Source organism: Carassius gibelio, chromosome B13 (genome assembly GCF_023724105.1).
Source record: "Carassius gibelio isolate Cgi1373 ecotype wild population from Czech Republic chromosome B13, carGib1.2-hapl.c, whole genome shotgun sequence".
NCBI lineage: Eukaryota > Metazoa > Chordata > Actinopteri > Cypriniformes > Cyprinidae > Carassius > Carassius gibelio.
In genome coordinates, this window is record NC_068408.1 from 7,073,763 (window position 1) to 7,217,941 (window position 144,179).

At 35.4% G+C, this 144,179-nt stretch overlaps 3 protein-coding genes across 3 annotated transcripts; 1 reads left to right on the top strand and 2 right to left on the bottom strand.

The window, feature by feature from the left end:
• Positions 1-15,297: 15,297 nt before the first annotated feature.
• zgc:171482 (zinc finger protein) lies at positions 15,298-74,241 on the top strand. Its single transcript, XM_052571904.1, has 6 exons — positions 15,298-15,402; positions 21,875-21,967; positions 34,465-34,624; positions 41,911-42,135; positions 51,683-51,779; positions 71,776-74,241. The coding sequence occupies exons 1-6, from the start codon at positions 15,298-15,300 to the stop codon at positions 71,795-71,797; spliced, it is 702 nt and encodes a 233-aa protein (XP_052427864.1). The 3' UTR covers positions 71,798-74,241.
• Positions 74,242-84,520: 10,279 nt separating this feature from the next.
• Positions 84,521-87,553, bottom strand: LOC127970716 (uncharacterized). Its single transcript, XM_052573405.1, has 3 exons — positions 87,422-87,553; positions 87,204-87,326; positions 84,521-86,772 (listed from the first exon to the last, which is right to left on the bottom strand). Exons 2-3 carry the CDS (start codon positions 87,291-87,293, stop codon positions 84,565-84,567), a joined length of 2,298 nt encoding a protein of 765 aa, XP_052429365.1. The 5' UTR covers positions 87,294-87,326; positions 87,422-87,553; the 3' UTR covers positions 84,521-84,564.
• A 54,847-nt stretch (positions 87,554-142,400) lies between these two features.
• marveld1 (MARVEL domain containing 1) lies at positions 142,401-144,157 on the bottom strand. The gene has a single exon (XM_052573528.1). The coding sequence runs from the start codon at positions 143,777-143,779 to the stop codon at positions 143,291-143,293; it is 489 nt and encodes a 162-aa protein (XP_052429488.1). The 5' UTR covers positions 143,780-144,157; the 3' UTR covers positions 142,401-143,290.
• Positions 144,158-144,179: the final 22 nt, after the last annotated feature.

Below are 144,179 nucleotides of genomic sequence, written 5' to 3' on the forward strand. Positions count from 1 at the left end.
ATGTACATGATCATATATAATTCATAATAACTTAATGAATGCAAATCAAAGAGGAAGATTATTCATATCCGATGAATGATAAGCCAGTAAAATTAACATTTTGACTGGAAGAGACACGTTTGAAGCTACTGTAAAATAGCCAAATGTATGCAAAGACATAGCAGATTATATGATGGTCTAACCTTCTCTCCTAATGAAAGAGTCTATCTACACTGAAAGACCTGTGTTTTGCATGCAATATAAATTAAATTGCACTGTGGTATAAATGATGTAGAAGAATTTATCTTCAACAGACCACACATTTTGTTATAATTCATTTCCATTATACAAACATTTCAGGTTGAGTTACACAGTGTTAGGCATTTAACCCTTAATAAATTGCAAGAACCACTAGAAATCGCTTCACTGAATTTAATTTTGCTTTAAACACATCTTAGTGTATTTGAGTTTGAGTATACAGATACTTGTGCAGCAGTATAATCTAGTGCTACTGGGTTGATGGCTCTGTCTGCTATCTGTCTTCTGTCACTTGTGTTTCAAATGTCCAATAAGATTTGGAGCTCATAGGGCTGTGAGTCATAGACTGCATGCTCTGGTGTGAACGAACCAACAGGATGAAAGGAATGCGAGTCTTCCTTTGTTACAGGATTTTGTTTGTTCTCTCTCCATCTCGCTCTCTCTCTCTCTAATGTTTTGTTTACGCTTTTAATGATATCACCTCAAGGTAAGCCACACCACAGCTGCTGGTGGAAAAGGACATGACTTTGTTCTTGTAGAAATTTGAGCAGCGAAAGCTAAAAAGCAAATTAAAAAACCCAGATTTATCTCTTTTGAAATGGCCAGGTGCTTAAAGGAATGTTGTTTCAAACTTTTATGATGTTTCTTTTTTTTTCTGTAAAACAAAGGGAGAAATGTAACAGAATGCATTGGCTATCACTAGCAAATTTTCTCATAAAGGTGACAACAAAAGTGCCATAAAAGTATAATAATATTGGACCACACACACACACACACAAAGGTTTCTTATTGGCATTGATGGTTCCATGAAGAACGTTTAACATCCATGGAACATTTTCATTTTACCTAATATACTTTATAGTGTGAAAAGGTATTTCAGATTATTGAAATATTCTTCACTCAAAAAAAGTGCTTTTAACAGAAAGATTCTTGGGGGATCCAAAATGGTTCTGCTAAAACCCTCTTCTGAAACCTATTTATGAAAAGAATCGTTCACCCAAAAAAAGATACATTTACTCATCCTTAATGCATCCAAAAATATGAGTTTATTAATTCATCCGAACAGATTTGGAGAAATTTAGCATATGGGTGCTATCACAATGAGAGTTCAAACAGCTGATAAAAACATCACAATTATCCACGAGTAATCCACCCTACTCTAGTCCTTGAATTAAGATCTTTGGAAGAAACAAGTCAATCATTGAGAGGTTTTTCATTTCATTGTTTCCAGCTAAATACTAGTCCTCTATACATAATATTGCTTTCTCCAGTGAAAAAAGTCATCTTGTCTGAATCAGGGAAGAAATAGCACAGATCAACCACCCTTTAGATGCAAAACAGTTCAAAACAAATATGATTGTAAATTCTGAAATGTCAGGACAACAAGCTGAAGTAATTTTTACCTGGAGGAAGCTTGATGACGAGCTTAGTGTTTTGGCAAGAAACAACGTTTTAAAGTTAAAATATCTTGATGGATTTGTTTTTTACAAACACACAGCTTTTCACTTCACAAGACATTAAATGATGGACTGAAGTCACGTAGATTGTAATTATCATGATGTTTTCGTCAGCTGTTTGGACTCTCATTCTGATGGCACCCATTCACTGCAGAGGACCCATTGGTGAAAAAGTGATGTCATGCTAAATTTCTCCAAATCAGTTACCATGAAGAAACAAACTCATCTATATCTTGGATGGCTTGAGGGTAAATCACCTTTCAACAAATTTTCATTTTTGGGTGAACTGTTCCTTTAAGAGTTTATAACATGTATTCCAAGAAAGAAAGTGATTTCTACTGGTCTGGAAGGACATGAGAGTGAGTAAAGGATAACAGAATTGTCATTTGTAGGTGAATTATCTCTTTAACCCAGGTACAAGTAAGGGTAAGCATGGAGGTGCCAAAGCCAATGACGTAGAGCTTCAGGGCCGCTCCATGCTTCCTGGCACACGAGGAGCCCAATGCGCCAGCGCCCCAGCAGTCTTTCTGCTCTTGCTACATCATGGAATCTGTCCTCATATGCTGGTATCCTGTAGGCATAACTGGTTCCCCCACATGCCTTTCCAAGAATTACATAGAAGGAAAATGCAAATGTACAAAATGCCCTGCAGGAAGTGACACACATGACTTTGGTTTTTCTTTACAGGCATCTGGCAGTCATATACTGTATTTGGCTTTATGGCATAAAATGAGGAGGGGAAAATAAAACACTGTGACTGAAAGGTTTGCAAACAAGGACATGGCACGGTGCTTCAGTGAAGAACAGAAAATGACATTTTTACTGAAATGCATCTCTTTTTTACATTATTGCTTCTCGGCATTATTGCTGACTGAGGCCATATTCTCATGACAATTAGTATTATAGCACGTTCAATTAAAATGTGTGTAAGGTCATTCTAAAATACCAGCCTGGTGTGAAGGACAAAGTAGAGTATGTGTGAAAACGAGTTGCCGTAATTGTTCTTTAATGATGGCTGTATGAATAAAGCATGCTCGTGCTTTAATCCTAATTAAGATAAATCCCTAACAATAAGTGACCGTTGTTATTATTTGTCATCTCTCAAAGCCTGTACCAGGCAGATAATACAAAAAGTGAACAGTTTGCATTTCCAGAATGAAAAACTAGTTTTTGCAAGGCAGCAAAAGTAAAGTGTTAAAGGTTTTAGGCTTTGATTCTGTGTAGAAAAAATGCCACATCAGAGCTGCTTTGCCGCCGTTATGACATTCAGCGCACATCTTGTTTTCTATCAGCTATGCCTGAAAATCAATGCAGGAAGCAGTGGTTAAGATGGCTAAAGATCTGTTAAAAATAGCTTTCCAAAGACCAAATCTTGCATAAAAGTGTGGTACAGGTTAATAACGATAATAAAGGTAAAAGGCCCTTCTATACTGCATGTACCATAGACAATCTTAATATTTTTGTAAATAAAAATATAATAATATATTTGTGTGTGATAATAAATATCATTACAGACTTGGGAGGCATTCAAAAAAAATGAAAAAGCACAAACTTGTTTGGAAGGACATCTCTGATTAAATACCTGTTAAAGCATGATGTGACCCAGTGATTTTGAATAAACCATTCAGCTGTCATTGTGCATAAACTAAACTGAGCTAAAGCACAGGAGACATCACAGAATATGAACTGTATTACAGCAGAGATGGGTGTAAAGACTTTTCTTCTGGGCAATCACACACCAAAATTAGTGTCCTGAGATATCACACCTGTCAAAAAATGAGACTGCTGCTTTTTAGCCCATCAGTCTCTGCATGCCAGTCATTTTCAGCATTTAGTTTTGCCGACCAGTTCAGAGGACGCATTTGTAAGGGAATATGGTCTAATTCAGTGGCCAAGTCAGTGGAAGTTAGCGAAACAGCTGAGATCGACTTGCGCGTAGGATTGAAGGTTGCGTCTCAAGAGACGTGTGGTAGAGAAAGAGCGTGGCATTTTAGAGCGTCCAACTCTCAGTGAACAGAAGTCAGTGTTGAATATGAAAATCAATATTTGTATAATCTAGAGGTCCGAGGTTTCACGACCTTCTCAGTAGCGCCTGCCTCAGCTTGTTTCTCAGTCATTATTATGACATTATTATATCAGAATCTAATGAACAAACCCTTAGGCTAAAGTGGAAGTAAACGGCTTCCTTTTAGGAAATTCATGAATAAACAGGATTTCAGCGTTATCGTTTGAGAGCATGTATCTAATATACAGTGCATGTGTGTCCCATCATTCCTAGAGAGGGTTTAGGAAGCAGGGCTAATCCTCTGTCATCTTGAAAGTGGGGTAAATAGGCATTTATTCAAAGGCGTATCTTGGAAGCTCCGATATCAGCTACAGCCCACATTTAGCCCCAGACCGTATCCAGGGCATTGTGAAATGAACTAAAAAACCCTGAAGAGCGGAAGTGTTTGTGCAATAGCTTGCACAGAAACTGAATAATGGAGGAGATTGTGGAAAATATATCTGCGCTACACACTAACAGCCTGCACAAAACATTAAGCCGCAAGTTTAACAAAGCGGCATTAGCTCTTTGGTGTCTCTCGCTGTTTGAAAGAGTGTTTCTCATGGCTCTGATTTCTATTTGGACTGACATGCTGTAGCTCTGCGGTTGGGGGTTGTTCATCCAGCTTGGAGGCTTTTGTTGCCGTGCCATCTTCATCTCTCATCTGTGCTAGAAATGGCCAATCTCACCGAGCGCTTCCAGTGATAGGCGGGATGAATTTGGCAGGTGTAAGGACAGTGGGATGCTCCCAAAGGTCAAAGACTTTGGACAGCAGTGATGTGTGGGAGACTTCTGAAATGAAGAGGCAGAGTCCCTCCGTGGGTTTGGGCTTTATTTCAGTCCCATTTAAATTCCTGTTCCAGCTCCAATTGATGTTTGCGCAGTTTTAACATAATTTATCTTACACTATAAAAAAGTAATTAATACTATAATATTTATCCCTCATTATAATTTACATGCACACTATATTTGTACATGCACTTAAAATAGTTAAAGGGGTCATCGGATGGTACATGCACTTTTACAAGTTGTCTGAACTGAAATGTGTGTTGGCAGTGTTTGTACACAACCACATTATAATGATAAAAATCCACCCAATGTTTTTTTTTTTTCTTATCTCGCTAAATAATTTCCCCTTTCTCAAATTGAGCTGATCTCAGATGCTGTTTGACATCATTAATTAGTAAGTTTCCTGATGAATGCAGCTAAAGTAAACAGTGCCTCAGGCCTTGTCCACAATAATACGTTTTAGTTCGAAAACACATCTTTTTCTCTCTGTTTTGGCCTTCCATCTAGACTGAGGCTTTTGAAAATGATGATGCAAGTTCAGTCATGTGACGCATATTATAGCAATAGATATTCGTGTTTATACTGGTATTGTGCACGTTACGTGCTATGCACTTTCACACTATTGCTATAGATGTTAGTTAGTACACTCTTCATATTACAGTCCTGCAAAGATGAAAGCGAATTTACTTGTGATGGCTATTTGCAGCAAAACATGATGGCAGTTGCATTTTAGATCATACCTACAATCATGTGTGTGTGACCTGGACGCGTCAGTGAATGGTGAGTTATTTTCACAAATGAAATCATCGTCAGAAAAACGTCATGAAAACGTCTCATGTCTGTTCCGTGTTTATCCTCTGCAGTGAGCTTTTCTGATGATTTACGCATGCACATGTGCAGAAAGCGAATTTAAAGTTTTCTGATGTTTGCAAAATGCTTGAAAATACTAGTGTGGACAGAGAGCGTTTTAAAGCAAAAACGCCATTTTCAAATGTATGTGGATTAATGTATACATAGCCTCAGAGAGCGGCTTGGAAGAGAGGGGTGTTGTTTTACATATTGAAAAGTTTTAACCAAACCAGACTTTTCATTAAGACGTAAAGAATCATATCAGCAAGTGGAAAGTGGGCATCTGATGACCCCTTTAAATACTATAATAATAATGAAATAGTCATTTGTTACATTATAGCGCTTTTCTGGGTACTCAAAGTGCTTGACATGGAAGGAGGAATCCATATTACGCCAGAACGCCCACCACACATCTCTAACTAACACTAGTGACTAGTTTGAAGTACAAGTTAAAATACATTTTAAAGTTAAGTTTAATTTGCTAACATTAGTAAACTACTAAAAAGGAGTGAAAAAGTTTTTCTCAACATTGACATTTTAAGATCAAATTTTTTATTTTTTAACTATGGAATATTATTTCTGCTGTGGGATATATAAAGGTAACTGAGTTCTATTGTAAAATTCTGACTTATCTTTCCAACTATTGCAAAAAGTCAGAATTGCAAGATAGAAACTGACCAAGTTTTCATATCACAAGTTTGAATTTTTTCCTCTCGATTCTAAGTTCTTACAATCTGTTTTTATGGAAAAAGGTAGTTGCAGTTCTGAGGAAAAAAATTAAAGAAAAGCTGGAACTGTGAGATATGATCGCAATTGAAAAAAAAAATATATATATATCACATTTATCACAAACAGCCACATCACATTTCTTCATTTTAATAGGGTTTCGTAATATATATTTATTTTCAATATTGTTATTTAATATATAGCCAGTTATTTTTTAATTTGTAATGTATTGGATTTAATTTATGTAGGACCAAAAATAATAATTCCTTAAAAGTCTGTGTAAACACATTTTTTGCAAGAGTTGTTGTATGTTTATTATTGAGATAAATGCATTGCATTATTGGCAATGGAATTGCATTTATTTTGTCCAAATTTTTCTTTTACCTCAAAAGAATAATGTATTGTTCCACAATCATTAAATTCCATACAATTGTATTTTTTTTTTAAAAACTAAATGTACTGTATATTCGGGCCAGGGGGCATTCTGTGTCAGTTCACTGCATCTTTAGCCCATATATGATTATTAATGAACACAAGACGGCACATTTTCCATGCATGTGTATTTTTTAGGGGACTTATTGATGTTTTTGTCCATCTGAGGCATTCTTCTGGGGCCGTCTGTAGTTTGTAAATGAGCTTGTGATGCTAATGTTCTGGTCCATTACCCTCTGCAATGGAAGAATACAGTAGCTCACTCCTCGCTGGAGTCCTCAGTTAATACAGCGCTGTATCTGACTATGCAAATAGTGAGAGGGAATAATCTATATTAGCTCACTGGCTAGGTGGCATTTTCTCTTAATGAGCAGGTGAGTCACTGCATCGTATTTGCGGCTCTGAATTTAAATGTCACTGATTTTTGATAGCGTTAGCTGATTTCAGGGGGAAAAAATGTTTCATGAACATAGTGTGTGTCTCCTTGATAAGTTTTACTAAAATTAAAGCATGCACACATCTCTGTAAAACCATGCATAAGCCAATAACATATGATGAAGACCACACTGTAGCACATATGGCTCTACATTTATGGATCTATGATGATGCCTCATTTCACATTCTAAAATTAAAATCGAAAAACTTAAACATGAAAAAGAAGAATTAGATAGTAACTTACAAGCATTTTAAAACATAATATAATCTAGTTACAAGTAATTCATTTTTGGAATTAAGGTTAAATGAAAAGTGACAATTTTATGAAATTGAAAAAACTATTTAAACATATTTTTCTATAATTTATTTGCCCTCAGCCAATGAAATGACTGTAGGGATTGCACTGTATATAAACCACTGTTACTTGTGTTTCTGTCTCTCCTTATTGATTCTGATGCGAGGGTGTGTGGCAGATAAATACCTCACATACTTGACATGGCACATTAGTGGAGCTGCTTTCATTCATGATTGTTAATTTACCACACAAGAGTGATGGAAACAGGCCGACAATGTTTGCAGCAATACAGCACATGGTTTAAAATCACTGTAAAAGGGAGAACCCCTCTTGCTGATGTTTTAATCAGCAGCCAGTCAACCTGTGGGACGGAATCAGACAGGAAATGTTCCTAATTGCGACAAGAAAGCGAAGCAGATGAAGAGATTTCTGGTGCTCTTCTCTGTGGGGTTGGTGGGGAAAGAGATTGCGAAGGGAGGACCGAGGCCCAGATCTCTTTCGTCTTTTAGCTGATGTATTTTTAATGCTTCTCTCGTGCTGGTGGATAGGCGAAAAAAAAGTTCTCATCAACTTTTTAGGGTCGCTTTGAAGAGAAGTGGCTGTGGGATTTGGTGCAGGTCATGGGAGCCTGAGGCTTTCAAGCCTGCCAAAATTAATTTCATTTACATACACGTTTCTCTACCTTCATATCAGAGTCTCTGCAGAGACTGATGTTCTGCAGGGTGAATATGGAATGCTGTGAAAAAAAAAAAAAAAACTATGATCTTTGATACTGTAACCCCAGTCCGTACAGTTGAAGCACTGAAGCATGTAATAGTGCTGATTATCAGATTACATGGAAAGCATCCAGAATGACTGTCAATGTGTATCTCTTCAGCTGACAATCAAATAATCCTCTCTATATTAGGCACAAAACAGCACTTCATGATGCTCTGCATCATTTGATACATATGGCAGCACATGGTGCATTACATTCTGTTTCGCGGTGGTATTTGTAATTGCAATTCTAGACCGTATAAGCACATTTATTTAAAGAGGCCTAATGATATCATGTAGTGGAAAACTTCAGCTCATTTACTGTGCCAGCAGATGTCTGTGCCATTCTCTCGTTGAGCCCTGAAGGTCATTCATGAGGGCTAAGTAGATACAATCATATATCGTGACACTTTTTCGATACTTCAGGTCCTTGTATTGGCATTTGTGATGAGTGGGTCGGAGCCGAGAGCCGTGGGAACGGAGCGAGTAATTGATAATGAGGGACACCTGCCCCACTCACTGGTCTCGAAGCTCCGGAAGGATAAAAGGAGGAATAATGTCACTACGAATTTTACAGTGTTACATCGGTGCCGAAACCCGGGAGGAAGGAGGGACATGCTGTCAGAGAGCCCTCGCTGCTAAGGGGGATCGCGGCGCTGAGGAGATCAGCACCGCCATGGTGGGACGGAGAGCTCGCTGCCATGCTTCTAGGTTGAGTAGGGTTTGCCAGAGACTGCTGCCCTCCGCCATGATTGGGGAGAAGCAGGGAACAGGGGACTCGCTACCTGCTGCCCTCAACATGAGGAGCCATAGCCATCTGCCAGGAGGTAAAGGGTTAGGGGCATCCACCAAAGATGCTCAATACTATCGCATGGCACCGCATTGACAGCCTATCAGCTAGTTGAGGAACAAATGGCAGTGTGTCCGGGAACCAGACCGAGAATATAAATATGTATTTTTCTCTCTCCCCTCTCTTATATCTATATCTCTTCAACCTTCTGACTCATCACTCGCCTGGTCTGTCCTTACCCCAAGGTACCCCACAGTCGCCACGACCGGCTCCCCCGGTGGGGGGAGGGAGAGAAGAGCGCAGTCTCGTGAGTACCCCCCGGCCTGCGAGGGGCGATGGGGGTTTGTGACGAGTGGGGCGGTGCCAAAGGCCGTGGGAATGGAGTGAGGCAAGTGAAGTAACTGATAATGAGCGACACCTGAACGACTCACCGGTCTCGAGTCCCACAGAGAAGCTCTGGAGGGATAAAAGGAGGAGTAATGACAGTGAAAGACGAGAGAGGACCAGGTCTGCCTGAAACAGAGTGTAATGCACCATGTGCTGCCATATGTATCAAATGATGCAGAGCATCATGAAGTGCTGTTTTGTGCCTAATATAGAGAGGATTATTTGATTGTCAGCTGAAGAGATACACATTGACAGTCATTCTGGACGCTTTCCAGGACCAGGCCTGCCTTTTATTTTGTGTTTTGGTTATGTTTGTGCTCTTTTGTATTTATTTTATTATTAACGTTTTTTGTTTAAATGTTTGCCGGTTCCCACCTCCTTCTTCCCATAACTACGAATGGTACAGCATTTTTGTGTTCATTCGTATAGTTCAATTAATGAAGAAGTCAAAGCTGCCTGATAAGCAGTACTGGACATAAGCAAACGTTGGAAGATAAACTTAAACCACAGATTGACTGTCTTTGCAGTTCCCTTTCAGTTGGTCTCTCTCGACGTCACGTCATTGATAACCGACAAATTGGGATCCCAATTCGTCGGTCATCACAGACATGATGTCTCCATTCCCTCTTTCAGGGAATGAGGGTTACCTCTAAGGCTCCCTTTAAATCGGTCTCTTTCGGCATCACGTCCATGAAGACCAATGATTTGTGATTCCAATTTGTCGGTCATCATCAACGCAACGCAACGTCTCTGTTCCTTCCTTCCTTTTATAAACTTAATTATAAAACTGAACAATTAGGAATCCGAACCAAAGTTATTTAAACCTGACTGACCCAAACGTGACCAGGTGGTTAAAAAGCTGCTGAAACCCATCTGCATTGAAGATAAATGAAACTCTTTTCTTACTTTGTTGGACCTATATGTTCTTTTGAAGAGCGAATGCTTTTTGAATGCCTTAGTTGTGATTAAAGCAATGCATGAACTTTTGCATCCAGAAAGGAAGGGCGGCCCATTTCTCCTCTGTGTCTTTGTCCTATCATCCATCACTGCCTTTTCCCCTTGTAGAACACCACGCTTTATCAAGAAAACAAGTGTGTTAGTCCTCTGTCTGACAGTTGCATGAGGCGAGAGGAAAGGAGTGAGAGAGAGAGAGCTGTGGTTGAGGAATATGAAGCTGCTGCTGGTGGCTCACCACATGGGCTGTGAAATAAACAGGACAACATCAGCATGTCTGTCATGATAGAATGACCTCCACAAAGTTACATCCAGCTGTCAGAAGAGCAGAAAGCAGATGTGAGGAGGAGGGATGATGAAGAGGACTTTCGTGAGCGAAGTGCTTTAGAGAAGTGTGCCACATCCCACAGACAAGAATCAGCACGAATCCAAATCATGTATCCTTGATGTGTGGTACGTTTACACTTACGCAAGCAAATGTGGACACAGTCTGGAAAGAAACATCTTGTGGGCTGTTTTGTGCCTGTGTGATCATGAGATTTCGAGATGATTTACTAACTAGATGAGAAATAGGAGTGCTTGCAGGGAAACAAAAGAAATGTTTTCTACTGGCTGTGTGAGGATCAACATATTTACTTAAAGGAATAGTTCACCCAAAAATGAAAAATTGCTGAAAAAATACTGATGCTCAGGTCATCCAAGAAATAAATGTTTGACTCTTGTTTTTTCATCTGAACAGATTTGGAGAAATTTAGCATTACTTCACTTCCTCTGCAGTGAATGGGTGCCATCAGAATGAGATTCTAAACAGCTAATAAAAACATCACAATAATCAACAAGTAATCCATGAATGTATTCAGTCAAATAATGTCTTGTGAAGGAATCTGTGCATATTTCTGTTCTGATTCGAGATTGATGAGAGGTTGTTCTTTTTTTATGCTAAAGAAAGCAAACACACAGCTTTTTGCTTCACACTGCAGATGAAACATTTTTAAGTAAGTGAGATTTTATGCTAAATTTCACCAAATCTGTTCCACTGACAAAACAAACTCATCGTAGAGGGCCTGTATCTTTCTGTCTATCTATCTATCTACAGTGTCTTGCTCTTTATAAATACGTGTCTCAGTCAGATCCTTAGTTCACAATCTTGTTGCAGGAAATTGAGTCATCAGTGTCTCACTGTTTTGTAGATGAAAGAACTTTCTAGTGCTGAGTCTGTGTTCGTGTTATAGGCTATTGATTCACTGCACATGAGACCAAGGAGTGGAACACAGCAGTGCTGTAGATTCTTCGACTCTCACATTTTGAAAAAACTGGTTCACCTCAATGGTAGTAGTATTAAGTAAAGGGACATTGCACTTCTGAAAGAAGTATACCGTACAGTATACCATACACACAGTTTCAATGGAGGGACTGAGAGCTCTCAGACTAAATCTAAAATATCTTAAACAGTGTTCCAAAGATAAACGGAGGTCTCACGGGCTTGGAATGACATGAGGGTGAGTTATTAATAACAAAATTTTGTTTTTTCGATGAACTAACCCTTTAATGAGCAGTGCATGGGACAAAGCAAAATCACACTCATTCTCTTACACAAAAAAAAAAAAAAAAAAAAAAAACATTCAATAAAATGTATCTAAAGAGCCAAGTAATAATTTTGCTATGAATATAAAAACTTAGCCTAATATAACACACTCTTTTTAGTCATTTTTTATTTTAATTTATCATGGCAAATTAGTTATTTATGTACAGCACACCAAAAGGCACCCTACAGTGATACTGACCCTATTAAAATACGACCTTACAGTCATATCCCACAATTTAAGAAATCTCAATCTCAAAGATGTGTAGAGTTTATTCATTTTGTGGTCATGTCCTTGATCGAAAGGCAAAATAAGTGTATTTTGAATACTTTTCATAAGAAAAAGCATCTGCCTGAACACTTTAAAGTGTTCTGTGTCATATTCAATTAAACTATCATCGAGGTGCTGTGAGAGATCACTGATGTGTCACAATACAATTATAATCACAGAAAATTAAATCGTATGAAACAGGTTTTGTGTCTGAATGCACACGGAGGGCTTGTTTTCATTGCTCAGATAGAATGAAGTCTTTAATGAGACTGCAGAGTGAATCAGAAATGAACTTTATTATGCCACAGGATAATTTTCCTTCCAGAATATTTTCATCAATATTCTAACAACTGGCATCTTTGTTGAGGAATGCATCCTTGAAGCGAAAGCAAATGTTCAGTCATTAATCTCCCATTGACAAACAGTTCACTACTGGACAAATCTAATTCATTTTGCGGCTTGAACCAGTAACATAGAAAGAGACTGACATTTAGGGACAGGTACATCTGAAATCAGAGACTACAAGTGAAATATATGAGTGCTCAAATTTATCTCATTCAGTTACTAAGTGGCTCAAACAACACTCTTGAGGGGGGAATTCAATAAGAATGAATTGAGCTTGCTGATAATGTTGTTTATTTGCACACACTGTCAGCATTGTTTTAGCACCAGATAAAATAAAGGAATTATGCAAATCAGGTAATAGTGCCTACAAAATTGGTGCTGTTTGTAAGGGATTTTACCTAGCTTACGGGCTGCTGCTGTAGATTGTGGAGGATGCTACAGACACCTGAGTCACCTCATAATGCACTGTTAAAAGTGTGCTTGACTAAACTGTGTCTGGATCATTTTAGTTGTTTTATTTTATTATTTTGTTATGTGCTTTTGTCATTTCTATTATTTTCTGTTCTTTATAAATATTAATATTTGTGTTTTTTATATTTCCATTTTCCATTTCCAGTTTTTATTTGTTTCCAGTAGTAGCTTTAGTGCTTCTACTTAAAGATATTTCAGCCTAATGTTTCAGCTAAGTTTGCATTTAATATTTAGATTTTATTTCAGCTTTATTTCAATTAACAAAAAAGTTTTGAATAGTTTTAGTTAACACAAATAACTGTATCCTGGAGTCTGCATATACTGTATGTCAGATTATTATGCTCTTCTCCATAATTTGATGAAATACTACTGCCATTTTTTAAATTACGAAAAAAAAAAAAAACTCTAGGGATGCACAAACTATTGATACCATATCAATTAATAACTGAAAAAATCTAGGAAATTAACATGCTCACAATTAAATCATATAAAATATTGACAAATGTTACTTATTTAAGTTGTTGTGATCTTTTCTCTATTTTTCTCTATAGATTTTATTTACGGTACTTTCTTCACTGTTAACCTTTTAAAACACTGCAATAGGTACGTGAGCTAAAATTCATGTCAATTTTTCATACTGTACATTATAATGCTGTTATAAAATTGCTTTGGTAACATCAGTATGATAAAAATATTTAGCACTTAACAGTATGAGGCAGAATTTTGATATCGGTGCATCCTTAAAAATGTGCCACATTTTACATAATAATTCTTACATACATTCGGTATGTATACTAGAGCCAATAATACCATTTATTTTTTTGACACAAAAAAGCATTAACAAGTATGATTTGCATTGACAGAAAATAAATTAATAAGTTAATTTAATGTACTTCATTGTAGCATAGTGAAATGCATATATTATATTGGGTTTTTACGTTGAAACACTGTGTTATAACTATTTAGTGCACCTGCATATCTTCAAAGATTTGCACAGGTAAGACATTATTGATCAGCTTGATACAAGCAATCAAACAATGACAGTATCCTGAAGAGGAGGTCCAGGATGTTTTCCGCTGTCATGATAAGGACAATCTGATATCCGATTGTGTACTCCGTGTTCCTTCAGTAACTCATATTTTGGTCTTTATCAGAGATTCTTGGGCGCTCGGAGTCATTGGAGTGACACATGCTGTCAGGTTGATGTGTACCCATCAGTCCTTGCACACTAACTTCACCTGAACTCCTCAGCACTGTATTCAGTCTCTTCGGGAATCAATAGTAAACCACAGTTGAATTTCACAAGTGCAACACTCTAAATTATTGAATTTGCACATCGGAATCACCCTAACTCACAAATTGCAAAAGAGCGATGTTGAAGTCTTACAACACTTTCTTTTCAATTATACATCGAGGATTTGGTTTGATGGGTGGTTTCTTCGAATATCTTATTCATTCTTGAGGAAGCCTGCGCCTTGTTTTCTTCTGTGATAAATGCTAAATGCCAATTCTTCCTCTGACTCATGGGCTTTGTAAGAAAACATCAATGTACTCGAACAATGAGATGTGAAATATCTTTTCAAACATCAATCAAAATCTGTTGTTCTCTTTAATAAAAGAGTGGGAGTAAACCAATCCCGTGTTGCCATAATGTTGGTCACATTCTCAATGTATGTGTGACCTTGAGAAAAGCAGGTTCAGTTTCCACATTGCATAGCTCTTTGCAAACAGTAGCCCGTGCCAAGGACTGACAAACATTCACACCTTTTCTATGCGCACAGTAAAAAATTGCTTTCTACCTCAGTGGAAGGAATACGAAACTGCAAACTTCAGCTTTGTTCCCAAACATAGTGAGCTGCATAGACAACATTTTATGTGTTCTCACTGCAATGGTTTTCCTAACAGTTATGCAGCGTTTATTAGAAACAACCTAAGCTAGATTCCAATACAGCATCATATGTATCATTCATGGATAAAGCAATCCCATACATATTATATAATGGTGTTAAAATGATGTTTAATGATTTTAAATATTGAGTTTTTTTCAAAAACTATTCCCATATCGGATTCAGAATGAAAACCCTGATGGGGGAGAGACAAAAATTTAAAGACTCAACCAATTTTAGCTTGTAGTCCAACTGCTCTTATAGACTGACCAACCAGTTACCAAAACCTCTCAAAACAACCAGAACAGCAGCGAGAGCTCTAATGTCTTTGTTTCTATCTGTATACACATTATTTATTGCCATATTTATGTAATTTGTCACATGCTGTTGGAATGCAAGGTCTTATGTTACATCTTTCAGAAAATGAATGTGTCCTTGTACTTCCTAACAGAAGAAAAACGACAATAAACCAACATTGACTTGACCTGAAAATAAGTCAAATCAGTCTTAACTCAAATAAATGCGATACAAAGGAACTTTGTGAGTCTCACCTTTCTTTATGTGTGTGTGTTTGTTTGTGTGTTTGATCAGATGAAGTCTGCCGGAGCTGGTGATGAAGGACTCTTCACGGAGAGCTACTGTAACATCTGCAACGCTCAGCTGATCTCTGAGTCCCAGCGCGTTGCACACTATGAGGTGAGCACACACACAGAGAGAGAGAGCAGTGACACACATTACGTTAAAAGCAGGCCTCATCAATTGATCATCAGGAATGTAATAATCATTTGTAACCTAAATGCTTCTCTCATGTATCTTTCAGTCGCTGCTTTTAAAGTCGTAATGCAGTGCACCTTTCCTCAGACCCACAACCCCTTTATAAGTAATCCAATGATTGACCATTAAATAATCATCGTCCTGCATTATTTACATCACTAACGCATGGTTCCTGAGACCACAGAGTACGCAATCACTAGATTAATGAGCGCGCTAATGAGTACAAACTCCAAAATCAGTGTAGCTGTGGGAACATGTCTGTTCAACAGGATCATTTGGCCAGATTGGTTTACGAAGAGAAGCCAGTGAGCTAAATTCAGTGTTATGGTAACACTTTAGCTTCTCTGTCATTGATCCCTACGATCCCTCGGCTTGAATAAACACTCTCAGATGTCACGGCGTGAGGCTGAAGTCCTGAATTATGCGTGAATGAAGGCTGGATTTACTTGTATTCCTTTAAATACAATGTTACATTTTCCCTCAAATGGTTCAAAATGGCAGAAGAACATTTGTCATTTCAACCAGCTGAAAATGACTAATCCAAGTATAATAACATTATTTATTTCACAATAACCATGACGTATTTCACGCAATGCTTTTCACAAAAAAAAAAAAAAAAAAGATATTTAAATATGTAATATGCCCAAATATAACAAAATATAAAGTGTACTATTCATATAAGGCATTATATAAAAATATATACAGAAGAAATTTTGATATTCATAACTTATTATTATTATTATAAAAATAGTAATACATTTTAAATAAGTTTTAAATAAGTCACCAAAAATGTATTTCTATTTATTTTGTATATTAAATATTTTTTTTTACTACAGATTTTTTTAACATTTATCAAATAAGAAGTTTATTTCCTTATGCTTTGTAAAAAAGATTATTCTTATATTATTCATATTATTAACATACTGATAAAAAAATTATATAATGAATGCACTATAAGTAGCTTTGGATAAAAACATCTGCTACATGCATAAAAGTAAATGTAAATATTTATATTAACACATTTTCTAATTCATATATTCTATAATAATATTTTTTACCATATACGAGAAAGGACACATGGGGAAATGTTTTGAAGGTACTTTTTCATTAAATTTAATTATTCATTGAAATAGACAACTCGAAAATCTGTAATGATGATTAGCAGACATAGTAATAAATAATACATTTAATAATACATTTATGAATTCAAAAATTGTACATTTAAATAAAATGTATACATTTAAAAATCATAATACATGTTCCTATTAACTAAGAATATCCAATTAATGAGAATTAATTTAGGAATCAATTCAGCAGTGTGAAACTGGCCTATTGTCAGCTTATTGGCTAATCACAATGTTCACATTGTCGAATCATTTAAAAAAAAAAAAAATGATAATGTTAATAATTAAAATAAAAACTGATATATCATCCCTATACACCATACACTTCAGATGACAAATAATGCAACAATTTCATCCCAAGTATCCCGAAAACTGTGTGTCCTCAAGGCAACTCCAAGTCGATGAACTCGCCACTGTGACCAGTTCATTTCAGGCCCGAACCAACCAGCCATTTCCCTGGAGAGGTGAAGAGAAGGAAAGGGAGAGAATGAGAGAAAAACAGAGTGACAGATAGAGATGTTCTGTGTGATAACATGAGTCTGCCACAGCACAGCACGCATTAGAGTCCTTCCCCTGGGACTGAACCACACAAACTCTGTCCACCTATCAGAGCAAGTTTAATGGACTTTCGGATATCTCGGGGCCTTTTCCTCTTTCAATTTCTCATGCTGCATGTGAGCCTGTGTGCGCAGTGCTGATAATCTGATGGATAGCTAACGGACATATACTAAAAGCTTGGGTTTAATGTCTCATCTCAGTCCTGAGAGAAACCTTGTTACCTGTCGGTTGCCCTTCACTGTCCTGCTTGGACACTTCTGTCTTCTTTATATCACTCTGTATTGTTTGTCCTGTCCATTTCTCCATTCTGCTTTCACTTGTTTATTTCAGCATTGGTTTCCTGGTTTCCCTGTAAATATATAATTAAAATGTAAAAATGACACTTTAAAATAAAGTGCAACTAAATTGGACATTTACACATCTATATAGTGGCTAGAAAGAATATATGATGTGAATTTGAACACAAGGTAAATATTAATCAGGTAATATTTTAATAATTTGCATTGGCATCGGTAAATGACAGGATAAAAGCCAATTAGATGTAAGATGGGGGTTAATTATTTTCTTACACAGTACTAATTTTTATGTGAAATTGTATAGCTGACATTATATTGCAAGGGGATCATCATTTTAGCTCTTTGGCATCAAAAAGTTTGCCATTATGAACGGTACAGCACAATCTCAACCACATTCAGACACATTTCTATCTCCAAATGTACATACTGTACTGAACTGTCATACTGCTCTGCACTACTAGCTCTGCAAGATTTCAAATCATTCAAATACCACGCAACTCAACATTTTTAATAGCTGTATTATTTGCTCAGCCTCCTCGTAAACCATCAAATCTTTCCCAGACCAAATGTTGCCTCTTTCTCTTCCTCTGTCTGGTCTTTAGCTCATTCTGAGTGTATCAATGGCCTCTTTCATCCGCTCTCAGCACTGAGCTCTTCACTAGACCAGCGTAATCCAGTCTGACTGCTTCAGAGACAACAGAGACTCTCCTCTCTCTCTCTCAATCTCACTCAACTCACCCTGAGCCCAGCTGTGCCTTCACTCTCCTCCAAGTCTATCAGAGTCCTTAACTCACTCATGCTGTGGGACGGTAAAAATGTGTCCACAAGTGAAAATCTTGCAACAGCAGGCAGTTTATACAGTGGCAGATATATTTGGGATATCTGTGGAAAGGGCTTCTTTTATATGAGAGTGATATAAAATATTTCAGCCGTGGTGCTTTGAAGGGGATACATTCAGAGGCTAAATTTTGGAGAGGGATTTAGCGTTCTGACTGACTGTCAGCACACTAAAACCTACTTGGGAATTTCATCTTTAAATGGATTCCCTTAACTGTTAAATATCATTACTTTGGACATAAATTCAACGACAAATCATAGATGGGGATGCTTTGGCTTTCATGGGGATTTATTGCTTTTTAAATGACATTAGAAATCTATCGTGTGTCATCCCAAGCCTAATAACATTCTGCAGATGCCAGTGCTTTTAATAACCACTGGTTCGTTGCAGTTTATTTAATTACGTTTACTTTCCATATTATTAAATCATGTTTTAGATTAAATTAAACTAGTACGCATTCCTTAACGACTGAAGGACAGTTTTTACATTTCTTATAAGTGTAATAATAAATCAAATGTAAAATATCAAACGGAGCAACAGAGAATAATTTTAAAACAACTTCTTGGTTGGTTTAAAGCAATGAAGCATGGTTTTTTTAAGGTTGATATGTGACCAGTCATTCATTGACTACTCAATTTTGTTACCTAGTTTTTAACATCCCTTGTAGAAAAAACAAAACAATATACATAGGTTTTTTTCTTAAGAGTAAAGATGGTAACCTCTCATGTCGTATCTTAATGAACTCTTCAGTTCTCGTGAGGGGTCTGGCTCTACATCAGCATTTTTTTGTACAAGCCTTTTTCTGAACAAGCAGAACTTTCCCGCAATCTGACTAAACTTATATTAGTCATTTCTTTAATACCCACAGATGCTCACTTTCCAGTTTTTAATATCAAACATATTGCATATTACATTACAAATGCAAGCTATTCATCTTAAACCCACAGTGATATCAGAGCATTAAAAATCTGTTCAGGTTTGATTTCTAATCTATGCAAATGTGGCTGGGCTCCAAAACCTAGTAAACTGACTTGCTGACTTGCTGAAGTAAACTGAAACAGAACCTTGTGGGTGACTTTACGGACATTCTATATACACAGTATAAATAGATCTTCTCACTGAAAACAAATGAGAGATTTGCCTCACAACTGAGTCCCACAGAATTTGCCTTCAGCGTGTGTTACTAAAAATGTGCAAAACTCAAATGAGCTCAAAACAAACATAGGCCATAAATACAGGTTAAAATGGTTAGTTTTAATTAGAGAGGGTTGTGGTGACAGACCAAACCTCTAACAACCAATTAGCAAGGTTGAATAGTCCACTTTTTTGGAAATAGATTTGCTATGAAATTCTTCCAATTTAAAGCACTGCCACACACATTTAGCTCATTTTTGAGTGTCCTGACTGTAGTGTTTTTAAGATGCTGTGATGAGTTAAAAATAATTCAACTTTTAAAAATCAACCTACTCTATAACATGGAACAAAAGCATGCTTTACGTGTTCTACTAATACAAACACTTCTGCTTGCAGAAGCACATCTCTGTAATTGACTGTGTAAATATGTTCTTTGATTTTATAGAGACAGAACTGAAATGTCATACTGCAAGCCTTTCATTTTTCTATTACATTTTAAAAGCAGTGTTTTGAAATATATCCTCCCTCAGTGAGCTCAAGAAACAGCTCTGCATAAACGCTGTGTGAAGTGGAGCGTTTTGTCACAGCCCAACTTCAAAATGAAGAGCAGCCTTAAGTTCTGTATTAAAACGAGAATATGGAAAAAAGTCTGTCTGGCAACATGGTGCACTTTACATCTCATATTGTTTCATATATGGCCTTATCTAATAAATATAATATAGGGTCAGATAAGGACGGTTAGCCGGCAGTACAAGTGGGGGGAAAAAAAATGAAAAAAGTCACAATAGACTGAACCCTGAAGTCTCGAAGCAGGTCACTGGGGCTTTGCTCTTCTGGCCCACCTTGATTATTTGATATGTGTGTGGCTTTAAATGTTAAGAAAGCTAAGTAGTCACATGCATTTTTTAAAGTTCAACCGACTGCCAAACTATCATCAGATTCCTATGAAATAATCAAAGTGTTTGGGTGGAGTAACAGAAGACAGCAGTTAATATAAAATGTAGATGACATAAACACACACACACACACATACGTTTGTTTTTGTGAAAAGTGGGGATATCCCATAGGCGTAATGGTAATTAATATTGTAGAAACTGTATATTCTATGGCCCTTTACCAACCCTGCACCTAACCCAACCCTCACAGGAAACTTTGTGCATTTTTACTTTCTCAAAAAAAAAAAAACCTCATTCTGTATGATTTATAAACATTTTGAAAAATGGGGACATGGGTTATGTCCTCATAAGTCACCCTCTCCTTGTAATACCTGTGTCATACCCATGTCATTATACAAAGTTGTGTCTTGATATGTCACAAAAACAAGAGCACACACACACACACACACACACAGATGCACGCATGCACACACACACACACACACACACGTGCACACACACACACACACACACACACACACACACACACATACACACACGTTTATACTGTAGTGTATGCTATCTGTCTGTCTGTCTGTGTTTGTCTGTGCGTCTCCTTCATACAGTATATGAAGTAAATATTAGAGCTTGTATAGTAGCAAAAGAACAGTATAAGCTGGTGTGTTGGTTCAGAGTAAATATAATCCTGCATTCTGTTGTCATGACACTCAGCAGACGTCTTATTTTCAGTCGGCTGCACACAAGAATCAGCACGAGAAAATGGGGTTAAATGCAGCATTTTTTTACTTAAATTGTCCTTTAGACAAGGCAAAATTAAAAAAAAAATATTTCAGGATGAAAATAGAAATAAATAAATAAAAATAAACTATATAAAATAATTAGTGAAAATACTAAATAATAAAATGTATCACTTTTCTCATGTTTATCTCTGAATCACAGGCAGGTGTGATATAAGATTGGCTATTTGTGCACTTTTGTCAAAGAATCGTTCAAACTTTTGATCTACTGTATCAACCCAAAATCTGATAACAGCTATGGCTGAAGTCTACAAAGTTTGAAAGGAGGTTTTTTTTTTTTTTACCAGAATATCAATACAATCCAGCTTTGCAAGCACTGCAAAGTTTGACAGAGAAAGAAAAAACTCAAGGCACATGATGTATGTAATATGTAAGATGATAGTCAGAACTGCACAGACACTACAAATCAATAACAGCTAGAGGGAACAAGCAACTTCAAACGCTCTGCACAAAAAAGTCTCATACAAACACAAACTTTCTTTTGAGAACTTTCAGTCATTTTAGTAGGAACCAAAACTATGCATGTTTTTATTTCATAACTGATTGATTGTCCAGTATAATCCTCTGCATTGCAGATTGGATGTTTGATAATTTGCATTATTTTAAGTATTACAGAACTGGATATTTACTGGGTGTCTGTCTTTTTCCTGCGTAAAGAATTATTTTATTTATGCCAAATCAAGTGAGAACACTTTGGATTATTATGTGTTAATACCACTCTACCTTTCTGTCTCTATTTCACACACAACAGAGCAAGAAACATGCCAACAAAGTGCGTCTGTTCTACATGCTCCACCCAGAAGATGGAGGTCCACCATCCAAAAGACTGAGACCAGACAATCCGGTATTTTCATAATTTCATTACAATACCAAGCCAAGTGGCATCTGCAAATTATCTTTAATGTAAATGTAAAGCCTAAAATACATGTATTTTTGTGCAATTTTTTTTACAAGTGATAAGTTAAAAATGTATAATATTTTTTTTCGTTTTTTTTTTTCAACTGCTTACACCCAAAATCTTTTCTTTTCACATAATTTCTGAAACCTGACACCCAAACACCAGAACCACACACCAAATCTGCAAAACTAAACACTAATTCACAAAACACAACACACAATTCTCTACACAAAAATCTATCTGGAATTAATATTATGGCATTTTTATGTTATGGCATAATATTAAGGTGTTTGCAAATGTTTGCTTTTGAGATATTTGTGTGATATTTTGAATGCAGTGCTTCATTTTTGAAAGAGATGTGAGGCGTTTAGCATTTTGTGTGTGCAATTCTTGGATTTGTGTTTAAAGTTAAAAAAAAAGGCAAAGTTTTGACTATTTCTGTAAGCACTTAGCAGTCAAAAAAAAAACAAAACAAAAAAAAACTGTTAACTAAATGCCATGTGCTTTGATATTACATTAAGTCCCAAACAGCTATACTTAAATGATAAGTGATATTCCTTAAGGTAGAAGATCACTAATAAAGTCTCCTCTCAATCATTTCTCCTAGATAACAATGAGATTATATGGAAAGCAAATTGAGACTTCAATTATTTCTTTGAAAAAAATATTTACCCTCATCTGGAAAGTTTCTAAATTTGTGCTTAGATTTGCCAAGATACTAAAGTCAAAGATCTAAAAATGAACTCAGATATATCTAATGAAAATATCTGAATTATGCTGTCAACATTAATTTTACACTCTTACTATATCCAATTATGTCATATTTGAGAACAACTGATCTATTAAAAAAAAAACACTGAGCATTTTTTTTCTTTCGGATAATATACTGAAGTTGATTAACCTCAAGAGAGACATTTTTGTCTTCAGTGAAATGCTTAATGAGGACAGTGGAGATTACAGGCCCTGGGCTTTGATTTTTCTGTTGTTTTCACTCCTCAGAGACAGAATGTTAATGTTCCATTCCCCCAAAAGGCAAATGACCGGCACAGCAGTCATCTAATGTCTTCATGGACTCTGAATTAAGCCATGATTAACACAAGCTGTTTAGAAAGCAGATAGACGACTTGGAGAGTCTATAAACCAGGAGATGTAGAATTCCAGGCCTCTTTAGTCTTTTCTGGCAGTGCTGAATATACCATAAAACATCTTAATGATCCCAGGGGGAATTGATTATTTGACACACAGACGCATACAGGTTGTTTTGACTGGTTATGAAGTGCCTGAGCTCTTGTAATTGCTTTCTGAAGGGTCTCTGAGGGGTGGAGATGTTGATCACTCGCATTCAGTCAAACCTCCCGGCTACCATTCTGTTTCAATCGTAGTCTGTGCTCTTCTACAGAGCTCATTAGTGGGACTGTTTATGAATAATTCTTTTTGGTACCAGGCAGTCCTTGGCCACGACTGCGTCTTCACTTTCAAACCCCTCCATCTGAGTGAAGCAAAGCCGACGGGCCACAAATCAAAACCAAATACAAAATGAAGAAAGAACAAGCCTCTAGCCTAAAGAAACCAGCGCTGGTCAACATTTCACCGACTGAAACTTTGAGTCCTGTCACTTCACAACTTTTTTGTCCACTTCACACAAGTCAATTCAGACTCCTCTGTCAAGAATAGATGGATTGAAGCAGATCTTTCTCACATTTGCTCGGCTATCAGTCTGGGATCAGTCAGAGACACCGTGTGCCCTGTCAATGGCGTCTCCCACAGGACAGAAAATCACAAGATCTCCTTTCACATCGCTTTTATTCTCTAAGACATGTACCGTCATAGACTCAATTGTTCCGTCAAGAGAGAAATGATTAAATGGAGATAAAAATTGAAACCCATGCTTTTTCCTGATAAAAAAGACTAGTTATCTCATATGCGTCTCCTTTAAAGTTTCAAAATAGATTTCAGTGTCTCAAACGGTGCCCAGATTTGCCAAATTACCCAAGTCTACAATCAAAAGTCAGGCAATTCAATTTGAAACCAAACATGTTTCTGATTTTGTTTAGGGATTTTAAGAGAACACATCAGAAAGAAAGTCAATAGTTACATGAAAAAATTTTCTCTGGCTTCAATTTCTCATTATGTTCATACTGCACCCAATCCCCAAATACAAACTTTTGGACTGTCTGTCATTTTGTAAATGTGTAGACAGTTTCTTCTTGGTTAACTAAACTTCTTGGAAACTATGTTTTTCATTATTGTGATTTAAAATATCACAAACTGTGACTTCGTATCTTCCAACTTCCTATCTCTAAAAGTGGCTTTATCTTACAGCGTGCCATTATTTCAGCCTTTAAACTTTACCTCATAATTACATTTTTCCATTTTTTTTTCACTGATGTGAAATCAGGCTTCCATAACATTCCATTCCAGCGTGTAAAAGCAGAGCCACCCCTGAGAATAACACTCAGTCTCGTTCTCAGTTAAACTCGCCTTGTTTTCGCGACTCCTTGACTTCTTCAGAGAGGAAGTGAGTTACACTGAGGCTGTGGAAAGCATGTTTGAGTTTCCTTTTCAAAGATGTCAAGCAGAAGTACACAGACTCGCAGGAGAAGAACAAAAGAGGAAAGTAGGTCAGAAAGGTGCTCGGAGATATATATATATATAAAAAATAAAAATCTTTCTTTGCTTTAGTGGCTCTCCATTAAGTGGAATGACGAAGGATGTTAAATCATTTTTTTTTCTCCTCTATTCTCCTCCGTTTTTCTAAATCTAGATTCTGTATGCCGTTTTTAACCGGCACAATTAATGTGCCTCTGTGACTTTCCTCCTTCTGTCTCTTATTTTTAGCTTGTTTTCACACCCTTCCCAACATTACAACAGAGGAATGAGAGAGTGGAGGAGAGAGATAAACAGACTCCTAATTAAATGCTCTGTTAACAACAGAACAGGACCAGACACTGCGAGAGCATCACACACACACGATTAAACATATTCATAACTTCACACAGAAAGCACCTTCACTCACACATGCTCACACACTCACTCTGCTTTCATTATCAAACCTAAAATAGGTCATATGTAAATGTAATGTGTAGGTGACAATTCACTGGTGAGGAAGAAAATGACAAGTTTGAATGAAAAACCGAGAGGAAATATAAAATCGACTTGCATTCATCTTTTTCAATGAATGTTGTAAAAAAAAAAAAAACAAACTTTTCACATTTAATCAAGCAGGAGTTCAGTTATGTTCAGTGTCTGTTGGTCTTTCTCACCTGTGTTTGGTGGTTTATTTTAGATGTTGCTGTATGCGTCGATTTCCACAGGGTTATTTATTGGATTAACACTCGCCTTGTCCTCTCTAGAGGAGCAAAGAAAATGTTTGCCCTTGTTCTGGGATCATAATCATCATAGTAATCCATATGCACAGGCCCTGCGGACCTGAAAACTATTGAGATTTCAACACACATGCCTGAAAAGCAAAGAATCACCAAAAGCAGGCTTTTAGCAACTAAAATATCAAATTCAAACAGTTTCAGTCCCTGTTGGGGACCACTGCAGCCCTGATGGGCTCTTAAAAGAGTTTAATCTTATTTTTATTCTGATTATGGTTTTCAAGGGCATACACAGTTAGAGCCGGGTGATATAACTAAAACCATTATCATGATGATTGTCAGCATTTTTTCTGAAAAGGATGGTTTTGTTTCACTCAGAGGAAACATCATTTCAACCAAACAGCTTAAATGCAAAATTAACATTTTATTTATTTATTTATTTATTTACATTTTTCTCAGTGTCCTAACAGTGTCCTGAAGAACCAACAAATGATAATATCATTTTCATGTTATGGCCAACAACTGATACATGGCAAATATTAACATTCTGTTGTAATTTGTCTACATAACCTTACATAACATTTATGATGTACAGTATGGAAAACAGATCATTTTAAGATTGGCTAAAAGATTGTTATTAAATTATGTATTTTATTTTATTTTTAGATGACAGCAAAAATAATCTAAATGTAAAAATAACGAAAATGTGAGTGCACAACTAAATATCCAATATACACTACCATTCAAAAGAATGTCAAAAAAATGATTTTAACAGAAGTTTATTATGCTCACCAGGGCTGCATTTATTTAATCAAAAATAGGTGGCCTTAACTAGTACTTACATTTAAACGAATATTTTTTACAATACACTTATTGTGTACATACATGTTTTACATTGCACTTATATATTTTTTAAATACCTACATGTAGTTACATTTATAATTACACTGTTAACCCGTCCCTTACACCTTAACCTTACCCATATCCCACCTCAGTAGCAGCAAAAGTGAATTGCAATAAAATGTGAACACAATAAGTACATTGTACTTATTTACTGATGTAAGTAAATAGTAGTTAAGGCCACCTAATATAAAGTGTGACCGTAACTTTTTGATTTGTAAAATATTAAGTCTTTTTTGTTGCATGCTCCTTCAAAAAATTATTCTAATATGCTGATTTGATGCTCAAGACACATTTTTATTTTATCAATGTATATGGAAATCTCAATAAAAATATGTTTTTGTAGATTTTTTTTTCAGGATCCTTTGATGAATATAAAGTAGAAAGGAACAGTTAGTTTTTTTCTTTACTGTCAGCTATGATAAATTTAATGCATCCTTGCTGAATTGAAGTATTAAAGTTCTAAATGAAAACAAAACAAAAAAACCTTACTAATGCCCAAAAAGCAATAAGATGCTAAAATATTGTGCAAATTGATCAGAAATATATATTTTATATGTCACACAGCCTTTATACAATGTATAGTAAGTGCCTTGGCTTCCAAAACAAACTGAACTGAGCTGCATGCATTGCACAGAGATCACATGAAGCACTAAAACACACATCATAATGAATGCAAACACACATATACAGTAATGGGCACAGCTTGAGCTGTGACAGTGAGCTGCAATCGGCCTGTTTTACATGAGCATAGCAGCGGTGGGATGGGAAAACATGTCTGTGAGCTCAGAGCACCACACACTCACCTCTCCTGCACACAGCAGTCACATTGAAACACACATTCACTGGCCGGCTCACTGGAATCAGGTCACACGCACAGAGAAACAGAACTAGGCCATGAAGTTTGAACTTATTTGTCTGTTTCTTTTCAGCAGGGAGGTGACAGCGAACACTCTGGTCCTCTAACACGCACACAAACACAGCCATAGCTCTGAGAAAATCACTCTGGCCCAGACGTGTAAAAGAGAGTCTGCTCCTGTGTGACAAAGAGTGCAGTGAGAACAGGTTCACATTTCACTCAAATGTGCCAGCATGTGCCACTTCTGGCATAACAAAACAGGGCATTCAGCAATTCATGTATATACAATGCACACAGTACACTGCCATTCAAAAGTTTGGGATCAGTATGATTTTTAATGGTTTAAATATAAAGAAATCTCTAATGTTCATCAAGGCTGCATTTATTTGATCAAAAATACAGAAAAATAATAACATTGTGGAAGATTATTATAATTTAAAGTAACTGTTTTTTATTTTAATATTCTTTGGATTTTCATCAGCCATTACTTCAGCTTAATGTGATCCTTCAGAAATCATTCTAACATGCTGATTTATTATCAATGTTGGAAACTTGTGTTGTACTGCTTAATATTTTTTGAAAACTGTGATACTTTTTTTTCAGAATTCTTTCAGGAATAAAAAATGAAAGCATTTATTTAAATTAAAGCATTTATTCAAATTAATGCAAGAGCACAAACGGAAGTTATCAGTCTGAATGTTCTGCTGAATCAGTCAACGATGAAAATCAATAGTAGATTTCATTGAAACTCCAACAGTTGAACACTAATATTGGACATAAATTAACACGTTAAATATAAAGTATTCAAAACAGGTTAGTTCATATATTTGGAGTAAAGTTGAATTGAACTGATGCATCAGTCATACAGCGCTCCGGACTGTGCGCCCCATGACGAGCCCGACGCACCACCACAAATACAAGAATGAGATGCATTCTAACATAACTGTGGCATTCAACACAGTTAGTGAGGGCTCATTTAAAATATTTCACATATATAAGGTGTTCAAATGACTTGTTAAAGTCCAATGAAATAACTTATATGTGCATACGATGTACGTCTGTTTGTGGATGGAGAATCCTTCACTGGCTACAGGAACTAATCCTCATTTGCATGCGCGCACGCGTATGTGTGTGTAAAATGTAGTGCTGAAGTGGAATAGTTGGGCAGTTTGATAGACGAATTACTATAGGCCACCCAATAATAATAATTATAAAAAAATATATTATTATTATTATTAGAGTTTAATACATTAATAGGAGAATGAGCCTAATATCGCCTTGGCCATCGACAGAGATATCTGCTATCGTCGATATCTCTGACTATCGTCGATACATGATACTAAGGACAAAATATTAAGTGTTGCAAGAGGATTTGATAGACCTGGTATTGAGTGACTTCTAGTTGAGGGTTCCAAGTCGTCTTTTAGTTCCTCAAGCAAATAAAAAATACCATGGCTTGGAAAATCATATGTTCGGATTATGTATTCTTTCCAAATAAATTAACACATGCAAAAAATATATATATATTCTCTCCCTTCAAACATATGTTCTCTCTTCTCTGATATCTGCGGTGCCTCCTTCTAACAACAATAATTTCAGCCATTTCAAGCGTAAAATAGTTTAAGACATGCTTTTCTTGGGCATTAAATGATGGCGTAAATACCAGTAATTTGACGAGCGCAAATATTAGTTAAATGCTTTGCATGGTTCATTTGAATAAACTCCTCCCATACATTTTTATATTATATTTTAATAAATGATAGATAGATTTTAAGTATGGTAAAATAGTAGTAGTAGTAAAATGTTATTTTAAATGGCAAAAATATTTCACATTTAATGATTGAACGATATTGTTTCTATATCTTTATCGTCATCTTTAAAGTTATTGTCCTTGGCATGAACAGGCCTTAAGTGTATATTTTTGCTGAGATATATAATATTTTTGAATTCAGGTGCAAGCAGCACAAACTAAAAGAGAAGGCGTTCACTCATATATGGCTGGACTCACCTTGAAATGCTGATTTTACTGTAATGAATGTGAAAGCAAAGCACAGCTGAGCATCTGTTTGTCATTGCAAGGTCAGATACATCAACTTTAACCACACTAAAACAAAATGTATTGTTTTATGGAGCCAAGGGGTTTGGGTTTATCTAATGATATTGTAGGACAGGACCCAGAGGAGCACTGTATTGCTCAATGATTGTTCTTTCAGAGCTCAGAGGACCAGCTCTCAGTTGTTTCTTTTTAGTGTGTACAGTCTCAGATGTTTCTCCTAAAATCCCTTTGAGAAATAAAAAATGGAAACTAATGAGACACGTGTTGTCATTTAGTCAGTATAGAGCTATACAATTAATATCGATAGCAATGTGCAGAAGATTTAATCTTGGATAAAATTTGATAAGAAGTGTTCCTTTAAAATACTATAAATAATGAAACAAACATATTCATTAAATATTAAGAATGTTTTTACTGTCTAAACCTTTTTATATATATAAACATTTCCCTGAGAAACCAACTTGTGTAGGATAATTCTTACATGCTGCAAATATGGTAAAGCATGCTGACAACACTTGCTGTAGCTAATTTGCTAAAACATGCTATTAATACAATGAAACAGGAAGTTTCTATAACTCAGGTATGCATTGTCCAATCAATGCTGTCATGGGTGCTGTCCAGGTTTTCAAACTCACTGAACAAGCTGAGGTAGAACAGAGCTGTCAATACTAATAACGATTTTTTTCACGGGCACCGAAAGTCATCGAGACGGCTGCCCCGAGGGAGCGTCAAATAGAGAGCTGTCTGGATATTCATTTGACAGAAAGCGACAAAGCCGAGATGCTGTGAAAGAGAGGGGGAAACAGAAAGAGAAACAGACCATACCTTCCAGTGGAAGTGCATCTCAGATTTTCCATGATTCCTATTTTACAGACATTTTGCTGATGAAGCGTCTCTCCTGAGTGGTGCTTTGCACTTTTTTTAAGTGCAGACATCTCAGCAGTGATGGTTGAGCAGAATGCATAGATACAAACCTGGCCTAAGACTGGGGAAGTCTGACACAACATGTCTGAGCCAAACTTTTTCTCTACGCTGGAGTGAAAATATGGCTGATTTATTTTTAAATGTCTGATTCATATCGAGCAGATGCTATTTGAGTAATGAACAACAATAGTTCACCCAAAAATGAAAAATCTCTCATAATTTTACTAACCCTTATGTTGTTCCAAACTGGATGATGTGTTTTTTTTTTTTTTTTTCGTGTTCTTTCATGGAAAGTTTAGCACAGTGCTAAATGTAAATTCAGTTATTTTCTTCATTCTTCATTTTTTTTACACACATAAATGCATTGTAGCTGAATTGAGGTTAATTAGGACTAGTGCTGGACAATGAGTCAATCGTTAATTCGTTATATGGTTCGGCTCGGTGTTCATCTTCAGTTCTCTCTTAACAGCAGTTCAGTCAGTGTACTGTTTGAGTAAATGAATTACCCCGGGATATTGGTTTATTTTAACTCAGAGGGAGTGTCAGCCACATTAATAAAGTTAACAGCTTAAGTCATTTGTGGATTAATGCGTATGCGAACCGTTTAAAAAGATTCAGTTCGATTTGGTGAACTGGTTCAAGAAGATCCGGTTACATCGAGTGATTCGTTTGCGAACCGGATATCACTACACTGCAGCGAACGTGCTCACAACAGACACGGAAGAGAAGACAATTCTGAATAAAGTCGTAGTTTTTGCTATTTTTGGACCAAAATGTATTTTTGATGCTTCAAAAAATTCTAACTGACCCTCTGATGTCACATGGACTACTTTGAAGATGTTTTTATAACCTTTCTAACCATGGACAGTATACCGTACACACAGCTTCAATGGAGGGACAGAAAGCTCTCAGACTAAATCTAAAATATCTTAAACTGTGTTCCGAAGATAAATGCAGGTCTTATGGGTTTGGAACGATATGAGGGTGAGTCATTAATGACATAATTTTCATTTTTGGGTGAACTATCACTTTAATTAAAAAATGTTGAAAATGTGAAGAATTTTTGGTATACTGAAGTATTAACATTGAAGCATTAAAGTAACCTGACACAATCCAGTATCTTTTTTCGAAACAGTCTTAATCATCGTAAACATCACAGATTGTCTGTTTTAAACTCACCCTCCATGCAGCTTCCTTCATGCTCTCAGGGTTTCCACTCCTCATTTCCTCTGATATCAATCTGGAAAGATCTCACACATACACACACTACATCACAACAGGAATCAGTCAGTCATTTCTTCAAGGTTCAAGGTTTTTCTGCTCTCTTCACTGAGATTCTGATTCTAATTGCACTCAGCAGCTATTGATTTTTTTTCTTGCTGGAACTGAGGCTCTAGAGACTTATTCAGATATATAAATAGAAACATCAATAAAATATCCTACAATTATGCATTACATACAGATACTGCAATAACAAAACCATGTATTATTACTATTCTTAGTATTCATTTATATACAATATTTATTTGGAGCATTAAACAGATAATTACATTTGAAAGATTTTGCTGTTACTTTATGTAGGTCTAACAGTCCAAAATCTTTCCAAGTTTACCATGAAACCTGCTCAAACATCCCTTGGGATCCACTGATCTAAGGCTGCTCGAAAGGAGATTTTTTTTGTGTTCATTCCAGTAACTAATTTTGATGTGTTTATAAGAGATGATAAGCTCTATTGTTGCTTTGAAAGGCAGGTTGGTGAACTGGGACAGTTCTTGGCTTCTCTTTTCACCTGATTTACTTAAAGCTGACCTCTTTCCTTCTGCACTGGATCAGGACCTGACTGAGAGCGGGGGGTTGGGAGAATGCCAAGGGCCTTGTCTGTGCTAGAATTGATAGTGGCCCCGTAATCCACAGTCCATTCTCCAGAGACGAGAAGGACAGTTCAAGCCACTGGCAGCAGCTCCCAGCACACACAATGTGGCCGTAATCATACGCTTGTCTGTGTGTGTTTTTACTGACATATGAATATTCAAAATATCTTCTGGCTGTTAGATTCTGGAATCTGAAGCACATCTAATCAGTTTTCGATGGCCAGAAAACACTGGCTGAATGTTTTATTTGTTTGTTTTCCTGCCAGCCATCTGAAATAAATGCGATGACAACCACGATCTTGGAACAAGTTTGAAACATTGTATTTAAGCCCATTACTGACTCCTTTGAATGAATAGCAGTCATTGCATTATATATATATATATATATATATATATATATATATATATATATATATATATATATATATATATATATATATATATACTGTATGTTTTATACTGTTATACATTTATACTGTAAGTTGTAAGGGAAACAGGTCGATTTAGCTCAAAGGGAATTATTTTGATTTTATTGGCAATTTGGACAGAATGACTGTTTTACGGCTGATCATTAAGTCAGCCAGCGATTCATTGAACGAACCGTATAACATCAACTCTGCTTGGATATTAAAATCCAAAATATAGTGAAAACACTAATTAGCACATTAACAAGGTTAGCAGATTAAGACATTAACTGGTAAGCACCAAAGACAAGTTACTTCTCTTTTCAATAGATGTAAGGTTTTATTCACACAAGTTGCAGAAAGAGAGAATGTGAAGAAAGTATGAGTTTGAGTTTGAAAATGTGAAATCCCAAGTTCATAGAAATATGTGCAATTGCTTAGACCTAAACAACCATCAATCATTTAATGAACCCCTGCATTGATTTCCTCAATGAGGATATAATTTATATTAGATGCACCAGTTCAGCTAGAATCTGGAGGTATTTGAGTTGCTTGTTAAGAGGGTTCCCTTGTTGTCCTCATTGCAGAAAGGGGTTTCCCAAGTTTGTTGATTGGCTGGAAGTCCAGTTGTAGTTCGAAGTGACTTGGAAAGCCAGTGACTGGGCATTGGATGAAGATGCAGAGTTGTGGTCTGGTTGAAGTTTTAAGGTGGTCACAGACTCGAGGTGAACTCAGAGACACAACAGACAAGAAAGGAAACTAAAGTAAAAGAAAGAAAAGAGTAAAGTTTGACGTGACTAGATGGTGTTTCTCCTCATGGTTTTGGGGAAAGCTGCTGGCATGCAAGCCTGCAGAGCACTCTGAAATGCCACTCGAAGAATTCACTGGCAAAATGCAGTGAAAAAAAGCATAAAGCTAAAAAGCATAATTTGATGGTGTCCTGAGTTTATAAACTGGGATTTGGACACATCCCAAATAGTGTCTTTACCAGTTAGACATTGCTATGTTTCTTTTCCGAATACATAAATCAAAATGTTATCTTATCAGTCACATGCTCCGAATTTTCCCGCTCTTGCAGTGTATAATTTGGATATGATTTATATAACAAAAATATAACACATATTATAAATCTAGAAACATTTACAGCATAAATTTTTAAACTCATACATACAGTACCCAACATAAATATAATCCTATAAACTAATCAATAGTTATTCAAAATAAAGACACAATGAGTGATTAGAACATGATAGTCAAATGTGTGGGTCACATACATGATATGGAGTTAATCAGTGGACTGATTTTCATTTATAAGTCCTTTTGAGAAGATTTTGGTGCATCTATATCTGTATAGATAGTTTCTCTCCCGTTCTTTGAATGTGACGATGTGCTTTGTGGGGAACAAAAGGTCTAGAAGGAGCCTGGTCTTTGTCCTGGGTGGGGGAAACCAATCCGAGGAAGTCTTTAGCTCGTTATTTCTCTCACTGATTTACATTTGATGCTCATGCTGTGTTACCTCTTTGACCTTTAATCTTGGTTGCTTACCCCAAAATGTACAATGTCCTTCCTGAGTTGGGATTATCAATAAGTGTTCTGTTGTGTTAATGCTGCAAGCAGTTCGAACTGTGGAGTTGGTTGGTTAGGCTAACTTCAGGTTGACTGGCGCTAGATTTATGACCTAGTCTTGTTATCCTGGGCATCTCTGTGAAATTTAGCTCTTTGGGTTATTCCAACACCAATCTGATCAAATCTTAAATTGTCTGATTCACTCTGATACCCTACAAAATGTATATAATAATTATTTCATATACACACATTTAATAAAAAAACATTTGTTCAATACACACACAAAGACTGTACCTATTAAATGGAGTTAACCACATTTTTTTTTTTTATCATTTATGCAAGAGACTAGATAAGATTTAACTTTTTGAAATTAAACTCATTATTCATTACCCTATAAACCATCAGTTACCAAAACCTTTCAATGTTACATACATGTGTAATTTTGTATGTTTCATAAATTTATCAAAAAGGTCAATGTATTTTACACCTCGGAGGAAAACTATACATGTACTATATGTCCTGTTTTTCTATCTTTTTTAGGACAGTGCAGAGAATGAGGTGGACAGAAATAAATGCTGTACGCTCTGCAACATGTTCTTCACATCTGCCATTGTGGCTCAGTCACACTACCAGGGCAAAACACACGCTAAGAGAGTTCGCTTGGTACTGGGGGAGACGCCAAGTCTGCCTACACCCACAGGTAAGAAACAATTAAATGCATTCTTGTTTTGTTGATTGATTGTTTCTTTTTTTCTTTTCTTTTTTGGACTGAGAGTAGATAAACAGTAGTAGTGGATTAGTCTCAGAAGTGTGTTCAGTAGGGCTGGGACAAACGATTATTTTTTAAACGATTAATCTAGCGATTATTTTTTCGATGTATCGATTAATCTAACGATTAATTTTTCCAGACCGATTCGATTTCGATTATCTCCCCATTAATTGACTTCTAACAATTTATACATGTTGATTTACATATCTGAAATAAAAAAACATAAATTCCTTAACATTGCAATATATGTTTATTGCTCTTGAAATTACAATATAAAAGACTGACTAAGAATGCATTACTTTGCACTTGTATAGAGATAGCATTCAATAAAACTTTGAAGCCTTGAAAACACATAGCTTACTGAAACAAGCTTACTGAACACATAGGGTCTAGCTTACTAAAAAAAAATTCTTTTTTTTGGTGAAAATAACAACAACTTGAAGTCTAGCACTCAATAAAAAGGTCACCCAAAATACTTGTTTAGAGCAATTGAAAGAATACAGTAACCAATGTAAACTTGAGGGCTTTAAGCTAATACAGAGAGTGCTTTTCCAAAAAAATAAATAAATAAAAATTAACAGTGGGAGCCAGCAGCCTGTCATGGAGAAAAAAAAAAATCTCTGAATGCTCCACGTGAAACTTTGACGTTCTGCCCTTTTCCTATCGTGTCTAATGATTTTGGTTAATATGCACGAGGGAGAGAGAGGGAGAGCAAGACAGCGATGGTGTAATTTGAAGACTGTGAGTGCGCGAGCGCGCGTGAAACTTTGGTGTTTCGCCCTTTTTATATCGTGTTTAATGATTTTGATTGATATGCACAAGGGAGAGAGAGAGCAAGAAACGCTCGTGTTGTTTGAAGACTGTGTGAGTATGCGCGCGCAGCTGGGGCTCTCCCTCGTACACGCGCAGAATGTTGATCCGGCCATCGCGTATATTCAGCGCACATAAGGTAAACGTTTGGCAAAGTTTTTTAGAGAAATAAAAACAGGTCTACGAATCGATGCGCATATTTTGCGTCGACGTATTTTTTGCGTCGACGTCATCGATGACCTCGACGCCTTGTCCCCGCCCTAGTGTTCAGACAGTTATGAATCACAGCTGTAAGAATAAAGAGACTGATTCATGCTTGAAACCCAGAGTGCTAAAGTTCAGCTCTGTCATGCAGGCTTTGTTTATGCACTGTGTGTGCAGCGGTAATGAAGCTACACAAGCTGCATTGAGTGTAGTACAACACTACAGGTATACACAGTCATAAGACATCTAGAAACATACAGTAAGACTGCACTTTAGAATATTGAGTAGCTGTCTGTTGAATGTGCAAATATGTGATAAGAAAGCCTTTCTTAAGCATTAAGCAGACAGTCACAGGATGTTCAGAATATGAGATCAGAATGATCTAGAATCTCATGTGTCACTGCTGAATCTTATTCTGATGCCTTGTTTGAACTAAAAAGTATAACAAAATAAAAAAAGAATTAAATATATATATATATATATATATATATATATATATATATATATATATATATATATATATATATATATATATATATATATATATAATTTACTCATGTCATGTGATGCAAAGCTGACATTTTCAGTGTCACATGACCCTTCAGAAATCATCCTAATATGCTGATTTTCTGCTGAAGATACATGCCTTTTAATCATCAATGACTACATTTACAAGCTGTTAAAATTCGGGTTATGGTCGGGTTAAGGTCACTATTTGGGTTTCTGAAACATTCGGGATAACCCGTTTACATCCGTGAGCAGAGAGAGTTACTCCTGCATGGAATCTGTAATCGCAAGGAATCTTGGCCTTTTGAGTCTTTGGATACAGGAAGAAGAATCAGAAATGACGAATCATTCGCCAATATCCCGATTTAAACAGCGACGCACGGTTAGCATCTGGACGTAAGACGCAATATGCGTCATTTCTGATTCTTCTTCCTGTATCCAAAGACTCAAAAGGCCAAGATTCCTTGCGATTACAGATTCCATGCAGGAGTAACTCTCTCTGCTCATGCATGTAAACGGGTTATCCCGAATTGGCGTAATCATTCGCCAATATCCCGATTTAAACAGCGACGCACGGTTAGCATCTGGACGTAAGACGCAATATGCGTCATTTCTGATTCTTCTTCCTGTATCCAAAGACTCAAAAGGCCAAGATTCCTTGCGAATAGAACATTCGCAGAACACACATTTTGATGGGGATATGCCGAAACGCGTTTACAAGACCAAATATTCGGGTTAGAAAAGGGGTACCCCAGGTATAATATCCCGGTTTTTAAAAACCGGGATATGAGCATATCCGGGTTTTTGCCGGTGTTTACATGGCCGTGCGCGACCGGGTTATTGCTAATATCCCGGTTTTGAACGGGTTATTGGCTGCATGTAAACGTAGTCACTGTTGAAAACAGTTGTACTGCTTAATATTTATAAATATTTTGCTGACCCCAAACTTTTGAAAAGTAGTGTATATATTTCAGTTTTATTATTTTTTCTTCTTTATAATATTGTATTTGGCTCGTTTGTAAAAAAAAATGTATTGCACAAGTAGTATATAAATTTTGTCCATCTAGAACTTTGTCAATTTAAAAACTTAATGGACAACTACAAAAAATGCAATAAACATTACCACGTTACCATTACCACATTGCAATCACGTAATCACATAAGCATGCAAAAGGCTGACATAGTAAAGAAAACAACATTTAAATGGATACCATCTGAATTAAGTAGCATAAATTTAACACTTTGGGTTTGGTGTTAAGAACAGAGCATTAAGCAGAATGCCTAAGGAATACTAATAAAGTGCAGCCTGGAAAACACAGTTATAAACTCCTGGCATCAAAACTTTATGTTTATGTCTCTGATGATATTCATAATCCTAACAAATAGTTTTATCTTTGCTCATTGTCAATGAATAATTCAGAACCGTGGTTGTTTACAGATGACTGAACATAATGTGATTTATAGCAGTTAAAAGTCTGAGAAACAACATCATCATATAATTAGATTTCCAATAACAACAAAGTTTTGAGTGTAGAGAAAAAAAACCTGTGTTTGACGTGATAAAGAGGACAAGCTCATGCACAGGAGGTATGAGAGATGAAGCGTGAACAATGATAAACAGCATGCATGTATGCTGCAGAAACAGTCAGTCAGATCAGACTGCAGAATGGTCTAGTATCTCTTTTCTTGTTTAAAGCACAAAACTGCCTGAGAATGAGGTTGTGCAAGAACTGCCTGAAGCAGCGTGAATTTGTGTGACTCAGGGTCAATGTCAATGTACAAAACTTACTGGAAAATTATATTGAGCTTATAAATGAATAATGGTTAATAAAAGATAGAGCAAGTAATTCCACCTATCTGTCCATATCAAACCATTCATCTATGAACCTACCTAACTAACCATCCACCCACCTAGTGCAAAAAAGGCGTAAGTGTATGTTGCTTATTGTTTGCAAGCAATGCCACAACTGATGATATTCAGCATTTTTCTTTATAACAGTAGCATGCATGTATGTATATGTATGTATATGTATGTGTGTGTATATATATATATATATATATATATATATATATATATATATATATATATATATATATATATATATATATATATATATATATATATATATATGTTTGGACACACTTTCTCATTCAAAGAGTTTTCTTTATTTTCATAACTATGAAAATTGTAGATTCACACTGAAGGCATCAAAACTATGAATTAACACATGTGGAATTATATATGGAATTATATACATAACAAAAAAGTGTGAAACAACTGAAAATATGTCATATTCTAGGTTCTTCAAAGTAGCCACCTTTTGCTTTGATTACTGCTTTGCACACTCTTGGCATTCTCTTGATGAGCTTCAAGAGGTAGTCACCTGAAATGGTCTTCCAACAGTCTTGAAGGAGTTCCCCGAGAGATGCTTAGCACTTGTTGGCCCTTTTGCCTTCTGTCTGCGGTCCAGCTCACCCCTAAACCATCTGGATTGGGTTCAGGTCCGGTGACTGTGGAGGACAGTCAAAATAGCCCTTGATGCCTTCAGTGTGACTCTACAATTTTCATAGTCATGAAAATAAGAATAATGAGAAGGTGTGTCCAAACTTTTGGTCTGTACTGTATATATCAACTTCTATTATACTTTCCATCAGCATCAACAAACATCAAATTACCTCTTAATTGGATTTTACACTTTTTTTAAGGTAACTGATTTATAATGGACACTTTCAATCATCTGAGGTCTGGTCGGTGGATATTTGCCAGTGTGGAAAGTCATCAATGTGGGTGGTAATAAATACTAAACCTGGACTCAAACTGCTGCTGTATTTAGTGTCAGACAAATTTGTCTTAACACGTTTTCAATCTCTCTGTCCATATTTGATTACGCTTCACTTTAAAATGATCTTAACCAGATTACAGATGTCTACTGCAGGCATCAGGAAAAATAGGAGGCATATGTTTCTATCTTTAGCCTGTCGATGACTATTGAATTTCATTTCCTGTCATATGGGAAATGATTTCAATCAAGAAGGGTAGTGTTTGTTACAGCCCTCCAAACTAATTCCACTAATGTTCCTGGTGCTCATGTACAGTATATTATATGTAGTGCTCAATGGTGAGTGTGAGAATGCAATCATTGTGGTTCACTCTCAGCTTTATGTCAAATTTTTGTCTTAAATGAATCTCAGATGGAGATCATATAGTAGATGGCTTTAGCAGAGCAATTTGAAATGACTTTTCCACAGATTTAAAGAGAAAGTGGTGAAATGGGGGTTTCAGCGGAGATTAGAGTCAAAAGTAACCTTCGTGAAAACCCAGAGTGCTGTTCGCTGAGGAAAAAACTCATAAGACGAGGATCGGTGTTGACAGTCAAAGCGGATGTCATGGAGTTGCCCTTGAGAGAGTTTTTTACCTGCCCATCCCATTTCTGCTCATCTTGTCACTCCATCTTTGCTTTAGGGTTTATCTATAACATCTGTCTCTGCACATCATGCGGTGCTCAGGAATACATACATAGATATGTGTGTTTGTGATGTGCAAAATGGATTTATATTCAGCTCAGTTTCAAAACATCCAACAGACCCTGATCAGAGGCTAAAAGGATGTTCACACAACATGCATTCTTGCTTTTAAAAGTAACTCAATAGAATGAAAAAAAAAAACGCAAGGGTCTCAAGATGTTTTTAAAAGTTTAACTATTTTTCACATGACACATCTTCCTAAAAAGACTCATAATTGCCTAGAAATGTATTGTTGAATTATGTGAATCTGTTACAAAAGCGGTGCTTTGATGGGTGCAGCGGAAGTGCTTTAGAGAGGATTGAATTTAGAGACGCAACTTCAGTGGCACTTCAGCACACTGTCAGCAAGCTAAAAATCCTGTTTGAGAAGCCCTCTGTATCTTCATTCTTTTTTTTTTTTCAATATTACAGATAAAAAAGACAACAACAGAAAAAACTTCTGACCTATTTCTAATGCGTGTATGCTGGTTTTTTCAGAGCCTTGAAAGCTGATTTTAAGTGATCCATGCACAGTGATGTGAATCATCTTTGCTCATGTGAGTGAGACGTGGGTGGTGAGAACAGAGAGGTGTAGTTACTGGTTGCTAAAGTATGACCAATCAACTAAATCAAATGATCAACTTCTTGGCAACCATCATACAATGTAAATTTCCATGCAACCATAAAAGATCTGTATATATTCTAAAAGAATAAGGATATTGCCAAATTTTGATCAAACAGATGGCAGCGGTGTCTTGTTGAGTGACTTTGGCATGCTGGGTAGATTCAGAGTATTTTTTTTATTTTTTTTTTGCCAAACTTGTTGCTATGATACATTTCAGAATTGAAACTGCTGTTATATGTACTTATAACCCCTAGCTATTAAAAATGTGTTACTCTACTGATTTAAGCAGAGTATTAGTTTTACTACACTGGGTCTCTGAGAGTTAAAGGGATAGTTTACCCAAAAATGAAAATTCTGTAATTTACTCACCCTCATGTCATTCCAAACTTGTATGGCTTTCTTCTGTGGAACACAGAAGGTATTTTGAGAAATGTCACAGTGTTCATACGATGGAAGTCAATGGTCAGCAAAACTGTTTGGTTACCAACATTCTTAAAAATATCTTATAGTGTTCCACAGAAGAAGGGAAGTCATAAAGATTTGGAAAAACATGGGGGAAGGTGATAGAATGTAATTTTTTGGGGTGAACTATCCCTTTAAGAGAAAGCAAGCTCTCTGTAAATGCTTAAGTTTGGGAGAAAGACTAAGGCTGATGATACACATGGCAATCTTGTGAGCAATTTTGCTGGGCAACTTTTGTGATCAATGTTGCTTGGGAACTTCGCCATTGAGAATGGGTAACAAATTTCTATCTGTGTCTCACTTTGTTGCCCGTTGACAGCAACGTTGCCCAAAGTTGCCCTGCAACATTGCTTAAAAATTTTGCCCATATATCATCAGCCTAATATAGCATTTTCTCTTCTAATATCTGAAAAAGAGGTACAAAATCTGTCACTGGAGTGATACCTTTTCAAAATGTAGGACAATTTGGGTGATAATATGTATACTTTATAATGAAGCAAATATGTACCTTTAAATTGCACCTTTTACGGGTAAATACGGTACAAAAATGTAGCAAAATGTTCACACTTCTCTTGTCCATTCAGTGAACTCAATTAAGCATATTCAATTCCATTCCATAAATGACAAAAAAGAAAAGAAAAAAAGTACAAACAAAACGAAATATTTCGATGTACTTTCCAGCTTTCTTCGGTATCTATTGAATTTAAAAGTCCTGTAAACAATCACAGTGTGTTTAGCTCATTCTAACCTGCGGCAGTGTTGTGGCCTGTGGCTATTTGGGGTTGGTAACCATGGTAACAAGTCCCAGGGTGTCTTCGAGAGTGTCACCTGGAAGATCAATCCATTTGCTTGCTTTTTCCTCATAAGATGGAGGAGGGTAACCTAACTCAGGGGAAAATTTTCATCTCCACATGTGCAGACCTTCTCTTGACCTGCATAACTCTTCAGTAGATTTGGCTTGGAGCCATCAGAGTGTTTGCCAGCAGGACAGTTTCAGCTGCACTCAACTGAATCCCTCTGTTTGTTTTGATATTGAATAGGCTCATGAGGTTATCTATATTGATGGATATTTATAGATGGTGAATGTATATTCTGTTGTGTGCAGAGTCAGCCCCGCCCACCCCTCAGAACACAGACCCGCCCCCTCCTTCGTGGCAGCCGCTAGCCAATCACGGCGAGGCTGGCAAGTACTGCTGCTTGTGTGGCGCTTGGTTTAACAACCCACTGATGGCACAGCAACATTACGAAGGCAAGAAACACAAGAGAAATGCAGCACGGGCGCGACTTCTGGAGCAGCTGGCTGGCAGTCTGGATGCCAATGAAAGCACAGGTCAGTCTACACCAAATAAAGCTAAAATAAGGATACACGTTTTTTTTATTTTTGGCTTTAACATTTATACATATATTTATATATACATTTAGCTTTAACAGCCTGTTGTTGCCCTGAAACAGGCAAAAGAGCTACAAGGAATTCATTGTCAATGCATTTTTGTAGCTCTCATGTTACCTGCATACAGCCACAATTTTTAGTGAAATAGCCCCCCTACTTCTGCTCCCCACTGTTGAATCCTGTCAGTGACTTTGTGCTCTTCAAATTCATACTTCACATTGCCGTAATCACTAGACATGTTAGTCATACAGTGTGTGATCCAGGTATCCTGACAGATCCCATAAGCCAGTACAAATAAACCATTAGTCACATGGCAATGCTTGCTCAAGGGTTTGAACAAGGTCGAGTTGAGTATTGCCTTCGGATACATCTCAAAAACTAGATACGTAAGCCGTGAGACTTACTCTCCCCACGGCAAATTAGCAAAAGCCTTGTCACTTGTCTTTAGGAACTAAGACTCAAAATGCTTTGATTTTGATTCACCTGCTACTGAAATGAACAAGTCAGTCCGATTCAGGCTTCTTTTGTTCAGTAGATGTTTAAGATGGATTCAATGGCAATACTTAACAAAACTGCATAACCATTCCAATTAGTTGTAGAAATCAGAAAGTTTTTTAAACACTTTGACAAAAATAATATGTCTATAACTTTTAGAGCTCTAAACCTAACAGAAGATAGAGTATCCTATTTAAATTCAATCAAAAACACAATAAGGGATTGTAAAGGGAATGTTCAATCAAAAAAAAATAATTTACTCATCCTCATATTGTTCCAAACCTGTATTACTTTCTTTTTTTCTGTGGAATATAAAATAAAAATGTTTTCTTCCATAAAATGTTGATTGGCTGATCAAGATGATTGGCATCTCAACTGAACGTATATACTGTAGACACAATGCTGTTTGGACCCCACTAACTTTTAAAATCTTCTTTTGTGTTATATGTTTGGAACAAACATGAGTAAATATTGAGAGAATTTACATTTTCGGCTGAACTGTTACTTTAAATACTTCTGTTTCCCATAAAGTAAGAAATGTGGATGGTGATTTGTTTTGCATACATCCATAAAAGCATCATAAAAGTCTCATAAAAATAGTCCACACAATTTGTGCACTATATTCCAAGTCTCCCAAAAAAAAAAATCATATGATAACTTTCTATTAAACAGTTTTTCAGTGCTTCCATATCACAATCATGTGACATCAAGTCTAAATAAGACCTAAGAGCTTCAGCTATTGTACAGCAACAGAAGACGTTGAATATAGTGCGGAAGGCACATTGACTACTTATATGAGTCTATTATGGGAAAAATTTTAGACATTATGTGCGCAAAAACTATGCCAAAGGTATAAAGAAGGAGACAGAGATAACTGATGTGTGAGGGTTGAAAGACTGGCCGATGTTCTCTTAAATACCTGCAAACTGATCAGTCCAAGGGTAATCTGAGCTTCGGTCTCAAGGGAAATCAGTCATAGTGAACAGTATTGTCTGAAAACAGCATGTGAAAATGTGCCAAGGCTCAGCAGGTAACTGAGATTCTGCATTACCAGAGATAGAAACACACAAATCACAATGCAGAGGATGAGCAAGCCAAGAAGGCATGCTTTATTTTTAACCGCTGTTCACAATCCTGTGAGTCTATCATAATGTCATGCATTTAAAAGGTCTTTGGGGACAAACCGGTTGCGCTTTACATATCTTGTGTGGAGAAGCACAGTGTTTTCCTTTCAAGTAAAATCCTGTAGAATCTGCAGTTGTTTTGGTCTTTGTCAAGACTAGAGACAACAAAAATGAATGCATTCTGTATAAGAAATAATCATTTTCCCCAGCCGTGACACAGCAGGGTGCCCTTGTCAGGAGCTTTTCTCTGTAAATGTCACTTCTATTGAAATATCAACAGAAATGATTACAAAAGCCTTTCATCAAGGTGTTCCAAACATCACATCTATGGAAAGGTGCTGTTAGTTCAGCTTATTATGCGGTCCTGCCAAATCCCCACAAAACCTTATCCCCCTTGGACCCCAAACGATAGCTGTTTGTAATGCTGGATGATGTGAGTTGAATCATTTTTTATTGTAGCTTATGTAAATGCAGTCATAATTTCTGACTGTTTTCTGCTTTGGGCAAAATCTGATGATTTTTATCAAGGTACGTGTTTTCTGTTCATCATATAAAGCAATTGTCTCTCTTCACTAGGCATACATTAAACCACTCTATTCATGTGGATTCATTGTATGGTGCATTTAGAAACATTCTGGATCTTTTAGGTTTTGGTTACATGGACTTTCAATCGAGATACAGAAACCTCCCAGGTTTCATTAAAAATATGAGTTTGGAAACCTAATTTCATATAGTGCATATACAGTAATCCAATAATTATTTTAAATAAATAGGGGAATAAATAAACACAACTGAGATCACAAAAATGTGTATGATAGAGTAGCAGGATTTCTTCTTATTAGAGTTCTATATTAAATTCTATAATTTCCTGTCAAAATATGTCATTTCAAACCTTAAAATAAATAATAATTTCACATTTAAGAATGAATAAAATAATTTTTAGTAAATCTTGGCCATGTTGTACAAATTTGTTCCCTTGTTTTATTTATTTTAAAATGAGGCAACGAATAAGAACAATGTGGCAATGATTTACTAAAATGAGTGAATGAATTAAGTTGTGGGAACAAATTCTTAATTTGTGGCCATGAATTAACCAAAATGATGGAATGAATAGTTAATAGTAGGCAACAATTTAATACAACTAAGGAATGAATTCTTAATTTGTGATCATGATTTATATACTTTGGCCCACATGTTAAACGCAGGGCTTATTTTGGTTCTTTTATGGTGTTTTCTGGTCCATTTTGGAACTTGATACAACAACAACAACAACAACCTTTATTTATAAAGCACATTTAACACAATAAAAATTGATCCAAAGTGCTGTACATAGTGCGTAGCAGGACTACACTATAAAAAACAACAATTACAAATTTCCAAAAGCTAAAGCATAAAAATGTGTTTTCAGAGTAGATTTAAAAATGTCCAATGAAGGAGCAGACCTCACATGATAAGGAAGAGCATTGGGCCCAGCCAAAGCTTGGGCCCAGCCACAGAAAAGGCCCGATCACCCTTTAATTTGTAACGACTTCGTGACACATTTAAAAGCAAGTGATTTGAAGATCTAAGTGACCTAGCAGGACAGTATGGCACAATAAGATCACAAATATACCTTGGTGCACAGCCTGACAATGCCTTGTAAACAAACAAAAGGATCTTAAAATCAACTCTAAACTTAATGGGAAGCCAGTGAAGGGATGCCAAAACAGGAGAAATATGATCCCTCTTTCTAGACCCAGTCAAAAGTCTTGCAGCAGCATTTTGAACAATTTGCAATCGAGATAGTGAAGATTCAGGAAGACCACAATAAAGAGAGTTGCAATAGTCTAATCGTGATGTTACAAAAGCATGAATTGCAACTTCTAGGTCTTTGTTTGATAGAATATTCTTCAACTTTGCAATAGATCTTAAATGGAAAAAGCTTCCTCTAATAACCGCACTAATCTGTTTATCAAAGAGTAGTGAAGAGTCAAAGATCACTCCAAGGTTTTTGATTTGTTTGCATACATTCGTTGAGAGAGGACCTAACTGTGCTTTCAGAGCAGGAGAGGAATCTGCCGGACAACCGAGAATTAAAACCTCTGTTTTATCCTCATTTAACTGCAAAAAATTATTTTTCATCCACCTCTTGATATCATCTACACATTCCAATAACACATCAAATGAAGCAGTGTTGTCAAGCCTTACTGGAAGGTAAAGCTGAGAATCATCTGCATAACAGTGATATGAAATGTTGTACTTCTGAAAAATGTGGGCCAAGGGCAGCATATAAAGGGAAAACAATAAAGGTCCCAAAATAGATCCCTGAGGCACACCAAACAAAACTGGTGCAGATGACGAGGAACAATTTCCTAAATTTACAGAAAAAGTCCTCTTTTCTAGGTAGGAAGCAAACCACTTTAGTACAGTGCCCTTGACACCAACCATATATTCTAGTCTTTCCAGAAGAATGTTGTGGTCAATGGTATCAAACGCAGCGCTCAGGTCTAACAAAACCAGCTAACACAAGAGCCTGAATCTAGAGCAAGCAAAATATCATTTGTAACCCTCAACAGAGCTGACTCAGTGCTATGTAATGATCTAAAGCCAGATTGGAACATGTCCAAAATGTTGAAAGAATTCAAATAAAATTGGAGCTGTGAAAAAACTACTTTCTCTAAAAGCTTAGAGATGAAAGGCAGTTTTGAGATCGGTCGATAGTTACTGCACATTTCTGGATCAAATTGAGGTTTTTTCAACATAGGTTGTACAATTGCATGCTTAAAACTAGCTGGAATGACACCTTTGGCTAAAGAACTGTTTATGATAGCAGTTACCATATGACTAATTGTAGAAAAAACATTCTTAAAAAGACGAGCTGGGATAATATCTAGCTTAGAACCAGAACACTTCATAGTGGAGATTATATCAGCTAGTTGAGTAGGACAAACAGGTTTAAAGTTAGACAGACAACTCATAGGACAAGGCAATTGCAAGTGACATGGCACGGATGGAACAATAGAGCTTCTAATATCATAAATTTTTTGAGTGAAATGTTTTAAAAAATCTTCTCAAAGCTCAATTGATAGGTCACAGTGAATTGACAGACTCACTTTGGGGTCCAACTGAGGATAGGTTTTTATCAAGATGACATTATTTAAAACACTGCCCAGCTTTGTATCAGAGTCTAGAGTGCTGAGCTCTGCCTGTCAAGACTTCTTTTGGCCTGTCCTCTCTCATTCATCATCCTCATTAGCAGTCTTCACATGAACAAAGGGTACATGCAACATACAGACAAACACACATGTCCTTTTTTAAAAGGAAAAGACTGAAAAAATTGGAGAAAAGCAAAAGGAATACAGTAGCTCTTCAGAGGGATGCAGCTATTCATTACCAGTCGAGCTTCTCATCAGGTTCAGGAAGCCATTGGTAGAGCTCATCTGAGAGGTGACTGCTAGCGGATCCCGGCCCAGACTCTTAGCTATTTTCATGGAGAACACTTCAGTGTAATTGCCTTCCAACTGAGGCTATATTTTGTTGCTGAGAAAATTGGAGCGCAGCACAGACCTCTCCTGCTGCAAACAGGTTTTCATTTCCCCCTAAACAAAAAAAGCAGGGAGAGTGACAAGCTTTAGGATGTAAATACCAGCTCGGCGCTGAACAGCCTCCTGCCATTTCGTGAAGGGGGATATTGAAAGTGCAGCTATTTGCACTGTTTAAAATTGCAAGAGTAGTTTATGTGCTTCACAGAATCTGTAAAAAGTGAAGAACAAGCATTCGTCTCCTTCCTGCTCAATTCATATCCACCTTGACAGGCAGGATTAAAATTGACATTCATACTAGATTATTATTGGCGTGACTGTAAGAGAACCTCTGTGCTTGAAAGTAATGAAAGAATTAGAAAATTGAGTACAGGAATTCATTATCTTAACCCAGTGGAAATGGTCTCGATTGTGATATGTAGGATTTGATTAACATAGATATGAATCCTCCATAAAACGTGTATAATTGCTGGAGGAATCATCTTGGGAATTATCTTGATGTATTAATTTTGGTAGTACATGATTAGATCATTAGAATATCATTAGATTTGCTACAGTAAAATGCAAAGGCTGAGGCTTTGCTTATGCTACCATTCTTTTCTCATATTTTGGTGTTTTGAGTTTTGTTTTAATATTTTAAAAATGTGATGGCAGAGCTGAATTTTTTAACAGCCATTACTCTAGTCTTCAGTTTCAAATGATCCTTTAGAAGTCATTCTAATTTGCTGCATTTGCTGCTCAAGAAACATTTCTTATTATGTTGACATTTTATATTTTTGTGAAAAGTTGGAGGATTTTTTTTTTTTTTTTTTTTTTTGATGACTAGAAATAACAGCATTTACTTTACTACCACTTTTGATCAATTTAACAGACTCTTGCTAAAAAAATAAAATAATAATTATTAATTTCTTTCAAAAACGCACACACACACAACTATAGACATTTGAACAATTATATATTGTACACCGAACAATATATAAGTGTATATTTTCAGCTAACTCAGCTTGCTAACATAAATAGAAAAACATAAATGACATAAATGAATAAATAAATACATATAGTGTATCATACAAAGTGCCATCTAGAAACAAAAATACTTTTTCTCAGAACTAATCATAATACATAGATAAACTAGCTAATGTTTTGTCATCAGGGAATGGTTTAAGATTTAGAGTACAGAGTTTACGAGCAAAATTCATCTTACCTAACAATAATCATTTTCCACACAATCTTCAAAATAATATGTATATGTATATTCTGACCTACTTTTCAAAGTTTCCTTATTTTTTTAATGAAACAGAGGCACTTTCGGCTGAGTTCCAATTTAATACTCAAATTCTGAGTAAAATAGCACTAGCAATCAAGTCTTTCTTTCTGTTTGATCGGGCATGATTAATAATTGAGTTGAATTTGACGAGTGTCTCATCTATTCGGAAGCAATTTCCTGGACAAGAGAAGAGAAACTGATTGATGGCCTATTGTTGGAAATAAGTGAGACCTCTTTCCCACAAGCCAGCAGTTAGGAGCAAACTTTAATCTCCTCCTAGTAAACATTCATCTTACCCTGAGCAACATCTCTCTATGGTTCTTTTGGCATCTTGTCGGTTTAATTAACTGGGATTAAAAGCCACCACAGTGTCTTCTATGGCTGGTTTATGAGTAGCACACTAAGAGGTCATCAGGGGTCCTACATGAAGGAAAATCCCATCACACAGAAGCAAACACTCAGTAAAGCTACTTATGAAGTCTGAAGACCAAGTTTTACAATTTTAATCTTTGAAAGAGACTGGTTCTCCAGCTACTGATATACTGTAATAGCTGAATACTTTTCAGTTAAATACTAATTCTTAATTAATAGACATGGCAAAGTAGCAAGAGTTTAGCAGAAAAAAAAAACAGTTCTCAGACTAATTTAAGCAGCATGTAAAGTGTGTTTTATAACGTCAGTTACATTTTATTGCAATATTCCTCTGTCATACCATACATCCTTGTTCATATTAATAGCTTACTATGAATAGTGTTTTGGATTCATTACACATACTTGCTGTCACCATATGTTTGGTGTACCGACAGCACAAGCTGTCTGTGAACATGCATCACATCACTCTCAACTCACAGAAAGCATCCAGAATGAATCACTACAATGTACGTGTGTTTCTATTTCAGTGATGATGAAGTATAGATGTTCAAAAATCAATTTGAAATAAAAGCACTTAAAGGCTACTGGAAGTCATAAATACATGTTTGTCCTTAAACTAATATGGCGCATATCAATATGCTGACAACACCGGCAAAAATAAAAAAAAAGAATAATGTCTTGATGCCCTTGAAAAAGCCACTTTAAATGACATAATCGATCAAAGATTAAGCAGGTATCAAAGTGCAGCATTTCTCTCAGAATTTGTATATTCTGTATATACTCTGATCAATATTGTATATAGCAACTCCACTGTACATTCTGTTTATCATAGCTTTACTTACTCTGCACTTTTATGTATATAAAGCACTATATTCTTGCACTTCTGGTTAGATGCTCACTGCATATCATTAGCTCTGTACTTGTACTCTGCATACTGACAATAAAGTTGAATCTAATCTAATATAATATAATACATAGAAAATTGTGCATTGTGCATTGTGCATTATGATTGTTTTTACTGCGTATTTTATCAAATAAATCCAGCCTTGTTGATTCTAAAATACTTATTTCAAAAACATAAAAAAAATCTCATAAATCACAAACTTCTGAACAATAGTGAAAATTTAACAAACTACTTCAATTGTCTGTGTTTAGTCAGATTTACTGAATAGAAAGTGTTTATGTGCCTGTCACCGCATGTGTAGCTTCAAGTCTAACAGAAGTCTCTTCAAACAATGGACATTTTTAAAACAATCGTCCATTGTGTTGATAAATCTGTATACAATGACTTTTCAATGTGTTTTTCCCTGAGTCAAAATATACTCAGTATGAAACTTTTCATGCAGCTTTGCAGTTCTTTCACTAGCAATATGTCGAAATATGTGCTGCTTCTGCATGTGGTGTGAGAAAAACCTCCCTATAAGCTGTTTACTGTTTCCAAGCAACCCACTGTAGCAACTTGTCACTTTACTAAACAGTAAAATTTGCCATAACAAGTATGCATTTAGCATTGAATGCAGCTCATTCATTCAGAATTAAAATTTGGATTTATACAAGTATAATCTTCTGATACATAAAATGCATTTCACTTGTCTGATTAGCTGTCAAACAATTAATCGCGAATAATCACATACAAAAAAAAAAAGGTTTTATTGATATAATATGCGTGTATACTGTATATATTTATTATGTATTTATATATAAATACAAACACATGCATGCATATATTTAAGAAAAACATTATGTTTAATTATTATATATATTTCTATATAATATAAAATATAAGGATTTGAATATATAAATGTATAAATGTAAATATTTTCAAGATACTGTATGTGTATTTATATATACACATAATAAATATACAAAATACACAAACATGTATAATGTAAACAAAAACGTTTATTTTGGATCCGATTAATCGTCTGATAGCAATACTGATTAGTATAATAATTTAATATGCATTCCTTTATATAATCGTCTTTCCTAACCTGAGAACTGTTCCTGATGGTGTGAGTGTGACAGTGAGACAATGTAAAGGTTGTGAAAATCCTTTTTTTGAACAGATCGAGGAACAGACAACACTGTCATCAAAAATAACTCTGCAGATGTCTGAGAGAAATATTGCCCAGAAAGAGCACACATGGTCTCTTCACATGTGATGAACGAGCCTCTATGCATTTTAGTTCTACATCTCTCTCCCATTCTTCACACCCATCTATTTTTGGTCCAATGCTGTTCGTTATTGGTGGTACCACCTGCAAAGCCTTTAATTAGCTCACATCTGCTTCGCTCTCTCCCAAACTGATGCACTTGGCGCCCCTCCACTGTAAAAGACCATCATGAAGCATAACCCCCCAAATCCAAAGGCCATCAGGACAAACAGCTAAAACTGCTAATACTGGATTCCATGAAGATTGTAGAATGAGATGTCGTATTATGAGCGGGTGCATTTTTTTCTAACACACAGAGAATGGAGTCTTCAAACAAAACCCTCGTCTTGTCGAGAGAAGCAAAACAACAGGGATTAAATATAGATTTCTCTGCTCTTTGTCAGCCAAGGCAATCTCAAAAACAAAAAGCAATCAATAATGCTCAAAAGAAAACGAGAAATGGGACAAACAATTTTAAGAGCATTTCAGTGGGGACTTGTTTCTGTTCTGCTTTCAAGTTTGTTTGTTTTTTCATTTTTTTGCTTTGTGTTTCAGGACTGCGCCGGAGTTACTCGTGCAGTGTTTGTAACGTAGTGCTGAACTCCATCGAGCAGTATCACGCACATCTCCAGGGCTCCAAACACCAAAACAAGTGAGTGTCCTGAATGATACTCCCCTCTTTCAAGTCTTTCCAAAAAACTTCTCTCTTGATAGTCAAGGAGGTTAATGGAGTTACCATTAATGGTTAATATAAGTACAATAACAGAAATAAAAACAGAGAAAAAAACATTAAAAAAAAAACTGGTCAAATTATTTTTTTTTACTTTTGATTCCACACATCTGTTTCTTGACAAATCCGACTGGAGTTTATGACATTGTTAAAATGTAGTATATAAAAAGAGATGTGTTTCCAAACAGATGATACAATTATATAATATGAAATATATGTTTTCTGAAAGATCATGAGACACTGCTGAAAACTCTGCATTGCTGTGACGAGAATAAATACATATTTTAAATATTTTAAAATAAAATACAAAACAATATTACAACAATATTACTGTTATATTAAAAACGTGCATATATATATTTATTTATTTATTTATTTATTTATTTATATATACACATTTAAATGGAAAAAAAAGAGAGTGAATAAAAATAAACAAAATGGTTCCTGGAATAAAAATGTGAACCTCTAACTATAGCTTACAATTACAAAATCATAAGAGAATAATCCAGTTCTGCTTTTACCAAACTTTACTCTAAATTTAAGATTATTAGCCTAGGACAAACCCATACATCCTGTTTCACAACAGGTCTATATCGATACAGTCTTTAAAAACGTTCATCCTTCTCTTTAAATCTCTTTTAATCCCTCATGTCTTCTCTAAGATTGGTTTATCGTCATATTTCTTATACATAACCTGACATCTACTGCTTCTGTCCTCAAAAGGGAAAATCAGTGGTCACCTCAGTTATCATAGTCTGCTCAGGTTTCCTGCCTCCTGTTGAGTTCAATAGAAATCAATGAAATACTGCCATAACTTTCCACAACGCACAGACAAATCCTGCAGGATACCTTTATGTTTGCTGTTGGCCGGTGGGATATCTGTGATTTAAACACTCTGACTTAAGGCTGCAATTTTAAAACATCAGTTTCATTCTTTCTTTGAACTCAAAGCACAGCTTCCTACTAAGAACCATGGGATGCTACATTCCCATTAGCATTCTTAAAGGGACAGTTAATTTAAAAAACAACTCACCCTCAGGTTGTACCATATGTTGATTATTCTCACACAAGGAGAGGTTTTGGAGAAGTTTCACTGTAGCTTTAAAATAAAAAAAAATGTTTGTAGATAAATTATTAAAAATGTAATTGATTCATGTGACTAAATGTAGTCATCAAACCAGACTTTTTATGCTTACTGTAAGCAGTCAACAAGTCATTTGGAAATTAGAATTTCATCTTATTCTACTAAAGTCTCTTTAAGGGAGGTTTTTAAGTAACCATGTAATGGAACAGTTTATTGAACCTTTCTACAAAAAAAATAAAATAAAATAAAATGCATGTGAATTTTTGTTGAGTGTATTTGATACATCAGGCTTTTGTGGCTCATATAGCAGGATATAGGAAAATATGGAGCTCATATTACCACTTGTGTATGAACAAACCCCTAAATTTATTCTGAGCAAAATAAAATTGGTGCAGTTGCTGATATTTATATGGCAAAAAGTTCTGATAGCTTGTAATTCATCAGAGGTCTTAGAAATGTGCATATCAAATATTTACAGTATAAATTTGATTTCCATATCAAATATATAAAGTAGGATTTGTTAACTTGACCAGCAAAATGTTTTTAACCAGCTCGTTTTCTTTCTGATTAAGTGAAGGAACAGCAAAAAAAAAAATCATTATGCTTCACAAGCTAATTTTTGCTGGTAAACATTTTGGCTAAACACCTAGATTAGCCTGAACCATCAGAAAGGTTCATGCTAGACTACAGTGGTTATTTAAGCAGGTTGGTATAACATGATGTTTTCTATTCAGACCGAGGTGGGTAAACATTGCCAGCTGTGAGCACTTAGAAACAATTAAAGTCACTTCTTGTTTCCGTCTGGCAGAGTCCTCTGTGCATCAGCAGTGGTGTTTAGTTGATCTGCAACCCCGTTTGCCTCCAAATACATCCAACCGCCTCTAGCAGGACATGCCTACCAACCTCATAATGAAATAAAAATGATTTAAAGCAAGAAAATGAAGTAAGAGAGAGGAAAAGGGGTAGCAGAGCTCCCGCTGTTTGTCCAATCACATACACGGTTGACAGAAATGAACCCACCTTCATACGAGGAACTGTAAGGTTTAGAGCCTGTGGTTATCGTCTTCACTTCGAGGCAGCTGGCCCGTTTCTGCAAGCTTTGTGAGACGATTACAACCGCTTCCAGCAACCCCTAATTGCTCTTCACAATAAACCAATTGATTAACATGCCAACAGAGTCAGGGTTGGGCAGGAGGACTCCAGCTGAAATCCAAATCACTACTATCTTACAATCATTAATTGTAATTAGAGCTACATCCTCTCGTACTAGGAATCACTGACAGCCAGGAAGAGTATTGATTAAGGAGGATGTTTCCCTATCTTGTCGCTGCAGCGGGTCGCTGCGTATTCTGATTAAGCAGAGGAAAAGTTCATGTAAGGGTCTGTTTTGCATTAAGACAGCAAAAAAAGGACAGTTTTTGTCTTGTAACCCTCCTGCAGAACATCAGTGCTCAGGATGCTGTTGTGGGAGGACAGCGTTTCTGATCTGTGCACAACACGAGCAGCTTCCTGCTACATACACATTAACTTTCTTTGTTGTAAATGAACTGCTGCAGTCCACAGCCGTTAACATGCTTTGCCAACCTGCATTTAGCAGTGAATACAATATATATCTTAAAAATGAAATTTCTCTTTCAAGTTGCATTTGTAAGCCCAATTTTTTTTTTTTTCCATTTGTATGGACAATTGAACTGGTGTATGCTTTAAAAGAAAACAAAACAAAAAATCCCGTGCTATTATCCTTTTGGTGGTTAAACATTGCATATATTTATGTTTGTCAGCAGTTTTAGCTACTTTAAATTCTGAGTAGCATCCAGTCCATTTTATTATATTATAGCATCCATTGTCCTTCAGAATGATGACATATACAGTACACTGAGACACACACAACATTATGGGGGCAATTCTCTCTCATGCTGAGAAACACTCCCTCACACACACTCATCAGAGGAGCTCCAGGGGCCCGTCCCGCTCATACTGATGCTCAGCAGATGGGCAAAAGGGGTGTAATATCTGCCAGGTTGGTTTCATTATGTAGGGCAGCAGGCAAAAACCACCTGATTTCATTTTAAACTGCCAGCATGCTGGGAGATATTGTAGAGTGTTGAACAGAAATTTAACATTTACAGTCTGGACTGTTGTTGTAATGTTTTTTTTATGTAAAGTGCATAGTTTTGGGTGAACTCTTTCTTTTGATAGCTTCACTAACTTATTACAGTTATTTAAATGTTCAAGGTCATATTTGGAATCGTAATGAACCATTATCACATACAAAAGGCACAGCAGACGCTCATAGAAACCCCAGCTGTGTTTCTACTATTTTATCTTTGTTTTGAACCTAAAAACTACAAATTGAGGTTGAGTCAGGATGAGAAAGAAACAATTAAATACAATTGTGAGATTTACCTGCATTACGCATGACTGTTTCTGTCTGGTGTCAGTCTTTATGGTAAATCAGATAGTATACTGTTTTCTGTGGGCATTCTGAGACTGACACCAGACCTGATTGGAACCAGTCAAAGTTGCTGAATCATAAATGTTCAGAGTTACAGTATTACAATTTACTGCAAAATGATCAGCAATGGCACATTTAAACTGCAGTATGCTGTGGTGCTTATATGAGTAAATAAATAAGTAAATTAATAAAAACTCCAAAAAATAAATAAATTAAATACTGATGATAAAACAAATGGAAAATTTAAATATAGGAATTTCTGTTTTTAAAAATATACACACAATAAAAAATTTGTTGTGCACCATAAATGTAACTACAACTTACATTTAAATATATAAAACAAAATAAAAATGCATTGATCCATAAAGGTTGAAGCCCTGAGCTGTTTTAAGAAATAGCAAATAGAAACACTACACAACAAAACAAAAACTAGTTGTGCCCCATAAAAACCAAATAAAACTAAATAACAAACTAACTAAATTTTACATAAAATAAACAAGTGGAAACCCTCCTATAAGTAAAATCTAAAAATAGTCATGTTCAATAAAAACTTAAATTAAAAATATATAATTTAAACCCCCCAAACCTCCAAAACAAAACAAACGTCAGATAAAAGCAATAATAATCAATGGTGCAGATGGCTACAAAAAAAATAAAATAAATAAAAAAATTAAATAAATAAAAAAATTAATTAAATAAATAAATAAATAAATATATACCTCAAGAGCTTAATTTGATAGAAATCATTGGATATGGATTTGTTCGTTTTTTATTTTATTACATATATATATGTAATAAAATAAAAAACGAACAAATCCATATCCAATGATTTCTATCAAATTAAGCTCTTAAACTTTAGGGAATTAAAGCTCATCTGTGAAGTCATTATCATAATTATTAAGATCATTTTCCAAATCTCATAGTAAATTTGTCAAGTGTGCAATAAGAGATAGAAAATGTGCTTCTATTGCACCAAAGAAAAAAAAAACCCGACTTTTTGAATGCAGACACAAAGATTTTATAGAATCAGTGTTCAATATACTGTGAGTCGTAAAGTGTTTTTTTTTCTCACGCCATTAAATAAGAGGAACATTCAGCCAGAAGGAACTGCTGCTAATGTGAGGGAAATTGATTTTTGAAGACCAGGAAGGATAATGATAGCAGTCTAAAAAAAGTCATAAATGAATCATGAATTCCCATTCAGCTGTACAGGCTAGTTGGAGATCTGAGCGTCTGAACTACAGACAAAAGCTTAACTATTGTCTCTTGATTAATGGTGAAAAATGTAGAATTGGACACCAATGTACAGATTAAATGCTCAGCCTGTCCTCTCTGACTTAAGGGATGTTTCTTGTCTTTTTCCTCTTATTCTCCACTGTTCAGTCTCATATTAAACAATCAAGCGTTCCTTAGAAGACCAGCAATGACAGTCCAAATTCTGATGGCTATAATTATCTGAAAAGCAGGAAGGGAACGTCTGAGAGACTTCCTGCTTTAAGAGGCGGAGGAAGAGCTGTCACACACCCTGCCACCCCCTGCTGTAGCCCGTATGTGGAATGAGCTCTCAATCTGAAGTTACATTTTCACCTGTCACTACTGCAGACTTCACAAAATCGCTGGTGTTAGATTCATGGAAAAGTTAATCCAAAACTTATAGTTATTGTCATGTTGTTTCAAATCCATATGTTGTTATTTTCTCAAATCAAATTGAGTACATAATTACAGAACTCTGATTATAGTGAACTTCTCCAGTGGTGAGTGAAATGTGCATTTTTGCATCAATCTACCTGGTTTTCATCACGATGGAAGTAATCAAGCTCTATCAGATGGCCACGCATTAGGTGCATTTTCGGTTCAGCACACTTAACCATCAGAATCTCTTCTGCATGAGCAGCATTTAGCCTCTCGCTTATATCAGAGTTTAGTTTCAAGGTGACACTGTAGGACAGCTGATGGGGCGTTCACACATAGTTGAGATTTCAGCAGTTTGTAGTTTCCAGCAATGTGAGTGACAGCAAGTCCTGAAGGGATGCAATATGGCTGTGTCCTTCAATGCAAAAAAAAAAAAAAAGTTGTAAAAAGTTTAACTTCATGCAAACGAAAAGAAACGATTCTTTAAATAACAGTGAATACACTGAAGTACACTAGTGTCATTATCATAAATTATTAAATCAACTTATGTCAATATCACAAAAGTGTCAATATCACAAAAGAACTAATACTAGCTCACTAAAGACAGGTAAATAGATAGCAATTAAATAAAAATAAAAAACGAATTGCAAGCAATAGGACAAAAAGAAAAACGTAGAAAAAGTAAAGAAATACTACATACAGTACATTATGTAAAGTAAATGTATAAAAACACTGCTATTTTTTACTTTATAAATTAAATATATATATTTCTTATTAAAATGACAAAAGTGTTTTAGTTAAGAGCAGTGAAATTTTCTCTTCTTTTGTTTACTGATTAACATTAACGATAGGAATATTAGACTGCTGTCACTTTAAGAGCTGCTCGGATCCAATATACAGTTACAAGTTTTCTTTCGCTGCTGTTTGCTTTCACTTAAGAACAATAGTCCAAAATCTTCACTGGTTGACAAATTTCTACTGGTTAATCATGTCTACTAGTATATCGTACACCCTTAATGGAAATATTGAATAATAACCCCACTAATTATATTCATTATACAATTGGGGGGTTGGGCATATTACCCCAATGTTATAATTTAATCTTTTTACTTCAAAAATTATAATTGTATTAGCATTTTACCATATTCGTCTTTTAGCTTAAGTATAAATAATATATAACATATATATTATATATAAAATCATAATGCTTGCATATAAATAAAAAATAAATACATAAATAAATAAATGTTACTTTTTAGTAATACAATGCAGCCACTCAGCAACCTCAATCAATACAATCAGTATGTGTGAATGTTTCTTCTTCTGCACCCAGACCTGCATTTTCAACACTTCAGGATCTAAATCGTTGTCTCTTCAAATGCACATTTAGCACACTCCAAATTTAGGGATAATGATATGGCATATAATGAGCAGCAGTTTGATTCAAGCTGTGCTCTTACATCCTCAAAGAACCCTGTGATTGTCTGCACATCTTTCCGGCTCTGATTTACCAGAGTGGATGATGCAGTAACTCACTGTCCCCAGCACTGACCTCTGACCCCTGCAGACTGCCAGACAGGTTGTTATAATCAGCCACAGACAGATGATACTCTCTGAAGCGCAGTTGGTGGCCAGTGATTGTCTCACTTCACTGTGACCAGAGAGCTTGTGGTACAGGGTCACGCCAGGCTGTGCTGACAGAATGTGTTAGCAGTGCTTACCCGCCGCTGGCCAGTGTCACCCTCTCTAGAGCTCCAGGGTGCACCGCTGGAGAAAGACTGACTGGTTTAACATCTGCGTCCCACTCCCACTGCGTCCTCTAAAAGCATAATGCCACTCTCTTTCTGCCACTGAGGCTTGGGCCATCATTTTCTGTAGCGTCACGCTAACTCAGTTGAGTCATACCGCTAACACCCAAACTCTCACTCAACCACAACACGTCAGCCAAGATGCAACAACCACACAGTACTGGTTTCAAAACGCACACATCTCCCTCCTAGGACCCACAAAAATAGAAACATATGAGACAAGCACTAAGATACAATTAGAGCTGCATACATATTTAAGAAGGCTCTGTGTTTGACTTTTAAGAACGCATAAACATTTTTGAGGGTGCGGAGCGAGTCAGATTAGGTGGGAATGAGTATATAAATGCCATTACTTTTGAGCATTCTATTCATTCTATTTATGAATTTTGAAAAGGTGTCTCATAAATTGCACAAAAAATATTAAGCACCACTGTTACCAACACTGATAGTAATAATTAAAAAAGTTTACCTCAACGTCAGATTAGCATTTTAAAATGATTTCTGAAGGAACATGTTACACTGGAGACTGCAATAATGGCTGCTGATGCCATGAAAGGAATAAATTACAATTTAAAATGTACTAAAATAGAAAACAGTTATTTTAAATTTTAATAATATTGCGGTTTCAAAAAAAAAATATATATAATAATAATAATAATAATTTATATATATATATATATATATATATATATATATATATATATATATATATATATATATATATATATATATATATATATATATATATTACTATGCATATGAGTATATCCATATTAATTGTATAATATTAATATTATAATGTATAAAAATATAATCTGGAAAAAATAGAGGAATAAAACAGGATCAGCATTAAAAAGTGTGAAAACACCTGCTTTAAAGGACACAAGTGAAATTAGTGGTGCGTTTCACTGAAGTGAAAGGTTTGAGAAGCAGGATATTTAAACAGTCTCCGTTTGCTCTTTATTTAGTCTCAGTGGTGTATTAGAAACAACTGATACACTGAAGTGACCTAATTTGCGACAGGATGCTTCTTAGATGCATTGTGCTCATAAGAGTTGCACGTTAAGTATGTTACCTAAGGAACTTGTGGTCTCCAAAACAGACAATAAGTGCTCTGATTTCAGTTCATTTCCTCCTGCAGTTGCAGACTCCAGCTCATCTATAACATTCCCTCCCTCTAATATTCTCCATCAAAACAGCAGGTGAAAATGGATGCTACTGCCTCAGTCTAAACTCTGTCATGCGTTTCAGTTGTTGGATTGCCAGTTGGATGTGCTCTGCAGGTGAAAGTCAGGTTAAGAGTTAAACACGTGTTTGGGAGCTGAAAGCACATCCTCTTTACTGGATCCCCTCTCCACCCACTAGAGTATATGAGCAGTAAAGAGTAGAAGCGTGGAAGAGGAGTTGCATGATTTAGCCTGAAGCAAGGAGTGAATTGTTTGAAAGGCAAAGCGCCTGTGTTTTCTCTTGCTCCAGGATCACTCTGATACAGCTGTGCATGTCATTTTAACGGGCCATTATGCAACAGTGGCAAAGTAGTAGTTGCCAGAGTGGGAAAATAAACATACTTTTATTATTAATGGACAGAAAGCTATAAAAAAATACAAAATGTACAGTAAAGATCAAAGACAGATTTACACAGGTGCAGAGACAACCAAATAGTCAGTAGCCTCGTTTCCAACGGCCAGGGTTTTTTGGCCTGATGAAAACCTTAGGCCAAAGCGGGCCAGCTGGGGCTAGAGGAGAGGTTATGAACAAAGGCGGAGTTTCTCCGCGTCTGGAGAGCTCAGCGCTGCGGATCATTTCAGAAAGATAACAGCTATAACTGCAGTATTAAAGACTTTTTAAAATAACTTGAGCTCAAAACTCAAGAAATTTGAAATAACTTGATCCGATGTGGATTATTATCACCATACAAGGCAGAAATATTTATAAGCGATGTAAAAAGACTATGCACGATAGATATTAACATTACCACAGTTAACATTGTAAATGTGACCGTTTAAAGAAAAAGACATCAGCTTCTTATAATATTATGTTTTTTGTTCTGGAGCTTTCATAAAAATAGAGATATTATCATTCATTCTAAATTAATTCATTATGCTCAATGTATCACTTATAGTAAAACATTGATGCTTTTTAATTTGAATATTTAACAAAGCATGCAAACAAACGGCCGCTTTTATTATGTTCGTGTGTGATTGCACTAGTTCCAGTGACTTATTTCTTAGTTTTGATGAGGTTGCGTGACGTTGTTCCTGAGAGACGTGTTTTAGTGACGCGCAGTGGAGCTTCAGGACCAACTGTGGAAACGGTGCCCTATTCTGGCCTCGGTGCTACTGGCCCGAGGCTATTAGCCCCGTCCGGCCCATTTTAAGCCCTGGCTCGCACTGGCCTGGCAGTGGAAATGCGGCTAGTGTGGACTTTTCCTTTTTTTTTTTTTTTTTTTTTTTTTTTTTTCTTCTCGAGTCCACAGATAATAAAATACTGCATAAATCAAATAAATTGGGGTGATATGGAAACCAGGCTACTCTCTGTTTTCAGATGTGTAGTCTGTTAAAATATTATAAAAATACAAATTAAAAACAAACAACAAAATAAAATAATATAAAGCAAAAAAAAAAAGATGTGATCTCAGTGACAAAGTGACATTATATTTCGTAATTCCCTTGGAAAACCTTGATATTCAAATAAATAAATAAAAATATATATATATATATATATATAAATTATTTTCTATGTATGTCTAGCTCTAAAATATTTTATTAGGTAGATATTGCAATATGTTAATTATTTTTTTATTTTATTTTTATTATTTTTATGGTTTAGAAGAATATCTTTAGAAATCCCTGTAATCAGAAAAGTAAATGTAAATAAATTGGAGAAAAAATGAAGAATGCTGAAGAATATTTAGCTATTGAAAGCTATGAAATATTAAAATATAAATAATTTGTAATTATTTTCTTGAATTATTTTAATATATTTGGGGCCTTGGAGTCAAATAGGTTGAATAGATAAACAAAACTGAACATTATAGAAGTTAATGGTATTTTTGAAAACAACATAAAGGACCTTCCTGTGGACTTCTGCCCTTTCAAAAGTTCAATCTCAGGTGGATTTTGATTGGCTGTCATTGTTTTTATTCATCACCTAGAGAAAATCTGAAAGCGAGTCCAAATAAATTGTTCCTCTGTGTCATTTTAGTTGTGGTGCGGACTTCCCGTTCCTCATGCCATTGCAACGATTATATACTTATCGTTATAGTTATCATCCTTGGTGTGAATGGAGCTTCACACCTGAAATTTCTCTCACCTTGAGCACAGAGACACGCAATGTAGAAAACCTGAAGTGGAGCTGGAGCGGAGTGATTACAGAACACTTTGAACAAGGAGTGCAAATATCTGCCACTCCAGTCCACTCATCGTCACAGCGCTCTCTGCTTTTTTTTTCTTCTCGCTAGTGTGTTTTCTTATCTCTTTTACAGCTCAGGAGCGCACAGGTCTGGCCTGCTGTGATTACACATCCTTTATCTTCCAGGCAGGCCGGCTCCGGCCTCGCTACATTACTCGAGTGGCTTTCACCTGAGCTCTGTTTGCTCGTCAGCACTATTAAAGAGATTTGTAGAACGTGGCCAGCGGTTGGATAAGTCAGTGATTTAGTGCAGGCGAGAGCAGGACTGCTGAGAGTGTGGCGTTTTACTACAGATGGTAAGGACTGGGCACGTGAGAGCTCAGGATTCAGTGTTCGCTGACCCATTTTCTGGGTGTGACGATAATGTGAGTGAAGATACCTTTGTCTCACCCTGTGACAAAAATGGAAATAGAGGATGAAAGCAGACGGCAAGAGAATGAGGTTGCAGAAGGAGGAGGAGGAGGATGGCAGGATGCTTGAACAGTCATGCTGATTGATTAGATGAGAAAGGTGTAATGGGAGACCTTCGTGCTGATGTTTAGACCCTCCTCTCCTGCTATCGATCCCTTGGGCTGCCTGGAACAAGATAGGAGGTTCCAGCTCATTGGGATCCCTCTACCTGTTTAATCACTCTCCACAACCGCAGTCGCATTCTTCAGAGGAAACCAGGAGACCAGGACTGTGTTCTGGTGGGACAGAGCTGATCTGTTGAGACAAGACAAGCTCAGGCTTTTCAGCCCATAACAAAAAACGACACAGTGTCTTGTCGGGATTGGGATAAGAGTGTTACAATAAGCCATTATATGCCACTGAGGACTCAGTACACAAGATATGCAAACACAGATGCTTCTAGCTATGCAAGCTCAAATTTCACGTTGCTGTTTTAAAAAAAAAAATGTAAGAAAACTATGATGCAACACAACGGGGTGTTTCTTTAGCTTCGGTGACTTGTTTCCCAGGGGTTGATTTATATTCAAATAAATATTTAGATTTTTTTTCTTGTTATATGAATATCCCGGAAAACTTTACAAAAATAACTTAAAATAAACATAAAATTGACTTTAAAAAAAAAAAAAAATGTATTGTGATTAATCGTTTGACAGCATATATATATATATATATATATATATATATATATATACATACACATACATCATATATGTAAATATGTGTGTGTGTGTCTAAATAAAAATATATATTAAATTTAACATATATTTATGTGATTGTAATTTTAGTGCTAAAACTTTAATTGCAATTTAAAATGTAACTTTAAAAAAAGTTTGCTGTGTTTTTTTGTTGGCCACATATTGCCCAAACTGTTGTAAATATATATCAATACGGCTTAAAGAAATAAATAAACAAATTAACTAATAGTAGTTCATTAACATGCCAATTGCTTGTATTATTTTGCAAAGCCTCCGTGGGTTCTTAATATGTGCAATAAAAATACGAATTATTATTATTATTATTGTTATTACTTATAATACTAATTTTATAATTACTAATAATAATTTTATCGTATGGAACCATGCCATATAAAATATTAAAATCAAGAACCAAATTATAGACCAAATTATAATAATAATTTTCTATTTTATTAATTGTGCATCCTTATCTGTAAGTATGCACAAAACAACTGCATCCTTGATTGGTCACATATTCAAATCTGCATTTGCATTCTAGCATGAACTATGTTTCTGGCCTCAGAGTTCACCTGGCTCACTCCAGGGGAGCAGGAACTCATTCACAGAGAAGATTGCTCATGATGGACAGGCAGGAATGAGTTTCATCTCATCTTGCTCTTATATAACTGAGGAATGAGCTGTCTAATGTGCCGCTGGGTGCCGGGCGAGAGAGAGTGGCTTTGGGGATTAAATCACCCCGTCTCCTGGGGACGAAGGGACAGCAGCTGATGTGGACGAGGCTCCTGCTGGATGCGCGTGCAGTCGTGTAAAGAGCTTTAGTGGGGTGACGAGTATTCGGCTGACAGTCACTGGGGATTAGTTCCCAGCGCAGCACAGGCATAAAGAGAGGCTGGCTGTAAAAACACATTTCTCTTCCCGTCCTTCAGTGGGGGCTAGTGTGGGTCTTTAATCTGACTGCCTTCCTCTATTGCGTTTCAGCTCTTTCAGCCTTTCCTGCTGCATCTTAGAAGTCTCGCAAAACTACTGGCTTTGCATTAAAGACAAGTTACTTTTAGCAGTGTAATATCTGTGCAATTTTTTCATGTAAAAATGACACAGAATGCACATTTTAAAGTAGCATTGTTTTTTGTAAAATGTGAATTTAGCATGTTCTTTTATGTCTGCAAATATATTTTGGTATTTCTATGCTTTAGTAAAGTCAAAAAAAAATACATATGCCACTTTTAAAGAAAAGTTGTTTTTAGTAGTTCAAATATCTGTTCAATTTGTTCAACTTTAAAATGTGATTTATGAACATGAAAGTTCAAGTGGACATTTTGAAGCTCTCATCTATAGCATTCATCAAGTTGAAGCATAATTAAAATCTTTAAAAAAAATTATATCCATGTTAAGAGCATAATTTTAGTGACCCATACCTGAAATATATATATAATATTGTTTTACTGCATTTCTAACTGTCCACTTCCATTCAAAAGTTTCTAAGATGCTTTTTTGGCTTGCTGGGGTAAAAACAAAAAAAAGCAAGGATGCCTTCAACTGATTAAAAATAACATTGAAGACTGTTAAACTTACAAAAATTTACATTTCATAGTAATACTGTTGTTTTCTATTTCAGCTTTCTCAACTTTCCTGCTGCATTTTAGAAGTCTTGCAAACCTTGCAATACAGAGACGTTGTATTTAGTAGCACAATATCTGAGATGTTTTCATCTTTTAAATGTGATAAATGAGCATGAGACTGCAAATTGTCATTTTTAAGATTGTATACATCGCTAGCATTCATAAAGTTAAAACATAGTTAAATCTTTTAAAAATAGCTTCTCCTAACTCTCTTGGAAGAGACCCTTTTAAATCCCACTTAGTAAAATCCTAGTTATGACTTGAATTATGCTTCTTAATAGTGCCATAAAAGCTGGCATATTTCAGTTTTGTAACGGAGAGATGAGTGCTTCCTAACCTCATAATGGATTTGAGACACATTAGCAAACAGTTCAACTCAAATTCCCTTAGTTTCATCATTTACTCATGATGCATGAGTTAGTTTATGAGAACACTGGATATTAGAAGTGGTTCTTTTCAGTGTGATTACGAAAAAGATTCCTCAGGATGCTGAGCAATAAGGCTTGGATTTCACACCTTGTTAGGTCTAGTATGTAAATACACTTTAAACGAGAGAGTGCGTGTTAGTGTTCACTAGGGAGGGCAGTACCATCATGTATTGCATTCCTTGATAGTGTCTTTCAGTAATCGCCTAGATTGTTCATTTCAGAAGAGGAATAGAAGCTGAAATGGCTGTTTTGAGATGCTAAATGGTGCAGTATGCTTCAGGACTCTATATTTAAATGTATTAGTAGTATCCTAACAGGTAGTGAATAATGAAGATACACTAAACCTATTTTTTAGGTTACATGTGACACATTATGTATCTCTTGATTTGTCTATGCCACCCTGGTCAAGGCTGAACTGTCTATTTTTGAGGTAAAAAAAAAAAGCACAATGCATATTTCACAAACATATGTTGTCAACCCAAGGGAAGCATCTAACAGAAGTACCATCATATTGCCTTCCATGATATTGCCTTTCAGCACTTGTGCAACTGCACTCATATTCATAGCCTAAATATTTCACTTTCAGGTGGGGTACAGAGGAAAATAAGCCAAAGTGGTCTAGCTCACACAGGCCCTCCTCAGGGTTTGTTTTCCTATCGGCCCAGCATGCAACACTTAAAATTTGTGCTGGTAGAGAAGCATGAAGGATAAACTATAATTTGAGATGCTAAATGATCCAGTAAGATTTCTCTCCAATTACTTTCAAACTTTTCTCCCTGTGCCCACGCACCAATAAACTCAGTATCAACTAAGGTTAAACTGGTCACTTTTTGTGCAATGAAAATGGCATCCAAATAAAGACTGCATAATGGAGTGGAATTCTGAGTGGCCTGTCCCTGAAAAGTTTGGGATTAGTTTTCAATAAATAAATACAGACATACACACAATTATTCAGAAATAATGCATTAAATTGATCTTTAGTGAAATGTTACATTGAAGACTTTTTAATTAAATTATTTTTCAATTTAAACTATTAACTTTAAATGTTATTAAATTTAAATTTTGTTCTTTGAAGAGTATCCTGAGAAATACTGAAACGAAAAAAAAAAAATATCACATTCTCACAAAATGTTTAACTGTGTTCAATATGAGAAATGAAAAGGTTCATATTTTGGTTTTTGGAGTCCCCAACAACAGGTTAATGTATACAAGGTCTAAAACCACTTTCATTGTCTTATAATATGCATTTATTTTTACCTTACTTGCTCAACGACTCCCAAAAGTTTCGCTCAATTATTCATTTTTCCAAACCCCTGGCTTGTGTGATGCCAATCTGCGGTGATTGGTCTGATTGGTTTCATTTTCATTACATCTTGCCTGTAATGCCTGATAAAGCAGCGTTTGTAAGCGCAGTGCTGCTTTGTGTACAGCGTTACCAGGAAAACCACTATTTTTACTGATCCAAAGGCATCTAATGGCAAAGAATGAATTTGCATTTTCATTCAAACCAACGTGAAAAAACCAAAAGACTGTACCAGGTCTTAAAAACGCTGAAGTGCAGTGCCCTGAACTCACACTTAATCCACACTATCTGAAATGCTACTCGAGAGCAGTATTCAAGACTTAGTGCATCCCATCATGCATCATGTTCTGGAAATAAATAGCGAGACTTTTTGCCAAGATCGCGAGAGGTCATGGAAACCTTTCCAATGTAAGTTAAATATTAATAATAATTAAATATTACATATAATTTGGTAGTAAAAGAAAGTGCTTTACATTTTAATGGTGCAAAGGTGAGTATATTTATTTTGTACATCATTTGCAGCTCCTTTTTACCACTAAATTAGAAGCACCAGAAATTGAATTGTGTCGCCTGGTAATTAGGGACTACTGAACAGACATTTTTAAGTTTATTTTAACATGCAAAATATTGCAAATAAACAATTAAACTCTGTAAACACTTGTGTTTTTACAACACTATAAGTGTGTCCCATCAGGTAATGAAAAGTAGTACACACACTTGAACACTTGGGCCGAATACAGGAAATATATCATAAAAATATTCAAGTGATCAAGTTCAAAGACCACAAGTTTGAGTATTTGGACTAGGCAAATAACTTTAAAAGAGGTGCACTCTCATATTTAAAACTTTGCAGGATGTTTAAATTCACTTGGAGCTGTGTTACACACTGCATGAAATTTTCATAAATTCATAATAGGGGCACTTTAAAATAGAAAATACTTATTTTAACTGTGGAAATTCCGAAAGGGAAAAAAAAAAACATTACAATTAATAATAATAAAAAAAAAATGATTATATAAAAAGTTAAATTAATATTTATAATATAATTATTTAATAATTTCAGTGTTTCATTGTATATGTATATACATGTTAAGTTAGATATATTTATGATTGTACAAGTCATGTACAATTAATCATTATTAATAATAATAAAATAATAATTAAAAAAAAACATTAAAATTTTAGTAATTCAACAAATATAATTCAACCTTCAACAAATTTACGTAATTAAAATGGGAATATGTGCATTGATGATTGTAATTTAGAGTGATATAAAATAGCTTGATATACCATAGATCATCACTACTACAGATAGATTTCAATGAAATATTGATTGCTGAACTTAAAATGACCCTGTTCACCTGACACAAGCCTGCACAGTTTCGAAAAAGTTGCCAATATGTCAGGGCGCTTAAGATAAAGCGCATTCTTCTGCCGGCCAGCAAGCTGTCCAACCTCAGCCAAAGACAGAGAGATGAAACCAAAGGCACACCAATACTTCGCCAGGATCTCAAGAGATGAGTCAACAGCTGACAGGGTTTTTTAAAGCTCATGTAAATAGGGACCCGGGAGCGTCCAGAGTGAGTCTGGCCTCAAAGCGTCGCTGAAGGGGAAGGCTGATGTCAGTTCCTCTTTCTTCTGCTGTCACTCCAGCGGATTGGAGCGGATACAAGAGGATCGTGACCCCTCTGGCGCCCTCACATACTAACACCTCTGACTCATTTTGGCAATGGCTGATTGTGATGGCAGTTCCCCTTCACCTGGGATGTCAGGGTTGGCACGGTTTCCAAGGTGACGGTTGTCTCCATGAGTAACTAAACTCAGCAGAATCCATGACCACACACAAAGAGTATATCCACACCATACAAACATGTGCAACTGCATTTCTCAATAAAGCACAATCTTTTGATAAAACATCTATAGTTATATCTTGCAGGCTTATTAAATGGGGGGGGGGGGGGGGTTGTCACAGATATACAGTAAATTGCATTTTTAAATATATTAAAGGAATAGTTCAACCAAAAAAATTAATTAAGGATTTACTCACCCTCATATCATCCAAGATGTTGATGAATTTGCTTGAACAAATTTGGAGAAATTTTGCATTACATCACTTGCTCACAAATGGATCCTCTGCAGTGAATGGGTGCCGTAAGAATGAGAGTCCAAACATCACAATAATCCATAAGTAATCTAAACAACTTCAGTCATTCATTTAACTTCTTGTGAAGCAAAAGGCTGCATGTTTTTAATAAATAAATCCAGAATTTTTAAAATTCAATTGCCTTTTTATGTCCTTTAAGTCCTTTATCCATAATATTGCTTTCTCCAGTAGAGAGACAAATTCAGTCCAAAAGAGTTCTAAATATATATTCTTGAAGATTTCAAATGTGAATTGTCAACTAGAGGAAGGACTTTTTCACTGGAGAAAGCATTATCATGGATTATGAACTTATATTTAGGCAGAAGTGACAAAAAAAAAGTTAAATTGTCTTAATGATGGATTTGTTTCTTACAAGCACACTTTTCACTCTATTAAACATTAATTGTTGGACCGGAGTTGTGTCGATTATCGTTGATGTGTTTAACGGCTGTTTAGACTCTCATTCTGACGGCACCCATTCACTGCAGATTGTCAATTGGTGAGCAAGTGATGTACATATCTCCAAATCTGCTCTTAAAAACAAACTTATCTTCATCTTGGATAGCCTGAGGGTGAGTAAAATGTCGAGCAAATAACATTTTTGGCTAATTTTTTCTTTTTAAAATGGAAAACGGCTATTTTCATTGCTAATAATAATATTTCACAATAATAGTGTTTTACTATTTGGATCAAATAAATGCAGTCTTTGTGAGCATAAGACTTCTTTATAACCTTACAAACCCCAAACATTGGATCCATTATGTATATTGGTGATAAGCTGGTGTTTTCAGCAGGGAAATTTAGCAATTGTTAGCATAAGTAAATCCAAATCTCAAAGTTGCACATTAATGATCACCTTGTTTATCTTTTAACTTTCTTGTTTAACTTTCTTTCTCCACTTAGCCCTAAACACATATATTTCAGTCTCCCGTTAGCTTACTAAGCTCAGATGTTTGACAATTATTTCTTATGTTTGGAAGGAATTAAGAAAGAATCCAAAATAAGTGGAGGAGTAAGGGGGAAGAAAGTTAAAGCTTCGTTCTGTTGCTGGCTCTATTCAAATCTGTATTTCTGTCAGAATGATTGAAGATTGGTCTTCGTTTATGAGCTATCAAAGAAACTAGGTTAGGTATGGGGCCGAAACTTTTTTTCACTGTATGAAAAATTTTATTCACTGTATTGTGCTCAATAAACTGAGCCACTCTATTCCCTCATGGCAGCTCTGATATTCTCTTTATAACTCTGTGGGCGAATTGACTAAACACTTCTGTCACTTTAGCATGCAGTATTTCAATACCAAACTCATGCATCTTATTTGCATGGCACCTGCAGTCCAGTTTAACCAAGCACAGTAAAAAAAAAAAAAAAAGAAAAAGAAAAAAAAAAAGCCTCAATACTGAATGCATTGTGCAATTGCTATTCACTATAACTATTTATTTACATCAGGCTGGTGATAAACAGAATGTTAAAAGAGACACTCATTTACTTTTTTCTACCAATCTTGGCAGCATCAAACTATAATGATGCCAAATTAGGATCAAGTGATAGAGGACAATGCATAAACTATAGTCAAACAAATAAAACTGTAGCTTATCACGCCATATATTTTAAGAGAATTAATAAGTACAGAGAAAAATATACATGTACCCTTTTTTTTTTTTTTTTTTTTTTTACATTTTACCCTTGTGCAGCTCATAGTGTAATAAAAGTCCTACCTTGTACTAATTTGCAGCTTTTAGAGGTACAGATAAAGTGCAAAGGTTTACCTCTGCGAGTACTGACACAGTGACAATCTGAAGTTATTCTTATAACTGACAGGAAAAAAAAATTGCTATCAGCATTTATTTTGTGGTTGTATTTGCACAATTACCTGATTTGCATAATCTCTTTAGTTGAATCAGGTGCTAAAACAAGCATTCAAATAAACAACGTTATCAGCGGGTACAATTCATTCCCCCCTGTATTTTCAGTCAGTCTTCTGTAGTCAACTTAGATAAGGATTATAAGACCAGCAAGTTTGCCAGACTCCAGGTTTGGGAAGGTTATTCTACAGGCAAACTAGCAGATGAGCAGACTTATTTTTGGTCCTGTTTGGGCAAGGGTGCTGAGAATGACCTCCCAAGAGACTGTAGCTTCCCCAGGTGTTCAGCTGTGTCACTGTTACAGGCTTGAGGACAGAACTCAGGCACTGGATTTTAATACCGGCAGCCCTGGTGGCTAGAATTAGCCAGGTGTCTCTGTGTGTGCACAGAGGTGTCTCTGTGTGTGCAAATTGATGTTTGAAGAAAGAAAGGGAAATATTCATTGGAACAGTTTATCTACTGTGATGGATTAGATAGATGAGAGTAAATATTTACACCGTGTCATTACATGCAAGCCAAGAAATATCCATCCTGAAACAATCTCACACTCTCTTCTCAAGCCTGGCAGGTTTTACGGAGTTTCAAATTAAGGCATTTTAACGATTTTTTTCTCTGTCAAGATGAAAATTAAAATAGAATTCCTAATATTTCTACCTCTAATCACACTGTGTATTTGCATTGATTACAAAAAACAATAAGTCATATAAAAGCTTCAACAAATGTGTATTGAACAAAACCTGCTATTTCAGCTTGTTGAGTTCAAAAGAAATCCTCAATATTTAAACAAAAACAAACAAGCGAAACAAGACCAAAAACAAAACCAGACCAAACAAAATGAAAACAAATAAAACAGATACCAACATCCAACTAATCAAAAACCAAACCAGCAAAAACCTAATTAGTAAAAGTTATTTGTAACAGAAAAAAAAAAAAAAAAAGGATTTTGAAATCAGGAATGTTACTTAAACATACTTAAGTTAGTAAACTGGCTATGTTATAAATATTATATATATTTTTTTATTTTTCAGCTTAAAACAACATCAGCAATGAAGAACTGGAAATACTGAAGCTGAAGAGGAAAAACAAACACAAACTAATTGTGACGTCTTGTTTGGCCACAGGAATTGTTCACCTACAACACCTGAGGATCCTCAAATGTCAAGTGTTTTATATTTTTGTGGTCACAATCAAAAGCTCAAAGTTCAATCTACTTTGGGAATATCGTCCATCCTTCCATGAGCATAAAGGTTGCCTATGATCAGTCCAGTGATATTCATCATGTAACATGAGTGCACCAGCCTGAGCAGACATGCAGTGGTCCTGCTACTTTTATTTTTGCCTTTCAAACTCTTGAATGCAGTGGCCTGTCTTTTTCTCTGCTCTTCAAGCGAGACATCGCTGATTTGGTTGTTGACTTTGGCATGCCTGTGACAGAACGAGATCATCAACCTTTTTCCAGTGATTTTGTTGAGTACGTGTGTGGGAATGCTGCCAGTGAGGAATCAATTCAACTGCCTTTGAGTGAGATCTCTCTCAGCTGTGGTCAAAACAATATTTCAGCACTAAGTTTCAGCACTGTTACCACAGACCCAACACACATCCTGTTTATTCACACCACAGTCAGTGTTGCATAGGACAGAACATTCCTATAGAGCTGTGATGCTGCTTAACCACTGATGTCAAATGGAATATGCCATCAATATAAAGGAGTCCAGATGCAAAGAGTTGGCATTTTTCACCCTGACTCAATCATGGATGATTCACATGGACGTAAATGTGTGAACCAGGCTCTGAGCTTTATCTAAATCTATGCCAAAATGACTGCCTGTAAAACCAGAGCTCAGTGCCTGCTGTTTTAAGAATGGAAGCTCTCTTTTATTTATTTTTATTTTTATTAATTTTTTTTGCTTTTCTGATGTGGCATAAGTGGTGTTTTTCTTTTTATCGTAGAATAAATGGTAGCTACTAAACTAAAACTAAAACATACGTGAGGCCTCATTTATGTTAAACACATTTCCTAAATGTTCCTATGATTCCTAAAACAGTTCACAAATCCACCCTGCTTTATTTTGGCATCCTACAAAAATCCCACAAATATCCTTATTAGTAGGAGACTGTTTAGATTCCTAAATTATCCCTGTTTACATGCACATCACAATTTGAATCAAAATCATATTTTCCCAAATATCTCTTGTTATTTTTCAGTAGGTTTTTGAATCTTTTTTTCTGGAAGCAGATAAAAAAAATATAATAATTAGCATTTGTCATTTATATTAGAATATTAATGTAAATGTAAACGTTCTCACTAATTAATTTATTCAGGCAGTAACTCATTTGCATCACTTAAAGTCATCTGAAAATTCAGTGCGAAAAAAAAAGAAGACTTTTTTTCACATTCGTTTCTGCCTTTATATATGTCAGTTTGTTCATCACGTTAATTCATTTAGTATCAAGCATGTGTATATTATAAATGAGGCCTTGGTCAGAAAAGTGTGACTTATGCAAATCAGAGTATTACAGTAGCGACCAAGCCAGATGTTTTAACATGGTATGGTAAAGTAATGCAAAAATATATACATATATTTTGTAAATAATCGATATACACAACAATATTGTTTAGTTTCACCCTTCAACTGCTAGTCCAGGATGATTATTGTGAAGTATCTATTGACAAGGTTTTTGTGTGCTGTTTTCTGATCAATATGTGGTTGAGCTGAAATCCTGAACACTCTTGGGCTTTTACAAAACATGAAGACACAACATTTAAGTCTAACCCCAAGGATGTCTCTGTTGAAAGAAGTAACATGTCATTTACAGCAAGCTAGACTACTGAATGGCTGTTATTTGTATGTGATGTCTTGGTTTCCAGTAAAAATGTCTAAACATCCTTACAAGATGAATTTACTTGGAAAGCAACTTTTGATGTGGTATTTACTGGAAAACAAGATAAAAATATTGTTTGCAGTGCTGTTGGGTACAGTGTAAAATGACTCAGGATTACAGGAACCAGTTTGAACATGGTTTTGCGAATAATACCTGAAAGCTACTTCAGAAACACAAAGAATCAGTACAAAGGACATAACAGACACAAACGTGTGATTCATTTGATGTGAAGTGTGGAGTGGCGCAGATCTTTGAGAACTAACTCAGGCTGTTAAGATGTATCACTTTGTATCAGTTCTTGTTTCACCTCATCTAAGTCTTTCGCATTTTTCTGATCGTGTAAAGTCAAATATCAGTCTTGGCGTCCATGAAATTAAATGCAATTTCAACTACAAATGGATTTCAAAATATTTTATGGTCAATATATGCTGTGGACTAGAAATGATATATTTATTATGAAAAAAATATATATTAAATGCAAACTATGAAAGCATATGTATGTAAATTGAAAGAGTTGTGAGTTTCCTGTGAAAAAGTGAGAAATTAAGTCTGTACTGTGCACATTTGTAAATACACTTGATAATGATTATTTTCACTTTCAAACTATAAATGTGTTTCTGAGTATTATTTTTGTGACATGAAAATATTATAAGTCTGTATGTCCAACTGCAAAAGATTTAACAACAGAATGATAGAACAAATGGACAAAAAAAATGGAACGGATGACAGATATGGTGTCCCATACTTGGAATTTGTGCTCTGCATTTAACCCATCCAAGAGAGATACATCTCTCAGAGATGGCAGAGAGCTAGATATTCTGCAGATGTTCAGCTGGTCCATGGTCAAGACAGTCACAATTACATTATTTTGTAAACTGGTGTCCCATCGGCTGAGATTGCTGCTGAAAGATGCTGCTTTGGAGGAAAGGAACATTATGCACATTTTTTTTAGCCTGTGGGTATTAGTAAGTGGTTGCCATATTGATCGTACATGCGTTCTGATTTCAGGGTTATTAAAGTTAATGTGTCTGCACACAGTTAGCCCCCAGCTGCACTTTGTTGTGTGTTCAGACCTTACAGAGGTTGGAAACAGTCCATTTTTCTCCTTTAGAACTGGAGATTGCAAAACCAGATTTAAAGATTAATAGTTCACATCAAATAAAAAAGTGGTCAAACTATTATTTTTATTATTATTATTATTTTTATTTTATTTTATTTTTTTAAGTAAACACATAAAAATGAAAATTCTGTCATGTAGTGCACTTGGATACATTCAGTTCATTCGCATTAAGCAGTATTTACTACATTAGTAATATATATATATATATATATATATATATAAATTTAACTTTATTATGATCTGATAAATTACAAGTAATAAAGATATAAAGATAGATATCATAAAGGTATTATAAACATTAACATCACAAGTTTCTATAAAGTTGCTTCGGTATTATATTGTGAAAAGTAAAACAACTAATAAAATTGATTTGAAGGGAAAAGAGCAACGTGAACATTTTACTATATATCTCTTATGATACCAAACATGTTTTTAACAACATTAGGGCCAAAAAAGATGGGGTAAATTATTTCTGTAACACTGAACAATATGCACATTACTGTAAATGTATATTTCAATTAAAACTAAAGTAAAATATTTTAAGCATTTTTTTTTCTCTCATGTTTCTTCAATCTGTATGTTCCTCTCCTTCAGATTGTGGCACACTCAGTATTTTCAGGACGGCACCACTATAATCTAATTACCTGGGCAAAATCAAATCACCTCCTGGAAACAACCCGCTAAGGAAAATATTTCAAAGGCTCTCACAAGGGCAATGACCTGGACTCTTAAAACAGCTTGATTTAATTGACATTCATTTGAAATCCTGTGTCAACGACGAAGACAGCCCTTCCATGCATAAATAGATAATTTTCAGCAATAGTGAGCAGTCAATATTAATATTCCCTTCCTCTATGACATCAACAGAGGACAAACACTCACAAAAACACACACTTCAACAATACTTTAGTCACAAGTGACATTCACGTTTACAAAATTTGTGAAGGGCTTTTGTTTCTTCCCTCTCACCATACACACAGTTTGCCTTCAACTTCTCTTAGCATTTATATTGAAAGTTACAAATATAAAGGAACAGGATTAAATAATTTACAAGATATCATAACACAATCATAAACACACACTGCTAATGCATTTTAAATAATTAATCAACCATTATTTAACAGTAGACAACTCTGTACTGTCCAGTGTTCTTTTAGTGTTATTATATTATACTTATATTTTAATATTTTGAGATAGCATTTATCTATTATATAATATAGCTTTTATGTTTCATATATTTTACTTTATTCTGTTTTCAGTTTAATTGTAGTGTGTTTTAATACTTTTTTAAATTGTACTTTTACTTAGTTCTTAACATTCAATTTTAGTTCAAGTAATTTTAGTACTTGTTTTGCAAATTTCCAAGCAACATTTTGTACTTTTATTATTAATATTATTTTTTAAATCTATTATTTATATTTTAGCTTTCTTTCAATTACTAAAAACTGGTACCATCACTTAGTTTTGGAGTCGCTAAGAAGTTTTTCATCACAATCAATGAAAACAAAACAAAAAATAAAAAATGTATATATATATATATATATATATATATATATATATATATATATATATAAGGGGTGTAACTGTTCACAAAATTCACGGTTCGGTTCGATACACTGATGTCATGGTTCGGTTCGGTACGTTTTAGATACAGCAAAATGTAAAAACATCTCAACTTTTCAGAATGCCGCAAGAGCACCGTGGGTCATGTGACAAGAACTAACCAATCAGCTTCATCCTTTCCCGTGACAACATTGAAAGCTCAGCCAAGATGAAGGAACAGTTGATCATAGTTGTATATGGATTGCAATTTTGAAATAAATTTAGTAGCAGAGCTACTGCAAGCTATTTTTAGAGCTGCAAATTTAGAGCGTTTTCCACGCGTTTTTAGGCAAGATATGTGAACGGCCCCTAAGGCGCTCGCTCGCTCAGCACGCGCTGAAGGCTCGTTGCAAAATGTCTAATGCATTTAACAGACCAGAAACAGAAGATCCTCCAATAACCAACAGGTCTGGTGTTTGGGTGCACTTTGGATTCCTTGTAAGCTATAATGGTGATGACAGAATGAATGGTAAATAGTAAGGTCTCATATCCTCGGCTATAACATAAATGTAACGTAAATGAAGCCTACCAATCGCCACAGTGATGTATTTTGCCCTGTTTGAGTCAGTTGGAAATGTCTGTCTAAATGCTGCGGGGATAGTTTGTTGCATGTATGTTTCTCCTTTTTTTCGTCTTTTCCCAGATACTGACACAATAAGGTGATGTCGGCGTAAATGAGTTGATGTTTAAAGTACTCCCGCTGGTGTTTTTCTTTTTTCTTTTTTTGTATTCCCGCTGGTGTACCCTATTGTCATGTATCAGATGCGACATACCGTTGTTTTTTATCCACCACTCTCTTGCCATCACCATTATAGCTTAGTGCTGAGTGAGCGAGCGCCTGACTGAGTAGCCTAACATAAACATATAACTATAAGTTGGTGTTTTTTTCTTCTTCGGGAGTGTCAGGGGCGTTGCCTGTTACGTCGTTTGGGTTATTGCGCTACCTTGTTGAACGCATATCATTATATTTCTCTTTTTTTTTTTTTCAAAGATAATTAATTAGTCCAACGAACCGAAAGCCTCGTACCGAACGGTTCAATACGAATACGCGTATCGTTACACCTCTAACACATATATATATATATATATATATATATATATATATATATATATATATATATATATATATATATATATATAGTAACAGAAATGAGTCGAACCAGACAAATTAAAGAGTCTATCAAAGCTGTGTTTGAAACACGGAGCCGAATTCCTCAGGAAAGTCATAAATCAGGTCTAGTGCCACAAGAACCAAGGAATATAACAAACCAACCAACTTGTTCACACAACAGCTTTCAACATTAACACCACTAGAACAATTATTGACAATTTTAATTCGCAGAAGAGATTGTCAAATTTGTTGTTCGTAATTGAAATGCAACGCTGGACATCACATGGAAACTCATGAGTTAAACACTTCCATTGACTTCCCCCCACCTAGCAGAACCAGACTGAAATTCATAAGGGGGGAGGGGCTTTAAACCTCTGTCTTCACAGAACATCCCTATGTCAGAGAATGACAAAGAAACTGTCTTTTGTGCATATATATGGAGCAGAATGAACTCAAAAAGACTTCTAAATGAATCAGTCCATCGCTTCTATCCATATTAATTTATGTGTAACCCACACATTTAACTACCATGTTATAATCACTTATTGTGTATGTTATTTTTTAATAACTATGGCATGGCTTAAGGATTCATAATTATGTTTGGTATGTGTGTGATCGAATTTGCTTGCTTGAATTAGCACAGATAATCATTTATTGATCAAATGTATCATATTCGTTTTATAGGAATCCTGTCCAAAATTAGACCCTGCAAGAGTGGGAAAATTCTGACCACATGCTTGGTAAGATAAACATATGATTTATGATACACCCGAGCCAAGACAATATCTGATTGGTCAAGACAACATTTGAGGTGTGGCCAACAGGCCAGTTTAAATACTTAGGACACCATAAAATCTTTGCTTTTAGTCTCTAGCTATGCTGCTGCTATGAGTCATGTGGCTTTTAGTTGTTAGCTTTGCTTCTGCTACTAGTCATGCCTGCTCTTAGCTTTTAGCTTGTAGCTTTGCTACTTAGCTTTAGCTTTTAGCCATGCTGTTTGTTATCACTGTTCTTTAAGCGTGGTTCCAGCGTGCTTCAGTCTGCACGCCTGCTGCTACTTAGCCACGATGAGAAGGAACACAACCTTGTCTCGTCAAACTTTACTTCTTTTCTTTTCCGTTTGAGAGTTTCGTGTTCTGAGTTAAGTTTGTAACATCGAGTTCAACTTCAACCAGCCACACACAACACTCCATCTTCAGCCAACGTCCAACCACGGGCTCCCCAAGACGTCACTTCAGCGACTGAACGTCCAGCCAATCAACGACCTCGGGATAGCCCTTTCGACGGGACTCCTTTTTCACAGGAGACGCAAGTAACATTACCTCCAGACTGTGACCTTTACTGGTGTATCTAATATAATTTTAACCTCACTGGAGGAACTCAATGCGAGGGCTAATTACGTGACTGGTGGATGTTCATGTCTATGCAATTTAACGTATTGCTGTAAACTTGGGATTCCATATTTCCATTCTCTTAAACTCATCTTTCCCTAACTTTCGATCTTCCTGCAACTTGTGTGAATGTGTGAGTGCGTGCGTTTATGTGTTAGATTAGTTTATATGTCTTAGATTTATCTAATAAAGCCTTATTCATATTGAAAAGAGAAGTATCTTGTGTTTTGTGCTTACAAGTTAATGTCTTAAACTGCCGATCTTGTTACTGTGCTAATTAATAGTGTTTTCACTATACTTTGGATATTAATATCTGGCGCAGATTTGATGTTAAATGGCTTGTTCAGTGAATCGCAGGGCGTCTCAGTGATCAGCCGTGAAACAGTGATTCTGTTCAAATCCCTTTTAAATTATTAAATGATTCCCTTTGAGTTAAATTGACCTGTTTCCGTTACACACATATACATACATACATACATACATACATACATACATACATACATACATACATATATATATATATATATATATCATAACATATTTGGAGAAATTTGTGTTACATCACTTGCTCACAAATGGATGCTCTGCAGTGAATGGGTGTCATCAGAATGAGAGTCCAAACAGCTGATTAAAACATCACAATAATCCATAAGTAATCCACACGATTTCAGTCACTCATTTCACTTCTTGTGAAGCAAAAAGCTGCCAAAACCAGTTTTACTTGTAAAGGATTACAAAAAACAAGCTTTTTAATTATCAAAAGCATGCACTTTGAATTGCTCACAATAAGAAAGTCGAGAGACCATTTTAATTTGACATTTGAAAATAAGGTTTTTGATTATTGCAACAGCTTTCCTTACTTTCATATTCAGCTGCTGTCACAGATGAAAAAAAAATAATAACAATTAATAATACAGAATTGCTGAAATACTGAAGTGAAGCCAACATGTGGGACACCAGGATGTTGACGTAAAGAGTTTGTCACACTGGGGTAAAATGAACCGTGAAGTATCTTGCCTGTGGACATGTTTTCTTCCTCCCATAGCAGATAGTGCTTTTATATGATAGTCTCGAAATGCTTTTCTATGTTTCTGTGATTCCCATCTGGATGAAACTGATTTAATTAAAATACACACACACAGAGTGTCATCATTCAGGATGATGTTTACATGCTGTTTGTTAGCTTGAGATTTTGAATGATTAAATATCAATTAATAATATTACATTAAATGTAATCATTTTATTCTTAAAGCTGCAGTAGGTAACTTTTGTAAATATATATTTTTTTACATATTTGTTAAACCTGTCTTTATGTCCTGACAGTAGAATATGAGACAGATAATCTGTGAAAAAAATCAAGCTCCTCTGGCTCCTCCCAGTGGTCCTATTGCCATTTGCAGTTACAGACCGCTCCCGGTAAGAAACAACCAATCAGAGCTGCGGTCCGTAACTTTGTTTGTGTTCAAAATGTAGAAAAATGTATATAATAAGCGAGTACACCATGAGTAACCTAGTACCTTTGTGATTCTTCATAGACATAAACAGAGAGAAGTAGTTCCAGCTACGATGTTCTTCCACAAGACGCAAGCAGTTCTGTTTATTAACCGCTAGAGCGTTTAAAGTTACCTACCTCAGCTTTAAAGGATGCATTAAACTGATCAGTTACAGCACACTATGCCTATTTCAATAAAAATACAAATAAAAGTTCAACAAACAAAACAAATCCCCCATAAAAATGCATCATGGTTTCGACATAATTATTATATATACTGTAATAATGTAAATAATACTTATATTTATAACGGTTTTTACTGTATTTTTGGTAATAATTTACCAGCAACAAATTTTAAACAGTAAAACGATAACTGCTCGGTTGTTAGCTTTGGATAAAACATTTCACAAATGCAAAAATGTGAATGTTATATCAACCTCACATTAACTCGTTCTTTAAAAAAATCATAGGTATTGTCAGTTTATTTTAAGAGCCCTTTTAATCAATATTCAAGAAAAAATAATTCCTTAAGAACCGTGCTCTTTCAAACAAAACGCAATTTTTCAAGGAGTCCATTTGTGTTAATTTTTTTTATTTTCACTGTCAAGCTGCTGTTGTTTTTGCCATTTACTCACAAATCCTAACTGCTCAGTGGATCGCAGGCTTTTAGTAGACTATCAATTCACAGCAGATGTCCTGTCACTATGCACTAATCTGTGATGACAGTATTTGCATATCAAATTAAAACATAAATATGTCTTAATGAATTACGGAATCTATTTGTGAATTTATATAATTACCATAACAAATAATTGTATTTTACGATTTACAGACAGTCTGCTCTGTCCGTATGCAATGTGGCATGTTGAATGAATAAATGAACTTGACTTGACTTGAAGTTATAACAAAACAAAAATGCTCCCATTATAAGTGCTTACGCCGATTTGGATTATAACTGGAGAATGGATAGTTTTGCTCATTCTCAGTGTAGACATGCGTTACAGCTGACACGCTTTCTTGCAGCACAGACAGATTAATTTACTATAACGAGAGCTTTTTGATTTATCACGTCATTCTCTTGCAGTGCAGATACAGGATTTGCATGCAAATTGTCAAAAAATGTAAGCATCATGGTAGCAGGCTGGACTTTCAGTATCCCTAGTCTAGTCATTGGGCCAGGGTTAATAAAAATGTGCCCCATGCATAAACAGACTTGATATCAACGCCCTAAAATCGGAAGCTAAAATGTTGCACACCTTAACCCCAATAATACATTTCCTGCAATTCATGGTTGATGATGAAATGCTAGCCGTCACTCAACGTAATAAGATTTTTATCAGTGATATTGGAATTGCCAGCGGTTGACTGAAATGAATGTCAGCGCTGACTCTGGAGTATTTGCTGTCTAATAAGCTCACTTCCAGCAGACGTCTGTATCATCTGTCACTGTCAGATGCATGCGGGCCTGCTTTCACACTGCTGTTCCTTCTCATATTGAAATCTTACAACCGGACATCACTGACAAAACACTCATGTCAAATCTGACACACGCAAGACATTTCACACGCTATCAACATCTACACACACACACGCTATGAAGTAAGAGCAGATAAACAATGAGAGAATTTTTTAACAATGTTCATTTATAAATGTGTTCGGGACAGTTGACAGAATTGCTGCATTGTCTTCATTGGCATTTGGCAATTTAAACTTTTAAACTATTTTAATCCAGGAAAATGTTTCATTGGCTTAAACAGATAAATACACACTGCTATGTCAAAATATCCATTCTGAACAATATCCTCAGAAAAATCCTTGTGAACACAGTTAGTTACGTCTTAAGTGAATGTAAGCAGCCTAAAACTCCTAGTGATTAATATTAACAAAATACAGAGAGAAAACCTCTCATAACCCACACTATACACACACATACTCACACAAAATATATAATATTTAATTCATTATATGTTTAGGATACTTTTAGATACTTTAAGTCACCCTCAAAGATACAGAAAAACTGGCAAAATATCAAACAGAGTGGCAGTTTGTAAATAAATAATGCTACATCTTTTCTAAGAGCTAACATCCCTTGTGCAAAGAGTTTTAATTTTGCAATGACCACCTGGTTCCACTGTGATTGTAAACCTAAAAAAAAAAAAAAAAAAAAAAAATGTTTTTCCTTGAAAGTCTTGTTTGTGCTAACTGTATTTAAATATAAATGTTTCTTGTTATACAAGACATTTTTAAGTGTGGATTAAGTGGCCAAATTATTTTTGGACCCACTATATACAGGCTTCAAGAGAAGTGGTCACCTGATATCATCCCTTAAAATTCTCTTGCAGAACAAAACTTTACTCTTAACTTCAAGATGAACTATTTAAAAAATATTTTTAAATGGTAAAATGAAGACCGGACACTGGTGATGATTTAAGATGAAACTCGCTGTATCCTATTACAATGTTTCTTAATCACAGGAGCCCCTGATGGTACCTGAGCAATACAGGCCAGCGTGTGAAAGTGTGAAATATAAGGTCACAGAATTTCAATTACAGATTTCAGCTGAGCAGAAAATTACATCTCAGGGACAAGGAGCAAATAAAACACTGGTAATATCAAGTGCAACACTACTGATATGTTTCCTCATTTATGTGTGTAACAGCAGATTTTTTCTGTTTAACTTTCTTCAGTGTGGGCTAGATATAACCTAACACTTATGAATCATCACTGACATTTACATGTGAGAAGCAGATTGAGGTTTTTCTTCATTATATATTTAGTCTCTGACGTTTCACTACACTTTAAAAATCTTTCTGACTATAATTATACTTATATTAAATATGCTATATTAAGATGATATTCATTAAGTGTTTTCATATCAGTTTAATTTTAGATTGATTGATAAGAAGTATGACAGATAGCACAAAAGAACACCAGACAGATAGACAGATGCTTCATGTCTAGTCTTGACTAAGACAGATTTTACTCTACAATAAAATTGCAATAAAAAGTAACAGAATTAAATAATACCTTTTACAAAGGAAAATAAAGATTTGATGCATAGTGTAATTAAAGTTTCATAAGTCTAATTATTCAAACTATATTTTGATGGGGCTAAAGCTTTAGAAACTTTGCTGGAGATCAAAAGGAAACAGAAAAGAATGTCATCAAACTACTTTATGATTCTGATTTATTTATATGACTGAATTTTACATAAAAAGGGGAAGAAATCCGATTCTTCTTCTTAAAAAAAAAAAAAACAAGTTTTGTTACGTTAAAAATTTTAATTTTGTGATGATAAATTTAAGAGAAACGGTACACTTTTTTTATGTAAACAACCTAAAAGCATTTCTGCCCCCTAATTTTATGAAAACATTTTTTACCTCTCTATAAAAAGTACATCAAAATGTCTATACAAATGACTGAAGACTCAGTCCCAAGTGTGCATACTGCAGACAGTGAAGAGTTAACAGAATCTAATACGGCTGTTACCCAGCACTTAACCCGGATTGCTCCAGGGGGACCCTTATGAAAAAGAAGTTTATTCAAGTGTGCTATTAGTATACTTCTTTTAAACTAAAATTAAGAGAGTTTACTTTCAGTCTACTTTGTATGTACTATTTAGATGTACTTCTCAGAAATATACTTCAAATTGCACTTAAGTATACTTGACTTACAGATACTGACAGACAAGTCTAAGTATATTTGGCCTTCTTGCTATTCGAGATATACTTAAAAGTATAATTAAGTATTCTAAGTATTCTTGGCTTGTAATTGTGTTTACTATTTTGATTGAGTAGCTTATTAATTTTATACTTATTACTTTATTACTTAATACTTTTTAACATAATATTACACACTGTCTTATAGACTAACATGTTCAAGTTTATATGGTAACAAGCTTTTGGGTGGAATAGCATAGAGTAAATAAAATAAACATGTAACTGAACATGATATTGACACAGTGATACTAACCCACATAGAAACAGATACATTTTTAATGATGTTATTGGCAATTCTTCCCAGGTGTAAGAATTGGAACAAAATTAATTCATACTGGCTTCTATAATAACATAGATAGCTATACAAGCAGATACAATTTTAAATCTCATTGCAAATCATCAAGCCAAATAGGAAAAGAAGCAAGTCTTTTTATGAAACATAAATTATTGGCAATACAACACTATAGTACTATGTACAATATCAATAATGACTGCTTTTTTAGTCTCTTTCAAATGGATTAGGCAAAGGTGCAATGTACAAATTGTCAACTGTTTCAACAACAACACATTTCATTTTTATCATATCAGGCCAGATGGCACTGATCTTTCCATTCTTCCTAACCTCATGTACAAAAGTACTCTCTACATTTATTTGTGAATCTTTACATAAAGGCCTGCTAGATTTAACAAGTACCTCAACTAAAGCACAGCAATGTTTGGTACATGCACAATATGCAGGGCTTTGATGGGCGCACATTTGTTTAAAAATGACCAAGTCATTAATTAAACAGAATGTACTATCTTTCAAGTATGCAGCACTGTTATATCTTTTATTCAGTCGATCATATTTTTGAGTGTGATACAGAACTCCATTAACCAAGAAACGGCTGTAAGACCAGAAGCAGTTACTTAGATTTCCACATAACTTAGAAATTGCAAGCCTAGAAGAAGTTGTGATGTTTTCCTGAAATGGGGGATGCCCAAAAACCTGGACACTATCATTTAATGTTTCACATTTATCTGTTCTCCGCTTATTAAAATAAAGTTCTTTAACAAATGACTGGACCTTTGCACTCGTATGTTTAGCCTTTTCTGGCAATTCTTTCCACAACATAAATTTTCTAACTATTTGTGAAGGGACATTCTGTGTTCCATTAAAATACTTTAATAGAGTACCCATATTGGATTCAAATGGAAAGGCTGACGTAGCCCATAATGGTCCCCACTGTTTCACACTTTGTGCGATATGTGTGAGCAAGTGTATGTTAAAAGTCATGTGGTCTTTCCCATATATTCTTTGAAATTCTATTACAAATTTTTTAAGAGCCAGTTCTGACAACAATACGCTTCTAGTCTTGATCTTATCCTGGAGTAATGTATATATTCCAAACACCAATAAAAACAAATGATTCCAAAATCTGGCAGGGAGTATTCCTTTCAGTACAGGGAGAGCATAGAATAGGAGAAATGCTCGCCATTCTGAAGCTTTCCAGAACTTCCTTTCATTCACTGATCTTGGTGTCCTAGTTATCTCAACAGGAGGTTTTATTTTTAAAAGTCGCATATCAACCTCTTCCGTCTGTTTGCCAATGTACCAGGGGGCTTCACTGTTTGCTGTATCAAACCACAATGTGGACAGTTGCCGAGTAACTCCAAGGCACACATTGTGTTGATATTCAGGAATGAAACCATTTATCATTTGGAAATGACTAAGCTTCATTAAAGGAGATGGCCCTTTGACTCCAAATACTGGCTCATTATCTGAAGCTGACATTGCATGACTGAAATGATCTCTTTCATTTCGAAGTGCGGGTTCAGGTTGATCGTATGGATAGGATTTACCACCTTTGTGATAACAGAAGTCACAACCATAAAAACCATTAAACTGCTTTGTGTTACGAAGCATTGGACGAGCCATTGAATCAGAGCTACAAACCACCACAAACACTTTAGAAACATGCCGGTTTCCCTGTGTGTCTTGCCAGTCAATACCTTCAGTCTCTAATGATAAGGCTTCTTTAACAAATGGTTTTAGTAATGTTAGCATGGATGGTTTACTTGGCCCAAACCATAACGCTGACATCAAAATGTGACTTTTTCTCAATTCTGGTTCCAGTTCAATTACCTGACACTGAATTGGCCAAATGCTGCATTTAGAACTTTTGAACACTGGTGCGCCATCACAATTCCAAATTAGCGTCAAATCATCTTTTCCAAGAACTCCACTGTCACATAACATTTGATACTCTTCACCAGACTGTATGTCAGAGAGAACCCCACAGGTTCTAGTTTTTTCATTAAGATTGACACCATATTCTTGCAAAAGCTGCTGAATCTGTGCATGCAGGGGCAACACAAGAAAATAGAATCCATTCTTAAGGTTTGCATTGGCATCAAATTCTGTATTGCAAGTGTCACACTGAGAGGGACAGTCTCCTCTGACGCCTAAGTATTTTAAACAACTTTCACAATAAAAGTGAACTTCAAATTTAGATGAACTTCCAAAATCTTTGTGGAAAAGGTAATGTGAAGATGGGATCAGACCTGGAAACATTGTGTTAAACATTTCCAGTAAGTGAGTAAGTGCTTTGCCTGTTAAATTGTGCCGCAACAGATAGGACATCAGCATTAATACACTTTCTCCTTTTGAAATAGGTGCACCAGGATACAAGGGCTTGTCACCAGTAACGGCTATATCTTCATTTCCCTACAGGGAGAGAGACAAAATATTAAAAAAAATGTGAGCAGCAGAATGATCAGGAATATCAGTCCAGCTTATTTTCTTTCCTTTTCTTGGGTATATTTCCTAGAAATATTTACCCTGGATAATCACAAAATGGCTTTACTTTTTTCACTTTAAATCACTTTAACATATCCTAGCTGCAAACCAAAAATAACAGGGTATAAAAAATAAAAAATAACAGGGTTTGGTACATTCTTGAATTTTACAATTGCCCAGGAATGATATGTCGTAATGGTGTCAAAATTCTCATTAGTTTTTATTTGTGCTTTCATGGGTTGGTAATGCAGAATACTTTATTTGTGTCTGTCAATTCACTTCCGTATTTTGGCAAAACAGGTCAACGTGAACTATTACACTAACAAAAACACTGTGTCACAGAACCATTTACTACATACCACTGATAATTCAGATGTGTTTTCTCCACTAGTACTGCCCTCCATCAAGTCTTCTCTGTCCACATAATTTTCATCTTCAGAATCAAGCATGTTCCATTCAGAATCTGACAGGTCTTCCTCATTCTACAGGTTATAAATGAAAATATGATGTGAAATATCATCAATGAATGAAAAGGGTATTTAACCAAAGGTGAGACATGTGTGATATGTGTATTTACTTCTTGAATGTCAGCACAAAATAAACTGGTCCTGATGGATCTGTCTTTGTCCACTTCGTCTGGTCCACTGTTGGACGTATTACTCAGGATGTCTTTTGTATTTGTTTGGTCATTCCCATTGTCTTGATCATCCTCATCCTTCAAAAAAAAAAAAAAAAAAAAAATGGGAAGGATGACATGTCAAGGAAATTCCTTATACCTTAAATAATATATTGATAGTTTTAGCAATTTATAAAGTAGACTAAAATAAATTAAAAAGTAAAAAAGTTCCATAAATTCAGCCAAATACAAGACCAAAGAGGATAGATAAAAGTCCTCAAATTAAATGAATTATACATTATAATTGTTATTAAATAATTATTAGAATCAGTGTTGTTGCACATATGGACATTTGTTTGAAATAGTCACCTCCTACAGGAATATTGGCTTATTTTGATTGTAACAGACATTCATTTCATGCATTTTTAGAAGTTGTTGTCATTTATAAAGTACAATAAATCAAAAAGTATTTTTTTGTGAGTAAATAGATTTGATGGTGTTCTGAATTTCATTAGATAACATTGCCTAGGTGCAGGCAAATTAATTTTATAGTATGTTTGTGTTGCCCTTTCATTTTTATTTCACTTTATTTTTTTGTTTAGTTTTTGCATCCTTATGTGGATAAACATAATTTTATGAGAACATACTCAATTTATTTGTATTTTTGTAATTCAATAAAAAAAATATGAATAAAATAAGAAAGAAACAATTCCCCGTAGTACGGAGCAATAGGCTGCCATGTCCGTGTGTTTTTGTGTCCATTCTGTTTTTTTCCTTTTTTAACCCGTAATTGAAAAATGAAAAATGAACGGTCCTAGCTAGAATTTTTTTGTTCTAAAAATGTTCTAATAATGTTTTAAGTGGGTAGTTTAATTTTAGTTCTCAGAATGTTCTCCTAAAAGGTAGGAAAACATTCTCTAAAAAAAATCTAAAAATGTTTAATGATAACATTGTTAAAACATATTCCCTAATCGTTCCCAAACTTTTCCATTCCACGACCCACCTAGACAAGTGTAATCTATTTCATGACCCACCACAATATTTGAGGGGAAAAAAAGGTATATAGTACTTTAAGCCTAATCTTACTTAAAAAAGTTTGATGACAGAAATTAAGTATTAAAGAAAAAAATAATAATGTTACAATTATTTTAGAGTACACCTGAAAAAAAATTCACTATTAATATTTAAGTTTTAATTTTTGTTTACAGACGTTAAAATATGTAGTGTACATAAAACATGAAACAGGCTCACTCCAGTGAACTGTAATCTGCGCTGCTGTATTTTGTTGCAGAAAATGCATTCATGATCCTTGCGTGTGTGTCGGCGAGAACGGAGCACAAACAAATACTTTTTTTTTTTAGAAAAGCATAAGAAGCAAAGCAGAACTATCTGAAACTGTTTGGAGATTAAAATAATTGTGAAATAGGTAAAAAATAATAATAAACGTGTCTCGTTTTAAATAATAATAATAATAATAAACTGGGTGACATTAAGTTCAGGCAGAAGTTTATTTTAGCAATGGTTAAATTAATGTTCAGCAATATCTTCAAAAGATTTCTGAACTTTGGCAAATTTTTCTCTAAAAATAGATGCAACGTCACAGGATGAAACGATAAAACGTTTTTTGCACAGAGTTCAAACTGGACGATAGAAATGAATGAACATGGCCTACCTGAAACCGTTTTCGTAACATTTGTTTTCTGGTGTATGCAATATCATGCAGAATATAGTGTATTGAAGTGAGCAAGTTTTTCTCTTTTAATAATGCGGACCGATTTAACCATTTAATGGCATTGCTCTGAGACCTTCACTGTTATTACAAATCGTGCGCGCCCGCGCTTTAAAACACGCAAAGCACGCGGACTTAATTGCAATTCGAAAATCACACTAGGGATATTGCAGTCCTTATTAATGTTGGTGGGCTATATCGTTGTGACAAGTGGGTTCCCGGTTCCCGCTTCCTTCTTCCCGTGATTGAGAAGTTTTTAATGTGTTAGACTGGTGCCGATTCCCGGGAGGAATGTGGGACGGGCTGCCGAAGATCCCTCAGCGCTGAGGTGAATCCGCAGTGCCATCGAGCAGGGCGAAGGAGGATTCTCGAGGCGGTGGGCTGGAGTGAGTTGCCGGGGAGACGGACGCTCCTCTTTTGTATCCTTCCGATCTCCTCCGTGGTTCTCGAGACCGGTGAGTCGAGCAGGTGTCGCTCAATTCCAACCACTCCACCGGCCTCGCACCGTTCCCACTCGTCACGTTTGTGCAGCCCTAGACTGAACTGTGTGTGTGTGTGTGTGTGTGTGTGTCATTGTAACACAAATTTAGCTGCAGCCAAGTGACTTTGTGCGACCCACCTTGGTCCATACTGTGACCCACAAGTGGGTCGTGACCCACAGTTTGAAAACCCCCTGCCCTTCTTATAACATTTCAATTGAGTAGTTTTATTTAATTTCCCAGAATGTTCTCCTTAAAGGTATAGATACAATTCTATAAGAACACACTAAAAATGTTTAATGATAACATTGTTGGAACATTATTTATAACATTTTTAGCGGGTAGTTTTATTTAAGTTTCCAGAATGTTCTCCTTAAATTTAGGATAACATTTTCTAAAACATTCTAAAAATGTTTTATGATAACATTGTTAAAATATTATTTCCTATAATGCTCTTATAACATTTGTATTCTAAAAAACGCTAAGTTGAACACCAACATTTGAATTGTAGGCTATACCAAATGCTGCGCAAAAAAATAAATATTGACGTATTTTCAGATTTCTGTTTATGACTTTTTGCCCCTTTATTAAACATTTAAAATATTCACAAATTAATATGGAAAAAATGTTAGACATTTTTTTTTCAGGGAGATTATGAAAGCGTGTCTGGTTGTTTTATTTTATTATAGGCTACAAAAGCACAACGTTTTCTTGTATTGTGAGTTTACACAAATAAAAGTATAGTTGCGAATGATGTATTATTATGTTGTATGTCCAGAAATGATAGAGTTTTTAAAGTTGTTTCCACTGTTGATAGGAAATGCAAGGGTTCGCGCCCATGCCTCCTGGCAGTGCGCTCTCCATATGCCCCACCAACCCTTGGATATGCGTCAAAATCTTGTGTTTATTTGTGATGATCTTGGCCCTGTATTATTATTGTCTAACCTGTATTATGAATTAAATTTGATTAATTGCTTTGTTCATTTTAGCTAATAATGATCATTATGAGTTAACTAAGACTGAAAAAAATGATTATGGCCCCAATTAAATTAAGCTTAATTCAATTGTGCTAGTTAAAATCCATTTAAATTTAGTTTTGAATTTTAATTAATAAATATTAATTGGTTTTAAACGAATTACACGTGTGTTAAATCCAAGCCATGTGAATTGATTAAATTCAGTTTGAAAATATTAAGTTGAACAAATTTTGCTGAAAGTTAATTTTATATTTTGGTGATAATAAATTTGTTTATTTAAATATAGCTAAAATAAATTGATTACAACCACTTAAACCACCATAAATTTTTTTAGTAAATTCAATGAATATTTTTTTTTTTCAGTGTATTTCCCATCATGCACTGGGGCATGAATAATTAAAAATGTTAAGTTTACACAGAGTTTACACAGTATTTACACAGTTTTATGGTTGCTTTTGATGTTAGTTTTAGTGACATTCATTTTTGTGACGCCTGAAGTTCATTTTTTACTCAAAATGACCCATTTATATTCAAACACTATTCACTGATTGTTACCGTCATTGTGTGTGGTGTACCATGTATTGAGGTCTCTGAGAAACGGTGACTTCTGAGTTACATTACAGGCACTCTTGTTTGGGAGAGCAAAATATCTCTTGGATCAGGAAAATAAAGTTAGAGTTGAAAATGATGGGTTTGCTTTATTTGTCTGAATATTAATGAAAATATCTAATTAATTTCACTATGTAGAAATTAAACAATTAAATTAATCTGGTTGCACAATTAATTTGAGTAAATTCTATTCAAAAAAGTTTAGCTAAAATTATGAATATAATTAATCTGAAATTACCGAAAGAGATGAATAAACTCAATGTATAAAATATAAGTACAACCAATTTATAAAATATAAGTGAACTTAACTTATAAAATATAAGTTCACTCAGCCTAAAAAATATATCTGGATTTAGATACATTTATTTCGTGCAACCCCTTAATAAAATTAAGTAAATTCAACATAAAAAGTTTTCAGTGCAGTAATAGATTGCCTATTTATAGATAGATTGTTTTTTATAAAATAATTTATTAATGTTATATTTTTATATAACCTAACCTTTTACAGTTTTGGAAATGTGTTTGTATTAGGCCTAGCCTATATTTCTTTATTATATAGCCTAGTATTTATTTGCTTATACTAATATAATGAGCTTTTTCCTCCGAAAAAAATGACTTTAAAGATAAAAGTAGCCTGGGCTAAATGTCATTTTTTTTTTTTTTTTTTTGAAAATCCAATAAAATATCCATTTAAAAAAAGTACGTTTAAACGAAATGCAATGCATCATGCTTCTAAACAGGTGGTCTGGTTGAATCAGCCGGCACAAACTGAGGGAGGGGCCACAAATCCGTGAATAGCCTACACCACAGTTTACAAACCCATGGGACTGGATTGCGAAAGCGTGTGCACAGTTTATGAAATTGTGGGTGGGCTACAAATTGCTAAAACTGAAGGCACTGTTTACAAATCTGAGAGCTTGGATTAGAATATCGTGGCTAGGTTTATTAATCCGTGTGGGCACGATTTGTTTAACCTATCATGGGAACAGTTTAAGAATTCGTAAGTAGGCCTATAGCCTACGGTTTATAAACTGAGTGGACGGATGCAAAACCGTGAATAAAATGCAGAAATCAAATTTCACATTTTTGTAGAACTAAAAAAAAAGTTGTTTAAATTATTTGATTTTCAATTAAATAAGCATTTTAGCTTATATGCTATGGGAAATAAGTTTTTATGTGAATATTTTTTTTACCAGTCTAAAAACGAATAAAGAAGAAAGCATGTTATTCGTTTTTCTATTACGAGTTAAAAAAGGAAAAACGAATGGACGCAAAAGTACACGGACCCGGTCCAGTATGTGGACCTCATGTAGAACATACATGCCTTAAACGAATTTCACTCTGCAAGAAATTCTAAAATTAAATTTTGAAAGAAATTCAAAATATTAAATATTGTAATATATTAGCCTATTACAATTCAAAATAATATATTTTAATGTATTTTAGATGTAATTTATTCCTGTGATGTCAAAGATGAATTTTCAGCATCATTACTCCAGTCTAATCAGGGAAGATACCCTGATTCAGTCTTAAGTCTCACATGATTCTTCAGAAATCATTCTAATAAGATGATTGAATATTATCAGTTGAACAGTTGTGCAGCTTATTTGTTTTTAGAAATTGTGATAAATTTGTCTTTCGTGATTGTACTACTTATTATTTTTTAAAGAAAGGTAATACTACAACTGTCACTTATAATCAATTAATGTATCAAAATTATTTTAATGTGTGTGGGTAGGCATTTCAATGATCCTACTATTTACAGCCAAATAATAGATTACAAGACCCATACCAAATTGCTCATAGGCCTACCCTTGTGGTTTATCAAAAAATGTGAAGACTTAACGTTCGATGTTTTCGTGGTGTAACTTGGGTGGGAAAGATTGTGTAACAAAAAAGTTTTAAAGAGCAAAAATATCTGAACTTTATTTATTTTATTCGTATATTTTTTTATTGAATTTCAAAAATACAATTCAGTTCTCAAGACATTTAGCGAACAATGTTTATGAACATAAGGATGGCATGGATTGATCCTCGTCTCCATCTCTGCTCATAGCAGACTAATGGTTTGAGGGGAGTGGTTAAGCGTTTTCAAGCCAAGCTGTCAAACTGACGTTATTAGAAAAGGAACGCAATTCCAGACCGGAAATAACTTATCAGATTTTGATTAAAGATTACCACGGTGTGTGTGTGTACTTGTTCGGATTAATTTTTCACCACAAGATTATAACATGCGCTACAAAAATAAAATTTAATGTCGACTTTAAAAATCAAAATGCCTTACCATATTGTCATTTTCAATCCATCTGAACCTGGTTCTCCTTGGAATAGTTTCTGAGTCATCTTCCAAGTACCTTTTGTAAGGTCCTGCACGCTTTGCCATTATTTATCTTGCAAACACCTGCATCAACAAAAATGCATCTCCGATTTTTAAAAAAAAATAATTTGTAACCGGGTGTCGTGATATTTAGTCATGTGATCCGTTCGCGCACATGCCTAATTAACAACACGACCTATTGTTAGAAACAAACACTGCAAAGCAAAAATAAAAATAAAGAAAATCCGTCAGTCACAACACTTAAACAATGGCATTTGCCATTTATTATTTCAAGGACAAGAGCGTGGAAGTGGGTAAAACTGACTGGATGAGTACTGAAGACCAGCAAAATTGTTCAAAAATTATAACACAATGTCCCACACTCGAGGATGAAGATGATGGATGGATGAGTGTGAAGTGGGAAAAAGGCAGAAAAAAGAAAAATTGTCCAGCCCTTTTTCCTGCAAAGGTTTTAATGTTCGGTGGTAAGTTGACTTTAATCTTTTAATTAAGGTTTGCATCACTAATCTTGATGGATTAGACATAAGTAAACAAGCAAAAAAATATCACAGACTGTCTTTTAGGAACAGTGGAGAACCCAGTTTTTCATAATGTACACACAACTTTTTTTGACAGACAACTATAGTGATCTCTGCCAGAAAAGGGAACAGTTCATTAAGGGTGAAGACATCTGGAAACAAACACTGAGGAGGAAGACAAAGCCAAACAGTTGGTTGATGGAGGATGTAGAAGAAGAGGAGAATGAACAGCCCCAAAAAAAGGTAATTATGGATAAATACATCTGTATGTGAATCTAGGACAAATACAAATGTCCATTGCTATAATGAAGCAATATATTACTCTGCTTTAATTGTAACACAAACATGCATTTCTGTAAAGCTGCTTTGGAATTATATTTTGAAAATCACTATACAAATCAATTTGAATTGAATCCCTGGTATTGAACAACTTCAAATTGTCATTTTGATAGCAAAAGTGTAAAAAGACAACATGTACCCCAAAAGAGGCAGCAGACCAAATGATTGAAAACCTGAAGAAGGAGCTGATGGCAAAGCAAACTTCTTTCCAGGTAAATTATTTTAAGATTTGCCAATTTTAGTGGAAACCTTTTTTTCTTTTTCTTTTCTTTTTGCTCTTTGTGTTCCAGTCAGCTATCGAAAATGAGTTTTCATCAGATGAGGACATACTTGAGAGAAACTGGAGTAAGGTACAACAGCAAATGAAGGAACTTAAAAGAGAGAACAGGAGGCTAAAAGAAGACAACATTAAAGAGATACTTGATGCCATGAGAGGTAATTATATGAATTAAAAAATAATAATAATCTGCCCTTTGAACGCAAACACACAACTTGACATTGCAAACAGTGTGTTTACATTTTGTGCTCTACAGTCATGGCTGACAGAGCAAAACTACAGAAAGTGTGGGCTCACTTTACTAAACTTAATGAAAATGCAGCTAAAAGCAATACATTTAAAAGGTAGTTGTGTTTAGGGTTAAACACGTGCAACCTCATAAAATACTTACAAATACCACATTCTATAAATCTGAAGCATTGCAGCATGTATGGCTGCTATAGCAAAGTGACTGCTGCAACTAACAGTGTTCCTTACCAAACGTAACTCAAATTAAACCATTTTAATATTATACAAAGCGCAAACAAGTGTGGTGAATGGCAGTGATTTAATCAGTATTTATTTTGAATAATATTTAAATGTTTTAAAAAACATTTTGTTGTGAGTAGTGATTTATTTTGGCATTTGTGTCAACATGCAGTTATGAGGCCTTTTCACAATTTTCTTATAATCATTTATATCTCCATTTTTTTAACAGAGCTTCCCACAGTAGTGACGAAGTTGAAAGAAGTGATTGGACAAATAACACTTCAGACCTCACCTACTGCATCCACTTCTGCAACACCTTCAACATCAGTAGACTCTGCATCTGTTTCTCCTCAAGTGTTGTCTGATGATATGGTAAGTACCACACATGCAAGTGTTACGGTCCATGTGGGAAGGTGATTATACAATGTCCCAGTAAATCAACTTGGCAGTAATTATAAACATTACCTGAAAAATCTGCATGTTCAATTGCATGGTGAATGTGCGTGATAAGTGGTTATTATGAATATTGCCTGACCACAGGAAATATAGGAAGCATTCCCATATTACCCAATTAAATGTTTAATGCTGTGGAAAAGCAGTGTGGACAGGATTTAAACAGGATCTTACATTGCACAGGATTATTTTGCACCCTAGTTCATTTTATTGGGAAATGTGGTAATGTATCTCAGATTTCCTATTTGGTTGGGGAATAAAAACTTGGTTTATATGCATTAATGCACAGATGATGAATAGATATATATCCCAGGGAATGTGTTTCATTATCATTTCATTAGTTTAGTGTCTAACAACAATGTATCAACAATTGCAAACTGACAATTATTTTTCAGGTGTTTCTCATGCCAGGCTGTGATGTCAAGGTCCCCAAGCGAAAGCTTAACTCTCTGCGGACGGCAAATCCGTCAGTATACATCGGGGACCTTGCCGTGCTTGTCTATGGAAGGGAAACCCTGTCTCATTCAAGCTTGACAGGAAGACAGTCAGGGGCACACAAAGATGTGGAATCAAAGCCACGGCTTGATAGCACAAAACTTGATGCTATATTTGGTGAGTGTTTTTAATTTAAGGGAAATTTCATTTTTAAAATGAAATAAATTCCTACACATTTCTCGGACATTTTTACTTTTCAAATTGATGTTCGACGTTGGAGGTGACAGTGATTGTGTTAAATTACTGTCACCTCCAACATGGATCAAAAAGGAACATTCCAAACATTTTGTGAAAAGTTCTAATCTATAAAAGTTTAATTTTGGATCATCAGTTTGGATTTGTGAATGTCACAAAAGAAAAAAAAAAAGAAAATAATCACACAATGGAGGAAACAAAAGAACCAAGACCCCTTTGATGATGCCCCAAAAATAATCTTAATTTATGTAAAGTTAGACATTTAAAGGTCATTTTCAGCTGTCTGTTGCTAAATATAGAAATTATTGCATTAGTTTTTAGAAACTTGAATTGCATATCACTACATGCTACTTTGACTGTTTTATTGTGTTAATTCTGGATGATGTATAAAAAAAATATAAACTATGTTTTATTTTGTTCTGTTTGTGTGTGTGTTTGTGTTTTTGTGTGTGTGTGTGTGTGTGTGTGTGTTTTAACTCACAGACCATGCTCTGTCAAAGTTCCCTGACATCACCATGCAAGATGTGAGACGCATCATAAGAAAAAAATGCAACAACGAAAACTACATCAAGCGAGCTACTACAAAGAAGCCCATTTGAATCAAAAATTTTTGTTGTCATATATTGAACAATTATTGTTTGGATTTGTAGTTTCTTTAGGAACTGATATCTTGTATGACACTACCGTAAACATTGTGTTTACTGTTTTGTTTTGAACTGTATAATGTGAGTGTCATTGTTATTTTAAGTTTATGTGGAATCCTATACAATAGATTTGTTTGAAATTATTGATTTATAAAGATAACTTATGTTCATAATTCTGAGTATGTGAATTTTTGTGTAGTCCACTGATAATGTACAAGAGAACTTATAATTTAAAGTGCAATTAAAGGTATATTTAAAGTATAATAATTAATACCTAAATATCGTAGTGTACTTAAAGTGCAAAACTAATAAAGAATTAGTAAACTGTGATGTTAAGTCCACTTAAAGAATACTTGTAGTCTAAAACTACTAAACTAGTAGTTTACTGAGAGTACACTGAAGGAGCAAAAGCAATACATAATTAGTAAACTTGTAGTCTAAAACTACTAAACTAGTAGTTTACTGAGAGTACACTGAAGGAGCAAAAGCAATGCATAATTAGTAAACTTGTAGTCTAAAACTACTAAACTAGTAGTTTACTGAGAGTACACTGAAGGAGCAAAAGCAATGCATAATTAGTAAACTTGTAGTCTAAAACTACTAAACTAGTAGTTTACTGAGAGTACACTGAAGGAGCAAAAGCAATGCATAATTAGTAAACTTGTAGTCTAAAACTACTAAACTAGTAGTTTACTGAGAGTACACTGAAGGAGCAAAAGCAATGCATAATTAGTAAACTTGTAGTCTAAAACTACTAAACTAGTAGTTTACTGAGAGTACACTGAAGGAGCAAAAGCAATGCATAATTAGTAAACTTGTAGTCTAAAACTACTAAACTAGTAGTTTACTGAGAGTACACTAAAGGAGCAAAAACAATGCATAATTAGTAAACTTGTAGTCTAAAACTACTAAACTAGTAGTTTACTGAGAGTACACTAAAGGAGAAAAAACAATGCATAATTAGTAAACTTGTAGTCTAAAACTACTAAACTAGTAGTTTACTGAGAGTACACTAAAGGAGCAAAAACAATGCATAATTAGTAAACGTGTAGTCTAAAACTACTAAACTAGTAGTTTACTGTGAGTACACTAAAGGAGCAAAAACAATGCATAATTAGTAAACTTGTAGTCTAAAACTACTAAACTAGTAGTTTACTGAGAGTACACTAAAGGAGCAAAAACAATGCATAATTAGTAAACTTGTAGTCTAAAACTACTAAACTAGTAGTTTACTGAGAGTACACTAAAGGAGCAAAAACAATGCATAATTAGTAAACTTGTAGTCTAAAACTACTAAACTAGTAGTTTACTGAGAGTACACTAAAGGAGCAAAAACAATGCATAATTAGTAAACGTGTAGTCTAAAACTACTAAACTAGTAGTTTACTGTGAGTACACTAAAGGAGCAAAAACAATGCATAATTAGTAAACTTGTAGTCTAAAACTACTAAACTAGTAGTTTACTGAGAGTACACTAAAGGAGCAAAAGCAATGCATAATTAGTAAACTTGTAGTCTAAAACTACTAAACTAGTAGTTTACTGAGAGTACACTAAAGGAGCAAAAACAATGCATAATTAGTAAACTTGTAGTCTAAAACTACTAAACTAGTAGTTTACTGAGAGTACACTAAAGGAGCAAAAACAATGCATAATTGGTAAACTTGTAGTCTAAAACTACTAAACTAGTAGTTTACTGAGAGTACACTAAAGGAGCAAAAGCAATACATAATTAGTAAACTTGTAGTCTAAAACTACTAAACTAGTAGTTTACTGAGAGTACACTAAAAGAGCAAAAATTATATTTTATTAGTAATCTACAAGTATGATGGTGAGTTCACTTAAAGAAAACTTGCTGTATAAAACTACTAAACTAGTAGTTTATTCAGAGTACACTAAAAGAAAACGTGTAAGTATACTTGCAGTGTAAAACTACTAAACTAGTAGTTTACTGAGAGTATACGTCAAAGTGAACTTTCATAAACTAAAAAAATGCTACAAGTAATAAAATAGTAAACTACTAGTACACTCATAAGTTCTCTTGCAGTACAAATGAGAAACATAATTATGAACTAGTTGTAGACTTAGAGTTTACTACTGTTACACTTATAGTACACTTAAACATATACTTTTATATACTTCAATTGGGCCAATTTAGTCCCAAGCGGTATTAAAATAGTACACTTTCAAGTTTACTACTAGTAAATATTGACATAAGTATACTTACTACATAAAGTATACTTATAAATATACTTGAACATTACTCAAGTATACTTCATAAAATGAACTTGAAGTATACTTTTTTTTCGTAAGGGGAATGAACCTGCAATCAGTAGCGTTGGACTTAGAATAGCCTATTAAGTGGCAACTAACTAGTCAACAAGTAACAGCTGAAGAGCTCACCATAAAACTTAAGAGCTGACCTTGTGATTGGCAGATCAAACTTTCCTAGAGCTGCAGTGCGCCTTTTCCAGAATTGTCATTAGCCTGCCGTGTGATCTCGTGCTGCTTTCATCTCTACAGGGTTCAGAAATTAGCATGATCAATTGCTGCTGTGGCAAAACAATCTTGTAAAATGTCCATTTCTGAAGCCATGATAGGTCAGTTCTATCCGTGGTCTTGCTAGTATTGAGCTCAACTTTGGTTTTGAAAACCGTTTATTTGATTTATTTGGACTGGCTTTTCTAAAGTGAAATGATAGCATCAGCTAGCAGAGTTTGAGGTTTAGCATTTCATGCAGTAAGATGACAAACACAGCAGGTCAGTACTAATGAAATCTAGCTTCATGCACTTTAATGAGCAGTTAAAGCAAAAGGAGATCTGGTTGTTGTGAAAGGGACAGTCAACTCAAAAATTTAAATCTTTATTTACTCACCCTTGTGTTGCTCAAAAAATGCTTCTGTGAAACACTACTTTGAAAAATTAGATTTTGCTAATCATTCAGTTGAAGTCAATAAGATCGTATGTTATTTAGATCAAGAAATTCTTCAAAATATCTTCTTTTGTGATCCGCAAGAAAGTCATAGTAAATTATAATGATTTTCTTTTCCTTTTTTTATTTAATCCCTTTAAATCTAGAAGAAGATTTTATAGCTGAAATATTACTGATTTCATTTCTCAGGAGAAGTAATGAATATTGTTTTCATTTCAAGGTGTATTTAGCGGTTTTGGATGTTTACATTTGGTAACTTGTGTGTCAAATTAAGATATTTACATGAGTAGCCTGCATTAGTGCCACCATAAACTCTGAACTTCCTTTAAACCCAGACATTCTAAGCTGGTGACGTAATAAAAGAATAATAGCAGAAACAAACGGATATTGATCATAAGCATTTGTATACTGAATAGCAATGAAATTTACAGAAAATACTACTCAGTTAAATTTATTAGGAGACAGACTACATGACCTATTATTCTCTGAAAGCAGCATTATATAAAAAAAAAAAAAAAAAAAAAAAAAAAAAAAAATTCAAATTTCTTCCAATCCAAATTATACGTACAGTAGTATAATACAGGTATTTATGAAATTAGAAAACTCTTTTAATACATGGAAAAAGACAGAAAAATTGAATTAAACATGTCAAACTTGCTTCCAATTAAAATAACATACATTCTATTACTCAATTACAGAATTCCACTATTGACAAAAAGCCATACAATTTCCAGAAAATACTATGCATTTAGCTGATTTATGAAGACACAGACCACATTTCCCATAATTCTCTGTAATAGCATTAAACTGATAAAATACACAGCTTAAAAAAAATCAATTATACACCGAATGGAGAACCTTTGCTCTTCATGTCTTGCATTAGTGCTACAAAACTCTTTGTATATCAGTTTTTTTTTTTTTTTTTTTCCTGTTGGGAAAAGGTTTGAAATGGAATCTAATGGCACACTGGTGGTGATTCAGACATTGCCAATGCTTAGGGCTGGGACAATATGCTAAAATGCCGATACTTGTGTGCTGATTCAATATATATTACGATAATTTAGTATTATGATTATATAACTACTGTGATTCGATATTACAATTTGTTGTAATTTTTATTTGCTTATTAAAGACTAAAGAAACTGTATACAATGAGTCATATTGGAAACAATGCATCACATCTTTCTGAACTTATCTTTCAGGAGCAAACACATAAACAGTGTATATTTTAAAGTACCATGAACCATGAAACTTTAAGGTAGCCTACCAAAACCCTGAACCTGCACATGAATACAATAGTCAAATGTTCAACAAAATGAGTAGAATTTTTTTCTGAAATAAAATAAAGTGCTATGACACTTTGCATACCATTTTAGTCATGTTTTCCCAGCAGTGGGTAAAATTATAAGTACAAGTTACTTTACAAGTAACTTTTATATATTAGGGTGCTTTCACACTTGGTTCATATTATAATATCTGAGTCCGAACCATGGTTCGCTTGTGTCATCAAGCCAGCAGCTGTTTACCCTGTTGCTTGGTAACGAAAGCGCAGGAGAAGGCGGCAAATGCATAACATTACTATGTGCACTTACATATTACGTTTTTGAACTGTTCGTTTTGTTTATAAACCTTCGGTACATAACGGTACTTGCGTCTGTATCACGAATTTACTGAAAATGCTCTAAAGAATGTTGAAGGTGAACATAAATGAGATGTACAGCTCTCTGCTTGCAGCGCGTCAGTCACGCTCATCAGGAAAGTGAGTGAAACACACACAAACACACATATTCATTAAATAATTTGTCATTAAAAGCGGTTCACTTCTGTGATTTGGTACGATTTCGTTCACATGAGCAGCGAACCGTACCAGAGTTCACATGAAGTGTACCCCAGACCACCATTTATAAGTAGACTCGGGTACGGTTCGCGGGTGCGCATCCGAGTACGGAAGACAGCGTTCACATCATCCAAACGAACCGAATTCTGACGTCAATCGACCCCGGGTGCGCACCAAAAGTGTATATTAGTATTGGGATACAAAACATGAAGATGCAGAGAGAATTCTTGAAGAGGCTTGTTCCTCTCCCTCCGCCATTGTTTTGCTTTCTCATGCCGGCCGGAAACGTATACAATGTCATCCGCTCTGAATTTTTACCAATCCCTTTTTTGCGTTACATTGATGTCATACGCCGATCAGTCTGTGTGCTGCTGCTTCAAATTGAACACATCTATACATTTCACATTCAGTTGGAATAAAAACATTAACTACTCCCCACCAACTTACTTAGGGAAAGTAAAAAAAAATTATAATAAAAAAAATTATATATATATGTATTTTTTAATTTTTTTAAAAAGAATAGCGATAGTTAGGTGAATTGATTTTTTCTCCCACCCCTACTAATGCTACAGATGGAACTAGTTCTTTGGAAAAACTGTGAAAGTCACAAACATCATGTAGAGCTATATTCATTGACGGGAGTTTTGGGATTATCAAAAGATTTGACTCAGAAATCAACCCCACGCCCTCCTCAGCCTTCCAGGTCACCCTGTGAGGACGAGACTCTTCAAAGGGAACTTCCTGTCTGGCTCTTTTACACACATTACATGCTTGAGTCTCTGCAGAGTGCAGATAGAGTTCTATCATCCTTAAGCAGCAGCAAGTATCATACATTACCCCACCACTGCTTCATGGAGGGAAAGGGAACACAGGTTACAGGCGAAACTGGGCCAGGTATTCTCATGAAATTCAAGTCCACTTCTCTTTAGGGACAAATAGGGGCTATGAGCTATTTTTACCAATCAGGTCTCTGCCTGCATCAGCATTAGAAACTGCGGGTTTACTTCACCTATTTAATTTCTGCACTTGACGAGGGCAGATGGTAGGCTTTTAAAGATTGCATATTTTTAGAAAATTCCTTTTTTTTCTTTCCTTTCTCTCTTAGCTTCACTTTATGACAAAGACAGGAATATTTTGCTTTTTGCACTAATGTAACAAAATGAAGACCAAAGGATGAGCATTAGTTGAGTAATTGCTTCTTTACTTACTACATATTTTGATTAATTCTGATGCTAGTACAGAGATTGATGGAAAATGTAACCTCAATCTGGCTAACAGTGATAGAGAGACAGACAGACAGATAAAGACAGACAGACAGACAGATTTTCTGTAAATTAGGGCTGTTTGGCATTAAAAGTACACAAAATCAATTGTCCTGTCAGCGATCTCAGTTACAGACTCAGATAAGCACACAAACAGCTCATGTACTCTGCTGCTCCTCTATTTGGTAGCATCTGAATTTAAGCTGCCCTGAAGAACGACCCCGCGAGGCTGTCACAGAGGTGTCAACACTTCCCAAGTCATTTATCTCACATAATGTCACTGCTGTCAATCACACAGCAGCTCAAATCTCCGACAGCGCGAAGTGGGAGCCGTGCTAATGAGAAATGCATTGTTATTCTATGACAAAATCACCCCAAACCATATTCTCCAACTGAGGACACCAAACACCACAGGACTGCTGCTATTTAAAACACACTCAGAACACTATGCGCTGAATTCTGTGAGCAAATGAGGATGCATTACTGCACATGCTGTCATTTATTTATGTAACTAGTATTGTATTTAGCAAATGTGTCCAATAGACACTCAGGGGGGCTACTAAAATAAAGATAGCAGTATTCAACAACCCCTAAGTTAGCAAGCTACTGTTATGACTGGAGTCTTCATTTAATGTGTACTGTACAGAATTTAAGTTATTTTTAAAAAGCACTTTTAATATCTAACTGTAAAAGTTAATCATAAAAATGTAAAAATAAATAAATAAGTCGCACAGATATGAAGAAACCCAGCACAAGTCATAGTTACATAAGGATGAGAAGCCAGCCTCACAATAATCAGTTTAAAGGAGTTACTGGTGACATGCTTCTGTCTGTCCCATGATTGCATTTACACAATCTCCTTCACCATGGAAGATTAATGGATACCAAGGGGAATCTGCATTCTTCATTTTGCTCTTCTGTAAGTCCTTTTTTATCACCACAATCACAGCATGCTAAATTAGTTCGATCAAACATAATTTTCCTTCCATGCACACAAAGGCCTCTTAAAGATTTTATTGACTGAAGACACTAGAGGGTCTGTCAGATTGAGTGTTGCCTGTGAGGGACAGTCCTTCAGGAAGCAGCCATTTCTATTAGCGGCCTATTTCAGCAGGATCTATCTGACCGTTGAAAGCTCAACAATGGCACTGAAGCCCCAATGGAACGCAAGATGTGTACAAATCGATGCAAAAAGCGGAATTGACATTTGCCCTAGTCCTAGGGGTCATGATCAGCCACTATAGTCTCGGCATGGAAGTCTGTAAATGTTCACCGTACAATAGGACACAAACAGTGGGCAATGAAGCTGAGAGCTTCTGGCTAGAAAGATGGAGGTGAAAAGGTTCAGATGTACATAAAAGGTCTTCAGATACCAAATGGCATGAGATTTGTTGCATTTGTCTATCAGAAACTCACATGAGATCAGACCGGTTTGAAGTTCTTTAATGTCCATCAACACATCAGCATGCTTCTCTGAGGGGATGGACGCCCATTTACATACAAAAACAAGGTCGAGGGTGTCAAAATCTGGAAGGTTGAGCCACAGCCCCCTGACAAGCTTTATAATTGACCATGACAACTGATTAGTGCTGCTAACCGCAGGCAAAAGCCCTCCGCAGAGCTTACTGCAGTTTATTTAAAAACACAAATAACAATACAGCTGCATTTAGAAATTAAAAGCAGCATCATCATATTCCACAAGGGTCAACATGGTCAAATCTCTCGGAGGATGCAAAAATAAAATAATATAAAATAAAAATGATGATTATTGTTGTTGTTGTTGCTGCTGCTGCTGTTGTTGAATATGCTGTAATACTCAGAAATAAAATAAGTAAAGCTCATTAAAGAGCCACGCAACTCAGGTTTGTGTGTTAATATTGACATGCTCCAGAGGGTATAATACCTAAACCAAATAATAAAGCAACATCCCATATTTATTTGAATCTGTTTAGGGTGAAAATAATATTATCAAGCAGACTAAAATTTAATTGCTTGAGTTTATTCTTATATACTGTGTATCTGAGTATATACTGTAACATTTGCAAATTGGTTGTTTTGTCTTGCTTGAGCAAAAAAAAAAAAAAAAAAAAAAAACATGCATAGAAACCTTTTGTCTGGGAAAACATTAATAGAATTTAAATCGTTTAGTTATAAAGATCTGGCAATGAAATTAAATATTTTACTTTGTCATATTAAATTTGGAAACACATCTTAAAGTAGGGCTATACGATTATGACAAAATCATAATTTCCGATTATTCCCTTGAAATTGTAATTGCGATTATTAATCACGATTATCCAACCCGATCTCACGGCAATTCGTACATTCTTACAAGGTGGCTTATTCGTACGAATTCGTACGACCACACTCGTACAAATTGATAAGACTGTTGCCAAATCGTACGTATTTTACGAGTTGCACAATTCGTATGAATTTGTACAAATTACCTACACCTAACCACACCCCTAAACCTAACCGTCACTGGGGTTTAGACAAATCGTATAAAATCGTACGAGTGAGATCGTACAAATTCGTACGAATTGGCCGTGAGATAGCGTTGGATTATCACAATTTACACTGACTGATGTTTATACCATTGTTTGATGCAACTGCATGCCATACATTAATGTGAAAATAAACAAGCTGAATTACTGAAAAACTGAAAAACTTTTAGTATTTTTCTAAAATATTAAGCCTTCATTTATCCACATGCCTTTGGTGTAACGTTACACACTCATACAACAATCCTCTCCAAGGGACAAAAATATCCAGGGGAACCTATTAAGAGCATATCCATGCATTTATAAATATGCAAGCAAAGAATTTACATAACATTCATACTGAAGAAGTGATTACATTATGCTTGTCAGGATCAACCAGTGCTGCTAATGTAAAATTAATGTTTGCAGTCTGTTTTGATGATTTGATGCAGGTTAAAAGATCATGTCAGGCAGACCGACTGGCATAAATAAAATCAACACTATGTTAGTGCAAAGAGTCAAATTATTAATATAAAAGTGAATTACATTTGACTGAAAAGCAAACGTTCACCTTTTTTGGCTGGATTTCTTTTCTTTCTTTTTTTTCACATACAGTCTTTCCATCTGAAATTCCAGGAACTCTTTAATTATGGGGTCTGAAGGTAAATAATTACAGTAATTTTCTTCACATTTAGTTATTTTGTCATATTAAAAATGATTTTCTATTAATACTCCTAGTCTCATAGTGTTTTTTTTTTTGTTTTGTTTTTTTTAGCAGGGTATTGTAAGCCATATACCTTCTAGAGTTTACAAAGACAATAAATCTGGTGAACATTCAAATGTTTTGTAGAAGTTTCGGTCCAGTGAAGTGGCAAAATGAAATTATGCTAACAGTTTGGATATCTTACCTATTACATATCTCAATACCTTTGATAATATTAGCTTCTGAACAACACTGCAGTAACGGTTTTAAACAAGATTTACTATCTATATCTGCACCAGCAGTCAAAATGACAAATAAATCATAAAAAAACATAAGAATAATTACACTTTAAGAAGCTCATACCAAGTTCAAGAGACACATATATTTCAAAACTACCATACATGGAAATAATGTACGGTGTTCTCTCAGTCTGTTGGATGTAATGAGTTTCCCTAGCAAACAATCAATAATATATGAACTGCTTTTAAAATGTCTTCATACCAACAAACTTTTCACTGGACTTAACAACTTCATCTAGATTTAATGCATCAAAGAGCTAACTGGTTTTAAGTTTGCATGTACAATACTGCATACTAATAGACAATGACCAAAAATATTTTAAATAACCACTGGAACTACTGGTGTTGGAACCCAAATAACCTGCCACTGGTTCTCCAAACATTTGGAAAGCAGAACAATACAACCTTACAAAATCAGGCCAAAATAATCAAGACATTCAAACATGGTAATGAGCTGTTTAGCATTTTAATGAGGAGCAGAAGTGTTGTTGTTCTAGAAAACTTGGGGGGGGGGGGGGGGAACAAGTATATACAAACTCGTACCAACAAAACATGATGTTAGAGTTATGGTGAGAATAGAAGTAATCCTTAACTTTCAAATGTGCATAATTTAAAATGTAAAATTCTTTCTCTAGCTGAATATGCAGAAAAAAAAGAAAAAGAAAAAAGTGTTTTTTGTGAGCAGCTTCCTCAAACTTAAAGGGTTAGTTCACCCAAAAATGTAAATGATGCAATTAATGACTCACCCTCATGTCGCTTCAAACCCGTAAGACCTCCGTTCATCTTCAGAACACAGTTTAAGATATTTTAGATTTAGTTCGAGAGCTTTCTGTCCCTCCATTAAAAGGGTGTATACGGTATACTGTCCATGTCCATGAGGGAGAGTCATTAATGACATAATTTAGATTTTTGGGTGAACTAAACCTTTAAAAAGACAAAGATTTGGACTTAAAGGATCTGTTTGAATGAAACTTCATAAGACTGCAAGCCTATATCATAACATAACAGATACTCACTGTACAGCCAAACTCAATTTGAAGAGAATTGTTATTATTAAGAAATTAATATTAGTATTACCAATATTTATAATTACATTTACATTTATATTATATATATATATATTAAAAAAATACTGGTCTTGCATTAAAAATGGCCTGATTATTATTATTTGTATCATCATCATCATTGTTATTACTACTGTTCAATTTTATTATAGTGTGTGGCAAAAGATACTCTCGACAGAGTCAAACTCAACTTGGAGAAAATTTATTTAAAAATGTAAACAAACAATAATGAATGGAGCCCCGGACATGACATGGCACAATTTATTGATTCGTTCCCTCACTGTACTAAAACATGCACACAATTACTATTGCATTCCCTCAATTTATGAATTGTGCGCACAATTTGCTAATTCATTACCTCGATTTGCTATTGTGGGAACGCAATAGTAAACCGAGGGAATGCAATAGTAATCGTGTGCATGTTTTAGTACAGTGAGAGAACAAATTAGTAAATCGTGAACACAATTACTTTTTTTTTTTCTTGCATGTCATGTGTGGGGCTCTATATATATATATTATTTAAAAAAATAGCCTGAATAGCGTGTGACAACAGATACGTTCAATAGAGCCGAACTCAACTAGGAGAGAATTTAGAAAAACAAACAAGATTTATTATTATTAGTAGTAGTAGTAGTAGTAGTAGTAATAGTAGTATTAATTTGTTTATATTAATATTACTAACAATACATATTATTACAAGAAATATTTATTTTTTAAATGATCTTGCATTAAAAAAAAATCAGAATTTTGTAATAGTCTGTGGCAAAAGATTTTAGAATAAAATGGAAACAAAAATAATGTTAATCTAAAATACTACAAGTAGTGTTATTTAAAAAGCAAATGTTTCCAAAACACAACTCCTAAAAGTCCTATGAAAAAATTAAATGAATAAAAAACTGAAAATAGCTTGGCAAATGTTATTTTAGGCACAAGTTGTTTTGTGTATTCTAGCTTTGGGAAGGCTGACAGGAAGACAGGATGAACAGGAGTTGCAGCTTATTTTAGTCTGTGTTAACTAGCGTGTCTCAACACACTGCAAAGCATCCATATTTAGCTTGCGCCGTAAATGAGTGAGCGCGGTGGAGTTCTGCGTGTTTGTTTTGGTCTGTTTGTTTATTGAGTCAGCTGGCCTCTGGGGAAGAGGCAGGATTTGATGGAAATGCAGACGGGAGAACGGTGCTTAAAAGTGTGTAAAACTGGGGGAGGCGTGTTTTAGGAAGAGCAGCAGTTATTTGGCTGCTGAGGCTGAAAAGAGAGCAAATCTCTGAAAGCATTAGGGGAGATCAGCGCTCCATTTCTGTCTGATCCGAGAGCGACTGTGGGCAAACACTTGCAGAGAGAGTAAAGTACGAGGTCAGAGGAAATCATGACAGAATGAGAATGTTTGAGTGCATGGACTGGGGTTGAAATGCATTGCCCACTACACCACTGATCCACAGTCCCATGAGGCCATGTACCTGGGCACTTATGGCCGCATGATCGTGAACACGGAGCTGACAGCTCCCTTAAGAGAGTTCATTACACACGTGTGCAACACGCATTACCACACAACTACATGCAGCTGCTACATCAGGAGATGAGCGATTTCATCTGTTTACTGTACACACATCATGGTGGCCGCTATGATGCTAATCAGGACACAACATATTCTGTCACTCTCCTATATTTTACTATTTATATTATAGTGACCTAGTCTGACCTTTGACTAAAAACTGATCCACACTGAAGCTTATTTTGGCCAAAAACTGACAGTAAATGTCCCCTGAATGAAAATAAACAACAACAATTTGTTCAATTGAAAATGTATTTATAGTCTATTGGACAAAATAGTGACATGGAAAAAGATTATTTAAAAATTGGTGAGGGATTCTCATAAAAACTAGAATAAAATGTATTCCTTAAACCATTACACACTATGGCTACAACTAATGCTTATTTTGCTCATTATCAATAATAATAATAAATATACAAAAAAAAAAAGTTTGCCCATAGTTTGGAAGCAGAAGGAAATAACTACTAGATTATTAAAATAATAGTATACATTATACTAAATTATGAATAATAATAAATACAAATAAATTTTAAAAATCAAAAGCACTGCTGTGATCGTAGTAATGAATTACTTTTCTGCATATAACTATTCTTGTTGAAGTTACCGACCTTTTGCATTTATATCCAATTACATTTATAATCCTGTTACTGTTCTTATATAATTATTATTATTTTTATTTTTTTTTTATGCCTGACAACAATCATTTCATCAAATAGATTCTTATAGATGTCAAAATGTTTTTTTCCCCCTACTCCATCTGTTTGAGACTCATTCAATATCAGCAAAGGGTCTGGAAATACTGAAATATATTTATATATTATATATTACATATATTATTTTATTAAATTAAATAATATCTGGCATATCTCAGTATATGTACATATCTATATGCATTGTTATGCATTTTTCACTACTGTAAACTGAAGTCATGTCACAGAGTTCACGGACACAACTAATTGATAATAAGCTTTGCAGTATATTATTTTCATTATACACTATTACTGAATTTATAGTTGCTGCAGCAGTAATACATTTCTAGTGTAACTACCAGTGTTGGTTACAAGTACTAGTAAAGTAACGCAATAACTATGTGAACATGATGAGTTCTACACTAAATGTAAATGTGCATTTATTCTTAAATAACACAAATGTATCAAATCCCAATTTATTAACTAATGCCTTTGCTGCTGATCTTTGATGATCCAGTTCAACCATACTAATAAACAAAAATTACATTTAACAATTGTGCTTAATTTTGATTATTTTTTTATTGCTGAAGAGTGTTGAATCTTCTTCTCCTGTGTTCTGCTGTACAGACATGAATTTACTTTTCCTTCAGCCTGAGGTTTATTCATTACACTTTTTGGTGTGAAAGGGCTTTTCCATTTGCTATTAATAGAACTTAAAAACAATCAAGCCCTGCTCATATTTAAAAAGTAACGTGAAAGTAACTCAAAAGTGACGTAATGCATTACTTTTCATAAAAAGTAACATAATTAGATACTTTTTTAGGGAGTAACACAGTATTGAAATGCATTAATTAAAACGTAACATTCCACTGGTAACTACAAGTAACTGGAGCTAGTTTCCTCCAGATATTGACTGTTAAAATAATTTTTCAGGTGGAAAAACCTTGACAACAGAATTTAATTGCAGAGTTCTTTACACAGAAAACTTATCAGAATATTAGTTAATTTAATCGTTCTTCTGAATAATTCGTAAGGGAAACAGAAGGAAAGGCCTGATGAAACATTGTACAGAACAGACCTGAATTCTGCTAAAAGATATCTTAGTTAGGAAGGCTGGTTGATTGACTGGAGACGGATGATGATGAAAGAAGGATGTAACATAGTTGATGCGTCTCTACAGAGTCAGCCTGTCAGTAATTCTTCCACTTACAGACTTGAAAAGCAAGATAAAAGACATCAATCTGATCTAAAGAGGAACGGTCTCATCTGGCGTAACCACAGCCAGGGTTCAAATCTAACTTTTTGCCACATCGGCCAAATGTGAGCAAATTGAGAAAATGATTGGCCATATATATTTTTTTACTGGTCATGGAAATGTGTTCACAGTTTTTCAACCCTCTGCATATTCACTACTCCACTAAATCTCGGTTGTTTCTCATTATTCAGCAATGGGATTAAATGGAGACCAAACGGTGTCTTTTGTTTGTCTAACATGTCACATAACCTCCTGTGGAGTCCCTGAAAAGATTAAAGGTTTGTATCAAACTGTGCTGAAAACTAAGGCCCCGTCCACACGGAGACGTGTTTCTGTGAATACGCACAAATTTTTTATCGGATAGGCGTTTCGTCCACACGGATCTGGCGTTTTCTCAAGGTGAAACCGCTATTTTTTTGAAACCGGGTCCCAGAGTGGATAAATTTGAAAACGCCGTCTTTGCGTTTTCGTCTGGACGGCTAATCCGTATATTTTCTGAAACGATGGCGTCATCAGCCCACGTCTCCCCCCTAGTCAGACACCTCTACGTCACGTAACAGCAACAAAAACATGAACAAACACTGAACGATTGTCTTTTTATTAACTAACATTAACACTGATTAATAAATGTATTGTTTCATGTTCGTTTGTGTACCACGTGCAAGGTTTATGAGCATAGTCCAAGTCTTCTCTGTTTTTAGTGTATCTCTGTGGCAGAATTACAGCGCCACATACTGGTCTGGCATGTATACTACATTTTGCGGTTTTGTGTGGACGCGGCTATTTCTTGAGACGAGGAAAAAAAAGATCGGATTGGGGTAAGCTCCGTCTCCGTTTGGACGGGGCCTAAAGCCCCTTTCACGGTGCCATTCCAGCAAATACAGGGGTAAAGTGTTCCTGCAATTGTTCCCTGGTCGCTAGATTTTTCACTTTCACACTGCCAGTGATGACCCGGTATATGTGCGTGCTTTCACATACAACCCTTGAAGATCCCGCAATGACACGTGACATCAACGCGTGATGTGTAATGTACGAGTCGACAACGCTAAGCACGTTATACTTTCACTGAAGCAAGCAAACGATCTCGGCATTAGCACGGAAAGTGAGGAACTAACTGATCTCTGCTTCATTACAGTTTGCACGAGTTTTCGTCGCGAACGTTGATCTTCCTTCAAAACAGCCGGTAAAAGAGTCGCACGCACGTCAACACGGAATTAGATCTGGCTTTTGTTCATACAGCGCTCGTCCCGGGTCGAACTCCACAATGTTACTAGGTCCCCAACCCGGATTCAATTCGGTAATCAGTCCCGGGACGTGGTTGCTTTCACACAGAAGGCGACACGGCAATGTTCCGGAAATATTGCGGGTCCGACGTGCAGTGTGAAAGTAATTAATTCAAATATATATTAATATTCCTTTTACAAGTTTAAAATGATTTTAAAAAATCATTCCTGAAATCATTTTTATATGTTCATTGAGGCTGACCTATAATGTAAATAAAGTGTTTTGCATATTCACAAACAATGTTTGCAACCCTTATTCTGACCCTCTGACTTTGGGTGGCTCCTTTAAGGATTGTCAGTAAACAGACACTGTTATGACTGGCTAACATCATTGCATAGGAAAATGTATCAAAGTTTCCTCACTACTCCATGTGAGTAAGTGTTTTGAAAACATTATCCATATAAATGACTAAATGACAGTGGGTGGAACAACAATTAAAATCTAAATCTGGTGCAATGTTCTTTTCTCGTTTTAAGACCGCTTATTTACCTGTGGTGATGTAAAACAATTCATCAATTTCTTGCTCTAGAGGCAGCCTTATGCAAATGTATTGCCCCGTATGAAGTCACAATACCACAGTATCCAAACAAGCCATTATGGAGTTTGGTTAAATGCTTTTTTCGTTACTGGTTTTAAGATGTGATTCTTGCAGGACACTTTAATGGTACAAAGACAACTTCTATGTCAAGAGATTAATTGTATTTCTTATATCATGACCCCTTTAAAGTGGTGTTCAAATGACCATGATGTCAAAACTGACTAAATTTAAACAAATAAAAGTGCCAAATAAGGCGTTTTTGGTTCCCCAAAGATCGTTTCAGTGGGCAGTTCTTAAAGAACAGTTTTTTCAAAGTACCTTCTGTGCAAATAAAAAAAAAAAAAAATTGTGCAAAGAAAAATTCTCATTGATGGTAAGTTTTCTTCATGGACCCATAGACGCCTAGTTTTTAAAGTGTATTCTAATTTCTTATGAAATACAGCAGAGTTTATTATAAATGATTCATACATGCACATCATTTTTTTATTTTTTTATTCATGCGCTCTCGTAATCCCGTAATCATAACCAGACTTCTCCTTTGGGAAAGCATTTCCCGCAGATATGTCACAAAAGAAAAAAGACCAATCACTCTTTTCCATTTCGTGCAAACTTTAAATGAAGCAAAGTTAAGAACTCCATGAAGTCTTCTGAGATGTGAACGAGTAATCTCAGTGCAATAAATGAATCCTTTGAGATAAGATAAATATAGTGCATGTAAAAAAAAAAAACCTGCTTTATATTTGATGCGTCAAAGTCGAATTCGATTCCCCAAAATGTATGTTTGTGTGTATTTATAAGTCCTGAATCACTAGTGTTTTTTTGGTTTTTGTTTGTTTGTTTGGTCTAAGGGGAATATCAGTCAGAAAGCTGATTATATTGGGCAGATGGCATCATCAAGTGTTCTCTTGCTATCTTGGGAAGAACTTGATTAATTTAATTTGAAGACGGGACGTTGCGCTTTGCCAGCAGGCTTAACATTTTATGACGGGTCACATTGGGGCTGTTGGCTGCACCTATGAGCGGGTAAATAAGCTGGCTTAAATGCATAAAAAACCTTGTATCAAATTTAGCATGATGGGATCAGTAAGACAGTAAAAGCAGTATCCCCATGATTACTTACAAGCTCACATTAAGTGTAAATCCCAGTTTCCACCACCTGTCAAAACAGAACTGCAGACCCACACACAAAATGCGACAGACAATGCTAGAACTATTCACATGTCAGCTTTAGGGAAATCCTTACAGCCTATGAGATTCTTAGCATCATTACTTTGATGTGTTGGATATAACTTACCATATTAGTTGCTGTGGGATAGGCATGTTTTTAAAGCATCAGAGTCTTATTCAGGTGCGAAGAGTTTTATTCAACTGAAATCCGATGGATGGAGGGAAGCCCGCTGTGCTCTCAGCTGGTGCCGTGTGTTTGGAGACGGGCCCAGTAGAGCAGAGGGATTCAGAATCCAGCTGGCATCAGTCAATAATTCATTCCTGCCAAATCTCTTCCTGACCTTTTCCAGCCATGTGCATGACAATAAATGTGATGGAGCTCAGTGACGTCCATTAGATGGAAATAAGGAGGCTGTATTGTGTCACTGTAGCATAGAAAAGCTCCCTTCTGAGTCACAGAGTGCTCACTACTCCCTACACACTCAGCAGGGGATATCTGAAGGAGTTCACTTGACTTGACAAAATTAGCTTATTTGGAAATCTCTACAAGACCACATACTGTAATATTAAGGTCATGCAGATCAGGGAGTTTGATTAAGATGTGCTTTGCTAATCTACACATATTACATGCACACATATTAAAGTGTATATTTATGTAAAAAAAAAAAAAAAGGATGCATTAAACTGATCAAAAGTGACAATGTTTTTTTTTTTTTTTTATTATGTGATGTCTACGGCCACACAGGGTAACATCACCTCAGTTCTATACATTTGATTAATGTTTTATTTCACCTCCTTAGATTGTTGCACTTATTATTTACAGTCATCTAAACTATGATATTTAAATAAGGAACACAATACAGTTTGATTTGGTTCATTTTGCTTTACCTTTACGTTGATTTACAGGGAGCGCACAACTCCCATGTTACATTGTGTTGAGTTACCTGGTCCTGTTGGGGGCAGATACTTCCTGGTTGGGCAAAAGGAGTGGCTATGGGCTGAGGAGACCTATATTTGGCAGCCAGCTCATTAGGCCATACCATGTCTCACTATGTGCCGGGGGGATTTTGTCCTTAGTTAGCTCCTAAGTTCCCAAGTGCGCTTATATTCAGTTATTTTTTGTTGACCTCTTTTTAGGCCTAGTTATTAATTTTGGTCCTTATGTAACTTTTCAATATTTTGGGTGATAAAACCCCACTTTTTGAAAAACCTCCTATGACCTCTTGCCTCACTGTCTTGGTCCCTGAAAAATTACAAATATATTTACCATTTCAAATGTTTTTTTTTTTTTTTGTTGTTGTTGTTTTTTTTACTATCTATCAAATAATCATGGCCAAATGCATGCCAGTTTGCTAACAGATACAAATTTAATTCATTTAAAGTATTTTTCAACATTCAAATTCTCTTTGAGCATGAAATAGTCAAATTAGAATAATTTCTGAAGTATTAAGTGACGCTGAAGGGTAGTTTATTTGAATTATAACAACATTCACAATATTAATGTTTTTACTGTATTTTCAAGCAAATTAATGCAGGCTTAATGAGCATAAGAGACTTCCTTTCATCACAACAACAACACAATTATTTAAAGAAAAAAAAATTTGGGGGGTAAAATTGATAAAGCATTAAAAATTAGTTTAAGTGAATTTAGGCATCATAACGTTACTCATCATATGTACAATGTACAGTCTAAGTGGTAAATAAATATCATACACACACATATATAAATTACATATATTCAAATACACGCTCATGCTCACGCACACATATATTCATAGGTTGGTTAATTTGCCATCTGTAAAGTAATATATCAATCTACAATTGTTTTTCTGTTCTATTTGTAGTGCATATAAACTCCCTATGATTCTGAAATCTCACTTAAGCTGGCCGAATACCCTGTGAAGTCCACTTCGCATGGCCCTATCAGGGATTGGATCGTTCCCAGAGTGTCTGACAGAAGGTGCGTGAGTCAGATGGAGGGTGAGGACGGTCTCTGAAGAGGGAGCAGTTGGTGAAGGCTGTTGTGCGATCTCTGTGTGGCAGAACACTGCTATGAGAGAAAGTCACTCTGACACTTTTAAAGCCATTATGTAACCGGCCGTCTGTGTGATTGACACAGTTCCAGCCATTAAAACACCCAGAGACGAGTAGAACAAACTGGACCAAGTTTCCAAAAAATTCTGTGATACCTTCTCAGCCAAAAGCAGTGTGTAGAAGGCCAGTTCAAACTCTCCTCTCCATGAAGAAACATAACCGCATTACAGCGTTACTGCACAAAGGAGGAGAAAAGAGGAGTAAAATATGAATGAATGAATGAATAAATCCACCAAAGCTGAAATCTCAGCTTCTTCTCCAGAGAGCGTGACAAAAGCCATCACATCATTCCCATCCTGTTGCAGCCTGTCTGAGCATCACAGCACTTCCATATTTAATGTTGCTTCCTCTCATCTGTGAATATTGCGTGCTGCCTGACACCCTAGAAGCTCTCGCTTCTCTCCGCCGCTGATCAGAGTGTATTCCTGCTCTCTTCTCCTCCCTCACGCTCTAGCAGTCAGCCCGGCTCATGGTCTGTCGAGTTTGTTCCCTCTAACACAACACTAAGAGGGAGATTAGTCAAGGAAGCCTACTGCCCAGATCTATGCAAAATGGCATGCTTATTTCACATCCGTGAATGCTTTTAATCAATAAGTCATCTACATCTGCTGATTGTCTGGGTCCTCCTGTGATGCCTGCTAAGTGGGACATTAGTTCTGTTTAGTCTCATTGAAGTTAGACTTATAAGAAGAACCAGAAAACGTAAAGGAGCTCCAATGATGCATGCAAACAACCTGCATATTCTTATTAGGCTATACAGTACTTTAATTGCTGAAATGTTATTTGTGCTTTGTCCTTGGTGCATGTAACATTAAGAAAAGTTAATTTATGAAATATGTTAAAATATATTTGGTATCAGTCCATCCATCCGTCCATCTCTCTGTACATGTATTTGTCTGTCATTCTGTCTATCAGTCCACTTGTCTGTCAATCCGTCTCTCTGTCCATATATCATTGCCTATTCATCTATTCATCTGCAGTGGTCAAGGTAATTTTATTTTGTATATAGCATCAGATCACAACATAAGTCAGTTAATTCAGTTAAGATGACCTTTCCTATAGAACAGGTACTAAAGAAACTTAATAGCCTTATGTTATTTATCTTATTTACATGCATGTAATTTATGTCTCTACATGGTCATGCATTTACAATTCTCCTCTGTTCAGCCCCTATGTGCACACACGGACACAAAGGTAGGGCCTTATACAATATGAAACTGTAAAAGTTTAATGGTTTTAATTAATAGTAATTAGACATGCTTTTTGAATAATACAATTGTATTTAACCATTAAAAATGAGTCCAGAAAAATGTAAACTGAAAAAAAAATGGAATTTGGAAGAAACATAAAAGAAAAGAATAAAACAGATTTTGTACGGCCCTACACAGGTGAGAACACTCCCACCAGCAGACAGAGAGTGTGTGTCGATAAAAATATGTCGCGTCAATCATCATTGAATTTCACTTCCTTATATTATTCAAATTGTGTCTTTTTTACTTCACTGTAAAAGGCATTATCAGTTCAAATAATGGCACTCAAACAAACTGATTGCAAATCCATTTAGTGTCACTAGTGGTGTAGATATCACACACTTCATATTTTAACTTATTGTCAACTGCAGTAAAATTTAAGTATTTTATAATCACAAAACAAGTACTACTGCCTCCAAGTGCTTAAGACAAAAGATGAGTCAATCATATTTTCAAAGTCTTGAAACACTTTAATTTCGTAAATGTTTCAGTGTTTTGGAACAAATTTTTGGGAAGGGGATGCTTAAGTGGATGTTTGTCTGCTATATTTTTTAACTGCTGTGTCTTGGCTCTAAATGAGAGGCAGGTCCAGCCCATTAACAGGCACATTTTAAAGGGTTTTTAGAGGACCTGCGTAATCTAAAACGAGACACATTGCTTCTATGCGTTGTTTGGTCACATGTCTGTGTTCCTAATGCTTATGACGCAGAGCTGGTGGTTGTGCCATTATGTCAAGCAATTTTCAAGGCCACTTTTATTCAAAGTCAATGTAATCCCTGGCTGCTTCTTCAAAAGAACACAAACAACATTAATGACGGCAACAATAAACCACAATTAAAGCAATAGGTCACATACTTCCAGGTCTACATACACAAAATTGAGCAAATGTACATACCAGTAAGATGAACTGCTAATGGATTTCTTTGGTTTAAATGCAAAGCAAAAGATAGCATGGCGATGAATGAATGTGCAGATGAAAGGATAGATGGATATACTGGGGCACAGAGATGAGGAAGGTGGCTGGCACTTTGTTTCATCACTGTGGTTGTGAAAACTGAAGGGCTCTTTTCCCTTCTCGAGCACCTCCTGCCCCGCTGTTCCATTTTTCCTCTTGCTCTCATACATTGATTGGAACTCATGAATATTTAACTCTTTTGTAAAAAGAAATTTTAAAGTGCAACTCATCTGACTTAAGGATGCGTTTATTACGCATTTGCATGAATCTAGCTATCTAGTTTAACCTACCACCTAATGCACTATAAAAAATTGTTTAAAAGTTACACTAAAGGCATTGATAATGTTACAAAAACCTTTATTTCAAAAGCTTTTATTTCAAATAAAGACAGCTGTTTTGATTCATCAAAGAATCCTATAAAAATGCATTACAGTATCCACAAAAATAAATAGCTGCACAACTGTTTTTATCAATGACAATGATAAGAAATGTTTCTTGAGCACCAAATCAGCATTTTAGAATGTTTTCTGAAGGATCATGTGACGACTTTAGTAATGGCTGCTGATAATTCAAGCTTTGCATCGCAGGAATAAATAGAAAATTGTTTTTTAAGTTATAATATTTCACAGTATTTTTCCATCCTTGGCGAAGCTTCTTTAATCTTACCGACTTACCGACCAACAGAATATTTGTTCTTAGTACATTTCCCCTTTAGTCTTTCAGTAAAGTTGAGGCTAGACCTGCAGGACAAACAAGGGGTCAAAAATAGTGTCAACTCTCCAGTGTCACTTCAGAACACTGTTACTAGGCAGATTTGAAACTAGGTCATGACCACAGAAGAGACGAGTTCAAGCAGGCTGTTGCTTTTCTGGAGTAAAGCAAAGCTAATTTAATTTTGATGGAGTTATACTAGTCATCTTGCTGACATGGGTACCAATATTAGGCACATGATGATAGAAACCTTATTGCTTTTAGAAAAGTATGAGAAGTCTGATATCACTGTACAGAAGAACTGCTATAACACCTCCTCACAGGACTTTGAATAATTGTAAGTGAAATATTATTGGTCCTGACAGCCGGATGCCTCTGAACACACACCTTCAGTGGTCTGGATAATTATGATTTCATAATGTTCGCAAAAATCTGAATAGAGCACATGTGCTGCTTTACAAAAGAGATCAAGCATCTAAAGCCCCATCTTACAGAAGCTTTCTCCTTGTGTCTTCCATATTTCTCTCTTCCTTTTCTTCAGAAGGTCCCAGGGACTGATCCATAAAACATCCCAAGCCTGTCCTGTTGCTCAGCAGATGTTATATTTAATAAATGAAAACATCAGAAGTTTTAACACTGGTAAAAAAAAACAAAAAAAAAAACAATTTTCTCAGAACAGCAGTGAAACTCTATCTTACCTTGAAACCTTCTCTAGAATGGAATTTTACTGTAATCTCAGTGTTAAACTAATTAACCAGCACTTCCAGTTCTTTTTTTAGGTATTTGGTGATCATGGAACACAATGCAAAATGAACAAAATCTTGTAAAATCATTGTAAAACGTAGTATTCAAGTACAAAATATTAAATGTACATAAACCAGTTGCAGTCTTTATTGGATTTTTATCCATAAACAAAACCAAAGAACAATAATTGCTTTGATTTGAAAGACAATACAATGCATATAAATGCAAAAAATACACCACATTCTTTTTTTTTTGGGAAATGTGGTGGCCTCATCTGACCTTGTCACCATATTTCGACCCATCGTCCCACAGCCGGTGTGGGACTTCCCCGTTAGAGGGTGTTTGCTGTGAGGGAATTGTCAAATCTAATGAATTTGTTTCTGACAGGAAGAGACAGAAACGTTTGGCCTTCGAAAGGGTCGTACTGATTGCTTTGAAGCCGGAGAGCCAAGTCAAATACGCGCTGCAGAATCACGTTGTCGAATCAGATGTGAAAGGTTAAGTTAAGCAGACCGCGGGACTAAACGCACCTCTCTGTCTGCATTATTTTCAGTGCTTCAGTGAGTGGTGGAGCTGAAACTAATGCAGTGGACTGTTTTCAAATCACAGCCATAATCAAATCAGCACGTCTGACTTCACAGTTACACTGAGCTACTGAATGAGTCATTTCTATCACATCCCGACTAGATTAGCAAAACAACAGAGCAAGGAAGCTGCAGACATAAAGCAGTCATTTATCACGATTGGTACATAATATCGCAGTAGGTTGTTAAAACCAGGTAACGAGGCAATATTTCAGCGGCTACACATTGTGAACCTCACTGAGAATGTAATGCAGCTCATTTATCACACAAGGAGGCAATATCCTATTTTAATAATGGACACGAACACCTTTGTCCAAATCAGAATGTGCCTTAACAGCTAAATATTCAGTTTGGCTCATCAGATAACAGTTTGCTTTTTGCCTAAATATTCTTAAACATTCTTCTCAGGCAGATTGGGTCACACATACCTGTGCAGATCTTGACACCTTGCACCCTAAAGGGCAACGCTAAGTTCACTCATAATTGTAATTCACTAGATGTACTGTATCTCTCTTTTATGCCACTAAATGATGTCAAAAGACTGAAAGAAAAGAAGGAATGACGCCAAGTTCCTTCTCAAAGCTTACAACAGAGGTTACAACAGCCAAAACAAAATCAGAAATGATATATATTGCTAAAAACTGAAATGTCATTATATTTTGACAACAAATACTGTAAAGTAGTTTTATTACTGCTAAAACATTTTGGACGAGAAGGTTTTTGAATGTGCTATATTGCATGTGTATAAAACAATTATGAATGTATGAATAAACTCACTGAAATTGCAGATGATTCCTGACACGGTTATCCATGCATCATTATAAATGAATGACTTTCAGCTGCTCTGTCACTACAAATAGCTGTCAGTATGAACGTCCTTTACATACAGCCAAATATACAGTAAGCTATACGTGATAAACAATTATGATTAGGCTTTAGAAAATCAGACGAAACAGATGAGTAGTAAGAAATAAGCACTATGTTTAAAAATAAAGAATTGTGATAAAATGAGATGTAACATGCTTTTCCTGCGAGGACATGTATCTGAGCATCATGGAAACACACAGAGACTCATCTGTCTGATGAGATCTAAGCTGGCTACCCCATCATTATACAGCAACATCATGAATTTTAATGAAATATTCTCCTGTGGAAAAAAAAAAACCCTCAGGTGTCAAAGACTGAAAGAAAGATCTCAGCGAGAAAATCTTGAGGGTAATTCAATTTTGAAGTCTCTCTGCCTTCTTTGACCTCTATGCAAATCCTTGGATATTTTTAACTGGATTTCATATTTTCAAAATTTCCATTTCCCTTTTATGTCTGCTAAATTTTCAGGGAATACAATGGTGTAAAATAAAAACTAAAAAAAAAAAAAAAAGATTTGTTTGTCCTACTGTACGCAGAGCTCAAAGTATGTTATTTCTTCCGTGTCACAGTTTTAAGAAATGTTTTCGTAATAGGAAGAAGTCGTGCGATAACTCTACCGCTGGTAATAAAGTAAGATGCTTGAAGCAAAACATTATTTAATCTATTTCTGTAGTTTTCATTGGTTTTCAGATATGAAAGTACCTTTGTGACTTATATCATCTAAAAATTCTAGCCCCTCAGGTCAGGTAATTGAGGGCAGTAACTGCTGAACTAATTCAAACATTTTGAAATGCGCCTCAGATTGCAGCATGACACAGTTCCTCAAAAGTAATGAATAAATCATAAACAGCAATGACATGGTGGGATGACTTCCCTGCTTCTCAGAAACCCCAGAGAATCAATTAATCCTGATTACCAGCTCAACCATTTCCAACATCGCTCTCCAAGAGCAGTATGTGAGCCAAAGCATCAGCTAGTCCAGTATGCAATATTTATCAACTAGATTTCTACATTTCCAAATGAATATAGTGCGTGGAGCTTGCCCATGTGTGGTTGCTAAGGTATTCTGAGCATATCTAGCACACTTCTGAGCAGCCTTCCTTTCCTCCTAGCTAAAATTGTGTAAAAAAAAAAAAAATGATTTATTATTCTGGCATGTAGCATTTCATTAAATTCAAAATTAATGAAACATGGTTCAAGAAAAGAGATTCTTATGCGCCAAATGAACAACCTGTTTTTCGTCATTTTCAATCAGCTGGTTCCGTGTCTGGCCGCCGCAGCTTCTGTGGTGTGGAATGGAGCTAAATTATTGAAGGGAGAGAAAAGATCCTTCTCAGAAGAAAGTGAAACTGCTATGGCAGCCAGCAAAGTGCAACTCAAGAGAGTTTACATCGTGATAGCTTTACTACATATACGCCAAACAAGTATGCATCTAATGCTTTTCAACCAATCAGTGGAAAATAAGGCCTGACAAGGCCTCATTTTAAATGGTTTGCAAATTTTGGACAACTAAATAAAGTCTAAATATAGTTTTGGCAATAAACATGAAAATCTAAATTACAGTGGAATTTCTATTAAACTCTAAGGGTATAAATGTTAACAATAGTTAACGCAGAAACAAAATAATAACAATCAGTAATAAATTTATAGCATGTACAGTAGGTCTTAATTAATTATGAAATACGCTGTAAAATTGTTGGTTAATGATACATTATTGATTAAAATAACTTATGGTAAAGTGTTACCAACTAACATTTACAATTTATTAACCCTCTGGAGTCGATTAACACGGATACGCGTTTTGAGTCATTTTCTCCTGATAACCCAGAAATGAATGATGGATAACCATTTATATGGATGGTTGAGCTTATATTTACTTGGAGACAGTCAAGAAAGTTAAGCAAAAACAATATGCAAGGGGAACTAGAAATTTACTTTGTCTTTAACATTAGAAAATGTTGTTCTGTGCCAAAACCACTCCCTAGCAGAATGGTTTATACAAAAGAAACAATAAGAGAAGTTCTCAGCATTTGAGATATCATTTTTCTCTTCCAGGACATTCATGGGACCTCAGCAATATTCAGGATTTAGTGGTTGAAAACATTTATTTATTGATTGATTTTTTTGGCTGGTTATCTCCAATTAAACCTTCTCTATGATTAACTGTATCTGCAGGAAAAAGTGGAATAGGCCAGCCAGCACAAGTCTGATTCTGAGCTCAGAGGGTGGGCTTGCAGTTTGACCTGAGACAAGATATATAGAGTCCAACAACAACTGCTCCCTCTCTGCACCCTATAACATTATTAATAGCTTCCACTTTTGGCCTGAACATTTTCCAAAGTGCACAGCAGTACATATATAATACACTGACAATAGATTATTCTTATTTGTTTCATTTTATTAGATAAATAAAATTAACTTTATATATATATATATATATATATATATATATATATATATATATATATTAGTATTAATATCACTATTATTAGTATTACTACAATAAGTGATTATTATATGTGTATAATTTATTAATAAATTAATACTTAAAGGTGGTATACAGGTAAACAAAACTATTAATCTTGCAACTGAGTCAAATATTGAGTCTTTTATTACCTTAAGAATAGGGAAATTGCTACAGTATGCAAATCGGCTGTATTGTAAAAGGTAGTTACATTATCCAAAATGACATTAAACTGTAAAATTATGCTGTTTAATTACAAAGGCAAAGCTATTTTATTTATTTATTTATTTATTTATTTATTGGAAACAAAATGAAAATCTGCAGAACGGACAGGCCGGGGTTGTAAAAAATAAAAAAAAATCAATCCAGTCTCCTGGCAAGCACAGGGTTTCGGCACTCAGACGCAGATTTCAGTAGATGAACCCAGTGCTGGCAGCAGGCACTTTGCAGGGCATCACATGCCTTCACAGATGCCACTCACACTCACATTCCTGCTGTTTGTTTCTCTCACAAGTCAGGGTTTGTTGTTTTTAAGTGCATCAACTGTGTGTGGTTTTATTAAATATGAACAGTAATACAAAATACAGTGTGCTGGGGGAAAATCCATTCAAACCATTATCAGATCCCGCAAACATTGCAGAAACTGAATATTTATTGATCAGTACTCTCATCAAAATGATCTCATCTCTGTTCCTCTAACCTCTTTTTATGGTTACCTATCTTTCCTCTTCACACTTTTTCTGTCATCATGATTTACTTCCTAGCAACACCCTAGCAACCACTCTGAACACTTTAGCAACTCCATGGCAACACCAATTTCCTGTTGTTTTGACTGACCTACTATGTAAACCAATTTTTGGACCAGTTAGACTTGGACCAGGAAGAAACTGCAAAGCAACAACCCTGCAACCCCTCTGAAATTTTTAGGTTGTTGCTAGGGTGTTGCTAAACAGCTGCTAAAGAAAGAAATGGCCAAGAAACCATTCTGAAAAGCCCAGCAGTGCCTTCAAATAGTTTTCAAAATATGATCTACACTTTACTTCAAAACATCACCCCTTTGAACACAAGATGTCTTCAGTCTTGTTTAGACTGATTTTTCTGAATGCTTGGTAGACCAATCAGAACGTGATTGCTGCTTCTCCACTTTCTCTGTTTTATACTGCTTCTGATGTCAGTCATTCTAGACATTTGAATCCACACTGAATGCAATTTTCCTCTGCCTTGCAAGTAAACATAATCAGAACAGTCTAATCTGTAATTATCACATGAAGTATAGATTCATGGTGGGGGGGGGGGGGGTATAGTGAAAGTCATTGGGCTCAAATTATGTTTAGAAACCAAAAATGTTCAAATTAGATTGTTCTATAAACACAGAGGAAAGAACATCATACACGTTTGGGACAACTTAAAGGCATAGTTCACCAAAACTGAAAGTTCTCTCATTAATTTCCTCCTGTCATTTCAATCCTGTAAGACCATCATTCATCTTTGGAAAACAAATTAAGATATTTTTGAAGAAATCAATAGAGTTTTTGGACCCTGCATAGACAGCAATGCAACTGAAATGTTCTCAGACCCAGAGAGGTAGCAAGGACATTGAAAAAAAAAAGTCATGTGACATCAGTGGTTCAACCATGCTATCAAGCTACGAGAATACTTTTTGTGCACAAACAAATCAAAAATATCAATCAATTCAACAATTCTCCTCTTCCACGTGAATCTCCTCCATTATTGAGAGATATCAAGTGTTCAGTTATATTAAGTGTTTCTGTAACTCAATTGGTAGAGCACTGCGCTATCAAGCACAAGGTTAGGGGTTTGATTCCCTGGAAACACAAGATGTGGGAAAAAATGTATAGCCTGAATACACTGTAAGTCGCTTTGGATAAAAGTGTCTGCTAAATGTATAAATTTAATTTAAATATCAAAATTTTTACAATGTCCTTACTATCTTTATGAGCCTTGAAAGTGGTAGCGCTGTTGCTATCTACACTGTCTATGGGTAAGAAAGCTCTTGGATTTCATCAAAAATATCTTATCTTGTGTTCTGAAGATGAGCGAAGATGTTACAGGTTTGGAACATGAGGGTGAGTAATTAATGGCAGAATTTACATTTTTGGGTGAACTATCTCTTTAAGGGTGAGTAAATGATGGTTTTGGGGTGAAGATATTTTTTATCAGTTTTGAGTGAAGACTGCTTCTTTCTGCAGATTATTGTTGTCAATCTCAGTGTAATTAGACTGAAAGAGAAAAGAGAATATTTGTTTTAGAGCATGTCAGTCTGCAATATACGGGAAAAAAAAACTCATGCAGAAAAAAAAACATTTGCAGCAACCCAATAACCACTAGAAACAACAGTTTTACAATTAAAACTTTGAGAAGATAGTCTTCATTCGCTCAGTGAGATACCTGTAATTTTAGCAAAAAAGTCGTAAGCTCCTCTGTTCAAACAGTAAAGTAGCAGCATGACAGTTAATTTTATGTTGTGTATGAAATTCCAGACAAAACATTGTTTTAAAGGCAAGTGATAAAATAAACCAGACTGCTATGTTCCTTTCATGTAGAGATGTGCACCATTTCTGAAGCACCCAGGAGTGAACTAGATACAGAAACCTTTGATATGTCTTCCTGTTTTCCCTCTGTCAGAGCCTCTATCTCAAACATAATGCTCTGTTTCGAGAGCTCACCACTGAGAAAACATTTCTCTGTGACTTTTTTCTACTCTGAATTTCTTTTATTATTTTTTTCATGCTGTGTGCCCTCAATTCCTAGCAGGATCTGATATATTACTCTGTAAAAAAAAAAAAAAAAAAAAAGAAAGAAAAAGAAACACTAAGGAATTTTTTTTTTTTACCTGGCCAGACCCTTAAAGTTTTAATTAAATCTTACAACTTAATATATTCAAGTTTATCAAATTTTAGTAAACCATTTATATGACTTAAATCAGGGTGATTATAGGAGTTATTTGCCCATTTAAGAAAATGTTTAATTATTTAAAAGAAAAAAGTAAACTTAAATAAAATAAATTTTAACTTGAATTGCTAAAATATATTTTGAAACTATATATAGATGAAGAAAACTGAGAGGAATCTTGTTACAGTATGTTTTTGTATCGTACATAGAGTACAACAATATATAGTGATGTTCTTAGTGTTATTCGGGATAAAGGATACAGGTTTAACTCATTCGAAATAGTTATGCTTAAAATATTGTATCTTTTGCTCTGTGTACTGTGTATAGACCACCAGGGCCATTTCCAGATTTCCTGTGGATAAAGCACTAATTGTCGGAGATTTTAACATTCACGTTGATTATAAAAAATGATACATTAGGACTTGTGTTTACTGACCTAATTAACTCTTTTGGGTCAAGTAAAACATCACTGGGCCCACTCATCGTTTTTATCATACGCTAAACTTAATTATATCTGAATCGATCTTACTGATAGATATCATCCCTCAAAGTCACGATGTTACTGACCATTTCCTTGTATTGTGCATTTTGCGTATTACTGATATTAACTAGACTTCACATTATCGTCCTGGCAGAACTATTGTTCCCGCCTCCAAAGACAGATTCACAAATAACTTCCCTGATTTATATCAACTGTTCTGTGTACCCAGAAATACACATGAACTAGACGAAATGACTAGCAACATGGGCACTATCTTCTCTAATCCATTAGAAGCTGTTGCTGCTATCAAACTGAAAAACGTTAGAGAAAAACTTACTGTGCCATGGTACAACAGTAATACCCATTCTTTCAAAAAAGAAACTTGGGTACTTGTCTTTAGGGAAAATGAAGTAACAACTATTTTAGAATAGCATGAAAAAAACAGTATGTTCAACTACAGTATATGTTAGACATGCTCTAAAAGCTGCCAGAGCTGAGAATATCCATAAACTTATACAAAATAACCAAAACAATCCAAGGTTTTTATTTAGCACAGTGGCTAGATTAACAAATAACCAGACACCACCCAATTTAATAGTAATGGCTTTTTTGAATATCTTAATTGTTAAATTGATATCATCAGCAAATGCAGATTCTACAACATCTAATACTTCAGCTTCATTCTTCGCACCCAAAGATAAACTGCAGTGCTTTGAAAGGAAAAGGAAGTGCTAAACCAACAACATGCCTGTTAGATCCTATACCCACTAAATTACCGAAAGAGTTGTTACCTGTCTCATAAGAACCGCTTCTCGATATTATTAACTTATCATAATCTTTAGGTCACATCCCAAACCCATTCAAGCTGGAATCTATTAAGCTTATTATTAAGAAACCTCAACTAGATCCTAGTGAACTGGCAAATTACAGACCCATTTCAAATCTTCCATTTATGTCTAATAAGTTGTGTCTGCTCAGTTGTGCTCCTTCCTACAATATAATTCTCTATGAAGAATTTCAGTCAGGTTTCAGCCCCCACCATAGCACAGAAAGGGCACTTGTTAAAATGACAAATGACTTGCTTCTTGCGTCAGATCAAGGCCGCATCTCATTGCTAGTTTTACTTGATCTTAGTGCTGCATTTGACACTATAGATCATGACATACTCATAGATCAAATACAAAACTATATTCCAGGGCAGGCTTTAAGATGGTTTAGATCCTACACTGTGCCTGTCCAATCGCTACCACTTTGTTTATTTAAATGGGGAGTCATCTCAGTTATCACCAGTAAAATATGGAGTGCCACAAGGATCTGTCCTAGGTCATCTGCTATTTTCAATATACATGTTGCTCCTTGGTAATATTATTAGAATATACGGGATTCGTTTACACTGTTATGGTGATGATACTCAACTATATATCTCAACAAGACCAGATGAAACTTCTAAATTATCTAAGCTATCAGAGTGTGTTAGAAATGTAAAAGATTGGATGGATCAATAATTTTCTCCTATTTGTTTCGTATAAGACTTTTTGGACCAAAAAACAGTACACAGAATCTCTTGGATTACAGTTTGGAACTTGCCATTACTTTCTCTACAGTCAAAAATCTGGGTGTTATATTAGACAGCAACTTGTCTTTTGAAAACCATATTTCCCATGTTACAAAAACAGCATTCTTCCATCTTAGAAACATTGCCAAGCTATGAAACATGTTACCAGTTTCTGATGCAGAAAAGCTACTGTAGTTCATGCATTCATGACCTCTAGACTGGACAATTGTAATGCACTTCTAGGTGGTTGTCCTGCATCTTCAATAAACAAGCTACAGGTAGTCCACAATGCAGTGGCCAGAGTCCTTACCAGGTCAAGAAAATATGATCATATTACCCCAAATTTTACAGTTTATGCACCGGTTACCTATTAAATTGCGTATCAGTTACAAAATATTATTTCTTACCTATAAGGCCCTTAATGGTTTAGCTCCTGCATACCTAACTAGACTTCTACCATGCTATAATCCATCACACTTCCTGGGGTCACAAAACTCTGGACTTTTGGTAGTAGCTAAGATAGCAAAGTCCACTAAAGGAGGTAGAGATTTTTCACATTTGGCTCCCAAACTTTGGAATAGCCTTCCTGATAATGTTCGGTTTTCAGACACAAGATTCATCTCTTTGGTCAGGCATTCAAATAATGCATCTTATAATCTTATACTGCTGTTATATCTGATCAAATGTGCATTATTATTCATTAGCTTGGGTTAAACAAATCAATTTTACTTGGTTGGAACAGCAGCTAGGCTAATTATGTCTCTATGTGTTTCTCTGTTTCTGCCACGGGATTGACAAGCTTCAGTTTGGATCCAGAACACCTGAGAAGAGATGATGCCAACCCTGAAACAACATACAGAAATACTTATAGTTGCTATAAGTCTGATTGCATCGTATAATAATTGCTGTTAATAAAATTTTCATTGTCTATTTGATTATGTCTTTAATTGATTTTTACATTAATTTCTGCCATATGTACATAAACTGACAGTCACCACTGATAAGCTACTACTAAATATTGTAGAAACGTAATTTTCTGGAAAGTTGCTTTACAACAATTTGTATTGTAACACTATACAAATAAACTTGAATTGAACTGAATAAAGCCTTTTCAAGTCAAAATATGACGTACAAGTTTTATTCATCATGATATAACACCATATGATGTTTTCCATTTGGATGCATTACTGGTGTGGGTGTTGTTCTGTGGGTGAATACTCATTACATTCAATCATAAACTATATTAATGACTCCCAGAGATATAAACAAGATGTTCTCTGTGAGTTAAGATGTTTACTTGATCACTCTGAGTGTTGTTTATCATTTATCATTAAACTCTATGTAGAAGCAACACCCACCTTATCTGAAGTATATGTCACAAATGTTAAGGCTTATCAGTCATCAAAATTCATAAGCATATGCATTTAAATTATAATATATATCCTTAATGATGCAGTAAAAGATGTCTTTAAACTTTGTATTTTTTGTTTGAGGACACAAGTTTAAAGAGTGTTTTTAAAAATGCATTTTGTGCATTTACTGTATGCATACTGTAACTGTAAATATTTTTAAACATGCCATCTAATTATATAAAAAAAAATTAACTCTCTCATGTGATTCTGGATAAAGCAATGCAACAATATAAACCTCCCCAGGTTGCTAAAGCCCCAAAGGACCAGCTGTAAACTGAAGGCAGTATTTCCAGATATATGAATATGAATTTGCAGTGACAAAACAGAAAGAAAGCTATTTTTATCTCAGACCCGCATGCAGCTTGTTCTCCTGTCAGACTGTATGGTTTTTGGGCTCGTTTAGCATCAGGACTTGATTTGCTTAAGCTCAGCACGTCATTTACTCTCATGGCTTTTTCCCGAACATCAAAGGTGCTTCTGCTGAAGGTGCTTTGCAAACACACACACACTCTGACAGTGCACTTCTCTCCTTTGAATGCAAATTAACATCTCAACTTGCACATCATAGTTTGCCCATTCTTTAGGACATTCTGCCTCCTTTATAAACAGCAGAAACTGAAAAACGGTAACCGTAAATATCTATTTTAGTCTGACTTGATCCTGCAGTATATTAAGTGATGTTCAATTCAGTGATATATTTTTATGTGCATGAATCCAGTTCACACAGAAGATAGGGTACAATGACACCATGTTGCTTTATTTTCTCCTAAAACACTAATTTACATGAAAACAGCACTAAATCTAAACAATCTCCTATTGTTCATTATGCATTGCAATATTTATTAAATAAATATATGAGGATGTAGTGTGCTTTTTTAAGTGTCGCTACATGATTCTTTGCGATTTTTAACTAAATATCTTCCTTAAAGAGAAATGTAAGAAAAAAATCAATACAGATCAATAGAATTAAACAAAAAATAAGTACAATATAAAAAAAGAAATGTAAAGTTACGAAAAAAAAAAGAAATTGAAAATAACATATAGCCATCAATGAAAAAAAAAATGTTTGGCCGGCAGACTATGTACAGTAGTTACAATACTGATCAACATGGTTTAACTGGATAGTGATAACAAGCCAAATCTAAACCTACAGTAAGTATGAAAATGCTCATCATTTGAGCCCCTAAAACACAAGTACAGTTCTCTTCTTTTAAACGAACAAGACATGGTTTAACAAGCTTAAACTAAATCATTTTTCTCCCCCTGCAGTGTGCAGTCAGGCCTGAGTCTGTTTTCAGCCATCATAATAACGTGCCCAGAAGCACAATGTCCAAATTTGTCAGGTCTATCCTCAGCAGTGTGTTTAATCTCTCCAGCTTTATCCCTGAACTTCAACCTAACAGCAGCCAGTCAGCAAATGAAGGTTAACTTTAGTCAGCATAAATCAAATGCCTGTGAGCAAGCTTTCATTTTTCTATTTATATGACCTTATATCATGCTCACGTTAACCTGTGTGCAGTTTCTCTCACTCTGTCAACACTGCACGGCTCACACCACACATACACACAGTATAGTTATGCTCCCATTTGGACTCCAGCTGTAGTTTTACTTTCTCTTGCATTTATCAATTATCTCAGTGCTCACCAAGGAACATTTTCCTTTGTTTAAAATGCATGGCCCCATTTAGAAATCATGTGCTTGTTAATTATTCAGACTGGTTTTCCTTCACTGTGCAAGCTAAATGGCACACATTAGCCGCACATTTGACAGTTCTGTTATAGTGACATTTGCATGCAAAACAGGCTATCCAACAGAGAACAATTTTCTTTGTCGTTGCTTTTTAACAGATGTGGCACAGGGTATAAAAAGAACACCACGCTATAAAGTCTGCTGTCCAGTTTTGATCCGATTTAAAGTAAATCTGGTTAATAAAAAAAAGTAAATTTCAAGCAAATTTGTCCTTTGAAACAAAAACATATAAATTATATGTTAAACTCCAGCCAAGACGTCCAGAAAGACGGTGTGGCAGCAAGCACATTGTAATTTAATCATGGCCAACTCCTCCCTGCTACTCTTATTCATTTTACCATTGATTGCTTTCTAACGAACAGAGGTTTGACTGTGTATTACAACCTCTGATTATAATGGTGACGCCCCCAGTCAGAACACAGGCCCATACATTCAACCAGCTCGAAGCGTGCATTAAACACGGGCAGCCGGCAGGTGAGAGAACACAGCATTAGTGTTTTCATTAGTGCCGATTCTGTTCATCAAGACGAAAGAAAATATATTAATGAATGCATAATATGTTGCTCTGAGGTCAGCAGATTGAAGGTTTCATGTGTAATTACTGGTAAGCAGAGAAACGAGTTCATAAGCTCTGTGGTAGGAAACACAAATGCACCTATTGATCCAATTTGCATAAAATACCAGATGCTGTGAGCGCTTCCACTCCATCAAGCTAGTGTTTTCTTGTATTTTCTACAAGCATGTTGACCATGAATGGCTCTTTATGTAGATAAAGTACCCAAGTGCTAATTATGAGAATGCAGTAGGGGTATGTGTAATCAATCATTAGTGAAATTTTAGGTCTGTAATTTATTTATGTTATTAGCATAGTAACATAATTAAGATATTAATCATAAAATAATTAGGTTCCTGCAGTCTTGTAAAAAAAAAGAAAAAAAGAAAAAGAAAGGTAGTTTAACAGTTGCAGAGTACACCACAATAGTTTACTTTGCAGAACACAGGTTGAGGACATGATCTTAAATGGCTGCTCATGTCAGAATCCTCACAATGACCCTCATGATAAATGGGTTTAATTCCTGGTTCAATATCTCTCATTCTGTGTTCTTGTTTATTTAATTGCAAAACTACATTATATCTCTCATTCTGTCACTAACATCATTCCTCATTATATGCCCTTCATCCAAATGTCTTGTTCAACAAGCATAGGTTTTGCACGCTCTGAGCGTAAACCGTTCCGATGAGGTTTCTCTCTTTAATCTATGGCAGGAGAATTGACCAACCTCAGTCAATGAACCTTTGTAAAACAGGGCAAAATTATTGCTTGTGACAAAAGAAGCAAATTAGTGGTTCATCTCCTCCATTGCTACCCCATGGGATTTTCATTAGCCTGACATTGTGCCCCCAGCAGGAAGCAAATGAGATGTCATGCAACCTGGAGCACAAAGTCCCGAATGGTCCAGTGATAAACAAATCACTAAAGGATAATAATAATAATAATAATAATAATAATAATAATAATAATAATAATAATAATAATAATAATAATAATAAAACCTAGCTGATCCTTTCTGAACTGTAGTTTGAAGTGTTTAAGGAACATTCTCCAGGGTAAAGCAAAGACTCATTATTATGGTGCTTCTTAAACCAAATATCACAATTACTGTTGCTCATATATGATTTGAACAGCTCCCTAACCAACCCGATCTCACGGCCATTCGTACATTTTTCACGAGGTGGCTTATTCGTACAAATTCGTACGACCACACTCGTACAAATTCATGCGATTTTTGCCAAATTGTACGTATTTTATGAGTTGCAAAATTCGTATGAATTTGTACGAATGACTTACACCTAACCCCGCCCCTAAACCTAACCGTCACTGGGGTTTAGACAAACCGTATAAAATCGTACGAGTGAGGTCATACAAATCCGTACGAATAAACCACCTCGTAAAATAAGTACGAATTGGTCATGAGATAGCGTTGCCCTAACCCTAAGTATTAACCCTTGGTGAGTAACTTGCACATCATTTGGGCTCAGATTGCGCAGCTTGTTGAGAAGTGTGCTACTAGTGCATTTCAGGGAGAAAAGGTTTATGATTACCACCTGCCAGGCAATAAAAATATTGCCAAATGCTATATCTAGACACCAGAAGTTCATGAAAACCTAGATTCTTTTGACTTGGACTTGTAAGTTACTACCTATAGTAACCAACGAATGTAGCAAAGCAACACTAGTTTTTCAGAAAAAAAAGAAAAAACTTTACAAAAACAAAAACAAACTAAAACAAAACCACCCAAAAAATCAGTAAACACCTTTGTAACAAAAAAAAAACACCCTCAAAAAGCTCTAAACACTTTTGCAACAACAACAAAAAGAAACAACAAAACACTTTTGCAACATCAAAGAGAAATAAACAAAGAAAAAAGAAAGCAAACAAAACCAAAATCAAATCAGAACACCAAAGCAGTGTCCTAAAAATAACACACAACAACAGAGAAACAAAAAAAAATTAAATAAACAATAAATAAAAACACCTCAGAAAAAGCTCTGAACACTCTTAAAAACAAACCAAAAAGCAAGCAAAACCACAATAAATGCAAAACAGCATAGCACTACCCTGGAAATCATGCACAACACCCTAAAAAACAACCTAGCAATCCCCCAAAGCAACGCCCTAACAAGTTTATCAACTCTTGCATCACTCACAATTTATCACAAAATATGCTGTAATAAATGAGGGCCATGTTTTAATCAAAAAGTACGGTATTTGCTAGGATGTTCATTACAAAGACTTTGAAACATCAGTACTGTGTTTGAAACAGCAAGCTGAATAGATGCATGTCAGTGAACTATTTCAAATCCCAGAACTGTACACAAGAATGAAAGAAGAATCCTCGCTGAGAGATGTTCATAAGCAAAACCCTACTTTGGCTACTTCTTATAAGCTACACTGCAGCATGTCCTTTTCTGTGACCTCAATCTCTTTGTGCCGCTCTGCATTACCATAGTAACAGTCTGCGAGAAAGATCAGGCCTGTATAAATACATTCATCCAAAGAATAATGAATCAGCCAGCCAAGCTTGTTAGTGTTACCAGACAATGCATTTGTCTTAGAAACTATCCGGCAAATTCTGCCATACGGACACACAATTATCAGAGAGCTGAGGACGGGGAAATAAAGGCAGTGGTTCTCAACCATGGGGCCAGGGCTGAAGCCAAACAGGAGGTCATAGCATCTTCCAAGAGGGCTGCAAATTAAATTAAATAATCAATTTTACATTAAAATGATACTAAAGTATGATAGTAAAATATTAAATGATACTAAAAATAATCAAAAAGTGATTGCAATAATAGTAAAATAATATATAAAATCAATGCAATAAAAAAAATGTAAATGAATTCATTTGTTTATTCATCCTAGCCTATCTTGGACAATTTGGAGATGTGGATAGTCAAAAAGTCTGAGAAAAACTGATTTACAGTGAATTACTCAGGGTTATTATTGGTTATTTAATCTTCCTGGAGTTCAAAAGACTCTTCATGGGCTGTAGGCTATAAAAAACTGTTAACTTTTGCAGTAAATAAATCTCTAATGTCGACTAGCTGTTAATGGCTGACATTTGTTGTTGAAAAAACCTCAATGATTTCAAGTTCCTAAAGACCTAAAAAAAAAAAAAAGACCTTAAAAAAACATAGCATTTCAGTGACAAACACTTGATATTAAGACAAGGTGATTCTACAAACCATTAACGCAAGATTCAAAACATTTAATTAGCATTTCATATTTAGAGCCTGTCAAGAATTTCTGCAGCAACCCTGTAAATCTGTCCAAACAACAGCAACAAAACACATTAAGAAAACATAAAACCTAAGATAAAACCCAGTAAAGTTCATGAAGCAAAAAGGAGGAAGACATTTTACTGCTGTTATACTGCTACATAAAGTGGAACTGTTTTGCTGTTGATACTGAGGCTTTCAGCTGTATCTCTAGTGCTGTTTATCACTACCAGCATTACAAACAGGTTGTGTAATGAAGCTGTTTTCAATTTTGATGTTTACATGGGTCAGGACAATATGCATTAAAAGTATAGAATACTTAAGGTTTTCTTTCTGTGTGATTACAAATGTAGACTTTATTGATTAATGCATGTACATATTTTACAAAAAGTGAATAATAGACACATTTATTTCAATCTTTACTGCAGAAGTGCAATACCAGCGTCATGACTCAATGCTTAGAAAACCTGCAGAAATATTGAACTTCTCAAAATCATTACTGTGTGACAGTGCTTATCATTCACAGCTCACACGGATGAGCCAAACACCACCATTCTATAATCCTGTAAAGCTCATAAACCTACAAATACTACATCCATCAAACTGAACATTGTGTGTGGATAATCTCAGACTTTTGCTGTCGCCAGCAGCTGGTTCATGTAAGAGACAATCCTGACACCTAGAGGAAGACTTGAGAAATTACAGCTTCTCGGCAACAACCTAATTGTATTAACCTGATAGAAATCACAGTCATCCAGTTCTTATTTAAAATAGTATTTTGTTCTTAAATGTACTGGATTCGTGTGGCTTTGTCTTATGAATGCTAAGAAATATGGAGTGATTCTTCAAGCAAACCAAGTAATATTCTTGAACAAACTTCTAAGATATAGTAGAATGATGTCAAATGAGGTTTAAGGTCAAGAGGTCAAATTTTGACTACACTCATTAGACTTTAAATATGATCAAAAACAATCTTACAATGTTTAAAAAAGACGCTTGGTTTGACATGTATAGTAAAGGTATCACTAATACTTTTTGTTCTATACATGGCTTAGGTATATTATTATACCACATTAGCACAGAAATAAAAAAAAAAAAAAAAATTGAATAATGTCACAACAATCTCAAAACTCTAAATTTCATTCAAAGATGTGCAACATGCAACAACTCCTGTGATTACTTGACCTTCATACATCAATGTAAACCATTTTAATTTATAAACCAGCCAGTTAAATACAAAATTAACTATACTATAGCTGCCTTCCAGTTTTGTATGTAATATATAACAGATTCGTGCATGCACTAACCCTGCTAGTAGATACATTATACATGTATCTTTTCATCTTTTTACAGCAATTCAAAAGTAGTTGTGTATTCTGACTAAATAAACATTTTTGCTAGCAGCATATACTTACAGTATTCATTATACATACATATAATGTAGATGCTGGACAGTGCTTGAAATTATGTTGTGTGCTTTTAAAAGCAGTTGTTCACGTCAAGGCTAGAGCTTGAGAGCAAGGAGGTCTATATTCGATGAGGAAAGTCGCCATTCATGTAAATAACAGTTGCTACTGCCACTGTGATGAATGGCTAACAATAAAGGATCTCTCCAAGATATTATAGACCTCCTTGGGAGTGAAAGTCAAATAGTGCCACCTGCTGGAGATTTATTCAGTATAGTTGTGCGTACAGTAGAGGCTGACTTCTTTTGGGGGGTGGGGGACCGAAAAATATAGCTTTTCTTCTGAAAGATGTATGTAGTAAAAACTTTACATGTCCGATCAATCTAATGTTAACCAACAGAAATGTGCACTACTGAGGTGTGGAAGATGAACAACAGCGCGCTCACTGCAGGACAGATGGAGGCACTCACTTGTTCATTTCTGGTCATACAGATAAAAGTAATACATATTTCGAACCTGCAAAGACTCTACATTTGTGTTCATTCAGAATGACAACGAAATGTTGAGCTGCTGTAAAATAATTCAAGCAAACAGGATGTGCTTTCTGCCGTCTCAAACGAGAAACTTTGAAACTGTGTATGAAAAATAAATCTATAGAGAGTAAAATATCTACTTTCATGAAAAAAAGTAAAATAGAAAACGTGTGTGTTGATGATTTACATTAAATTTAATGTGTGCAATAGCCTACACACAGAGCATTGTTTAAAATGACTTTGTTCAATAAATTATTAAAAAGTTTTAAAAAAAGTTATTGTAGGCCTAACTGAGAGATCAAAAAACAAATAAACAAGCAAAAAACAAACAAACAAAACAAAAAACACAACACGGTAGTGGAAAGAATTGGGGGGCATTCTTCCATGATTGGGACGGGACAGGATTTTCCCCCGTTTATTTTTTTTTATTTAATTTTTTTGTGGGTTTTGGGACAGGACGGGGAATTTTTATTTTATTTGTATTATTATTATTATTATTTATTTTTATTTTTGCGGGAGTGGGACGGGAAAGCTTTGAAAATCCACTCCTGTGTCACCCTCTAGTGTAGGAATCCTATTATTTTACATGATGAAAACCAAGAAGAAAACAAGATACAGTTAAATTTTTCACGTCATGTCATTTTTGAATGTTGTGTGAATATGTGTGTGTGTATGTGTGTAGCAAAATGTAAAAATGTGTAGAAAAATGCAAAATGAGGGACTAACAATCAAAGCTTATTTATTCATTATCTCTGAAAAATGTAAATGTTAGAAACAGGGTTTTATCACAGTGCAATATGGAACAGTAAGTCTAAAATGAAACCAGACACTCAGTCCTGATGTTGATTCTAGTCCCACCTCTGAATGAATGACTGCAAGCTAAGTTTGTGTATTGGAGCTGCATTCCATCAGACAAAAGCTTAAATATGTACCCAAAAGCCCACACATCAGCACAAAGAGTTGAAAAAGTTGAAAAAGAGACTTTAAAATAATAGTTCTGTGGAAACCACAGCTGTCTTTTGCTAAATTAACACACTTGATTTGCTGGTTTAAGGCTCATAATAACCAGGTACAGATAATGCCATGTCCTGCCACAGGATTTTCCTTCAAGTCCAGACAATTCTAGAAACTGAGAATAAACTCATAAATAGTTGTTTATGTATATTCTTTCTAGTATAAATATGTGTGCCTTCTATGCACTGTTTATTATAAAAGTTAGTAATTAAGTGAATTCTAAACAAGTTTAATATAAAATAAATGTAAAGTAACATTTCAGTTATATACTATTAAAATGAACTAAATGTCAACTTTATTATATTTAAAACTGGATTACATCCATTGACAAAAGCAGTCACTCTAGATCAACAGGGACATTATTGGTCATATGTGGGCAAATATTCTGTGAACGTGAGAGTACGTCTGGCCCTGTTTTAAAGAAGAAAAAAAAAAATGGGCTTGTTTGACTTTAACACTTTCCATAACAAGCATGCCAAAGTCTGGAAGGCTTGTTTCCTTCTAAGGGCTTCGGAAAGCCTCCCTCTGTGTTTATTGAACTAGACACGTCTGTTTGTTGTTCTCCCTCTCAAAGCGGTGCAGAGAGCCAAGAGGTGTGGATCAAAACGCAGTAAAACTAGCTGAAATATTGATGTACATGAGGAGGATTCTCCACATATTCAGCCTAATCAATGTATTTGCAGCACTTGTGCTGCCCCGATTACTATTAGCAAAGTTTTAGTTAAGTAGTTAATAACACATTCTTGCCATCTGCAATAGGCTGGCAGCAAAAAGGAAGTCCTGGTATTTCCAGAACTCTATAAATAGGCCTCACAACCCACAAGCCGCACAGCCCTCTGCCACAATCTGCTTGAACACAGCCCCAATTCAGACTGCTCTAAAACAGGATGTGACATCATTTCCTCTTGCCCATAATCTGATTCTGTCTCCTTGGATACAGGCTGTAGGATAGAGTAATAGTTACGAGACTTGCGCAAAAGATTACTCACTAAACAAGAACATTACATGACATGGATTGTAAAACTGGGGGCAACAGCTTGAGACTTTGAGAAGACAGATTGAATAATGTTCATAGGAAAGAAGAAGAAAAAAAATATGGGTAACAAAGCAGTTTATTGTAGCCATCAACTTGTGAAGTAATTTTTTCCAGTCTATGCAAGTCAGTGTTTACCAGTTTGGTTACCAACATTCTTCAAAATGCGTGTGTTTAACAGAAAGAAACAAATGCTTATGATTTGAATCAACATGAGGGTGAGTAAATTATGACAAAATTTCCATTTGTGGGGGAACTATCCCTTTAAATAGAACATATATGGGAACTATGGGAGCTATGAAAGAGCAAGCACTCAGCAAAACCTTTTCTTCTGGGTGGATTAAAATAAGCTCTAGTTCCTTAAACGCAGTTTCACACTGTTCAGAAATTCTGAATCACCTGCAACTTCTAAATACAAAACCAGAGGAAATGACATCATGAAAGCACGAATGGTCCTTCGCTAGCAACTGTCCCGAGCAGTGACGTCAAAAGCAACAGAAAAGAAAAAGTAATGCTTTTAAGATCCCTTCAAAATACTGCATCAGGCATTTACTGTAACACAATTAAATATTACCCTTTCCTTACTATCATTTTCTCAAAGGTCTTGCATAATATTTCTTTCCTTTTATACTTAGTCTGTCAAATCAGTTCTGATTTAAACAGTTTTTTTATTATTATTATGTGAAGCACGTCACACAGGAATGTGTGTCTCAGCACTCTGCGCAGAGCGTGTGGTTAACGCTCCAAATGTGCAGGCCTGCTCTGATGACTTATCCTGTGAATACGGGCCCCACATGGAGCATTTAAACAAAACAACTCCTTTAGTCAAGGGAGACAAAGCCAACAGCTTCAAAAACACTGAAAGAGGCACCTGGATGATTTGCAAATAAGAAAATAGAATGAAGTCAGTCTTTATTTGGGTTTATTTGACAAAGTCACGACTTTACAGCCATTTCAGTTCAAGTCTTGGCATACATACAGTTATGTGTTACATGGTTTTCATTGGTTAATGACATCCATGTGTTTCTGTCAACATGTTTGAACCGGAGTGCTTCCGCTGAAGGCTGTACCCCATTTGAAGCTCCTGAGGGAATTCCTGCTGCTTCCCGGTTCCAAGCTGGACAGCCAAACTGTAATTCCTGTTGAATGGTCATTTGTTGACCTTACCTCTTGCTAAATATGAGTCACTATACATTCATTTATTTATATAGACTTGCTTCATAACCAGTGCTGGTAGTGAATGTTGTACAAATGTGTCCAAGCATTCTTTGTCTTTTAATATTTCATATAGTGAGTAAATGACCCATTATAGACCCATTTTAATATTTCATATAGTGTGCCAATGACCCTTTCCAATAGATAAATTCAGTTCATATTGTTTGGCTCACTGTCTACCTCCTTTTGCTCTGTTGCTAGAGTGATAAAAATAACAATTTCCAATACATCTCTCTAAAACAACTATGTTCACTGAGTGTCCAAGGCACATTTGTTTTTTATTTATGCATGCATGCATGATGTTGTAGGCAGTCACTGCTGTGCAATTACAAAATATATTACATTTGTAAAATTATTTATTATTATTGGCCTATTCTTGTGATATCAACTAGTTTCAGACAAACATTACATTAAAAAAACATGCCAAAAATATGATTAAATGCTGCAAAACAAAAGTTTGGCTCAAGACTAGGATGACACTGATGAGCAGAACATTTCCAGAGAACTCTTCACCAGCAGGAAATGTCTTTCTAGTTCAACAGTTTGTGTAAACACTGGCCCTCCAGCATTGAGAAATTTATGCCATTTAATAACTTTTTTCCTTCTTCAGGGAGAGTGAACATAGCCTACTCTTCTGTATCATAGAACTCCATTTAAAGGAACAGGGTAGTAGACAAAACATGAGAAAACAGTGTAAAAAATAGTGAAGTGTTTTATATTCGGATTTGTATTTTTTGTTTGTTTTTAAAAGAATGCTCACCAAGCCTTTATAATAAGGAAGGAATTTTCAGCTGTCAGTCCTCAATTCACATGATCCTTCAAAAAACATTCAAATGTGTAAATTAGAATTTTTGTTATTGCCATTCAGTTATTAATAACAGTTATTATTATTGTTGTGTATAATTCAGCCAATGGTGACCCAATTCGTGCTCTGCATTTAACTCATCCAAAGTGGGCACGCACGCACACACACAGAGCAGTGGGCAGCCATTTATGCTGCAGCACCCAGGGAGTAGTGGGAGTTCAGTGCCTTGCTCAAGGGCACCCAAGTCGTGGTATTGCCGGAACTGAGATTCGAACCCACAACCCTAGGGTTAGGAATCATACTCTCTAACCACTAGGCCACAACTTCCTCACAAAGTAATTATCATCAAAGTAAAAAGCTGCTGCTGTTATAATATAAAGTATTGTTGTATAATATGTACAATATATTATTGTTGTGAAAACCATGATGCATTTTTTTTCAGGGTTATTTGATTAAAAAGTACAAAAGAACATGAACTACTTGAAATATAATTTTTTTTTGTATGATTATAAATGTCATTTTTACTTGCACTAAACTTGTGAATGTGTATGATGGTTTTCACAAAAAACATCAACCAGCAAAACCTATTTTCAGCATTGATAAGAAGAAAACGTTCCTGAGCACGAAATCTGCATATTATGCCATTTCTGAAGGATCACGTGACACTGAAGACTGGAGTAATGACTGCTGAAAAATACAATTTCAAAAAAGAGAACAGATAAATAATCAATTATAATAACATTTCTCAATATTACTGTTTCACTTATTTTTTCATCCAATAAATACAGCATTGGTGAACATGAGATACTTATTTATTTTTAAAAAACATAATAATTCCAGTCTTTTGACCAGTACTGTGTTAAACAAAGAACTGTATGTTATGACATAACATTCTGAAATATAGAAACACATTCACACACAATTTTCGGTTTGGACTTGCACTGTTTTTCTCCTAAAACTCATGACTGCATAAAAACTGATCACAGGCAGCTGTCCCAACACCTCTGCACATTATAGCACATTATATTGTGGTCTGGCTAATGTATTACAGCCTCTATTCATAAATTTACCAAGCAAATTAGGAAACCATTTATTTAAACATCATACAAAACACAGAAATGAAGATGCATTTACTTAATTTCTTTCTTATTTATTAACCGTTAACAGCCACATATTACATTTCATTCTAGAACATGATTATCTGCATTAAATATTTCCTCTCTTTAAAAGTGGATCAAGTGGAGATCTTTGATGTGGTGCGATTCATTCTAGGACTGTCGAACAGTCAAGCACATGTACACATTTGATGAAAGACACGGAGATGAAGCAGAGCCTTAGTGTTTAATCGCTCTATGTCATATCAAAAAGTTAAAAGAACAAAACATGAAGAATATGGTTTCGTCAAGCAACAAACCATTCTTTGAGTTGTCAGTTATACAATGCAAAAAAATCAAACTACTTATATATAGAGCTCCGGCAACATAAACACAAGTGTAAAATAGACTTTATGTGTGACTGCAGTACAAAAGCTCTATAAATTACTGTATAAAAAGCAACAAACAAACCTGAAAGCCTGAGGCAAGAGGATCAACCCTCTGCTTTGATAAAAAAGGAGATTTTTTAGTCTCCAAAAAGCTTTTCAAAATGTCTCGCGGTGGCAGGGTGTGAGGGATGGAGTCGGTTTTCACACGACCGTCCGCTCACCTCGACATTTCCTGTAGCTGCCGTAGACGGTGGAGAGCAGATAGACGCCGGCGGTGAGGCAGGCGAAGACAGAGGCAGTGAGGTAGACCTTGTACAAGCAGTGATGTTTGTAGACATCCAGGTTGCAGTAGGAGTTCCTTTGGGTTTTGTAGATCATGATCCCAATGGTGGACAGATACAGCAGAGTGGCGGCAACATCGTGGATGACATTGCTTAACAACCAGCGTTCTCCTCCGAGGACGGGAACGAGGTCCTGCTTGTCCAGAAGCGTGATGATGAAGATGGCTAACGTGAGGAGCCAGAAAAGCACGGCCACAAACAGCACAAAGTGAATGGAGCCCTCATACTTGTTGGCAGCGATGGTGACCCAAAGCCCGGCTCCCAGGAGGATCTGGAGGACCCGTACAATCCCGATAAAGCTCTTGAGGAATTCCAGGAAACTTCTCTTCACCTGTGGCTGAGGGGGCATCTCCTCTTCTTGTTGAAAAAGACTTTCTCCTGGAGGTCAGGGTGGGCACTGTTTGCCAGAAACAGAGAAACGAGGAGAGGTAAGGAGCGGCTGATAAGGGTTTTGGAGGAGGAGAACCCTGCAAATGCACACAGAGGGATTCTTCTACTCGGCCCCAGGGTTTTGAAATGACTTCTGTTTGTCGGTTTCTTCCGTTTCCTGTGGTAAGTGTTGAGTCCTGTCTCCCTCCCCCTCTTTCCAAGCAGAGAGCAGGAGGAGAAACAGAACAGAGGGCAGGACTTGAAACACTAAGCCCTTTCTCCTCCTCCTCTTCCTTGTCGTCCATCACTCTCTCAATCGGCTATAGTTAGAAAATTCCTGTGTGTGCATACAGTGGCCCCAAAAAGTGTTTGGATGCTTT

Bases quoted from the DNA above. Each gene is read 5' to 3' on its own strand.
- zgc:171482 (XM_052571904.1), top strand. From the start codon at position 15,298: ATGAAGTCTGCCGGAGCTGGTGATGAAGGACTCTTCACGGAGAGCTAC. The intron at 15,403-21,874 runs GTGAGCACACAC...CACACACAACAG, and splicing joins AGCGCGTTGCACACTATGAG to AGCAAGAAACATGCCAACAA. The intron at 34,625-41,910 runs GTAAGAAACAAT...TGTTGTGTGCAG, and splicing joins AAGTCTGCCTACACCCACAG to AGTCAGCCCCGCCCACCCCT.
- LOC127970716 (XM_052573405.1), bottom strand. From the start codon at position 87,293: ATGCTTGATTCTGAAGATGAAAATTATGTGGACAGAGAAGACTTGATG. The intron at 86,773-87,203 runs GTATGTAGTAAA...CTCTCCCTGTAG, and splicing joins ACACATCTGAATTATCAGTG to GGAAATGAAGATATAGCCGT.
- marveld1 (XM_052573528.1), bottom strand. From the start codon at position 143,779: ATGCCCCCTCAGCCACAGGTGAAGAGAAGTTTCCTGGAATTCCTCAAG.